Source organism: Mesoplodon mirus (genome assembly GCF_964341445.2).
Source record: "Mesoplodon mirus genome assembly, chromosome: 1".
NCBI classification, from domain to species: Eukaryota; Metazoa; Chordata; class Mammalia; order Artiodactyla; family Ziphiidae; genus Mesoplodon; species Mesoplodon mirus.
In genome coordinates this window covers 88632986-88752934 of record NC_138976.1, presented here as the reverse complement: position 1 = coordinate 88752934, position 119949 = coordinate 88632986, and the positions used below count along the sequence as shown (strand labels likewise).

General features: G+C 41.1%; 2 protein-coding genes across 2 annotated transcripts; both read right to left on the bottom strand.

Annotated features, from left to right (window-relative positions):
- Positions 1-18106: 18106 nt before the first annotated feature.
- Positions 18107-30415, bottom strand: LOC309801807 (spermatogenesis-associated protein 31D3-like; the record flags this gene model as incomplete). The annotated part of the gene is given in 9 exon segments (XM_082616810.1): positions 18107-18574; positions 18578-18829; positions 18833-19289; positions 19569-19629; positions 20149-20194; positions 29396-29416; positions 29718-29837; positions 30117-30221; positions 30359-30415. Coding segments are annotated over 9 exon segments (1587 nt in total).
- A 799-nt stretch (positions 30416-31214) lies between these two features.
- On the bottom strand, positions 31215-119458 carry SPATA31D1 (SPATA31 subfamily D member 1; the record flags this gene model as incomplete). The annotated part of the gene is given in 10 exon segments (XM_082616792.1): positions 31215-31522; positions 31525-32696; positions 32892-33050; positions 33052-34677; positions 34956-35016; positions 35593-35638; positions 36383-36439; positions 36443-36537; positions 36540-36669; positions 119405-119458. Coding segments are annotated over 10 exon segments (3471 nt in total). The 3' UTR covers positions 31215-31451.
- Between the last annotated feature and the right edge of the window lie 491 nt (positions 119459-119949).

Sequence of the window (119949 nt, the reverse complement as noted above, 5' to 3'; positions counted from 1 at the left end):
CACCAAACCAGCTTTACAACAAATATGAAAGGAACTTCTCTAGGTGAGAAGGAAAAGGCCACAAGAAACAAGAAAAGAAACAAGAAAGAGACAAGAAGATTACAGAATGAAAAAGCTAACCAGTAAAAACAAACATACAGTAAAGGTAGGAAATCATCCACGCACAAAGCTAGTAGGGAGGTGAAAAGATGAAAGTATTGATACTAAAATCATCTTGTAATAAGCAGTTAAGAGATACACAAAACAATTAGATGTAAAATAAGATATCAAAAACAGTAATTGTGAGGGAAGGAGAGTACAAATGCAGGGTACTTAAAATGCAGAGAGTACAAATGCAAGGTCTGAAACGAACAGATCAACAAGTTAGAACAATCATGTATATAAACAGACCACTATACAAAAACATCAAGGCAACCACAAACCAAAAGTCTATAATAGATAATACACACAAAAAAGAAAAAGGAATCCAAACAACACTAAAGATAGTCCTCAAGTCACAAGAGAAGAGAACAAAAGAAGAAAAGGGGGGAAAAAAGACCTACAAAAACAAATCCAAAACAATTAACACAATGGCAATAAGAACATACATATCAACAATTACCTTAAATGTAAATGGATTAAATGCTCCAACCAAAATACAAAGACTGGCTGAATGGATACAAAAATAAGACCCATATATCTGCTGTCTACAACAGACCCACTTCAGATCTAGAGGTGCATACAGACTGAAAGTGAGGGGATGGAAAAAGGTATTCCATGCAAATGGAAATCAAAAGAAAGCTGGAGGAGCAATTCTCATATCAGACAAAACAGACTTTAAAATAAAGACTGTCATAAGAGACAAAACAGGACACTACAAAATGATCAAGGGATCAATCCAAGAAGAAGATATAACAATCGTAAATATATTTGCAACCAACATAGAAGCACCTCAATATATAAGGCAAATGTTACAGACATAAAAGGAGAAATTGACAGAAATTGACACAATAACAGTGGGGGAATTTAACACCCCACTTACATCAATGGAGAGATCATCCAGATGGCAAATCAATAAGGAAACACTGGCCTTAAATGACACATTAGACCAAGTGGACTTAATTGATATTTATAGAGCATTCCATCCTGAAAGCAGCAGAATACACTTTCTTTTCAAGTGCACATGGCACGTTCTCTGGGAGAGATCACATGCTGGGTCACAAAACAAGCCTTGGTAAATTTAAGAAAACTGAAATCATATCAAGCATCTTTTCCAACCACAATGCTATGAGATCAGAGATCAACTACAAGAAAAAACTGCAAAAAACACAAACATGTGGAGGCTAAACAATATGCTACTAAACAACCAATGGATCACTGAAGAAATCAAAGAGGAAATCAAAAAATACCTAGAGATAAATGAAAACGAAAACACAATGATCCAAAACCTATGGGAGACAGCAAAAGCAATTCTAAGAGGGAAGTTTATACTGATAAAAGTTTACTTCAGGAAACAAGAAAAATCTCAAATAAACAACCTAAACTTACACCTAAATCAACTAGAGAAAGAAGAAGAAACAAAACCCAAAATTAGTAGAAGGAAAGAAATCATAAAGATCAGCATAGAAATAAATGAAATAGAGAAAAAGAAAACATTAGAAAAGATCAATGAAACTAAAAGCTGGTTCTTTGAAAAGATAAACAAAATTGATAAACCTTTAGCCAGATTCATCAAGGAAAAAAAGGGAGAGAGCCCAGATCAATAAAATCAGAAATGTAAAGGCAGTTACAACCAACACCACGGAAATACAAAGAATCATTAAGAGACTACTAAGAGCTACTATATGCCAATAAAATGGACAACCTAGAAGAAATGGACAAATTCTTAGAAAGGTACAATCTCCCAAGACTGAACCAGGAAGAAACAGAAAATATAAACAGAGTAATTACCAGTAATGAAATTGAATCAGTAATTTAAAAACTCCCAACAAACAAAAGTCCAGGACCAGATGGTTTCACAGGCAAATTCTATCAAACATTTCGAGAAGAGTTAACCCCTATTCTTCTGAAACTATTCCAAAAAACTGCAGAGGAAGGAATACTCCCAAACTCATTCTATGAGGCCACCATCACTCTGATACCAAAACCAGGCAAAGATACCACACACACACACACACACACACACACACACACACACAAATTACAGGCCAATATCACTGATGAACATAGACGCAAAAATCCTCAAAAAAATACTAGCAATCTGAATCCAACCATACATGAAAAGGATCACACACCATGATCAAGTGGGATTTATTCCAGGGATGTAAGGATTTTTAAATATCCACAAATCAGTCAATGTGATTACACCATATTAACAAACTGAAGAACAAAACCACATGATCATCTCAGTAGATACAGAAAAAGCTTTTGATAAAATTCAACATCCATTTATGATAAAACTCTCCAGAAAGTGGAGAGGAGCATAGAGGGACATATCTCAACATAATGAAGGCCATATATGACAAACACACAGCTAACATCATACTCAATGGTAAAAAGCTGAAAGCATTTCCTTTAGGATGAGGAAAAAGACAAGGGTGTCCACTCTCACCACTTTTATTCAACACAATTTTGGAAGTCCTAGTAGCCACAGCAACCAGAGAAGAAAAACAAATGAAAGGAATCCAAATTGGAAAGGAAGAAGTAAATCTGTCACTGCAGATGACATAATACCACACACAGAAAATCCTAAAGATGCCACCAGAAAAGTACTAGAGCTCATCAATGAATTCAGTAAAGTTGTAGGATACAAAATTAATATACAGAAATCTGTTGCATTGCTATACAACAACAATGAAGTATCAGAAAGAGATGTTAAGGAACCAATGTCATTTACCATCACATTGAAAAGAATAAAACACCTAGGAATAAACCTACCTAAGGAGGCAAAAGACCTGTACTCCTAAAACTATAAGACACTGATGAAAGAAATTGAAGATGACAGAAACAGATGGAACAACGTACTGTGTTCTTAGATTGGAAGAATCAATATTGTTAAAATGACCATACTACCCAAGGCAATCTATAAATTCAGTGCAATCCCTATCAAAACAACAATGGCATTTTCCACAGAACTAGAACAAAAAATTTTTAAATCTGTATAAAAACACAAAAGACCCTGAATAGCCAAAACAATCTTGAGAAAGAAGAACACAAGTGGAGGAATCACGCTCTCTGACTTCAGACAATACTACAAAGATACAGTCATCAAAACAGTATGGAACTGTCACAAAAACAGACACATAGAACAATGGAAACAAGATAGAGAACCCAGAAATAAACCCACACATTTACGGCCAGTTAATATACAACAAAGGAGGCAAGAATATACAATGGAGAAAAGACAGTCTCTTCAGTAAGTTGTGATAGGAAAACTGGAGAGTTACATGTAATAGAATAAAATTGCAACATTCTCTAACACCATATTCAAAAATAAACTCAAAATGGATTAAAAACCTAAATGTAAGGCAGGATATGATAAAACTCCTAGAGGAAAACATAGAACACTCTTTGACATAAATCACAGCAAGATTTTTTTGGATCCATCTCCTAAAGTAAAGGAAATAAAAGCAAAAATAAACAAATGGGACCTAATAAAACTCAAAAGCTTTTGCACAGCAAAAGAAACCATAAACAAAATGAAAAGATAACCTACTGCATGGGAGAATATATTTACAAATGATATGACCAATAAGGGGATTAATATCGAACACATATAAACAGCTCATATAACTCAACATCAAAAGAATAAACAACCCAGTTAAAAAAGAGGCAGAACTGAACATTTTTCCAAAGAGGAAATACAAATGGCCAACAGGCACATGAAAAGATGCTCAACGTCACTAATCATCAGAGAAATGTAAATCAAAACGACAATGACACATCATCTCATACCTGTCAGAACAGCTATCTTCAAAAAAGAACACAAATAACAAATGTTGGGGAGGATGTGAAGAAAAGGGAACCCTCCTACACTGTTGGTGGGAATGCAAATTAGTGCAGCCATTATGGAAAACAGTATGGAGGTTTCTCAAAAAACTAAAAATAGAACTACCATATGGCCCAGCAATTCCATTCCTGGATATATATGCAAAAAGACCCCAAAAACACCAATTTGAAAAGATACATGCACCCCAATGTTCATAGCAGCATTATTCACAATTGCCAATACAGATGAACCGGTTTGCAGGGCAGAAGTTGAGACACAGACGTAGAGAACAAATGTATGAACACCAAGGGGGGAAAACTGTGGTGGGGTGGGGGGAAAAAAAAACAATTGCCAAGATATGGAAGCAACCTGAGTGTCCATCAGCAAGATGAATGGATAAAGGAGATGTGGTATATACATATATATATAATGGAATACTACTCAGCCATAAAAAAGCCATGAAATTTTGCCATTTTAAGCAGCATGGATTGTCTTGGAAGGCATTACGCTAAGTGAAATAAGTCAGACAGAGAAAGACAAATACTGTATGATATGACTTATATGTGGAATATAAAAAATACAACAAAGTAGTGAACACAAAAAAGAAACCGACTCACAGATATAGAGAACAAACTAGTGGTTACCAGTGGGGAGCAGGGGGAGGGGCAATATAGGGGTTGGGAAGTGGGAGGTACAAACTATTGGGTATAAGACAGGCTCAAGGATGTATTGTACAACATGGCGAACATAGCCAATATTTTGGAATAACTATATATGGAAAGTAACCTTTAAAAATTGTATGAAAAGTTTTTAATTAAAAAAAAAAATGAGTAGGAGGTATTGGTGAAGTTCTATTCCTTAGGCGGTCGGATGGGTACCTCACTGCTTTTCAGTGATTCGTTGCAACATACCTATACATCAAATGTACTCTTTTTTATTAATTAATTAATTAAAGTTGGGCTGTGTTGGGTAAAAAAAAAGAAAGAAGGAAATCCCCACAGGACATTTTCTCCAGTTGATGATTTTTGACTCTATTCAGCTTTCTTAGTGTATGTTACTATATAGCAAATATTGGCTGCTTCCCTGTTGGATACAATGTGAAAGGAGAAAGTGGAAAATTAAATCAAGGCAAAAGGCAGCCAGCAGGTTGAAGAGGAGTGTATGCCCTTGCATGTAGATTTTAGATGCAACCCGGTGTGCTTCTAGAATCTCTCCTTTCTCACTGTGTTCAGAAGGGAATTGACCCTTTTCACTTTGGCAATCAGATATACCAGTTTGTCTCCTTCCTGATCCTGTGCCCAGCCAGTCTCATCTGCTCCCTCCTCACCACTGTCTTCTTTACCCTCCGTGAGGCAGAGTCCTTAGCCTGCCTCAGATCCAGTACAAAGCTCCACGTTCTCCACTCCACCCCGCACTGTGTCCGCCTTCCCTAGGCTCCGGCCTCATTCATTCACTAATGCAGGATCTGTTGCTGGTCAGATCTCTGGGTGCTGAAAGGGATGTGGAGACTGATAGGGTAACTGGGAAGATAAAACATCCACAAAAAACTCAGTACATAGAGTTTCAGATGAAATGTGGCATGGGAAGGATTTCTTGTGGTTGAATCATTCAGAGCAGGCTTCATGGAAGAGGCAACTTTTGAGAGAGCCTTGACTGATGTGCAGAGTTTGATTTCTAGATAGGAGTTACAGAAAGTTTTGGTTTTGATCAGAGAGTAAGATTAAAATATTCTTTGACTAGGGAGAGATAAAGGTGTTTCCCAACTCTTTTCAGTCTCAAAAATTGAAGAAAAAAACGTTAAGGAATGGGATAATTTTGAAATCAACCAAGATAACATATTTGTCTCCTTTTTTGAAATTTTATGTCTTATGTGTTGGGCACTGTGCAAAATATTTGAGGACAGTGAGCACCTAAGAGTGTTTAGAAGATGGGACGTTTGAAGGAAATGAGATAGGAAAGTAGAGTGGCTGTAATACTGGTTCTCCAAACCAGAATTTTCCTATGAATAAAATGAGAACTAATATACTTTAAAAATATATATTAATAAAAAAAAATTTTTTTTTAAATTTTTAATTCAGGCAGAAAAGAAAGTAAATAACTAAACTGAAATTTTGACATGGAATGAAATATTTGTTTTTGTTTTGGAATGGGATATTTAAATTAATTGCAAAAATGCAGCTCATGACCTGATGGATTTTACAATCCATTTGGAGGGGATGCAGTTCACTGTGAGAACTCTAGGATTTCTCTGTCCAGCATATTTTATCAGTTCATCCACGTAGTAGCTCACTAGTAACGGGGAAAATGAAGAGAGAGGAGTACAGAATGGCTCTTGTGTGTCTTGTTTAAGTGTCCAGATGCTACTAATTGATATGGGGAAGATAAGAGGGAGGGAACAAAGATTGGGACCAATGGAAGACACTGGGTTAAGTTTAGATTTTACATTGAGGATGTTTAGCAAGCAGTTTAGCAAGCAGTTGTTTTCACTAACTTACACTAGCACTGAAATAGCTAACCACTCATTGAAAGAAGCTGGAGAAAGAAAAAAGCATTCAGCCCAGGGCACAGCCCTGGGTTAATCAGACATTTAGGAAAAGCTTTATGCTGTTTGTAATAGGACAGTTTATAAGCAAGTACAATTATGACCAAACATGGAGAGCAAAATATTAAAATTTTAGAAAATTATAAACTACCCAAATGTCAACAAGAAGTAGAATTTAATACTGTAGCACTTAGGATGTCATCACTAAAAATGTCACTTCTGAAAATTTATAATAACATTAAAATGTTTATGATAGTGGGTGTTTTTCTTTTAAAGTACATATTATTTAAGCAATGTACAATTAGGCACAGCAAAATGTGGGAAGAGATGCATCAAAAAGTTAACAGTAATTATTTTGAAGGCGGGAATCTATGAGATTCTTCCTTCTACTATTCCATATCTTTCAAATTCACTAAATAATATTTTCTAATAGGGAAAACAGTCACAAAAAAAAGGATTCTCTTCCCTTTTATTAACATAAACATGGCTACGGTTCCTAATTAATACAGAACCTGGACACACAGTAGGCCCTCAATAATCCATGACTGTATCAATACCTGCAATTGAAGACATTTACCTGAGATTTCCTGCCCTGTAAAAAGCCTAACCCTTTCTGCGGGACAGCCTCATGTCCTGCCGTCCTGGATCTTGCAAAGCGTGAAAAATGGCTCTGCCTCTACCCTCTCTGTCCATTGACACTAACGCCTTGATAGGCTTTCACCTGGGGTTCCCACGAACTACTGCTCACTGATGGGTCCCAGGGGAAATGAAAGCACTTTGGGCTCACCTGAAAACCACCGCCAGAGGATTGTGAGCATCCTCCTTATACTCACTGGTCCTGCAGAGACTCAGAGATGACTTCTTAATTTAGTGTATGGACTGGCACCTTGAAGTCTCGCCGTCCTTCTGACCTGTGCAGGCACTTCCACGGCACTGACCTCTCTGGGGGCTGGCAAGGCTCACAGGGTAACTGCATTAGGGCCCCCAGCCCATTCCTTAACATCGACCCTTAACAGTGTTCAAAGCTCTTCACTTGTCCATTCCAGTTCTCAAGGCCAACCCCATTAGCTCATATTAGTATCTCCACACATCATGGATGAGATCTGAGACTTAGGTCACCTGTGCAAGGCCAGGGCAAGGTGTCGACTTAGCAGAAGTCAATGCTGTTACTGCATTTGTTGCTAAGATCACCCCCGTGGAGTTCCCTTGAGTGTCCACCGTGCGAAGGGGGCGGGTGTCCCGCAGGCGCAGCCCCACCTCCAGGGCTTCTGAGGCAGTGGCTTGGGGTGGGGGTTCAGGAACTGAGAAGCCTCGAAGCCCACCGGCTGGGATGGAAATGGCGGACGATTCTTCAGACAGGGCAAGGGGGAAGCTCACGCAGGCGTCCAGAAACCTTGCTCAGATCCTGTCTTTGAGTTTAAATCTCAACTTTTGTCTTCCAGAAGCGATGGAAACAGGACCCAAAGCCTGAGGTAAGACGTCTTGCCAAACAGCCGGGAGCAGCCGCCATTACGACACCAAACGCCGCAGCCCCTCAAGCCCTGCCTCTGAACGTGGCCCCGCCTCTGAACGTGGCCTCGCCCCTGAGCGTGACCCCACCCCCAGAGCACACTGGGCAGGGCGTCCGTGTAGAAATCGCTCCCTTTTCCATTTTCTGCAGAGGTTTCTGAGCTCTGCTACGTACGACCGCCACTTTGATAAGGTAAACGTGGTCTCTGTCCTCTGAGAAGGTAGATAATTAAGCCAGAAGTGTTCCACAGAGTGTGAAAGTGTTGTGAATTGGAAAACAAGGACAGATCCCAGCGTGGGAGGATCAAGGAAAGCATCTGAGGGAAACCTTTCAGTATAATAGGGAGGAAAGAGGAAAGAAAGGATGAGGGTTCGTGATTTGGTTTTGTTGTTGTTTTGAAGTTTTTAATGGTGAAAAGTTCCCATTTCATGACTTCTCATTCCCCTGTGGTGGTCCAGCACATATGCTCAACGAGTGAGGAGTGTGGCTAAGTTGTAGGAAAGTGAAATAGTTTTGAGTACTTAGGCAAGAGAATTGACTAAGAAAACAATCATATGAGCACCACCAAGACAGGGAACTTTGTTTCCTTCATTGCTGTGTCCTAAGTGCCAAGTACGTAGTAAACATGGGAAGAATGAACGGATTATTTTCAGGCAATGTTGAAGCTGACCATTAGTTGTAGAACATAAATTTGTGGTGGTACCAACATACTTAACCGTGTGATTTTATCAAAGAGGAATCAGTCCTTTATTAGAAGGCAGGTCTAGAAAAGGTAGAGTTAGATTGTGCCAGGCAGGACATGAAAGGAGAAGGGGGAAGGCTCTTTAGAGTAGAGCTATTTAGGTGTGGGGTTAAGTGATGGACCATGAAGTTTTTCCTTGGAGAAGGAGGGAATGAAGACAGAATGTTGTCAGATGAACTACAGGTGGCTTGTACTTCCTGAACAGGGTGAGGAATTGACAAACCCAGGGCATAAACTGAAAGAATGAAGGGAGGAATGTCCCAGGCTTCCCTGGTGGCGCAGTGGTTGAGAGTCCACCTGCTGATGCAGGGGACACGGGTTTGTGCCCCGGTCCGGGAAGATCCCACATGCCACGGAGCGGCTGGGCCCGTGAGCCATGGCCGCTGAGCCTGCGCGTCCGGAGCCTGTGCTCCACAACGGGAGAGGCCACAACAGTGAGAGGCCTGCGTACGACAAAAAAAAAAAAAAAGGGGGGGGGGGAGGAATGTCCGACTGTATTTTTTCAGAACGAAAAAATATTCCTGGTGATGAGTTCTAGAATATGGCCGTAACTGAACTGGAATGGAGGTAAAGGGCTCTAGGATGACAGTGAGAGGCCAGATTATTGGATGGTCTATCCACATGAATATTAGGCCTCTGACTGATTCCTCCCACTTTGAGTTCCTTTCCTGGGACTCTTTCCTGTCCCAAGGTCTCCATGGAATTGGTATTTCCTGCAACTCTAACCTTCAGTCAGTGGCATGACTCTGGACAGGAAGGTAAACATGGGGCAGTGAGAGAGGGCTATGACAGACATCTGTTTTGTTTTTGTTTTTATTTTGACACTCAGCCTTCACTCACCTTCTGGAAACAGTTCTTCTCTTGCCCTCTGGGAAACTAAGCCCATTCTCAGTCTCAGTCCGTGTGCAAGTGGAGTAGTTGTTCCCTGACTCTCCTACTTTAAGGATGGGTATACCACTCGGGCTTGGCCAAAAAGATTGTTCCATGACTTTGGCAACAGTGATTGGTGAGAGATGGGCATAGGACCCAGCTAGAGACAGTAAGGCACAATAGGACTTTTGAAGGGACTAGTGGAAGAGATAACCCATTTTTAGTTGCACTTGAAGCTTGGAAGATATAGCTTTGAAGTTGCCATCAGAGTCTCACAATGAAGCCAGTCCAGAATATAAAGCCAAGAAATGGCTAGAAACAATACTGATAACATCCACTGAGCCCCAGTATGAACCCTCTTGCCTAAGGCTAGCCTCACTCCTAGGGTCTTTCAGGTAGCTTAGCAACGGTCTCTTTTTTAAGTCAGCTGAATTGTATTTGCTGTCATTTACATCCAAATAATTCCTCACACTGTAAGGGAGCTTTCTCTCCCTGGCTCCTTCTTCCATGCTAGCATACTAAATGTATATTACCTTCTCTGTCCTTCAGGTTGCTTTCTATAAAAGAGGATAGAGAAACCTGATTCAAAGAGTTGTAAAGATTAAACAGGATAATATACATAAAAGCATAAATTTGTTTCACAGCATTGAAGTACAATAACAAGCAGTACTTAATTTTTCTAAATTAAACTAAATCTGGCTCAAAGCCCCCATTTTAAAGTGTAGAAAGATATTCAGTATTAGTCATTACTTGGGGCCTTTTGCCTATTTAGTTTAGTATTCACTGTCAAACAAATATATAGGAAAGAGCCTCTGATTTAAGTTCACCATGGTGGGACTGGGATATTCATTGTCCAGGCCCATTTGGTCCATTAAAAGGCCAAATTAATGGCCTTGGCTTCACAGCCTCTATGCTAAGTATGGGCAGTGCAGTATTTTACTGAAGCTGCCAAAATAATGGCACTTGATGATTAGTCATCTCACCAAACATTATTTCATCACATAAAAAATCATGCTATCTCCTAGAGGACTTCCACACAAAAGCCATCCACATAAGGAACTCATCTTTACATCCTTATTATGGAGTCATTGGAGCCACTGCTACCTTTAGTCAACTCTCCTTCTTTCAACCCAGCACTTATATCAACCCCCATCTCCTCTCTCCTGGGAACACCCAGGTAAATTCTCCTCCCACATGAGAATCTGGACTGGACTCTACAATAGGTATCTCACAACTTCTGTTTGGGGTCAGGAAACATAAAAGCCATTAATAACCCCTTAGACCAGAAGCCCAGAACTTCCTGTAAAACAGAAGGGGAAAGTTAGCTTTTATTCCTTTTGGAGTCCCCTCTGGCAGGGAGTGGAAACAGCAATCCATAGCTTGGGAAATTATCCTGCCTCAAATGAAGGATGCCTAAAGCTGGGCAAGCATTGCTACAGAGGAAAATTACCCACCCTTGTCATTGTCAGCCCAACCTCCATCCCACAGTGAAGCACTGCTAAACTTGCATAATAATCAGTTCCTTCCCTGCCTGCCCACCCCCACCCCACCTCATAGAAGGAAAGAATAAACCCTGAGTTTCCTGGGAGAGATAAGGAGGCAGCCTCCACAAGTCTTTGAACTGTCTCTTGGCCTCCCTAATGAAGACCAAACATGTACTTGTGTCCCCAGGAAAATAACAGCCTAATTTAGGCTCTAATCCAGGACCAAATAGAAGTTCTAGAAGAAAGGCCTCAGAGAAGAGTCTGATCTCATAGCCTGGACCTCTTCATTGAGACTGCACATTGGGGCACAGTTCTCAGTGTTAATCCCTGTGAAGCCTGCCTAAAGGAATCTGATCCTCTTAGGTAGCACCTGGCACCAAAGAAATTCATGATGCCTGAACCTGTGATCTGGGGTTCCTGTGCCCAATCCACGTCAAGGTACCAGTTGATTCATCCATTTTGTTTGCCCTGGTATTAGGTTTGGAGTGTGGGCTTGCGGTTGTAAAAATTCAGATAGACCATTCCTGTCACATTCTATGTCAGTGACCATTTCTTCGGGCACCACAAAATACCATGTGTATGAGACCCCTCCTGAAACTGCCCAGCACTGTGATCCTGAGTGTGGGCACAAAGCACATGAAATCTTTTTCTAGAGAAATTGATCCTCATCTCTCCAGTCATTGTTCAGCTCATATACTTTCCTGCCTTTTCTGACAGTCCTTTCCCATAGGAACAGGAGTCTGGGCAAAAGGAAAATAGTCCTAGAAGCAGAACAAGAGTGTGGGACCCCTCGGATGGTGCTGCCACCTCATTTGGACAGGTCACTTCATAGATGTTCTGAAGGTGTGAACTCAGCCTCGTTTCCTCATGTAATGGTTCTCTGAATGGAAGCAAACATCTGGGCACCGGGTATGACTTGTTATGTGACCCCACGCCAGTAACTCATCTTTTAAGCCACCACCTGTCCCTTGGTTAAAAGTCCTCGGGCCATGGTTACATAGAAAATATCCCAGGATGGGAGTTAAATGCTGTGAGTTCCCTAGTACCAGCTTTTCCACCAATTGGGTGACTCATTTTCTCTGATGTTTCAGCTGTGAGAAGCACATTTGAAATGATGGATGTGCTATATTAAATATATTGATAAAAGCAGAAACTAAACCTTGCAATCTGTAGGGTTTGCTTCCTCTGTAAGCGTGGCTGTCTCTACAGGAGCTGAAGGTTGCTTCTTTAGCCCTATGGTCTGAAAGCTAGGGCAGAGGGGAGAGACTGGGGGAGCCAGCATGAGCTATATTGCACCTAATTTTTTCTCTCTCCCAAGTCTGAAAACTGGCAATGGTGAGTCATGTGGTTCTAAGGCCTCCTTTCACTTGGTTATTCATGGTGACCCCACACCACCTTTGCCTGCATGCCACCTTTCCACTTTTCCTTCTTTGGATGCTCCAACCTCTTTGTTTTTCTTACCAGCTACCACTCTACTTAGCCATTAAACAGCTTTGACCTTGATGATATGAATGTGAATGAGGGCAAGGATACCTCTGGCCACTTTTGCTGCAGTGAACTGAGTGGGGTGTCCAAGAAGAAACCCTTGTCTTAGGAAGACTTCTAAGATGGTTCCAATGATCCCCACGTCCTGATAGTCACACCCTTGTGTCATTACTCCTCTCCTTGAGTGTAGGCTGGACTTAGTAATTTGCTTCTAATAGAATAAGGAAAAGGTGATGGGATATCATTTCCATTATTAGTTTACAAAAGATTGTAACTTCTGTCTTGCTAGCAGACTGTCTCCTGACATTGATGAAGCAAGCTGACATGTTGGAGAGGCCCACATGACAAGGAACTGAGGTGGGATTCCAGCCGACTCTAGCCAACAACCAACAAAGAATTGAGGATCTCAGTCCAACAGGCTTTGAGGAACTTCATCCTGCCAACAGTTGTATAAGTGAGCACAGAAGTGAGTCCTTCCACAGTCAAGCCTTCAGATGAGACCCCAGCCCCAACTGACACCTTAATTGCAGCCTTGTGAGAGACCTTGAAGCAGAGAACCCAGGTAGGCCTTGCCTGGATTCCTACCCACAAAAACTGTGAGATAATAAATATGTGCTTTTTTAAGCCACTAAATTTGGGGCTGTCCATTATACAGCAATAGATAACTAATACACCCCTAAATTACTGTAATCTTGGTGAAAAATGTAGCATGACTAGGAGGGCAGGCACCGAATAGCACAACATGACATCCCTGGGAATACTGTCTTCATGCTCAAAGATTATCCAATATACTCTTATGCTAAAATGGTATCATTGTGCTCTACAGAGCCCTGATTAGTATCCAGGAGGTACTGGAGGCATAGGTAGGGTTGTGTTGGGTAGAATGGATGGCCAGTATGGGATCACGAGTAGTGATGATGATGTCATTCTTTCCCCTTCTCATTTTTTTCTTCCTTTCCCATTCATTCTACCATTACATTTTCTTTACACTCTTTCTCCTTTTCCCCAAAATTCTGGGTGACTGCCTGATGACCATTCCTGTAAATGACGCTATCAAGCTACATATCCTGAAGAAATTTCCTTGAGGAGCAGCTCTTCCTGTTCCTCAAGGTGTTCTCACAAGCACAGAGACCTCATTGTCAAGCTCAAAATGTGCTTTCCAGACAGATTAACACCCCATGTGTAGCAGATTGTTAAGCCAGACCCACCCAGTTCCTAGACGCTGCCCTGGCCAATCCAGTGTCCACAATCACAAAGCCCATTTATATACACTCCACTCAATGACCACCTACCTATGAGATACTCTGGAATCAGCAGCTTTTTCTAAATGAAAGTAAGTCACTATCTTCAGGAAAATATTCATATCCCTTGTCCTTTTCAGAGCTGCAAATTCAGTCTTCCCTACTGCTCCAGTAAGGGTAGAGGAAGGGGAAAAGGTGAACTGCTACCCATTTTCATTAGGGTAAGGTTAAGGGGTGGGGAACATGGCCCATCACTACAAACTTCATGAAGGAGAGAAGGGCTCTCAGTTGCAGGTGACATTTAATCCTCACCAAGAGATATAAGAGGAAGATTTCTGTCTTCCACTAACCTCAGGGCCTAAACACTCTCCAAAACTTTCTGCAGGAACAAGGGTTAATTCTGGCTACATTATGCCAGAGTAACTTACCCGACTATAGCTGTATACAGTTCAGGATAGTCTGAGAGCAGATAAGAAGACAGTTTGAGCCAAGTTCTGGACTTTAAGGGGTTTTCTCACTTTGGAAAAGCCTGAAAGTTTCTAGAGTAAACTTTTTGTACTTTTTTATAGAAAAATAAAGTTTTTTAAGTAGGGGACATTTGAGCAGGATCAAATAAAGGACCCCAGGATGAAACTGAGGAGGCTGCTATCAGGCTCCCTGCAAGGAACTGGTCATCTCTTAGATGCCAAGAGAGGAAATCAGTATGAGCTGAACTACTCCTTCCTTTCTCTACAAACAAGTTCCAGGATACCCAAAAACCCATGCCCCCAGTGCAGTACACAGAGAGCACTAATGTTTCTCTATTAGAAGAAACATTTATTGAGGAGGATCAGTATTCTCAGTTGTACTAAAGAAAGATTGTTTTCATCAGAGGATGTGTTATCGTGAAAACCGCGAGGTTTTCTCAACAACGACTGAGTTCTTTGGAGAAATTTTTTCTCCCTAGAAATGCTGGAGAAGCAATTTCTGTTTGAATAGAAGAGTCAAATCTCTGAACACAGTGCCTTCGTCAGAGGTGAGGGTGGCCGGAGGTACCTGGCATTCTTGATGCACGCAGGTGGGGCTTGGATTGGGTACAAGCTCCCTGGAGGACATGGAAGAGAGTTGACTCTGGCATAATACCTAGTCCTCAAAGGCCACAACTTTCTGGTGATGTCTGATCCTGTCTCTGTTCTGTCTAACACTTGTAAGACAACTCTGGTCAACAGAAACAGCTTCTTGATTTGAGGACTTGGTACATGCCTGTTCCTCTTGCTGTGGGTCAGAGAGAGCCCCACAGTTGGAGGGATGTCCCTTGTCAGGCTGTACCTGGGTCTGCAGTTTCTTCTTGTGCTGACTTAACTCCAAGGCCTCAGATTTGAACCTACATGCCAGCTTCTCCTCTAGGATCTTCCCAATGGCTGTCATGAGCTCCTGAGCTTCAGGAGGCCCATAACTCACAAAGATAGCTGCACTTTCAACTGAGTCTTGGTACTGCACAAAGGTTGACATGAATTTGGCTTTTTGCTGGGGACTTTCCTGGTCTTTGATTTTCCTCTTGGAGTCAATCCACTGAAAAAATCACCTCGGGCTTCCCTGGTGGCGCAGTGGTTGAGAGTCCGCCTGCCGATGCGGGGGACACGGGTTCGTGCCCCGATCCCGGAAGATCCCACATGCCGCGGAGTGGCTGGGCCCGCGAGCCATGGCCGCGGAGCCTGTGTGTCCGGAGCCTGTGCTCCGCAACGGGAGAGGCCGCAGCAGTGAGAGGCCCGCGTACAGCAAAAAAAAAAAAAAAATCACCTCATCTTTTTTCTGAAGTAACTTTCTGGAGGAAGCTGTTCATTCTGTGACAGAGGTGGGGAAGTGTCCTTTAATTCTCTTTCCTCAACAGGGTGGCTCTTCTTTCTGCCTGTACACGTCCCTAGTCCTGAATCCTCACTTCTGTATTCTCCTGCTTTGGAGCCCGGAGGTCTCACTCTCTTTGCAACAGGTGGGAAATTCTTATCCTGGCAGTTCCATGAGACATGCCTAGAGGGATCCTCCCTCTGCTCCATGCTGATCCCACTGTCCTCCAAGTGGACATGCAGCACCTGGGAAGCTGCCATGTCCCCAGTGGAGACACTGTGGACATGAGTCAGTGAAGACTTGGAAGGCAACCTACCTGAAATCAGCGGCATGTCAGTGGGACAGTGTACAGCCTGGCTATGCTCCTTACCCTCGAATTTAAACTTTAACTCACTAAGGAGCTGGTTTTGAAGGTCTGATAGTTTAGAATCTTGGGGAACAGTTATTTTTGGTGAGAGACATTGGGTGGTCAGGGTAGTTTCTATTTTATCCATATTGACATATGCCATTTGGGAGCTTTCCAACTCGCTGGTTGTCAAGATGTCACAATATTGTGATTTAAGAGCACACAGCTCCTTGGCCTTAAATATCCCCCTGGACACATTGGACATGAAAGAATGTTCTAAATTCTTCCCCACTATCTTTTGGCCCTGAATCATTTCTACTCTATCACTGGAGTTCATGTTCTCATCCCTTGGCTCATGTCCATCCCCAGCTTGCCTTATGGGCACCTCTGGGCTGCATCTGTGGTCGAGTAGAGTCTCACTCTGACTCACTTTGTCTTTGTTTCTGTGTGTGAGCAGCTGAAAAGTCTGTCTGCCATGCTAAATTGTCTGAACGTCCTCTGCAAGCCTTTGGTCGATATCAGAGTGTGATGGTTGCGAGGCCTGCTGTCCTTCTTTGTCCACAGATGAGATAACAGGAAGAGGATGATCCAGCACCAGGAATGAATTTGTAGCTCTCACCTTGTTTCCCTGAGAAGTTTTAGAACTTCCTTCAAGGGGCTTGGAAACCTTACCTTTGGAATCGACTCCAGAAATATGGGTGGTTGAGGAGGGAAAGTCAAATTGAGGAAGAGGCCATGTTTTGGCTTCTCTCAACATATAGAATTTTATGGATTCAAGAACCTTGAGGGGTAGACCCCATCTCTGAGTCACACGAAACCTTAAAATATGGGCTTCTAGCACCTTTCGGGTGTTAGGATCAAGAAAAGAAAGCTCTAGAGTACTAATCTGGTGGTAGACTTTACCTACCATTGCGCTTTTTGAATCTGCGTCTTCCATATTGGTCTGGGAACCCCCAGAAGGAGGCAAAGTATTGTCGTCAGCCAGCCACGAACGACACACACCTATAGGAAACCTACCTGCACTGATCTACCAAGACTTCATGCTCACGTGTAATCTAAGAATGGTTTTTATTTGATTCCAATCTATGTCCTTCCTTGAGACATTTAATAATTCATTCCCTGAGTGATTCCTTGAGTGACACACACAGTTAGTTTTTGTCTCCAAAGCAGCCCTCAGACCCTGCACTAGGTAACATTCTGAGACCTCTTGTGGACCGTCTTCTGGGCTCTTCTCTAGCATATAGCCAAGATTCTTCCTCATGTCATCCCTTAGCTGAAACTTTGTTGGGTCCCACTCATGGAAATTTGCTGGGAGACCCAATTCAGTCTTCCCTATATCCTTGCTATCCTTGCCCTGAAGCTCAGAGATTTGTAAGTGAACATGTGTGCCTCTCTGCTGAGGTACTTCTGTTAATTTATACTGAGGCTCCATCAGTGCTGGGGACTCTAGATTCCTACAAGCTTGGAGGCACCATCATGGAATTAGCCTGCTTGGAACGTGGAGCTCCAGTTTCTCCTGAGGTTCACTGGTGATATGAAAATGGCCAAGGACGGAGACTGGTACATAGGCATGGGATGACCGGTTGACCAATGGGAGGTTAAGAGCTTGAGCACAAGTGGCTTATTGAGATTTTTGGAGCACAGGAACTAAACCCCACAAACTTTCCTGTTGTTTCTGCGACACGTGCCATTCCAGGTGTTGATTTCCAGTCGCGATATGAAAGTCTGACTCATTCTGGAATCTATGGAAAGACACTCCATGGTCCCTAAACTGGGATGGAGAAGAAGATGGTAGAATTGGGAGTTGGGATTGAAGGTGGGCCTGGGGCTGGACCTGAGTGAAAGGTAGGGGCTGGGATTGGGGTTTAGTTTGAGGCAAGGGTTGTGGATGTACATGAGGGAGCAGAAGGGGATGGGAATAAAGAAGTGGTGGAGATTCTTGATCCCGTATTTTGAATGCAGAAGCATTACAGATTCCATTGAATAAAACAGAGTGAGACTCTAGTGGGGAACTACTACTAGAAGCCAGGAGAGTAGCCACTAGGGGCTCACTGTGCAAAGAGGGAAGACCCCAGAAGAGCTGGCTATACTTCTGCTACAAGTTTTCCCCCAAAGTCATGTCATATAGGAGCTGCTGACAAATGCGCGGCTGCTCTGGTTTGCTTTCACTGTTCCAGCCAGTTTGGGGGGCTCTAGTGTCCTTTACATCAAGTGACTGCAATGAATTCCCTGAAGATGTCCGTTGGTATTCTGACATTTGTTTTGAAAATGGTCCCTCTTCCTGTTGTTTCTTCTCTAAACTCTGGAAAGCCATTTTCTTTTTTATTTGTCTCTCCAAGAGTCCCTGGATGTTAAAGCCAAAGAAAGAATGGCTATTGGCCTCCACGTGCTTGGTAACAGAGTCTCCCCAGAGACAGGTGTCTGGTAGATGGAAGGAAACATTGTCTCTCTGAAAATCAGAGTGTGATAATGTGGGGAGGAACACGTTCTTGGCATTAGCTTGCCATGAGGAGAAGTCTGAAATTGACAGGCTTGAATGCTCAGTGCCTCTGAGTGTTGAAACTCAAGTGGACAACCCACCAGAGCTATCTGGAGATAAGTTCTCCAGAACAGGCTTCAGTAAGATGGAAGTTGATTTAGGTTGAGTCACAGATAGATAGAGTGCAGTCTGGCTGTGGTGAAACAGAGTTGGTGGTGCATGATGGCAAGCAAAAGAATCAGGGTGATTCACTTCCTGGGACAAATCTGATAAGGGATTGATATCTTGGGAAAGGGTGGGGTCAAGAGAGAAAATGGTATCTGGAGACAAAGTGGCCTCTCATGGGAGAACAGGACCTGCTGTCTGAGTGTCATGTGGTAGGAGATGGGGAAAGGCAAGGGGTTGGGGTGGGGAATAGTCCACAGGGAATTCGGAATTCAAGAAAGGAAAAGGCTCTGATGCTAGAGAGTGACCCAGTGGTGAGGGTGAAGAAAAGTTAACTAAGGGAGTCATTGGGTTAGGGGAGAGAACGGAGGGGGGCAGTGGGGAAGGCTCAGGCAGAGAGGCTGGTGTGAGGTCTCTTGAAGGGACTGTTGAGAAGGCAGGGGACAGAGTAAATGATGACTCAGTCACAGGAGCTGTGGAAGCCAAAGGGAACACAGAGGAAGTAGAATCTTCCAGGGCCTCTGGGAGTGGCAGCCAATTGACCTCAGCAGTTGCATTATTACACACCTCACAGAAGGGGTCTGGACATAAGAGTTGACGAAAGCGGGTGGTGTCATCGTGCCGGCCCAGGGGGCTGCAGAAGACAGGAAGTACAAAGATGCAACCAGGACCAGAACAAACATGAGACCCTGGCAGGTCTGGCAAAAGTATGGCTGCCCAATGTATGCTATCCTTTCACATTCTTTTACTTCCTTAATCTCACAATAAATCTTTTATCCCCCTCCCCAAGGCTTTCACATTCTGAATCTGAGGATTTTCCCTCCCATGTCAATACCAGGCTTCACTGAGGCCCTAGAAATCCAAAGACTCCACTAAAAAGTGGGATACAGGAAAGAAGGTAATGTTCAGTCACCTTTGCAGAAGAGAAAGCACCTTCCTTGCCTCCTCTACTTTGCTCTGGCAAGCTCTGCAACCTGGGACACCAGGAGAGTGATGAAGGTAGAAACAAGGAGACCTTATAGGAGGCTTAGTAGAATGTCCTTTAGCGGTACCTCAAGTATATGTTGCTTTATCATTCACAAAGGGCTTTCATATGTATTCTCCCATGTGATATTCAGAACCACCCTCTGAGGAATATAGGTCAATGGTTATTTACCTCAAAGAGGAATCTGATCATCCAGGAAGTCAAAGGACTTTTACAGAGTCAGGACACAGAAGTTCTGACTCTTGACATCTCACCTGGCCACCTGTTGGGAAACACCCATTGCCCAGGTCCATCACTGCTTCATGCCCAGCGATGAGCAGAGCAGGGAATCTGAGAAGTGTCTCAGGCTCTGACTGCCTTCCCACAAGCCTCTCCTCTGAGAACTCTGGTCTCTGAGAGAAACTGTATCTAGCAGTTGACATCCTCAGAGATCAGGGACCTTGGATCTCATGGAAAAGGCAGGAAGGGTCACCCTTGGAGAGTTCAGGTGGGATAGGCAGAACCTTACCTTTTGGTGTTCCACCTTTCCTTCTCCTCTTGGCTCTGCCCTGATGCTGAGAACAAAAGAAAAGAATGAAGGGCTGGGGCTCATTTCTCTCACTCTTCTCTAGGAAACTCAGATATTCATTATCCATGAATAATATGACTCTATTTTAATTAATAGAACTTTATGCTCCTTCCTTTTATCAATTTTAAAGGTTTAAAATGCTTTCGATTTTTTTCTTCTTCGACAAACTCAAAGAAGGACTTTCGACTATGAGGTCCACACTTGATATTCTCAGTCAGAAGTCATCTGCCCAAGGAGGGCCTAGCATCTGAGGCCAACAGTCACGTCCATGTCCCTCAGATAGGACCCTGTATCCTGGAGCTCAGGCTCCAGGCTCTGCTCAGAGGCTCAGCATTGCTGCTCTGATCAGCCCAGCACAAAGGAAGGCTCTGTCGAGAGAGGCCTGATGTGAGAAATGAGGCATGATCAAGCAATGGGGAACTCTATTCTCCTGCAGAGATCCCAAACTCTCTAAATAGCCCAACCCAGGGCCACAAAGTTACTGCAAAGTTATTGCTTGGGATTTTATCCTGGAATCTCCAAACACTCAGATGGGCCATGGGCTTCAATTGGAAGCCTTAGTCCCCCCAGAACTACTGGCCCTGCCTGGCCTATGATGTTCTATCCTCTCCTTGAACTTCCTATCTTAGGTGTCTCTCTGACCCAACCAATCTCACTGAGAAATGTGAGCAGGGGAACAAGAAAATAAAGAATCATTCTTTGAGAGGCAACTTTTGGTTCCAGCTCCAACACTTAAAGAGCTTGAGTGCCATTACTCCAGTCTTCAGAAGAAGCAAAATCTGAACCAATTGAAAGTCAGTGACTTTTCTTGTAGCATTAGAGAATTAAGGTCACAGGGCAAATCACTCCAAAATCTTCATAGAGGGTGAATGCAGAGAATCACAGTTGAGGTCCGCTTACCTCAAGCAGAGGCCACTGGAGCTAGAAATTGATAGGAACACTTAAAAGGACACTTTGACAAATTGCTAGAGGATGCACATGGGCTAACATGAGAGCGAGAAACTCCTAGGGTCATTATCTTAGGGGGGCCTGCACCTATTCATGGGTTTCACCTATGGGAACCCCACCAGGTTCTCACAGTGAAGAGCCATGAAAAATTCTGATGTTTCTGGTGGAGGAGTGTGGGAATGGGAAGAAAAGTAACAATTTTGAAAACATTCTGAAATATCCCCTGAATGTTCTCCATAACAGAAGCTTACTCAGCAGAGGAAAAGACTACCAGAGACTTATCCCACATGGGAGAAGGGAAATTATCCAACTCCATTTCCCTCTAGCTTTCTTATCTCTTCTAAAAAGTGAAAAGAAAGAAAGAGAGAAAAGTGTTAGAAACATCTGTGAATAACCCAGGGGCACAGGACCACTAAAAGACAGATTTAATCATATCCCCTCCCCCCCAGCACCTTACTACCACATCAACAGGGCTCCAGTATGGTAACAGAGGATCATAGCCAAAAGAGCTGCAAGGCATAGGCTCTATATAAGGAGGAGACTTAGGGAAATCTGAAGACACCAAGGGAGATTAAAACAAGGACACTATAGGAAATTGAAGTCTCTGACATATACAGCTACAGTAAATATTAAACACAACCAACACCTACCCGGATTAACATAAAACTTCACACTAAGGTCTATTTACTTCAGTTCCTATTACCCAATACATTATGTCTGGCTTTTCAACAAAAAATTACAAGGTATGATAAAAAGGCAAGAAAAAACAGTCTGAATAGATAAAGCAAGCATCAGATCCACATTCAGATATGACACAGATTTTTGAATTGTCATACATGGAATCCAAAATAACCATCGTTTCATGTTAAGGGCTCTAATGGAAAAAGCAGAAACATGCAAGAACAGATGAGCAATAAGCAGAGAGAGGGAAACTCTAAGAAAGAATCAAAAGGAAATGTTGGAAACCAAAAACACTATAACAGAAATGAAGAATGCTTTTAATTGGCTCATCTGTATATTGCCTATGGCCAGGGAAAGAATAAGTGAGTTTGAAAATATGTCAGTAGAAACTTTTCAAACTGAAATGCAAAGAGAAAAAGAATTTTTTAAAAAAACTTTAACTCAGAATATTCAAGAACTGTGAGACAGTTTCAAAATGTATAATATACATGTAATTGAAATACCAAAAGGAGAAGAAAGAGAGAAGAGAGAATAAGAAATATTTGAAGAAATAACAGCCCAGGATTTTCCAAAATTAATGACGGATTAACCATAGATTGTGGGCGCTCAGAGAACAACAAGCATATAAATATGAAGAAAGTCTATACCTGGACATATTTTATTAAAACTGTAGGAAGCTGAAAGATAAAATCTTGAAAGAATACAGAAGAAAGTAATATCCTACCTCTAAAGGAACAAGGATAAGAATTATGGGCTTATCACAAACCATGCAAGCAAGAAGAGAATTGAGTGAAATATTTAAAGTGTTGCAAGAAAATAAAATCACCCTAGAACTTTGTGTCTAGTGAAATTATCCTTCAAAAGTGAAGGAGAAATGAAAACTTTCTCAAACAAAAACTGAGATACTCATCATCAGCAGATTTGCCCTGGAATAAATGTTTAAAAAGTTCTTCAAGGAGAAGGAAAAGGACAACTCAGCTCTACATAAAGGAAGGGAAAAGAAGGAATAAATGAAGGTAAAACAAAACTTTTATTTTTCTTATTCTCAGTTGGCCTAATAATACTAATGATAGTGTATTGGGTGATTATAGTATATGGATAAGTGAAATAAATGACATCAGTGTTACAAGGGACAGGAGGGAGGAATTGGGAACTCTGTTATAATGGAACCTGCACTACCTATGAAGTGGTATAATGTTATATATAAAAGTGGCCTTAGATTAGTTGTAAATGTATATTACAAATTCATGGGCAACCATGAAAATATATATATATATTTTTTGTTTGTTTGTTTGTTTGTTTGTTTTTGGTATGCGGGCCTCTCACTGTTGTGGCCTCTCCCATTGCGGAGCACAGGCTCCGGACGCGCAGGCTCAGCGGCCATGGCTCACGGGCCTAGTTGCTCCGCGGCATGTGGGATCTTCCCGGACCGGGGCACGAACCCGTGTCCCCTGCATCGGCAGGTGGACTCTCAACCACTGAGCCACCAGGGAAGCCCATGAAAATATTTTTTAAAGAAGAATACTTGACATGCTAAGAGAAGAGAGAAATAGAATCATATAAAGTGCTTGTTTAAAAATCAGAAAAGGCAGAAAAAGAGAAGAAGAAAAAAAGAATACACATAATAAATACTAAACAGTTACAGATATGGCAGATATTAATCCAACTATATAAAAAAATCACTAAATGTAAGTGTTCTAAATTCACCAATTAAAAGACAGACTGTCAGTGGATAAAACAAGATCCAATTATATGTTGTCTACAAAACACCCACTTTAAATATAAAGACACAGATGATTAAAAGTAAAGGGAAAGAGAAAACTGTACCATGTTAACACTGATGAAAGAAAGCAGGAGGAACTATATTAATTTCAGACAAAGCAGGCTTCAGAACAAGGAAAGTTATGAGGGATAAAGAGGGGCAATACATAACAACAAAGGGGTCAACTCTCCAAGAAGACACAACAATCCTTAACATGTGTACAATCTAACAACAGACTGTCAAAATATGTGAGGCAAAAACTGGTCCAACTGCAAGGAGAATTAGGTGAATCCACTGTTATTTTTGGAGACTTCAACACCCCTCTATGAGAAATGGACAGATTCAGCAGGCAGAAAATCAGTAAGGATATAGTTGACCTAAACAGCACCATCAGTCAACTTGATCTAATTGACATTTATAGAATACTTCATCCAACAACAGAATATGCATTCTTCTCAAGCACACATGGAGCACTGACCAAAATAAACCACACTTTGGGCCACAAAACACACCTTAACAAATATAAAATAGAAATCATACAAAGTATATTTTCAGACCATAATGGACTTGAACTAGAAATCAATTACAGAAAAACAGCTGGAAATGCCAAAATGTTTAGAGAGTAAACAACATGCTACTAAAACATGGGTCAAGGAAGAAATATCAAGAGAAAAAAATATTTTAAACTAAATGAAAATTAAAATACAACTTGTCAAAATTTGTGAGCTGCAGAAAAAGCAGTACTTAGAGAGAAACTGATACCATTGAATGCATCTATTTGAAAAGATTTAATATCTTTGAGGGACTCTGGTTTGCTGACCTGATCGATTTCTCCCTGTTTCCAAAGTATTGGGAAACATGAATTCCTCCTTAGGTAGCACAGTGACAGAAGAAGGAGCCCCACCCAACACACAAAGGCAAGGATGGGAAAACCTAGGAAGTTGAGCTGGAGCTCAGCCATGGTGCAGTAAGGCTCCTCAGACAAAGAAGATGGTCCAGATCATCAGAAGTGCATTGCTGCCTCAAGCATCTGGGCATTGAAAGTGCACATTCTAGATTAGAGTTGTAGAGTTCTTCACCCCAGATACCTAATTCTCTCCCTCCTCTATGAGGAGGATACTAGTAATGACAGCTCTTTTCTTTACCTGTCTTCTCCTGCATCCACAGCTCCACTGTTGTCTCTACCCACATTACAGAGGTTAAGCGTAAACACCAAAGGTTCTTGAGGGTGGGGGAGGGGACAACACAAGAGAGATAAACCCACAATCCTTCCCCCACCATCCAACCCAGCAGATCTATCCATCCCTCCAGGGCCATTTAGATACCTCTAACCCACCTTCCAACCCACACATTTACATACCATATATTTACCTTAGTGAAAATTTCTATTTATTCCACATGTTACCCAGATATTACCTGAGACCCTTTTACTGCTTGGTGATCTACCTTTGGACCCCACATAATATTTAAAACTCTGCTATGCCAAGGGATTTTTACCTCCAAGCCTTCAACTACAGCTTCCCCTCATACATAATGTGTTCTCACCTGTATGAAGCCAGAAACATACTCAGAAGAAATATACGCCCCCATATCTCCTCAAAAGAATTCACATTCACCAAAAAGTGTAAGAGTGCAGAGTAGCCTGTACGTGTACAGGAAGCATGACAAAAAGGGAAACAAGGGCATGGCACACCCATGAACCTATGGCAAACAACTTAAAAAGCTTTAGTAGTTCTTTTTTTCCTAAAATCCCTATTAAGCTAATTAGCCCCCTAAGGTTCTCAAATCTAGCCTCCTCCACTCATACAGTGTCTCATCCTGCTGCTTACTCCCTCTTCTGAAAAATCCCTTCTCAAAACATTTAAATTTTTTTTCTTTATTTTACAGAACACAACCCGAAGGACCAAACACACCCTGATTTAAGGAGTGGGCTTCTCTTTAACATAACTTCTAATGAGCACAATATTTAGCAATATGTTTTAGCTTTTTTGAATCACACTCATGGTTACTTCTTCTATGAAAAGTTTTATGATTTTTTTCCCCATCTACTTTCTTACTTGCCACCAAAATTCCTGTTGGCATCTCCATACCTTTTTAAACAATGATGTCATTTTTGTTGATGTGTATATGTATTTATTTCATCTCCCCGTGCTAGTCATTTAATAGTTGTAGCCCTTATACCTTCATTATTTAGATTATAAACTGCTGAAATTAAGCTGTGTCATTTCCTTACTTTGCTTGCCTGTATTCCCTCATTGAGTCTGATGAATCAGTCTTCACCCCAGTTACCTAATTCTCTCCCTCCCCTATGAGGAGGATACTAGTAATGACAGCTCCTTTCTTTACCTGTCTTCTCCTGCATCCACAGCTCCACTGTTGTCTCTACCCAAAAGGAGGGTCCATTTCAAGCCCACTCCATCTCACATACCTTCCTCCCTTGACTGCAGGAGGTGTATCTGTTCAGAAGAACCCCTCCACATATCTTTGTATCTCTGGTATTGGTTTTTTTTTATAGAAAGTTTGGTCCTGACTGTCCCTGAGGTCCCTAGGATTCACAACTGTAAAAACATCCTCTAAAGTCTGAGCAATATAAGCTCCACCAAAAGAATTTCCAGGATAGAAGGGGTCATAAAAATGACACATCAAATATATTCTTCAAAAAGTGGCTTTGTCATAAAAAAAGAAAGACTGAGAAACACTGATCCAGATTAAAGGAGACTAAAAACACATGACAACTAAATGCAGTCTGTGATTCTGAATCCTGTAATGGAGGTTTTGAAAAAAAGCCACAAAGGACATTACTCAATAAATTGACAAAAATGGAATATGAATGGGAAATTAGTTAAAAGTTTTATGTCATTGTTAAATTTACTGAAGGGGATAACTAACTGTACTGTATGTAAGAGAATCTTCTTTTTCTTAAATACACAATGAAATATTCAAGGAGAAGGTGGATGATGCATGAAATGTATTTTCAAATATTCAGAAATGTATGCATATTTTTCATATATGTGTGTGTGTGTGCGTATTCATATATAGAGAGAGTGGAGGCAGGAAGGGAAGGAGACAGAAACAGAGACAGAGAGAGGAGAGAGATCTCAAATGGGTCAAAATGTTAGTAGGTAAGTCTGGATAAAGGGTACATAGTTTTTACCATCCATGCATCTTTTCCACAAGTTTAGTTATTTTCAAATAAATACATTTAAAAAATGGACTATTGCCTGCTGTCCTGGATTTTACCTAAACTTTGAGATTTCTGCCTTTGATTCTTGCAGCTACCATCATCACCATACCCAAACCCCAGAAATGTGTAATGCCAGCTTTAAAAGTTATTTCACATTCTGTCCCAGGCAAGAAACCTGGGACCCTCTGCACATTTCAACAGGATTTTACAAAATGCTGCAGAAGAGCACCACACCCTCCCCACCAACAAATTTTTTTAAATTAAACACAATACAAAAAAAAAAAAAAAGAAGGAAAAAAATCAACATGTTTACAGAATGGAACCCCTAATTTTTCTTATCTGGTGCCACCAGGTCATCCGTCTTCTGGCGTTTTGTGGTGTGAATTGGTTTGCCAGCACTTCATCTGCTCTGCTCACCAGTTACCATTCCTCCACCAGATTTCCAACTTCCAAAAATGTGTTGACATCTTTTGTTGTATCCTCTCTCCTTCTAGTCATCCTTAAGCACTTATTCTTTCTAAATCCTTTGTTTGAATAGTTTTATTGAAATATAGTTCACATACCATACAATTTACTCATTTAAAGTGTGTAATACCATGATTTTTACTATACTCACAGATATGTGCATCACAATTTTAAAAACATTTTCATGACTTCAGAAAGAACCCCGTAACCTTTAGCTATTACCCGCCACCCTTCATCTCCCAGCTCTAAGCAACCATTAATCTACTTTCTGTCCTCTCTTGGTTTCCCTATTCTGAATATTTCACATGAATGGAATCATACTTGGTTATTTGTGACTGGCTTCTTTCACTTAGCATAATGTTTTCAAGGTTCAGCCATGTTGTAGCATGTATCAGTGCTTTTTAATGCCAAAAATATTACACTGCATGGATATACCATATTTTATTTACCCATTCATCAGTTGATGGACATTTGGGTTGTTTCTGCCTTTTAACTCTTATGAATAATACTGCTATGAACATTTGTTTACAAGTTTTTGTGTGGACATATGTTTTCGTTTCTCTTGAGTATATACCTAGAAGTGGAGTTGCTGGGTCACATAGTAATTCTATGTTTAACATTTTGAAGCGCTGCCAGACTGTTTTCCAAAACAGCTGCACCATTTTTCATTCCCACAAGCAGTGTATCAGGGTTCCAGTTTCTCCGCATTCTCACCAACACTTGTTTTAATCTGACTTTGTGTTTCTAGTCATTCTTGTGTGTGTGAAGTGTTATATCATAGTGGCTTTGGTTTTCATTTCCCTGATGGCTAGAGATGTTGAACCTCTTTTCACCTACTCTTACTTTTTTTTTTCATCTACTCTTGCTTTTAATGGCATTTGGGGAAAGAGAGAAGATAAACAAGTGTGTTTTATCTACTGTGTTTAACTCGAAACACAATAGCTCATTTTAACTATGTGACAGGAAAACTATTTTCTTGTAAATATTTGAAAACACATATAGTAATGTCAAGTCTTTATCAACATGCACAGTTTACTACTTCTATTCTTTCTGCATGTTATAGTTACTGTGTGATTAAGGGAAAGCAATATTGTGCACTGAATTTGACCTGTAAGATTACTTCTTATATGGGGTTGAGGGAGGAATTCATTCAAATGACTCCTTAGGGTTGACTAAAAGGCAGAGCAGAACTGATTGCCAGAGCCTCTAAAGCACAATGCTTTTTTGTCACCAATGCTGTGTACATCTGTTGTGAATAACTGTGTACCACAGGTGATAAGTATCAAAGAAATGTGAGAGCTCTGACATGGGCACATAGCATATGTCTTAAGAGATAGATGACAAGATGTTTAAATGGGCTTTTACACTTTAATCATAGTGTAAATGATGGGATGTATCACACATGCCAAATGATAACTGTGAAAGCTGGGTGAGGGGTGTATGGGAGGTTACATTGTTCTGTCTGCTTTCATGCATGTTTAAACATTTTTGTACTAAAAAGCTTTAAAAATAATAAAAGATGTAGAGTGACTCATAAGGAGAGGGAGGGAGCAAAAGGATACCTGGCCAGGGTGATCAGTCCATCAAGACTAGAGTTTAGCTATCTCTCAATAAGGAAATTTCAGGAAGTGTAATTCCTTTGACGTTGGGAAAGAAACTTCTTTCCATATAACAGGAAGGAAGAAGGAAAGGAGGAATGGGAAATTTTTTTTTTTTTAAGGATTTTGATGAAAATTTCCCATCTCATGACTTCTAGTTCTTCTGTGAATGTTGGTTTGGCACATCTGCTGAGCAAGTGGAGATGGCCTAAATTTGAGAAAAGTGAAGGAGATTTGAAATAGATTTGAGTAGCACTGGAGAGAAAATGGACTAAGGAAACAGTGACCTAAGTTCCATTTGTTTTGTTCACATGTTATTAAGCATGGAATAAGAATTTGTGGAATGGCTGCATTATTTCCAGGTAGCATGAGGGCTGAATTTATCATGGCATCAGTAGACTTGATTGTGAGATTTAATCCAATAGTCATCAGCTACTTATGGGAAGGTATTTCTGGAAAAGGCAGAGATAGGGGATTTTGCCAGACGGGAAGGATTAAAGGTGATTGGATGGGGCCTATTTGTAGTGGAGCTTTTTAAATGTTGCTTACCTGATAGACCACCAAGCCTACCTTGGAGAGAGAGAAAAAGAAGACAAGAGCTTGGTGGATAGAGGAAGAGTAAGTGGAAAAACGACCTAAAGTTGAAAAATTAACAAGTAGTATATAAGCTGGAAGGATGGAGGATGAAGCCAAAGGGTGGAATGTCAGGCTGTATTATTCCAGATGGCAGAAGTGTTCCTGGTAATAAGCTCTACAGTGTGGCAGTGACTGCACTGGAATGGAAGTAAAAATGAGATGATGTAGGAACAGGGAAGCTGGGTTACTGACAGGTCTATCCACATGGAGGTTAGAGCCCTCCACCATTCCTCACCTCTTCATGTTCCCCACCCTGGGCCCCCTCCCACTTTTGTCCCTCTCCTGGGGGCTCCACAGAATCTGCCTTCTCTGTGTGACCATAAGCTTCAGATATTGTAGGATCAATGTCATAACTCTGGATAAGAAAATAAAAGTAGTGAGAGAAGGCTGTAGTGGACATCTATTTTTGTTTTTTTGTTTTAACACCCAGTATCCATAAGTCTTTCTGGAAAAACTACCTCAGGTGCTCTCTAGGATACTCACCCTATTTTTGAGTCCCAGTCTGTACAAGTAGAGTTGCCTTCCCTCTAGACCTCATTGTAAGGGTGGGTATGTGTGCAGCCTTGGCCAAAAAAAGGAGGTCCATGGTAAGCCCCCAAATGTCTGATACCCCAGTGCATAGTCTAGGACTCACCTCTGGTTCATGAGCTGCAGCTATCCTGGGGAGGTGTACCACGGCTCCACCAAGGCTATTAATATCAGTGGTGGCACCTTCATCTTGATTGGTGAACTGTACACACTAAGGGCAATATCTTGTATATTCCCTTCAAGCATAGATGGAAGGAAAGCACCATGATCACCTTCCCCAAAGAGGGGGATGCCATCTTGATGACATCCTTGGAGATACTGTTTTAGTACTCAAAGACACCCCCATGCCTTTTTGATATAAGGCATCAGTGTGCCGTGCAGTTCTCTGGTCAGCCTCAAGGACATGGTGCTTGGATCAGATTGAGGAATGGGGGAGCAGGACAGGGCCAGAATATGGGAATGATGAGGCATGAACTTTGTTCCACCAGTAAGGACATTCTTTCCCTTCACTTTTTCTTTCTTTCCCACTCACTTTAAGACATCTTTTGCTTACTCTCAGCTGTATTTTACCCTGGGAGGTAGGTGGCTGCCTGGTCAACATTCCTACCACTGACAGCTGAGTGGTGCTTTTCCTCTGCAAAAAAAAAAAAAAAAAAAAAAAAAACAGGCATCAACTGAGCAGCCTGAAAAAATACCCCGGGAGGGGAACCACTTCCCCAGGGTGCCTTTCTAGTAAGGAAACCTCCATGTCAAGTTTAAAGTATGCTCTCCCGATACATTAACATGACCCACATAACAGATTCTTAAGCAGCTGCTGTGCTGTTCCTGGACCCTACGGCAAGTAGCCCAGGGTCCAGTAGAGCAACACCTCTGCCCAAATAGTGCCATTCAGGGTTCAGCCCCCTGTAGGAGCCTCTGGTCACTGAGTTCTAAATAATGATTAAGCTGTTGTTTCTTCTTCAGCATTATTTTCAGAAAGTATACCTGCACTTAACACTCCTCAGGTATAAAAGACCTATCTCCCCTACTTCTCTAAAGGATATAAAACATTCAGTGAGGGGGGAGATGTGGGCTGCTATACATTTTCATTAAGGCTAAGCTAAGCGGCAGAAGACAAAGCCCATCTCCTCAAATTTCATCAGGGAGGAAATGGGCTTTGGGGCGGGGCGGGGGGGTGGAGGGGGTGGAAGGGGCACAATATCTATTTCTCAGCAAGAACTATAGAGGACTGGTCACCTTTTAGCCAAAGCCAAAGGAAGCAATCAGTAAGAGCTGAACTATCTCCTTCCTTTCCCTTACACATAAGCCCTGAGTTACCCAAAACCCATGCCCCCAACACAGTACACAGTACACAGAAAAGATACACTATTATTAGATAAATATTTATTGGGGAGAATCAATAATCTCTACAAGGAAGGAGTTATTTCTGGATGGGAAGTCTTCATTCCTGGAAATTCTGGGGAAGTGTTTTCTGTCTAGACAGTAGAGACAGATGTCTGAACACATGCTGAGCGCAGTGGTGGGTGCCTGGCCAGCTTGACGCCTGCAGGTGGCGCTTGGGTGGGGCACAGGCTCCCTGTGGGACACTGGTGGGGGATGTTTGTGACACAGTCGCTGGTCCTTGAATGCCACAACTTTCTGGGGGTGTCTCTTCTTATCTCTGATCTGTCTTGTACTACTTGGAGGATAACTCTGGCCAGCAAAGATAGCTTCTTGATGGCAGGACTTGATATTTGTCAGTTTACAGGAGGGAGCCCTGTGGTTGAAAGGATGACCCTGGACAGGCTCTGTCCAGACCTGCACTTGCGCCTTTTGCTGAGTTTTCCTAAACTGCACTGGGGAAGGAAGGGGATCTTGAGAGTAGGTGACATCCATTGCATACTGACACCCCAGTTTCTCATCTAGGAACTTCCTGATGTCTGTCACGATTTTCTGAGCTTCAGTTGTCCCAGTAAAGGCAGGTCTACTTTTAACTAGGCCTCTGTTCTGCACAGTTGATATGGGGCTGCCCTTTTCCTGGGCATCTTCTTGCCTTTTGTATTTTATCCCAGAAAAAAGCCATTGCAAGAAGTGCTTCATTCTTTTTCTGATATGGCCTTCAGGAAGAGGCTGTCCCTTCTGTGATAGGATCTGGAAAGACTTGCTCGCAAGTGTCTTCTCTAGTACCATCTCCTGAGTAGGGAAACTCTTCCTCCTAAGTTGGGATGTCCTGAACCCTTTATCCCCTCGATCAAGCTCTTCTGCCTTGGGCTCCAGAGGGCTCACTCTCTTTGCAGTTGGTGGGAAATTCTTATCCTGGCACCTCCTTAAGGCGTGCTTAGGGACCCAAGGTTCCTGCTGCTGCTCCATCCTGATTCCTCTGTCCTCCAAATGGACATGCAGCACCTGGGAAGCTCCCATGTCCCCACCTGAGACAACCTGGGCATGAGTCAGTGAGGCCTCGTAAGTCAAGTTATCTGAAGAAAGGGATGTGTCAGTGGGTTGGCCTTGAGCCTGGCTATGCTCCCTGTTCTCCAGTTTAAAGTTTAACTCACTGAACAGTTGTTCTTTAAGGTCTAATGATTTAGGATCTTGGGGAACTGGTAATTTGGGTGGGGGGCTTCCAGTGGTCACGGTAGTTTCTACTTTATTCTCATTCACATTTATCATTTGGGAGCTCCCTGGCTTGCTAGTTGCCAACATGTCACTAGTTTTTTTGTTTTTTTTTTGCGGTACGCGGGCCTCTCACCGTTGTGGCCTCTTCCGTTGCGGGGCACAAGCTCAGGACGCGCAGGCTCAGTGGCCATGGCTCACGGGCCCAGCCGCTCCACGGCATGCGGGATCTTCCCGGACCGGGGCACGAACCCGCGTCCCCTGCATCGGCAGGCGGACTCTCAACCACTGCACCACCAGGGAAGCCCTGTCACTAGTTTTTAATTGAAGAGTATCAAGCTCCTCAGCCGTGAATACCTCCCTAGACCATCTGGGCATTGAAACAGGTTCTGACTTCTCCACCTTTTTGCCCTGTTGCATTTCTCCTTTATCACTGGAACTCACACTCATGCTTCGGCTCATATCTGGCCCCAGCTTGCTTTGCAAGCAGCTTTTGGGGATATCTGTTGGCTAGTTGAGTCTGTCTATGACCTGCTTTCCCTGTGATGCAAAGGGAGACAGGCAGACGAGTCTGTCTGGCATCCTTAATTCTCTGAACACCCTCTGCCAGCCCACGGTTGACATCAGAGCGTGGTTGTCTCAGGACCCTCTGTCCTCCTTTGCCCACAGGTGAGGTGGCAGGGAGAGAACGATCCAGGTCAGGGGCTGAATTTGTTGTTCCCACTTTGTCTCCATGGAGAGATTTAGAGCTTCCTCTAAAGGACTTGAAGATCCCAGATTTGGAGTCTGCCTCAGAAATCACATTGGTTGAGGAGGGCAAGTTGGCATGAGACAAGGACTGGTATGAGGCATCTTTCAATTTAAAGATCTGTATGGATTCAAGGACCTTGCGGGGAAGGGCCCACAACATCCTCATATGAAACCTTTTAATATGGGTTTCCAGCATCTGTTGTGGACTGGAATCAAAAGTCAGGTCCTGAAAGGTATTCAGGGGGTAGGCCTCACACACTGGTGATGGCAAACTTCTCTGTTTTGTTTGGGTGTGGGATTTCACAGAAAGAAGCAATGTTTGCTTGATAGCATGCCATGAATTACGCACAGTCTCAGGGAGCCGACCCTCATTTATTTCCTCCAACTTCTTGCTCAAATGTACTTTTAGGACATTTTCAAGTTGTCTCCGACTTAGACTCTTTGCTGACACCCTTGAATTTTTCTCTGAGAGACTCACCATCTGACTGTTTAGGTCTTTCTCAGAGTCATACCCCGGATCCTTACCTGAAGAGCTCTTTGGGTCATTCAACAGGTGATCTTTTGGGCCATTCTCTAGGCTGTGTCCCAGATCTTTACCCACATCTTCCTCTAGCTGGAACATTATACCAGGGCTTTCTGGAAGTGAGTTCTCAGGAACAGGCTTCAGTAAGATGGCAATTGATTTAGATTGAGTGACAGATAAAGTGCAGTCTGGCTGTGGTGAAACAGACAGAGCTGGTGGTGCATGATGACAAGCAAAAGAATCAGGGTGATTCATTGCCTGGGACAAATCTGATAAGGGGTTGATATCTTGGGAAAGGGTGGGGTCAAGAGAGAAAACGGTATCCGGAGACACAGTGGCCTCTCGTGGGAGAACAGGACCTGCTGTCTGAGTGTCATGTGGTAGGAGATGGGGAAAGGCAAGGGGTTGGGGTGGGGAATAGTCCACAGGGAATTTGGAATCCAAGGAAGGAAAAGGCTCTGGTGCCAGAGAATGACCCAATGGGGAGGGTGAAAAAGAGTCAACTAAGGGGGTCATTGGGTTAGGGGAGAGAACGGAGCGGGGCAGTGGGGAAGGCTCAAGCAGAGAGGCTGGTGTTAGGTCCCTTGGAGGGACTGTTGAGAAGGCAGGGGACAGAGTAAACGATGACTCAGTCACAGAAGCTGTGGAAGCCAACGGGGACACAGAGGAAGTAGAATCTTCCAGGGCCTCTGGGAGTAGCAGCCGACTGACCTCAGCAGTTGCATTATTACACACCTCACAGAAGGGGTCTGGACATAAGAGTTGACGCAAGCGGGTGGTGTCATCGTGCCGGCCCAGGGCGCTGCAGAAGACAGGAAGTACAAAGATGCAACCAGGACCAGAACAAGGAAAGGGGGACCTGCTGGCCTGGCAGGGGTGGGGTCACTGGAAGCCTGCTGCCCCTTCACATTGCTCCACATCCATGAGTTCACAACATGCTCAATAGCCCTCACCTCAAGGCCTTCATCACATACTCATTCCTATGCTACCCCCTGCCATGACTACAGCAGGTTGCACTGAATCCCTGGAATTGCATAGAACATGCTAAGGGGGGATCAGGAAAGAAGGGGGAAGAGTCACCTTTTCAGAATAGAAATCAGCTGCGTTTTCTCCTCTGTTTCTGTCTGGTGACATCTCCAACCCAAGAAACCAGGAGAGTGGGTTATATGTAATGAAGGTAGAAGCATAGGTATAATAAAAGAGTCCCCTTATGGGAAACCCTTGGGATATTAGACTCTGAAAGGCCCAAGAATTAGTAGATGAGGTCAAATGGTCAATGATATTAACATGTGTATGTTGCTTCTTGTAAAGTACTTTCACATGCATTTTATCTCATGTGATGCTCAAAACCACGATGTGAAGCCCAGAGATCAGTGTTGCCTTAGAGAGGGATCTGATCATCCAGGAAGTCAAAGGACATTTACAAAGTCAGGACACAGAAGTTCTGACTCTTGACATCTCACCTGGCCACCTGTTGGGAAACACCCATTGCCCAGGTCCATCACTGCTTCATGCCCAGCGATGAGCAGAGCAGGGAATCTGAGAAGTGTCTCAGGCTCTGACTGCCTTCCCACAAGCCTCTCCTCTGAGAACTCTGGTCTCTGAGAGAAACTGTATCTAGCAGTTGACATCCTCAGAGATCAGGGACCTTGGATCTCATGGAAAAGGCAGGAAGGGTCACCCTTGGAGAGTTCAGGTGGGATAGGCAGAACCTTACCTTTTGGTGTTCCACCTTTCCTTCTCCTCTTGGCTCTGCCCTGATGCTGAGAACAAAAGAAAAGAATGAAGGGCTGGGGCTCATTTCTCTCACTCTTCTCTAGGAAACTCAGATATTCATTATCCATGAATAATATGACTCTATTTTAATTAACAGAACTTTATGTTCCTTCTTTTTATCAATTTTAAAGGTTTAAAATGCTTTCGATTTTTTTCTTCTTCGACAAACTCAAAGAAGGACTTTCGACTATGAGGTCCACACTTGATATTCTCAGTCAGAAGTCATCTGCCCAAGGAGGGCCTAGCATCTGAGGCCAACAGTCACGTCCATGTCCCTCAGATAGGACCCTGTATCCTGGAGCTCAGGCTCCAGGCTCTGCTCAGAGGCCCAGCATTGCTGCTCTGATCAGCCCAGCACAAAGAAAGGCTCTGTCGAGTGATGCCTGACGTGAGAATGTGAGGCATGATAAAGCAATGGGGAACTCTGTTCTCCTGCAGAGATCCCAAACTCTCTAAATAACCCAACCCAGGGCCACAGAATTACTGTTTGGGATTTTATCCTGGAGTCCTCCAAACACTCAGATGGGACATGGGCTTCAACTGGAAGCCTTGGTCCCCCCTGAACCCCTAGCCCTGCCTGGCTTCTTTCCCTAGGAGGGTGTTCTCTCCTCTCCTTGAACTTCCCATCTTAGGTGTCTCTCTGAGCCAACCAAACTCATTTTAAAATGTGGGAATAGAAATGGAAACAACAATAAAGAATCTCCGTTGGGGGCTCACCCAGGGCTGCTTACCTTTCGGATGTCTTTGGTTTTACTAAAGATAGATGAAAATGGCAAGCGCACCAGGTACTACAGGAACAGAAGAAGCAACCCCAACCCGCACGGGACGACGAGGTTTTGGTCAATATCCAAGGATGTTGAGTCAAAGCTCAGACATGGGTCAGTAAGCTGTTCAAAAATGAGAGAGCGTTCCATTTTCTGAATTCCGTTTTCTGAATCACAAGGCTGCTTGAAGATACTGAAGTTATTGAGCAGTCCCAGGCCTGCATCACAGAGCACTGAAGAGTCACAAAGGGTTTCTGAGTGTGGGGGAGGGGACAACATGGAGAGGGTGTGTCCACAGCCCCTCCCCCACCCACCAGTCCAGCAACCCCTTCCGCCCCTGCTGGGCCTTCCAGGTCCCTCTGCCCTACCCTGCCATCCTATTTTCCAACTCCATCTTTTCATGGTTTCATATATTTACGGTAATGAAATTTTCTGCTGTCCCATCTGTAACCCAGATACTACCTGGGTCCCCTCTACTGTTTGATAGAAACTTGACTTGGGTCTCACCAATTCCACTGCCTTAAGTGTCTGAAATACTGTCTGGAATTTTTGCTTGTACCCACACATTTATACTCAGCATCATATATGTCCTTAAATCCATCTTTCCTATAGAATCTTTTCACTATGCAAACCCAGTTATAAAGAACTTAAAAGTTCTTTTATCCAGTTTTGTGAATGTTGACTAGGGAATTTTGCTTTTTCTTGCAGTCAGCCGTTACCATCTTCAGTCAGAGGGGCTGACTCAAATAATTAAAATGAAGAATTCATTATTCAACATTCACAAAACTAAAGTTACTATAAAATAAATGTAAATAATTAAACTTTCACGAGATCTTGAGGATAAGTCTGTAGCACATATTTTTCTGAAGTTAGTGAAGCTTAAACTGCATAAAGACTTTTAGGACATGCTACACACACACACACACACACCCTTTGACAAACCAATCTGGTATTTTCAAATCTAACAATAAAGTGTTTTCTCATTTTATTCCAATCTTCCATCTTTTGTTTTGACCCTACTTCTTCCTACTCTACCTAAAATACAGACAGTCCCTGACTAGGGAACATCAATTTTCTAACGTGTGCACAAATCCCTGTCCTAGTCAGTTTGGGCTGCCGTAACAAAACACCATAGACTGGGTGCTTAAACAACAAACACTTATTTCTCATAGTTCTGGAGGCTGGGAAGTCCGAAATGAAGGCAACAGCATATTCTGTGTCTGGTGAGACCTACTTCCTGGTTCATAAACAGCTGTCTTCTCCCAGCAACCCTGCAGAAAAAGTGGGTGAGAGAGCTCTGTGAGGTCTCTTCTATAAGAGCATTAATTCCATTCATGAAGGCTCCACTGTTATGACCTAATCACCTCTCAAAGGCCCCATCTCCTAATACTATGATATTATATTGGCCTTAGGGTTTCAACATATGAGTTTGGTAGGACACAAATATTCTGTCCATAACACTACCCAAAGGCTGTGCTAAGTCCTCTGGTGGCACGGTGGGACCTAGGAATGTCAAAGCCTTAGAGAAGAATCGAGTCTTGAGCAGCCTTACCTGATTATCCTTGTGGGCCCTGTAAATATAATCTTTTCTTAAGTGTGCCTTGCCACAAAGGTTGAGAAGCTCTGCTCTATATAATCATCCCAATAAATGTTTGAAAATCAACTACCTGCCATGTTTTTCAGGCTCCTCTTGTCAGGTTTAAATAATCCCAGTATTTCCCTCCCCTCTTCCTATATCTTCCTTTCTAAACTCTTTATCTTCATGATAGCTGTTCTCTGAACTGTCTCCTAATTTCTCATGTCTTTCTTAAACTGTGATGCCCTTTATTTGACACCCATGGCCTAGCACAGTTACTTGATCTCCTGTGAAAGGGTTAAACAGCCTTCAAACCCACAGAGTCTTCTTTCAATTATGCAGGAATAGGTAACCTACCCTGAGGATAAAATCTGCCAAGAGGCACCACTTCCTCCTGACCTTGATATGCAGCCTCAGCCAAGTTTTCATTTAATAAATATTTACTACTGGAAACTAGGAGACACAAGTACCTGTAAGTCACAGGCTCTGTCCTTAAGGGCCTCGTGGTACAGTTTTAGGGGAAAGCCCTACACAGGTCAAGAGTTACATAACCGCACAGGAGAGGTCCCCCATGGCATTTGTGAATTGGCAAGTGATCTCTGGAATAGATCAGAGAAGGGACAGATGCTGTGGGTGATAACTGCTCAGACATTTTATGCTCCTTAGGAAGGTATCCCTGCATGCCTCTCCAATTTTCTGATACAAATTAACGATTCTTGGAGAAGATGGTTAAAGAAGAGCTTTTCTCTTTTAAAAGGGCACATGTTGGCTAGATATCCTTACATACATGTGTGTGCCTTGCGTGTAAAACTTACAAGAAGTTTCAATAAAAAGGCTTTTCCCAAAATGTTAATAAGATTCCTTTTCAGAACCTGGTAGAGCTCCTTCAAAATTGAAAGAAACAAAGGACTAAATGTACAGCACTTTTTTTTGCTTTTTTTTGCTTTTTGTACCAACCACAAATAAACTCCATTGGTATTTAGTAGGAGAAGTTCACAGCACTTATCCTTCCTAGACTAACATCAATGATAAATTATAAATTTATTTGTCTAATTTATAAAACATTTTGCTTTCAGCGATCTCAGTGGATTTTCACAAACATCCTGTGATGTAAACAGTACAGGTATTATTGTGCCCATTTTATCAGTAAATAAAACTGAAGCTCAGAGACGGGAAGAAACTTCCTTAGATCGTTCAGCAAGTAAGTAGTAGAGCCCTGCCTACTAAATTCCCCACATTCTCAATGCTACTATTTTAAACAATATAAATAAGTGACTTCTTAAAAGGTATGCCCTGGTACTAAAATTAAAGTGGTTATGTGATTGAGAATATTCACTTTATCCATTAAATGAGGCCAAATTTGGGAAGTAAAGAAAAGCTATTTTTGGCATCCTATCACCTCTTAGGTACCTTTTCCTTTTCATTCTCAGCACCAGTATCTTGATAAGTTTTCTCTATTGCCCTCTTAAAACCTACTTTCAAGAACTCTACTACATATGATTCTCAGTAAGGTATAAATGAATAATAAAAGTTTAAAATGTCATCCCTCCCAGGAACACATGTCACACATTTTACATATATCTAACCCCAAAGCCTTGTAATAAAGCTCTCACCAGAGCATTTCAGGCAGCCATCCTGAGGTGGCAGTGGTGGCTTTCAGTAGAGTGAGATCTTCTCCTCTCCGCCCAATGACATCTTCCCAGTTGACCTTCGTCACTACACAGAAGTCTGGTCCCAGATTTCAGGCTGCACATGGTTAGATTATCCCCAAGAAAGAGTATTTTCCAAAAGCTCTACTAGAATAGTACGCTGCCTATTGGAGGAGACTCAGTAGGGGTAAGTCGTTCGTCTAGGATTGTCACATGTCCTCAGTGCTCTCGCTCACATCCTGGCCACGGTCCCAGGGATGAGCCACGTAGAGGGAGCTTTTTTCAGGTTACCAAAAAGCCTGAAGGACAACAGATTCTAGAGTAGAATCCTTTAAAACTGAACTTAGCACTGCCGCTTTAAGATGTTCTTATGTTCATACACACACCACACTTTCATTGAACTCTACCATGTAGTATTTCTAGTAGAAATATCAAGAAAATAAGGCATTGCCTCTGCCCTCAGGCAGGTCATAGTTCAGTACGTAAGGCCTTCAAACAACTATAATAAAGTGATATGAACTATAAAAGAAGTAGGAATAAGAACACAATGAAAATACAGATGAAAGAGCAATTAATTCTTCCGCCAGGAGGGAGATGAGAGAGAGGCAGGGAAAATTTCAGACGTGGTGCCAACTGAGATGGGCCTTGTGAGGTCACCTCCTCCTCCTCTCCATCCTTGCCCTGGCCCTCTTCCTGTTCCTCACCCCCCTTCCTCCTCACCCTCCTTTGCTTCTTTCTTTAGACTTTAATTTTTAGAGCAGTTTAAGGTTCACAGCAAAACTGAGCAGAAAACACAGAGCTCCCATATGCCATCTGACCCCCCAACACCCCTCCACACACACACACAACCTCTCCCACTATCAACATCCAGCACCAGGACTTCCCTGGTGGTGCAGTGGTTACGCCTGTCAATGCAGGGCACATGGGTGCGACCCCTGGTCCGGGAAGACCCTACATGCCACGGAGCAGCTAAGCCTGTGCACCACAACTACTGAGGCAGTGCTCTAAGAGCCTGTGAGCCACAACTACTGAGCCCGCAAGCCATAACTACTGAAGCCCACGCACCTAGAGCCCGTGCTCTGCAACAAGAGAAGCCACTGCAATGAGAAGCCCATGCACCGCAACGAAGGGTAGCCCCCGCTCACTGCAACTAGAGAAAGCCTGCGTGCAGCAAAGAAGACCCAACACAGCAGAAAGGAAGGAAAGGAAAGGAAAGGAAAGAAGGGAGGGAGGGAGGGAGGGAAGGAAGGAGGGAGGGAGGGAGGAAGGAGATAAAAAAAAAAAATCCAGCACCAGAGTGGGACATTTGTTACAATCATACCTACATGGACACATCATTATCACCCAGAGCCCATAGTTTACATGAGTCAGACTAGTGTATAGTGACATGTCTCCACCATTGTAGTATCACACAGAGTAGTTTCACTGCACTGGAAATCCTCTGTGCTCTGCCTCTTCACTGCACCCTCCACCCTAACCCCTGGCAACCACCAATCTTTTTACTCTCTCCAGTGTTTTGCCTCTTCCAGAATGTCATATAGTTGAAATCATACAGTGTGTAGGTAGCCTTTTCAGATTGGCTTCTTTCACTTAGTGATATGCATTTAAGTTTCCTGCGTGTATTTTCATGGCTTAATAGCTCATTTTTTCAGTGCTGAATAAATACTATTCAGTTGTCTGGATGTACCACAGTTGATTTATCCATTCACCTTAGACATCTTGTTGCTTCCCAGTTTTGGCACCTATGAATAAAGCTCCTATAAACTCTTTTTCTTAAAAAAACACGTTGTTGAGGCATAATTCACATACCATATAATTCACCCATCAAAAGTGTACAGTTCAGGGGCTTCCCTGGTGGTGCAGTGGTTGAGAGTCCGCCTGCCGATGCAGGGGACACGGGTTCGTGCCCCAGTCCGGGAAGATCCCACATGCCGCGGAGCGGCTGGGCCCGTGAGCCATGGCTGCTGAGCCTGCGCATCCAGAGCCTGTGCTCCACAACGGGAGAGGTCACAACAGTGAGAGGCCCACGTACCACAAAAAAAAAAAAAAAAAAAAAAAAAAAGTGTACAGTTCAATGACTTTTAGTATATTCACAATGTTGTGCATCCATCATTACAATCAATTTGGGAACATTTTCATCACTCTAGAAAAGAAACTCTGTTCCCCCTAGCCTTCACCCTTCAATCTCATCACTCTCCCCAGCCCTAGGTTACCAGGAATCTACTTTCTCTATAGATTTGTCAATTCCAGACATTCATGTAAATGGAATTATACAATATGTGGCCTTTTATATCTGGCTTCTTTCACTTAGCATAATGTTTTCAAGGTTAGTCCATGTTGTTACATGTATCAGTACTTCACTTCTTTTCATGGCAAGTAATATTTCATTTTATGGATATACCACATTTTGTTTATACACTGATCAGCTGATGAACATTTGGTTTGTTTCCACTTTCAGCTATTATGAATAAAGCTGCTATGAACATTTGTGTACACATTTTGGTGCAGACATATGTTTTCATTTCTTGCTTATTCATTTTTGCAATAACTTAAAGTCACACTTTGTCTAAGTTTGTTGTTTTCTGAGATTTTGGTAATATAACCATATCATACTCCCTATGAAATGCAAGGTTTGGAGTCTAAATGCAGTTTTTGTCAAATGTCTGGGTGCATCAATTTGCCCTCCTGCCAACACTCTCAAAATTAGCCCTTGAGTCAGCAGGAATGATGGTGATGCATAATGCTTAACATTTAAAAGTAATGAACACCTTATGTTCTCAAGTTCCTATTCTTAGAAAATCAGAGGAGGGTGTGGGAAGAGAAAGTGCAATCCAGCCAAAGTGAACATGAGCAAACCTATAACATATATAAAAGTGCATGTGTGGTCACACTAAAGCATTGGGCATGTGTCTGAGGATGAGAGTAGCAAAAAAAATTAGGCTGAGAAAGAAGGGGACTCAACTGTGAATGACTTTGAATGACAGTTTAAGCAGCCTGAACTCTGGACCAAGGGAGTGGGAAGCTAGGGTTTTCATAACCAGAAGAATGGCATTCCCAGATCTCTGTTTTGGAAAGATGACTGGCAAGGTGACTGAGAGTTAGGGGGAAACATGCAAATTATATCACATAGGACTCTTTCTCTTGCAGATGATAGAAAACCTAATGAATTCTAGCTTGAGCAAAATTTTTAATTTATTGGCTTCTATTTCTCTATAACACAGGAGCAGATTCAGTTTCTGACTTGCTACCTCTTGGTTCTGCTTTCTTGGTGTTGACTCATTCTCAAGCCACTTCTCTTATAGTCCCAAGGTGGCATCCAGCCAGGAAAAACAGAATTGTTGTCCCAGTTTCTCAATCAAAGTCCCAACATTCAAGTGACTGGGACCAGCTCAGGTCATAAGAACACCCATGAAATAATTACTGGGAACCAGAGAATACTACTGGCCTAGTCTGGGTCAGTGCTACTCAAAGTGTGGTCCATGGACCAATGCCTATTTCCACATTTTTGTTACTATCTGCAACAAGATAAGTTTAGACAATGGAATATTACTCAGCCATAAAAATAAACGAAATTGAGTTCTTTGTAGTGAGGTGGATGGACCTAGAGTCTGTCATACGGAGTGAAGTAAGTCAGAAAGAGAAAAACAAATACCATATGCTAACACATAGATATGGAATCTAAACAAACAGAAATGGTTCTGAAGAACCTAGGGGCAGGACAGGAATAAAGACACAGAGAATGGACTTAAGGACATGGGGAGGGGGAAGGGTAAGCTGGGACGAAGTGAGAGAGTGGCATGGACATATATACACTACCAAATGTAAAATAGATAGCTAGTGGGAAACAGCCACATAGCACAGGGAGATCAGCTCGGTGCTTTGCGGCCACCTAGAGGGTTGGGATAGGGAGGGTGGGAGGGAGATGCAAGAGGGCGGAGATATGGGGATATATGTATATGTATAGCTGATTCACTTTGTTATACAGCAGAAACTAACACACCATTGTAAAGCAATTATACTCCAATAAAGATGTTAAAAAAAAAGGTAAGTATAGAAACTGAGGATGGTTAGAAACTTGTACTGCAATTTGAGAGAGTAATTAAATTTAATAATAAAAACTGAGGCTTATATTTTGTATGTCATAGTTCATGTGTCATTTCTCCAGTGATTCATTTTTACTATATTTTATACAAGTACCAGTCCACAGTGGATGGGGGTGTGGGAGATGAAGCAAACTGGTCCTTCACCACAGATAGTCTGAGAAACCATGGTCTCATATACATGGTCCACTGTGAATCCTGCGGGTGAATCAACATTTTGGAAGCACACAGGGAGACTTTGGGGAGCTCTTTCCCCCTCGCCATGAAAGAAGGCAAAAATAAATGTCCACTATAATCGGGATCTTAGTTGGAGAGAGGAAGGACATTCCCAGACTTACTTTAGCTCTCTTATTTTCTCATGCTTTTTTCCGCGTTGACCTGCCCTTATTCAGAGTCCCTAGTAAGAATTTACTCTGCATAAGCTTTGGATATGGCCAGTTTAATAGGCTAAACATTACATGGGCATTCATCTACCTTGCCCATTAAAACTTTTATTACTAGAATCAAAGCATTTGAATGGCTCTCTTAAGCCATTAAGAGAAAAACAACTTTGAGCTAGACTAACACAAGGTAATTACTAAGCTGAGCGAAATTCCTCTGCCATGCTCTTGGCACTGAGGTATGGAAACTCTACAGCCCTATAAGAAGTCTGAAGGTAAAAAAATTTTTTATACAAATTTCAGGGGTCTAAGTTTCTCATTAAAAGTACATTTTAGAAAGTTGTTTTAAGTTAACTTGCTAGGGCAGTTGTACGGCAAGGAGATGGATGTAGCAATTTGTCAAACTGCAGCTTTCATCTCTCTTTTAAAATAATATGGAAACAATAAAAACACAATTAAAACTAAAATTAAAAAAGCATAATCTGAAAGAGTATTTTGATTTTTTTCTAATTAAAGCTCTGCAATTAAAGTTTTGCTGGAGAACAACCTGTGTTTTTAATCTCACAAAGGGCTAATAAATGCACAGAATTTGAGATGTCTGCTAAAACTCAGAGCTGGAAGTGACCTTGGAGAACCTTCTAGTCTGGCTTTCTCATTTTACAAATTGGAAACTGAGGCCAGAGCAGGTTTATTTCTTTTTTCCTTAATCCTTTCTTTCATGTGTGTGCATGTGTGTGTTTTCTCTTGGTGTCTGCACATAATTTAGTCACTCAATATAGGACTTTCTTCTTTCCAGTATGAAGACAAGGACTCAACAAACACCAAATTTTATGCAGTACTACCTTGAAATCTGCAATTTTTGCCTAAGTGAACTTCACAAACCATTGAGATAGTAATGCATTTTTGTGAAAACCAAATGGAAATACAGCATGTGCCTTCATGCCTTCTGCAATAAAATAAGCTGAATGTAACTTCAGTATTCTTTGGTGACCCCAGCTTAGTCTAATAAACAGCTGTGATACTGCAGAGGAGCAGGTGTAGGCGGTCTGGGACATGGACACTAATGTGCATTGTCTCCAGCAGTGCCCCACAAACCTGCTATCATTTTAAAAATCCATCACCTGTATTTTAGGAGTTTACCTCTTTTTCATATAAACACAACAATTGTTTGTCAAATATACATACGCAGTGCAAAACCGACCTATGACAGAACTGCCTTTAGCAGGTCACAGGGCTACCCTAAAGAGTTAATGAAGTTTGGATCACTTTTATCCCCTCAGGGGGTGAGGGAACGACAGGAAGGAAATGGAATATAACAAATAATATAAGATTTGGTGGGTACTTAATTTGTGCCCCAAACTTTCACTCATTTCATTTCTTAACTATCTTGTGAGAGAAGAATTATTTCTCTCACTTCACAGATAACAAGACTGAGCCCCAGAAAGATTAAATAACTTGCCCAAGGCCATAAGAGCTAAAAAGTGAAAAAGTAAGGATTTGAACCAAGCTTGCTTTGGTCCCAGACGTGCGTCTTCAGTCCACACAATACTGTCTCAGAGAGTAGAGTCACTGGGTGTTGATCACTGACTTCATTTTAACATGCCAGGAGCTGTATTTTGCTGTATAACAAACCACCCCCAAAATTAGTGGCTTAAAACAATGAACATTTTATTTGCTCATAATTCTGCAATCTGGGTTGGGCTTGGCTGGGTGACCCTTCTGTTGATCTTACTGATGGCTACTCATGTGGATTCATCCAGCTGGCAGGTCAGCAGGGGCCTGGGATTGACTGAGACACTGGGATGGCCAGGCTTGTCTCTCAGGGCCTCTCCCTCTTATGTGGCTTTTCTGACAGCCTCTCCACATAGCTCTAGCAGGCTAACAGAATTCTTATAAAGCAGTTCATGGCTCTGAAGAGAACAAAAGCAGAACTTCTTAAGGCTTGGAACAAGAACTGATAGAGCATCACTCTGCCACTTCCAGTTAATTAAAATAAGTCATACTCCCAACTCAGGTTCTAAGAAAGAGGACTACACAGAGGCAAATACTGGGAGATCACGGGGGGCCAACAATGTAACAGTGGTCGCTATACTCTTCTTGAACTGTGGTACAATCAACTGTAAAAGTTGCTGTTTCTTCTATATCTTCCATTTTTCTTATGTCCAGTTTTTCACTCTTTTCCTGTTTGTTTCTCCACTTTCTCCTACCATTTCTTAGCTTTTCTGCATTGTAACTGGCCTTCCCTAGGCAGCCACAAATAAAGGATGCCTCTCCTTCAGAGCAGTGAACTGACCAATCGCATCTTGTCAACCCTTTTCTTCAGGTCATCAGTCTTTGCTAAAGTGTTCTACTGACAGAGGTTTCTTTGTCTAGGTTTTTGTTTCATTTTGCTTTGCTTTATAAACTGGGTTCAAAGCTGGAAGTCTAATTTAAAGGAAATAGGACATTACTGCCTCAAGAAGCAACTTAAGTGAGTACATTTAAAAGCTTCACCCTTATAAATAAAATTTAGAATCTATCATACTCCTCTTCAGTTTTACCTGCAAGAAGGCAACATGTCCAGTTCAATGGCCAAGGCAACAAATCAATGTTTATCATGTTTTACATGCTTTAAATTCCTCTAGCAGTCATTCACCAGGGCAGAGAAGGAAGAGAGGCCTGTAGGAATCAGATAATTTCCAGCATTACAATTCTAGTTCACAGCAGGTTGCTTCTTACATGTAGCTAAAATGAGATCAGATTAAATTTCCATTGCATCATTCAACCTGTCTGATCACTGCTTTCTGCTGGCAGGAGAGTTTCAAGAGTACTAAGAATTAGGGCCAGGAGAACTTGCTGTACAGATACCACAAGCATGAAGAGGGCAAAGGAAGTAAGAGAAAAAAATTGTAAACACCCAAGGTGAAAATTCTTGCAGAAGGGGATCATGGGTTTCCATTTGAAATACTGAGGAATTAAAATGAAAGTTAAAATAAAAGTTGAAACGTGAATTACCCTTCAAGTGTTTCCAAATCCATTCACTGACAATGTTTATCATTGTGTCTTTTATTCTGCTCCCTGAGGCCAGTCACTGGATCCTTGATTGTTGGATTACATCTCCACCAGACATTTAGGTACAAAAATGAAAGGGGATTAAATTTAATTTGGCTATGAATTGCTCAAGTGAAGGAGGCAACTGAGATAAAATGTCTGTTACTATTTTAGACTAATTCATTGACTCTACTCTGTGTTCTGTCGTCACAAACATAAAAAGTTGATTGAAAATGGGTGTAAATTCATACATAAATAATACACAAACTCATTACAACCCTCATAATGATTTACAAAGTCCAATAAATATTCTATGAAAATTTGGAGAATCTGACTAGATTCTGATGTTCTCAGGAAGAAAAAATTGATAAGTTTATCAAAGAAATTTTTGAATGAAGAATATGAACGGCAGCCACACTAGATATTTAAATACAGCATAAGGCTGAGCTGGAGGGAGTGGTTCCCACCAGCACCAGTGTCCACATGGTGGGGAGAGCTCCAACGGTGGCTGCCGCCAGTTGACTCTGTCCCCAGGGTGAACAGCAGTCGTCACCATCCCTCACCCCATGCCTCTCTGGGAAACTCTCCAAGACCAGTAAGCATTTTTTGTGAGAAGTCTCTTTTAAAACTGCTTTTGCTATATCCCATAAATTTTGGCATCAACATGTCTCATGGTCTGCCTGAAGGACAGGGCCTGGATCTGATCCCATCTCTTCATCACAACCTCCAATTCTCCCCCTGGACCAGCCTTCACCACCCTCAGCCTCAAGTCACCTGTCATGGTCTCCCACACGAGCTCCACTCTTTTTACCCTTTTGCTCACATGTTAGCTTCTGCCCTTTTATATGGAAAAAAAACTTTCTATGGTGAAAAAAAACAAGGCTATGATAATTAAAATAAGACACTACAGAAAGAAGGAAAAATATAAAGATATAGAACACACACTAGACAGTCCAGAATTGATTTTTTTCCATACAAGAATTTGCTAGAAAACAAAAGTGACATCACCAGAAAGGAAGAACTATTCATTAACTTGTGCAGGAATAACTGGGTAGGAATTTAAGGGAAATAAAATTAATTTAGACCCATCTTTCATAGTGTAAAACAAAATAAATCCCAGATATATTAAAAAGTTAAATATTTTTAAAACATCCTTTTCCAAATGCCCACTCAAACAAGGTATTAGATCTGTGAATTTAAAACCAAGGATGACTACCTAAGCTTAAAATCCTTTTAAGAAATCATAAAACAAAAGACCAACTGTTCAGACTACATAAAATTTGAAACTTCTATTTGTAAAAAAAAAAAAAAGAGTAGCAAAACCAATTTTTTAAAAAAGAACAACAGCAGATTGAGAAAATGCATTATTTTATTATTATAGCAAAAGAAAACATTTTCACATTTATTTTTACTTTTTAAAAAAATTTTTGTTTATCTTTGGCTGCGTTGGGTCTCCATTGCTGCGTGCGGGATTTTCTTTAGTTGTGGCGAGTGGGGGCTACTCTTCATTGTGGGACACGGGCTTCTCATTGTGGTGGTTTCTCTTGTTGCAGAGTACAGGCTCTAGGCGTGCGGGCTTCATTAGTTGCAGCACGCAGGCTCAGTAGTTGTGGCTCACGGGCTCTAGAGCGCAGGCTCAGTAGTTGTGCTGCAGGGGCTTAGCTGCTTCGCGGCATGTGGGATCTTCCTGGACCAGGGCTTGAACCCGTGTGCCCTGCATTGGCAGGCAGATTCTTAACCACTGTGCCACCAGGGAAGTCTCCACATTTATTATTTGTTGATGAATTTTTTTTCTGTATGTGGCCTTTGTTCAGGGCAACAGAATTAATATTCCTAAAACCCCATTTCCTTATGACATTTCTTTGCAGGAGTATAGCAATTCTCTGTTGTTTACCATTCTCTAATGTCAGTCATTTTCAGTACAACCTTCACATACTCACCATATCCATAGGCCATCTCTACCCAATATTTATTTAATAATTTTTGTTAAATCAACTGTTTTACTTAAATAAATTTACCTTTGTTCCAACCAATAATTTCTATGAAATCAGAAGTTTTATGTAAATGAGATTTAAATGTATAATACAAATTTAAAACACAAATATGTCTACCATTGAAAATTACCTATGCTGACTGTGATGATTAATTTTAATGTCAACTTGGCTAGGATGTGGTGTCCCACTGTTTGGTCAAACATCAGTCAATGTTACAGTTATAGTGGTTTTTTAAGATGTGATTACCATTTAAATCAGAAGACTCTGAGTAAAGCTGATGGCTTTCCATAATGTGTGTGGGCCGCATCCAATCAGTTGAAAGACTTGAGATAAAAGACTGAGGTCCCCCAAAGAAGAGGGAATTTGGCCTCCAGACTGCCTTCAGATTCAAGACTTCAACATCAACTCCTGCCGGAATTTCTAGTCTGCTGGCCTGCACTGCAGTTTTTGAGCTTGAAAGCTTCCACAATCACATGAGCTAATTCTTTAAAATAAATCCTCACCCTGTCTATCTGTGTGTGTGTGTGTGTGTGTGTGTGTGTGTGTGTGTATACACTCATACACTCTATCCTATTGGTTCTATTTCTCTGGAGAACCTTGGCCATCCTTTGGGAACACTGACTTTACAAATCACATTCAAGAGTCTTGGCCTGGATGCCAATGTCCACCTAAATCTGGCTTCTCCTTGCTGTTCCAAATTCATTTCATGTGACTTTCCACTGCACACTCTGCTTTATCCATCTGGTCACCTCACACCTTTGTTTGTGCTCTGTACTCTGCTGAGAATGCTTTGATTTGCCAGGCCTCCCCAGTTACTACCTTCAAGGCCTGGAACAATTACCACATGGGGAGCTAAGGAAGAAATCAGATTCTCACATTTTGACATATATAAAACCAACTTTGGAAAATAAGTTTCCATCTCATATGCCAATTCTGACTAAGTGGCGGTAGCTTCTTGGAACATGTTAAGGAGGATTCTGAGGCTTGGAAAGAACACAGTGATCTGTTAGTGATATCTAACAGCAGAAGGGTGAGAAGGGGTCAGACTGGTAATAAACTCATTTGCTCTCTGGTGTGATTATTAAGAAAACTAGCCAGAAGTATTTTCCTGAGCCCTTTCCAATGCCTACTCAAACAAGATATCAGATCTATGAATTTTTTTAAAAAACCAATTTACTTTCTAGTCATTTCCCTGATTTACCTATATAGGGACGTCAACCAAGAGCATTCAAACAAAGGTAGAAAGAGAACAGAGAGCAACCTACATTTGCTTCCCCAAAACCTGCTTTTTCACATAATACCAAACATCGAAACAGAATCTACCTACTGGAATGAGTGAGTGGGGAATACAAATATCCCCAGCATGACCACTTAGCTTTTCCGTGGCCAAGCTGCCCAGCACCTGACACTGGGACATCCTTATAAACATTTGGGGAAATCACTAGGTATGAAAATTCTCTTGGAGCTGAAAAGTTGCATTGGTCCTTCCCTCACATCCCTGCCTTCCCGTCCCTGGATTGCTAGAATGAGAAAAGAAGCAACCCTTTGCAGCACACCAAGATCTGAGTTTGCCTGATAGATACAGATTTTCCTAAAAAACAACCTAAAATTGTCCTGATAGGAAATCATCCTATGCCTGGTTTTCAATAGTTCTTGCCTGTGTTCTTTAAGATTGGGAATAGCGGGGTGGCATGAGTATTATACAGATGGATTAGGTTACTTTCATTTATTCTGAACTTGAGCACTTCCTTCCATCACAACAATGTGACAGACACTGAAGAGACAAAGAAAACTCATATTTGGTTTGTGTTTTCAAGGAGCTTGTAGCTTAATGACAGTCAAAGAACATATAGAAACATATCTTAGACCAGGGTCGGCAAACTTTGTTTTATGAAAGACCAGATAGTGAATGTTTTCAGCTCTGTGGGCCATATATTTTCTGCTGCAACTACTCAACTCTGCTGTTGAAGCACAAAAGCAGCATAGACAATACTTAAATAGATGGGTGTGGCTATGTTCTAATAAAAATGTGTTTACAGGAAAAGGCTATTGGTCAGGTGTGGCCTCTAATTTGCTGATCCCTGACTTAGACTCTACTAGATGTATTAGGACCTGAGATGAGCACCTCTCAGAGGAAGAGTTTAAAAAAAAAGGGGGGTGAGGGTGGGGATCAGTCTTTGGTTAATGTGGTCGTTTGAATAATCACAACCTTATCCGTTGATTGTGATTTTTAAATTTATTAAAAATCTCACGGGACCTCCCTGGTGATGCAGTGGTTAAGAATCCACCTGCCAATACAGGAGACAAGGGTTCGAGCCCTGGTCCGGGATGATCCCACATGCTGCAGAGCAACTAAGCCCGTGTGCCACAACTACTGAGCCCACGGGCTGCAACTACTGAAGCCCGCATGCCCTAGAGCCTATGCTCCTCAACAAGAGAAGCCACTGCAATGAGCAGCCCACGCACCATAACGAAGAGTAGCCCCCGCTCGACACAACTTGAGAAAGCCTGCACACAGCAACAAAGACCCAACACAGCCATAAATAAATAAATAAATAAATAAATAAATTTATTTTTAAAAATAAAAATAAAACATATGTAACTCTCAGTAAGATCTATGGCATTTCTTATGAATATGTGAGGAAATAAAGCAGTTATATTGAATAATAGAATGACTTTATTCATTTTAAAATATTTTTAATACAAGATTTTCTATAGTCATAATTCATTCAATGAGGAGCAACTGCTAAATATGAAAATGATGTTGTAGAAACCTACAGGGCAGAGCAGAGAAAGCCCTAGAGGGAAATAAGAAGAGTCTTACAGAACGTGTTCAGTGGAAATATGCCCCTGTCATGCACAGAGTTCCTAATTTTTCAAATCATCATGAAATATTCTGGAAAAACCATCCTCACCCCAAAATCTCAACAAAGGCTCTCTTTTTTTAAAAATTAATTAATTTTTTTGACATGTTTATTCGAGTATAATTGCTTTACAATGGGGTTTTATTTTCTGCTTTATAACAAAGTGAATCAGCTATACATATACATATGTTCCCATATCTCCTCCCTCTTGCAACTCCCTCACACTCTCCTATCCCACCCCTCTAGGTGGTCACAAAGCACCAAGTTGATCTCCCAGTGCTATGTGGCTGCTTCCCACTAGCTATCTATTTTACATTTCATAGTGTATATATGTCCATGCCTCTCTCTCACTTCATCCCAGCTTACACTTCCCACTCCCTTTGTCCTCAAGTCCATTCTATACATCTGCATCTTTATTCCTGTCCTGCCCCTAGGTTCTTCAGAACCCTTTTTTTTTTACATTCCATATATATGTGTTAACATATGGTATTTGTTTTTCTCTTTCTGACTTACTTCACTCTCAGTGACAGACTCTAGGTCTATCCACCTCACTACAAATAACTCAATTTAATTTCTTTTTATGGCTAAGTAATATTCCATTGTACATATGTTCCACATCTTCTTTATCCTTTCATCTGTCGATGGACACTTAGGTTGCTTCCATGTCCTGGCTATTGTAAATACAGATGCAGTGAACATTGTGGTACATGACTCTTTTTGAGTTATGGTTTTCTCAGGGTATATGCCCAGTAGTGGGATTGCTGGGTCGTATGGTAGTTCTATTTTTAGTTTTTTGAGGAACCTCCATACTGTTCTCCGTAGTGGCTGTATCAGTTTACATTCCCACCAACAGTGCAAGAGGGTTCGCTTTTCTCTACACCCTCTCCAGCATTGTTTGTAGATTTTTTGATGATGGTCATTCTGACTGGTGTGAGGTGATACCTCACTGTAGTTTTGATTTGCATTTCTCTAATGATTAGTGATGTTGAGCATCCTTTCATGTGTTTGTTGGCAATCTGTGTAACTTCTTTGGAGAAATGTCTATTTAGGTCTTCTGCCCATTTTTGGATTGGGTTGTTTGTTTATTTGATATTGAGCTGCATGAGTTGCTTGTATGTTTTGGAGATTAATCCTTTGTCAATTGCTTCACTTGCAAATATTTTCTCCCATTCTGAGGGCTGTCTTTTTGCCTCATTTATGGTTTCCTTTGCTGTGCAAAAGCTTTGAAGTTTCATTAGGTCCCATTTGTTTATTTTTGTTTTCATTTCCATTTCTCCAGGAGGTGGGTCAAAAAGGATCTTGCTGTGATTTATGTCACAGACTGTTCTGCCTATGTTTTCCTCTAAGAGTTTTATAATGTCCGGCCTTACATTTAGGTCTTTAATCCATTTTGAGCTTATTTTTGTGTATGGTGTTAGGGAGTGTTCTAATTTCAATCTCTTACATGTAGTTGTCCAGTTTTCGCAGCAACACTTATTGAAGAGGCTGTCTTTTCTCCATTGTATATTCTTGTCTCCTTTAACAAAAATAAGGTGACCATATGTGCATACGTTTATCTCTGGGCTTTCTATCTTGTTCCATTGATCTATATCTCTGTTTTTGTGCCAGTACCATATTGTCTTGATTATTGTAGCTTTGTAGTGTAGTCTGAAGTCTGGGAGCCTGATTCCTACAGCTCCAGTTTTTCTTTCTCAAGATTGCTTTGGCTATTCAGGGTCTTTTGTGTTTCCATATAAATTGTGAAATTTTTTGTTCTAGTTCTGTGAAAAATGCCATTGGTAGTTTGATAAGGATTGCATTGACTCTGTAGATTGCTTTGGGTAGTATAGTCATTTTCACAATGTTGATTCTTCCAATCCAAGAACATGATATATTTCTCTGCCTGCTTCTGTCATCTTTAATTTCTTTAATCAGTGTCTTATAGTTTTCTGCATACAGGTCTTTTGTCTCCTTAGATAGGTTTATTCCTAGGTATTTTATTCTTTTTGTTGCAATGGTAAATTGGACTGTTTCCTTAATTTTTCTTTCAAATTTTTCATTATTAGTGTATAGGAATGCAAGAGATTTCTGTGCATTAATTTTGTATCCTGCTACTTTACCAAATTCATTGATTAGCTCTAGTAGTTTTCTGGTAGCATCTTTAGGATTCTCTATGCATAGTATCATGTCATCTGCAAACAGAGACAGCTTGACTTCTTCTTTCCCTATTTGGATTCCTTTTCTTTCTTTTTCTTCTTTGATTGCTGTGGCTAAAACTTCCAAAACTATGTTGAATAATAGTGGTGAGAGTGGACAACCTTGTCTTGTTCCTGATCTTACAGGAAATGGTTTAAGTTTTTCACCATTGAGAATGATGTTGGCTGTGGGGTTGTCATATATGGCCTTTATTATGTTGAGGTAAGTTCGCTCTATGCCTACTTTCTGGAGGGTTTTTATGATAAATGGGTGTTGAATTTTGTCAAAAGCTTTTTCTGCATCTATTGAGATGATCATATGGTTTTTCTCCTTCAGTTTGTTAATATGGTGTATCACACTGATTGATTTGCATATATTGAAGAATCCTTGCATTCCTGGGATAAACCCCACTTGATCATGGTGTATGATCCTTTTCATGTGCTGTTGGATTCTGTTTGCTAGTATTTTGTTGAGGATTTTTGCATCTATGTTCATCAGTGATATTGGCCTGTAGTTTTCTTTCTTTGTGACATCCTTGTCTGGTTTGGGTATCAAGGTGATGGTGGCCTCATAGAATGAGTTTGGGAGTATTCCTCCCTCTGCTATATTTTGGGAGAGTTTGAGAAGGATAGGTGTTAGCTCTTCTCTAAATGTTTGGTAGAATTCGCCTGTGAAGCCATCTGGTCCTGGGCTTTTGTTTGTTGGAAGATTTTTAATCACAGTTTCAATTTCAGTGTTTGTGATTGGTCTGTTTCTATTTTCTATTTCTATATCTTCCTGGTTCAGTCTCAGAAGGTTGTGCTTTTCTAAGAATTGGTCCATTTCTTCCAGGTCTAATGGTTTATCAATTTTGTTCTCAAAGAATCAGCTTTTAGTTTTATGGATCTTTGCTGTTGCTTCCTTCATTTCTTTTTCATTTATTTCTGATCTGATCTTTATGATTTCTTTCCTTCTGCTAACTTTGGAGGTTTGTTGGTTCTTCTTTCTCTAATTGCTTTAGATGTAAGGTTAGGTTGTTTATTTGAGAACAAAGGCTCTCTTTTTCATTCATGTTCCCTCCAGCAACTAGAAATTCATTGAGCAGTGGGGCAAATAAAAAGTCTGGAAAATCTGATGGAAGATCAGAAAGCACTATCTTACTATTAGAGATACTGATGTTCTAAGGAAATTCTGGCCTTGCAAAAAGAACTTGTTTCTGAAAAGTTGATTTCAGAAGTCCACTGAAACAAAGACTTCGGGTAGGTACCGCCACTGACTCAGCTTGCATGACAGAGCAACTTATCTCCCAAAGTTCATTGCACTGTCCCTCATGATATCATTAAACTTCAGTGTCCTAGAGGTTATGGGGGAAACTACTCCCTGTTTCACTGTGAAACCAAAGTCCAGATAGATGAAGCTACAGTGAGTAGCACAATCACTGCCATCATTCACAAAATGACTAAATTTCTGGAGGCGACAGTGGAAGCAAAACTGAGGGACTGGCCATCTGGCAAACTTCACTTCCACATCACTGACGCCCCTCCTCTATCCCCAATACATATAGTTCCTTTATATTTGAATCCCCATCAAAATATCCCAAAGACAGCAGTTGATAAATATTGATATATCTCTTACTCCCAATTGGGTATTTACATTTTTAAAGAGGACTCTTAAAGACCAAAAAGTAATGGTAAAACTTCCAGCATCATGAGTGATAAAATAACTTTATTGGAAATGGGAAGAACCCTGACTATCGGTTTCCCAAACCACTTAAAAAACAGGCTTTGTTGATTAAGATACTAGTGGATAATCAGCTGTCCATTCACCATATCAAACATGTTTTTCACAATTTTAAGACAAATCATTATGTCGTGATAAGCTATCCAATGGATTTGGTTAACTAAGTTTCTTTCTAAGTATGTTTACATAATGTCTCACTCTCAAGAATCTGAAATAAGAAACAAACATCACTTGGTTACCCACTCTATTGTATAGTGCTAGATTCTGGGAATACTAAGAAATACAAGACATGCTTCCTGTTCTGAAGAATTCTGCATAGTCAAAATAAATAGTAAAGCAGATCTTCATTTGGCCAGTACAAATCCCCACAAAAGTGCAATAACACACTTACCAAAATCACTGTTTTTCTACTGGTTTCCCACTGCATTTAAAATAAAGACAAAACTTCTTAACAGGCCCATGAAAACCCATATGCTCTAGGTGACAGCCTCTTCTCTGGCCATAAGCCCACTTTCCCTCTCTGCTCCAGACATACCATCCATCTTTCAGTCCCTCATTCTTACCACTCTCCCTCCTTCCCCAGGGCCTTTGAACAGGCTTTTTCCTGAGCCTGGAAAAGTCTTCAATCTGCTTTCTCCCTAGACAATTCCTTTCACTATCAGCACTCAGATCCATTGTAACCACCACCCTCCATTATAGGCTTTCATTGCCCCCACGTGCCTATCCCCATATTTTTCACAGTAGCAAATCTTTTATTCATTACATAGTTATTTTATTAATATATTTCTCTCTACTCAAAGCTCCATGAAGGCAAAGATCATGTCTATTTTCTGCTTATCACTGAATCACTAGTGCTTAGCATATAATAGTGGTTCAATAGATACTTGTCTAGATGAATGGATGAATGAATGAATACCTGGACTTCTATAAATAAATTCATTTATATCTCTTTTATTTGATAATAGTAATTTCATATATAGTTATTAAAAGTCTAAAGTTCATTCAGCAAATATTTATAAAATTCCTACTATGTACCTGGCACTCTGCTCAGCACTGTAATACAAAGATAAAGACATTGTCCCTATCCATGCTGCCTACTGAAGCAGATGAGTAAACAAATAATTACAACACAACATTCATTATAGATAAGAGAAATCCAAAGTGCTATGAGAGCACAGAGGCAAGAATTAACTCTGCTTGGGGAAGCTGAAGAAGACTTCGAAGGAATTGACATTTGAGTTCTTCAAGAAGAAATAAAAGTGCAAAGGGCAAAATAGTGAGAGAAGGCATCCTATGGAGAAAACAGAATGGGAAAAAAGTCAAAAGGTTTGAAGAGCTTAGGATAGGCATGGAAAAGCAAATAGTTCTGTACCACTGTGACTGAGAGTTCATGGAAAGGGAATGACTTGACATGGGATGGAAATTGTAGGCTGACATGAAGCGATGAGGACATGTTAAATCTAAGGTAGGAACAACCCACCCACATGGGACTGAATGGCAGTTAGTGGGAGGTACAGAACAAAGGTTTGGGAAAGTACTAAGAAAGAGAGAAATACCCTCATGGAAATGATATGGGATATTTGGGAATCAGGGACTCCCTGTCTCTGATCACTTTTTCAAAATCATACTTGATAGGACAGTGTTTCCCACACTTCCCTAATGGCAAGAATCGCACGGCTGTTAAAGTACATATTCTAGGGACATATCCCAACCCTTCTGAATCAGCGTTCCCAAAGGAGAAACGAGGAATTCTGAATGTTTAACCAACAGTCTAGGTAACTTTTATTATCAGGGGAACATGAGAAACATTTTCAAAAGGAACTCCTATTCTACCTTCAGTTAGGCTCACCATCCTTTTCTTCAGCACTGTCCATTGGCCTGTCAAGAATGTGGCTGTCCAAGAAAATATCAACTTCAATTAGCAATTAACATTGCTAATCGCCTGACTCTTATTTCCAATAAAGTGATAAAATATGACTGTGCTAGCACAGGGAAAATACAAGCGTAATCAGCATATCACTGGGAGAACTGCATACACTACTGGAGGAAAATTTCAACTAATTATGCTCAAATATAAACTAGACTCTGTGTAGAAGGAAGAAAGCTCATGAACTTCTTCCATTAGTGAGGTGGCTGATTTCTTAGGTCTGCAAATCCATTTGCTTCTCCTCAAGTGACTAACTATCAATTAAATCATCTGTTGAGTTCCCATGAGCTGTGTGGTTGACTACAAAACAACTGAAATGATTTCAATGCTTAGTCATTGAGGTTTTCACTGACAGAGAATGGAGAAAGGATATACACTATGTAACACAGCCCAGTCTGTGTTTATCACACACCCCCAATCCCCCGTACTGGAAAAAACTCTTACTGTGTTATTGAGGTATTAGTGTTCAGAATTTGAGTTGGCCATACTGTAATCATTTGAATAGCAGCTATTCATTTAGCCTACACATTTCCTGTGACCAGCTGGACCATCACCTGACTATCCACAATTGTAGATGCACATATAAACTTGGGTGTTGTAAGCCTGAACCACTTCTTTTTTTTTTTAATAAATTTATTTATTTTTATTTTATTTATCTATTTTTGGCTGCGTTGGGTCTTCGTTGCTGCATGCGGGCTTTTCTCTGGTTGTGGCGAGCAGGGGCTACCCGTCATTGCAGTGCACGGGCTTCTCATTGCGGTGGTTTCATTTGTTGTGGAGCACAGGCTCTAGGTGCATGGGCTTCAGCAGCTGTGGCACGTGGGCTCAGTAGTTGTGGCTCATGGGCTCTAGAGCACAGGCTCAGTAATTGTGGCACATGGGCTTAGCTGCTCCATGGCATGTGGGATCTTCCCAGACCAGGGCTCGAACCCGTGTCCTCTGCATTGGCAGGCGGATTCTTAACCACTGCGCCACCAGGGAAGCCCCCTGAACCACTTCTAATGGGAAGCTTTTGCCCTTCTTGGGGATCCAGCTGGGTAACTGCCTTGAACCTTGGAACTCACTGAAAAGCAATACAGTGGAATCTGGGTTGTTTATACAATTTCCTTCATGGTTTTAGCTAAATAATTTCATATCTCTATGCCTCAGCTTCCTCACCTGCTATTCATCATAAACGCTGTCTTTTTAGCCTGTATCATATAGTACTATAAAAAGAAAAGATGGTTTTAAGAGTTTGCTTGACAGGATATCAAAATTACATGTTGGCATCAAATCAAATTTAAAGGGAAGCCTTATGTTTCAGTGGGCAAATATGTATAATCTGTTGTTTTTCTCATTTATAAATCAAATTAAATGAAGCTAAATTTACAATAGGCACCCTATCTGAGGCAACAGAAAATTGCCGTGAGGGGGAAAATTTTGTTCAAAAGCAGAACACCTGAGAGGTAAATACTACTATGTCTATATTTTATCTTTCTTTCCTAATGACATTTGAATGTAAAATAAGATGCTCTTAATAAAAGATAACTTTTGAAGACACAAAGTTGAAGGTGATCAATTGGCGTAGTGAGGGCAAAGGGCAAATAACAGTGGTTAAAGATTAAATGGGAAATGAAGAGCATGTAACATTGTTATAGATGGGAAGAGAAAGGAGAGTAGCTGGGGGCAAAACAGGACTGCTACTTTGTTTTCAGATAATATAATCATGGTTGCCTTATAGTTTTCAGCTTTTCAAAATGAGGATTATGGGCTGATCATTCAAGAAATGTAATGTATGTTTTCAAGAAATATAATGCATGTTTTCAGATACATTAAAACGTATGTATATTAAATTTAATATTAATTTTAAAAATTTTATTGGAGTATAGTTGATTTACAATGTTGTGTTAGTTTCAGGTGTACAGCAAAGTGATTCAGTTATCATATACATACATTCATTCTTTTTCAGATTCTTTTCCCATATAGGTTATTACAGAATACTGAGTAGAGTTCCCTGTGCTATACAGTAGGGCCTTGATGGTTATCTAGTTTATATATAGTAGTGCGTGTATGTTAATCTCAAGTTCCTAATTTGTCCCTCCTCTCCATGTTTCCCCTTTGGTAACCATGTTTGTTTTCGAAATTTGTGAGTCTTTTTCTGTTTTGTCAATAAGTTTATTTATATCATTTTTAATTAGATTCCACATATGAGGGATATCATATTTGTCTTTCTCTATCTGATTTACTTAGTATGATAATCTCTAGGTCCATACATGTTGCTGCAAATGGCATTATTTTGTCCTTTTTTATGACTGAGTAGTATTCCATTGTATATATGTACTACATCTTTTGTCCATTCCACTGTTGATGGACATTTAGGTTGCTTCCATGTCTTAGCTATTGTAAATAGTGCTGCAGTAAACATTGGAGTGCGTGTATCTTTTCAAATTATGGTTTTCTCCAGATAAATGCCCAGGAGTGGGATTGCTGGATGATGTGGTAGTTCTATTTTTTGTTTTTTAAGGAACCTCCACACTGATCTCCACAGTGGCTGTACCAATTTACATTCTCACCAACAGTGCAACAGGGTTCCCTTTTCTCTACACCCTCTCCAGCATTTATTGTTTGTAGGCTTTTCTTAAAAAATATTTATTTATTTATTTGGCTGTGCTGGGCCTTAGTTGCCACATGCAGGATCTTCCTTACGGTATACGGGATCTTTTAGTTGCGGTGTGCAGGCTCTTTTAGTTGCGGCATGCAGGCTCTTAGTTGCAGCATGCAGGATCTAGTTCCCTGATCAGGGATTGAACCAAGGTCCCCTGCATTGGGAGCATGAGTCTTAACCACTGGGCCACGAGGGAAGTCCCTGTTTGCAGACTTTTGGTGATGGCCATTCTGACCAGTGTGAGGTGATACCTCACTGTAGTTTTGATTTGCATTTCTCTGATAATTAGTGATGTTGAGCATCTTTTCATGTACTTTTTGGCCATCTGTATGTCTTCTTTGGAGAAATGTCTATTTAGATCTTCTGCCCGTTTTTTAATTAGGTTGTTTGTCGGGTTTTTTTTTTTTTTTTTTTTTTACATAGAGCTGCATGAGCTGTTCGTAAATTTTGGAGATTAATCCCTTGTCAGTTGGATCATTTGTAAATATTTTCTCCCATTCTGTGGGTTGTCTTTTCATTTTGTTTATGGTTTCCTTTGCCATGCAGAAGCTTTTAAGTTGAATTAGGTCCCATTTGTTTATTTTTATTTTTATTTTCATTGCTCTAGGAGGTGGATCAAAAAAGATATTGTTGTGATTTATGTAAAAGAGTGTTCTATGTTTTCCTCTAAGAGTTTTATAGTGTCTGGCCTTACATTTAGGCCTTTGATTCATTTTGAGTTTATTTTTGTGTGTGGTGTTAGAGAATGTTCTAATTTCTTTCTTTCTTTCTTTCTTTCTTTCTTTCTTTGTTCACGTGGCATGGCTTTCAGGATCTTAGTTCCATGACCAGGGATTGAACCCGGGCCCTGTGACTGAAAGTGTTGACTCCTAACCACTGGACTGCCAGGGAATTCCCCTAATTTCTTTATTTTACATGTAGCTGTCCAGTTTTCCCAGCACCATTTATTAAAGAGACTGTCTTTTCTCCATTGTATAGTCTTGTCTCCTTTGTTGTAGATTAATTGACCATAGGTGCATGAGTTTCTTTCTGGGCTTTCTATCGTGTTCCATTTATCTATATATCTGTTTTTGTGCCAGTACCATACTGTTTTGATGACTGTACCTTTGTAGTATAGTCTGAAGTCAGGGAGCCTGACTTCAGCTCCATTTTTCTTTCTCAGGATTGCTTTGGCTATTTGGGGTCTTTTGTGTTTCCATACAAATTTTAATTTTTAAAAAAAGATGACTTCTTTCCCAAATGTTGTAATGCTTATTTGGTAAAAGAGGTCTTGGGGAGTGAGAGCTACAAATATGGAGAGGGAAAAAGAGTAATTCCTGAGTGTTACTGAACTGTAGACAGATTTCTAAAAATACTAGAAATTGTACTTGGTAGACCAAATAGATACATTTAAATGAGGATTCCAGGAAATGCTGGGCATTGCTTTGCAAATGGCCATCTCTAAATTTTACAGATATTGTGTCCAGTCACAAAAAGATCCATGAGGTTTTCCAATGTTTCTTACCCTTTGGTCTACAGTGTAATTTCTCCAAGAGTGTTTACAATGGATGATAAGAATTATACAGAAAAAAATAAAACAGGAGGGTCATGTTCAGAACCCATATATATGGACACTTGATTTATGACAAAAATGAAACTACAAGAAGTGAGGAAAGAATGGCCATTACAATAAATAATGCTGGAAAAACTAGACAGCCACAAGGGGGAAAATTATGTTAAATCAAAGACATTACATAAAAAAGAATAATTCACACTGTGTATTTGACATCTCATAGTACAAAGCAGTGTTTCTCAAAGTGTGGCCCATGGGCCACTTGCATCCAAGTCACCTGGGTGATACTTAAAGATATAGATACTTGAGCCTACCTTAGACTTGTTGGTTCTCTAGTAGTAAGACCTAAGAATCTGTATTTTTGTCAAACTCCCCTAGATGTTTTTTAGTACAATAAAGCTTGAGATTCAACAGCAAATCATTTTGCAGTTAGAAAAACAACTATCTGAACCCCAGCTCTGCAAATTTATGGGCTAATTAATTAATTTGTCTAATGTAAGTTTTCTTCCCAGTAAAGTGGTGATAATAATCACCTCATAGGTAAGTTGTGATGACTGAAGGAGATATTGCATATACAGTGCTTACCGTAGTCCTGGTTCATAACAGACACTCCATAAATGTTAAAATTACTCTCCATATCCAGTAAACCTGCTAAAAGTGATGTGTTTTCAATCATAAACAAAAAATTTCCATTGTAAAATTATAATTTTGTACTAGTATTACTGTATATAAAGGACAGTACCTTTGTCGAGCATACTGACATGTAAGTGGAGAGTATTTGATCTTGTGAGCTTGTTTGGAGGTAATATCTAGACAATATAGCTATTCATTCATACACTTGCACCAAAAAAATTGTTGTCCCATCTACAAGATGCAACCTTACGGGACTTCCCTGGTGGCACAGTGGTTAAGAATCCACCTGCCAATGCAGGGGACACGGGTTCGAGCCCTGGTCCAGGAAGATCCCACATGCTGCGGAGCAACTAAGCCCGTGCACCATAACTATTGAGCCTGTGCTCTAGAGCCCACGAGCCACAACTACTGAGCCTGTGTGCCACAACTGCTGAAGCCTGTGCGCCTACAGTCTGTGCTCCACAACAAGAGAAGCCACCGCAATGAGAAGCCCACACACCACAATGAAGAGTAGCCCCCACTCGCCTCAACTAGAGAAAGCCTGTGCGCAGCAATGAAGACCCAACACAGCCAAAAATAAATAATAAATAAATAAATAAATTTATCACACACACAAAAAACGATGCAACCTTAGGTCTTGTGCATGTGATGCAATGACGGACATCTGCCCCATGACCCCAATGAGCTAAATCACCTTGGGAATGAATGTATGGCAGATTAATTCATTCAGCAAACATTTACTGGAGGATTATGATGTTCCAGGTACTGTGCCAGACTCTGAGCATTAAGAAGAGAAAGATGTGGCCCCTCCCCTCCAGTAGCACATAGTTTATGAGATGTTGCAGCATGTTATCCTCACATTTACATGTATTACACATGTAACAATTTTTTTACACATTAAGTTTTTTGTTAAATGGCTAGGAAACTGGGAAAGCCTGTTTTTTTTTTTTTTTTTTGGACAGGCTTTTTGGAATTAGGGATAAAAGAAAAATATTAAACAGTACATTTACTGTACCTAGCTTCCTTTCCTCCTCCTGCCCCCCAAAGCGAACATTTTTCTTTGAAACTTTGAAAACAATGCTCCCTTTTCTTCCAGCACCCAGCACTGCTGAAAGTAAGTGTGATACAATGAGTAAATGAAGGAAACTGCCCGGTGAAACAAAAGCTAGCTTAGCAACTTCTCTGGTCTGTCCACTCATCTCCTTGCTCTTCAGTACTCAGGGACTAACTATCAGTGCTGGAAAGTGGACAGCTACTTCAGAAAGTAATGGGGAAAAGAGGTGACGAATCAGGGCCCGACTGTGCCCACTCATAACCAGGAACACCTGAGATTCAGGTGAGACATTCTACAGAGACCGTCTACACCAGATTCCTAGGATTACCGTAACTAAGTTCCACCATGACACAGTTGGGTGGCTAAAACAACATAAATTTATTCTTTTGCAGTCTGGAGACCAGAAATTCAACAGCAAGGTGTCAGCAGGGCCAGGCTCCCTCTAAGGGCTCTAGGGAAGAATCTGTTCCATGCCTCTCGCCTAGCTTCTGACAATTGCAGGCAATTCTTGGTATTCCTTGTCTTGTAGCTGCATTGTTCTAATCTCTGCCTCAAACATCCATGGTCTTCCTCTCTCTGTGTCATCTCTTCTTATAAGAACACCAGTCCTTGGATTATAGGCTCAATCTATTCTAAGATGTTCACGTGAGTTTGACTAATTACATCTGAAAAGATCCTATCTCTAAATAATGACATTCTAAGGTTCTGAGTGGATATGAATTTGGGGGAGACACTATCCAACCCAGTCCAGTCTCAGGAGAGTATGGTCTTAGGGGAAGGCGGTGATAAGGGTTAGTTGAAATGCAGGCAGGCAGCAGATGGGAGCAAAGGCCAGGAGACAGAAACAGCTGCACACTTAGCATCCAGCAGCACTGATCTATTCAGGATTGCCTTCCCACATGTTCCTACCTTCACTGACAGGGCCCACACGTCCATTTAGGCATAAGAAGCACAGGGTCAAGGTACCTTTAGGGGACTATGAAAATGTTTCAATCTCTTTTAGAATCTAAAGAAAAAATAAATATAATCCAACCTGGATTATATTGATATTTATATCAGTATAGTCATAGCATACAATTTTTAATATTTTTTATGGAGGAGGGGGCTCAGGAGAGGGTAAAGTGCTTAAGGCACACAAAAGTCGTAATGCAGCCCTATTTACCAATGTTCATGCTCATGCTCTCTGGTGGAAATTTCCTCCCTCTTCCATCAACCATCTTATTACCCTTCAGGCCTCAATTTATGAATCATTTGTCTTGGGGAAATTTTCCTTGAGCAAATTTTCTCCTCCATCTCACCCCTATTCCATCCCCCCACGTACTCACACCTAGCTTGGTTTATGTGCTCCTTATGTGCATAGCTCTATCACTCCATCTCCACGTTGTTTTACAATGACCCATTTCTATGGAGTCACTCATAGACTCAATATCAGGTATCATTGTGATGCAGATACCATTGATGCTCCACCTAGATCCACTTTGTCATTATCGTGTCTCAGATGTCATGAGTGCATGGCTCACACTCCAAGCCTCCCAGAGAAACTGTCCTTGCCTGACAGAACTGTCTGGCGGTGCTTGCGAGCTCACATTAGCCTCTACTCATACCCAAGGGTGGTCCATAGCCAACCAGTGACCGATAGCAAGGTTGTAACAGCCCAGCCCCCTTGCCAATGGGGAGAATAACTTGTATGGTACCATTCACTCTCCAGAGTGTCCCATGAAATCACATCATAGCTTAGCTTCTTCCCCTGCCCTATTCTGTTTCCCCACCACATTTACAACATTCCCTCAGGATTAAATGGCTTGCTAAGAATACCCACATCAATCTCTGCTTCTAGGGAGCATGACCTGAGACATTTCGAATTGCCATGACCAGCATTAACAAACTGGCAAAAACTGTCTAATAAATGAACATATTGAATGAATGAGTGAGTGGACAAATGAAGGAATAAATGTTAGAGAGACATGGAAGCAAGCATCAAAGACATACACAGGCCTTTACAAGGGCTGAACTGATAATAAAGAACTTCAGCCCTTGCTAAACTAACAGCTTGAGCACACGGAGAAAAGATAGGCATGTAGGCTCTAGAACAATGGCGTAAGACAGGTTTACTCACAAAAACTGGGGAAGAGTCTGACAATTAGACCTGAAGGACAATGCCTGCTGTGTGCCCGGTTAGTCACTTCCACAAATACCAACAGACTAAGATGATATTAAGCCATCAAAACTGATGGAGATTTCCTTAAATTCGCTCAGACCTGTTTGGCCCAGAGCTGGGGACAAGATGAGTTTGCAAGTTTGGATTATGAGGTTAGTTCCAATGAATATTTGGAAACGATCATCTGTTGATGAAAGGCTGCCTTTGAAGACCTGATACCTTGCGACAGTACCCTGGTGATCCTAAAAGTGTGGTCCTCTGGAGCCAGTGTCAGACAAGCTGGGAAAATAAGAGAAGATTTCATGGCATGGAATTTCTATCATAGATATGATTCTTTGTAATTTAAGCAGATCCTCTCAACCTCTGCAGCAGTTTTGGAGCTGAGCAGATGGTAGGGGAAGGCTTGACTAAGTGGTGAAGTTTCAGCTGCAAAAGGCAATTCCTAGAATGACAATTCAGAAACTCATTTCCCCCAACACTTATCATATTGGCAGAGGGTTCATGAATCTTTTTAGGAAAACGAGAAGGAAGCAGTACATCAGAATAAGGCATCTTATGTTTGGTTAGGTTATATGGAAGCAAACACTACTGAATCCAATTCTTCCTTTGTGTTTGCTATTCCCAAGGCAGAGGGCTAGACTTGTTTGTAAATTAAATAATACCAAAAAAGCTAAAGCTCAGGGTCTGCAATCTAAAAGACCTCTGGCACACAAAGCAACTACTAAATGCATTCTAAGTTGCTCCAACCCTGGCTAGCATTACAGACCCCTGTAGTTTCCAGCTATATCTTATAAAGCCCCAACCCCCGGGCCATGGACCAGTACCGCTCCGTGGCCTGTTAGGAACCAGGCCACACAGCAGGAGGAGAGAGGCGGGCGGGTGAGCAAAGCTTCATCTGTATTTACAGCCGCTCCCCATGGCTCGCATTACTGCCTGAGCTCCGCCTCCTGTCAGATCAGTGGCAGCATTAGATTCTCATAGGAGCTCAAACCCTGCTGTGAACTACACATGTGAGGGATCTAGTTTGCCCGCTCCGTATGAGAATCTAACGCCTGATGATGTGAGGTGGAGCTGAGGCAGTGATGCTAGCGTTGGGGAGTGGCTGCAAATACAGATTTTCATTAGCAGAGAGGTTTGACTGCACAGAGACCATGATAAATCAATTGCTTGCAGACTCATATCAAAACCCTATCAGTGGAGATGGGCGCGAGCCGCGGCTGAAAGCGTGGACCCCAGAGACGGGCGTGGGATGCTGGGGCTGCTGCCGCCGCCACGAGGCCTGTGTGCGAGCACAAGTCACTGTCCACGCCCCCCTTCCGGGGAGCCTGTGCAGCCCGTCACTGCCGGGGTCCCGGGATCCACGGATGGCTTCCCTGGGAGAACGCACGGTGCACCTCGGGCTAGTGCAACGTCACGCTGGCCTCTGCCGCCGCAGGCTCGCCCCGCACTCCGTACCCCTCCCTCCCCAACAGCCTGAGTGAGCCAGAGTCCCTGAAGCGGCTGCTCCTTTAACCCTGTCCTGTCTGAGCGAAGAACAGATGCCCTCCGGTGACCTACACGGAGAGACGGGGCCAAATCCAAAGCTGAGACCCGGGAGCTGTGAGAACAAAGAGGAAGAAGGGAAATCTCTCCCAGCAGCCTCAGAAGCAGCGGATTAAAGCTCCACAATCAACTTGATGTACCCTGCATCTGTGGAATACATGAATAGACAACAAATCATCCCAAATTGAGGAGCCGTGTGGATGAAAGGTTCTTGGCACTGCAGCCAGGAGTCAGTGCTGTGCCTCTGAGGTGGGAGAGCCAACTTCAGGACACTGGTCCACAAGAGACCTCCCAGCTCCACATAATATCAAATGGCGAAAATCTTCCAGAGATCTCCATCTCAACACCAGCACCCAGCTTCACTCAACGACCAGCAAGCTACAGTGCTAGACACCCTATGCCAAACAACTATCAAGACAGGAACACAACGCCACGCACTAGCAGAGAGGCTGCCTAAAATCATAAAAAGTCCACAGACACCTCAAAACACACCACCAGCCGTGGACTTGCCCACCAGAAAGACAAGATCCAGGCTCATCCACCAGAACACAGGCACTAGTCCCCTCCACCAGGAAGCCTACACAACCCACTAAACCAGCCTTAGCCACTGGGGACAGACACCAAAAACAATGGGAACTACAAACCTGCAGCCTGCAAAAAGGGGACCCCAAACACAGTAAGATAAGCAAAATGAGAAGACAAAAACACACAGCAGGAGGAGCAAGATAAAAACCCACCAGACCTAACAAATGAAGAGGTAATAGGCCGTCTACCTGAAAAATAATTCAGAATAATGATAGTAAAGATGATCCAAAATCTTGGAAATAGAATAGACAAAATGCAAGAAACAGTTAACAAGGACCTAGAAGAACTAAAGATGAATCAAGCAACGATTAAAAACACAATACATGAAATAAAAAATACTCTAGATGGGATCAATAGCAGAATAACTGAGGCAGACAGAAGAACGGATAAGTGAGGTGGAAGATAAAATAGTGGAAATAACTGCTGCAGAGCAAAATAAAGAAAAAAGAATGAAAAGAACAGAGGACAGTCTCAGAGACCTCTGGGACAACATTAAATGCACCAACATTCGAATTATAGGGGTTCCAGAAGAAGAAGAGAAAAAGAAAGGGACTGAGAAAATATTTGAAGAGATTATAGTTGAAAACTTCCCTAATATGGGAAAGGAAATAGTCAGTCAAGTCCAGGAGGCACAGAGAGTCCCATACAGAATAAATCCAAGGAGAAATACGCCAAGACACATATTAATCAAACTGTCAAAAATTAAATACAAAGAAAACATATTAAAAGCAGCAAGGGAAAAACAACAAATAACACACAAGGGAAACCCCATAAGGTTAACAGCTGACCTTTCAGCAGAAACTCTGCAAGCCAGAAGGGACTGGCAGGACATATTTAAAGTGATGAAGGAGAGAAACCTGCAACCAAGATTACTCTACCCAGCAAGGATCTCATTCAGATTTGATGGAGAAATTAAAACGTTTACAGACAAGCAAAAGCTGAGAGAGTTCAGCACCACCAAACCAGCTTTACAACAAATGCTAAAGGAACTTCTCTAGGCAAGAAACACAACAGAAGGAAAAGACCTACAATAAGGAACCCAAAACAATTAAGAAAATAGGAATAGGAACATACATATCGTTAATTACCCTAAATGTAAATGGACTAAATGCTCCCACCAAAAGACACAGATTGGCTGAATGGATACAAAAACAAGACCTATATATATGCTGTCTACAAGAGACCCACTTCAGAACTAGAGACACATACAGACTGAAAGTAAGGGGATGGAAAAAGATATTCCATGCAAATGGAAACCAAAAGAAAGCTGGAGTAGCAATTCTCATATCAGACAAAATAGACTTTAAAATAAAGACTACTAGAAGAGACAAAGAAGGACACTACATAATGATCAAGGGATCGATCCAAGAAGAAGATATAACAATTGTAAATATTTATGCACCCAACACAGGAGCACCTCAATACATAAGGCAAATACTAACAGCCATAAAAGGGGAAATCGACAGTAACACATTCATAATAGGGGACTTTAACACCCCACTTTCACCAATGGACAGATCATCCAAAATGAAAATAAATAAGGAAACACAAGCTTTAAATGATACATTAAACAAGATGGACTTAATTGATATTTATAGGACATTCCATCCAAAAACAACAGAATACACATTTTTCTCAAGTGCTCATGGAACATTCTCCAGGATAGATCATAACTTGGGTCACAAATCAAGCCTTGGTAAATTTAAGAAAATTGAAATTGTATCAAGTATCTTTTCCAACTACAATGCTATGAGACTAGATATCAATTACAGGAAAAGATCTGTAAAAAATACAAACACATGGAGGCTAAACAATACACTACTTAATAACGAAGTGATCACTGAAGAAATCGAAGAGGAAATTTAAAAATACCTAGAAACAAATGACAATGGAGACATGATGAACCAAAACCTATGGGATGCAGCAAAAGCAGTTCTAAGAGGGAAGTTTATAGCAATACAATCCCACCTTAAGAAACAGGAAACATCTTGAATAAACAACCTAACCTTGCACCTAAAGCAATTAGAGAAAGAACAAAAACACCTCAAAAGTAGCAGAAGGAAAGAAATCATAAAAATCAGATCAGAAATAAATGAAAAAGAAATGAAGGAAACGATAGCAAAGATCAATAAAACTAAAAGCTGGTTCTTTGAGAAGATAAACAAAATTGATAAACCATTAGCCAGACTCATCAAGAAAGAAAGGGAGAAGACTCAAATCAATAGAATTAGAAATGAAAAAGGAGAAGTAACAACTGAAACTGCAGAAATACAAAAGATCATGAGAGATTACTACAAGCAACTCTATGCCAATAAAATGGACAACCTGGAAGAAATGGACAAATTCTTAGAAATGCACAACCTGCCAAGACTGAATCAGGAAGAAATAGAAAATATGAACAGACCAATCACAAGCACTGAAATTGAAACTGTGATAAAAAATCTTCCAACAAACAAAAGCCCAGGACCAGATGGCTTCACAGGCGAATTCTATCAAGCATTTAGAGAAGAGCTAACACCTATCCTTCTCAAACTCTTCCAAAATATAGCAGAGGGAGGAACACTCCCAAACTCATTCTACGAGGCCACCATCACCTTGATACCAAAACCAGGCAAGGATGTCACAAAGAAAGAAAACTACAGGCCAATATCACTGATGAACATAGATGCAAAAATCCTCAACAAAATACTAACAGAATCCAACAGCACATTAAAAGGATCATACACCATGATCAATTGGGGTTTATTCCAGGAATGCAAGGATTCTTCAATATACGCAAATCAATCAACGTGATAGACCATATTAACAAATAGAAGGAGAAAAACCATATGATCATCTCAATAGATGCAGAGAAAGCTTTCGACAAAATTCAACACCCATTTATGATAAAAACCCTGCAGAAAGTAGGCATAGAGGGAACTTTCCTCAACATAATAAAGGCCATATATGACAAACCCACAGCCAACATCGTCCTCAATGGTGAAAAACTGAAACCATTTCCACTAAGATCAGGAAAAAGACAGGGCTGCCCACTTTCACCACTCTTATTCAACATAGTTTTGGAAGTTTTAGCCACAGCAATCAGAGAAGAAAAGGAAATAAAAGGAATCCAGGGCTTCCCTGGTGGCGCAGTGGTTGAGCGTCTGCCTGCCAGTGCAGGGGACGCGGGTTCGTGCCCCGGTCCGGGAGGATCCCACGTGCCGCATAGTGGCTGGGCCCATGGGCCACGGCCGCTGGGCCTGCACGTCCGGAGCCTGTGCTCCGCAAAGGGAGGAGCCGCAGCAGTGAGAGGCCCGCGTACCACAAAAAAAAAAAAAAAAAAGGAATCCAAATCGGAAAAGAAGAAGTAAAGCTGTCCCTGTTTGCAGATGACATGATACTATACGTAGAGAATCCTAAAGATGCTACCAGAAAACTACTAGAGCTAATCAATGAATTTGGTAAAGTTGCAGGATACAAAATTAATGCACAGAAATCTCTGGCACTCCTATATACTAATGATGAAAAATCTGAAAGTGAAATCAAGGAAACACTCCCATTAACCATTGCAACAAAAAGAATAAAATATCTAGGAATAAACCTACCTAAGGAGACAAAAGACCTGTATGCAGAAAATTATAAGACACTGATGAAAGAAATTAAAGATGATACAAATAGATGGAGAGATATACCATGTTCTTGGATTGGAAGAATCAACATTGTGAAAATGATTCTACTACCCAAAGCAATCTACAGATTCAATGCAATCCCTATCAAACTACCACTGGCATTTTCCACAGAACTAGAACAAAAAATTTCACAATTTGTATGGAAACACAAAAGACCCCGAATAGCCAAAGTAATCTTGAGAAAGAAAAATGGAGCTGGAGGAATCAGGCTCCCTGACTTCAGACTATACTACAAAGCTACAGTAATCAAGACAGTATGGTACTGGCACAAAAACAGAAAGATAGATCAGTGGAACAGGATAGAAAGCCCAGAGATAAACCCACGCACATATGGTCACCTTATCTTTTTTTTTTTTTTTTTTTTTTTTTTTTTTTTTTTTTCTTTTTGCGGTATGCGGGCCTCTCACTGTTGTGGCCTCTCCCGTTGCGGAGCACAGGCTCCGGACGCGCAGGCCCAGCGGCCATGGCTCACGGGCCCAGCCGCTCCGCGGCATATGGGATCCTCCCAGACCGGGGCACGAACCCGCATCCCCTGCATCGGCAGGCGGACTCTCAACCACTGCGCCACCAGGGAGGCCCTGGTCACCTTATCTTTGATAAAGGAGGGAGGAATATACAGTGGAGAAAGGACAGTCTCTTCAATAAGTGGTGCTGGGAAAACTGGACAGAGACATGTAAACGTATGAGATTAGATCACTCCCTAACACCATACACAAAAATAAGCTCAAAGTGGATTAAAGACCTAAATGTAAGGCCAGACACTATCAAACCCTTAGAGGAAAACATAGGCAGAACACTCTATGACATAAATCACAGCAAGATCCTTTTTGACCCACCTCCTAGAGAAATGGAAATAAAGACAAAAATAAACACATGGGACCTAATGAAACTTAAAAGCTTTTGCACAGCAAAGGAAACCACAAACAAGAGCAAAAGACAACCCTTAGAATTGGAGAAAATATTTGCAAATGAAGCAACTGACAAAGGATTAAGCTCCAAAATTTATAAGCAGCTCATGCAGCTCAATAGCAAAAAAACAAACAACCCAATCCAAAAATGGGCAGAAGACCTAAATAGACATTTCTCCAAAGAAGATATACAGACTGCCAACAAACACATGAAAGAATGCTCAACATCTTTACTCATTAGAGAAATGCAAATCCAAACTACAATGAGATATCATCTCACACCAGTCAGAATGGCCATCATCAAAAAATGTAGAAACAATAAATGCTGGAGAGGGTGTGGAAAAAAGGGAACACTCTTGCACTGCTGGTGGGAATGTGAATTGGTACAGCCACTATGGAGAACAGTATGGAGGTTCCTTAAAAAACTACAAATAGAACTACCATATGACCCAGCAATCCCACTACTGGGCATATACCCTTAGAAAACCATAATTCAAAAAGAGTCATGTACCAAAATGTTCATAGCAGCCATATTTACAATAGCCCGGAGATGGAAACAACCTAAGTGTCCATCATCAGATGAATGGATAAAGAAGATGTGGCACATATATACAGTGGAATATTACTCAGCCATAAAAATAAACGAAATTGAGCTATTTGTAATGAGGTGGATGGACCTAGAGTCTGTCATACAGAGTGAAGTAAGTCAGAAAGAGAAAGACAAATACTGTATGCTGACACATATATATGGAATTTAAGAAAAAAAAAGTCATGAAGAACATAGGGGTAAGACAGGAATAAAGACACAGACCTACTAGAGAATGGACTTGAGGATATGGGGAGGGGGAAGGGTAAGCTGTGTCAAAGGGAAAGAGAGGCATGGACATATATACACTACCAAACGTAAGGTAGATAGCTAGTGGGAAGCAGCCACATAGCACAGGGAGAACAGCTCGGTGCTTTGTGACCGCCTGGAGGGGTGGGATAGGGAGGGTGGGAGGGAGACGCATGAGGGAGGGGTTATGGGGAAAAACAAACAAACAAACAAACAAACAAAAACCCTATCAGTGAGTGGCAAGTGGAAACAAGCTCAGGGCTCCCACTGATTCTGCATTATGGTGAGTTGTATAATTACTTCATTATATATTACAATGTAATAATAATAGAAATAAAGTGCACATAAATGTAATGCGCTTGAATCATCCTGAAACCATCCCCCACCCCGGGGTCCATGGAAAAATTGCCTTCCATGAAACCAGTCCCTGGTGCCAAAAAGGTTAGGGACCGCTGTTATAAAGAAACAGCGAGTTTGCAGAAAGAACATAATCTGGACTCAAATCCTGCCTCTGATACTAAAGAACTATATTATCTTGAACAAATTGCTTTTCCTTTCCGAGCCTGTTTCCAGAAATGTAACATGGGGATGGAGGTGGGGGAGGGGATAATAGCAATCTCAAAGGATTATTGTGAAAATTCAGTGTGATAATGTTTATGAAAGTAACTGGCAAACAGTAGACTTTAAACTCATATCAGTTTTTCTTCATTTCTATTCTGCCTAGCTTGGCAGAAGTTTATGTCAAAATAGCTGCGTTCTTTCAAACCATTTCAGCTCTGGCTCATCTATAATTTTTCCTTTATCTTCAAGTAACTTTAATATTAAAGTTTGTGTTCCTTGAAATTCCATAGCCCTTATTCTGTGTGAATGAAGCAATGAGGTCCAGCTTTTGGGATTTTTGTTTCGATCCTTTGCATTGCGTATGTAACAAACTATAAATGCATTCGATATTCAGAAACTATAAATGTATACTGTCTTTTAGTGAGGACTGAGGACTGGTTGTTTTCATTCAGTTTAAATTAATCAAATGCAACAAAAGTGTTATCAGCTGAGATTATTTCTGTGGCAAATAACAGAAAAGCTATTCAACTGGCTTTAAAAATTCAGGGAATTTACTAGCTCCTGTAACTGAGAAGTCCATAGGACTTTCCATGGGTTGGTCCCAGGCATGGTTTGGTCTAGGCTCCGGCTCAATTTTTCTGCAGTTACCTCAATTCTGTCTGCCTTCAAATGTTGGCTTTGTTCTTGGGCTGGCCTCATAAAATGACTGCCAGCAGCACTTATGGTGGTTCCGAAGTCACACCCAAGGGTAGAACAAAGGCCAAAGCCAGTTTTTGGAAACATCATCATACAAAAGTCCCAGGCTTCACTCTTACTGGACTACTCCAACACAGTGTCTGTAGGATGGGAACTGCTATGCTCTGACTGGCTTAAACCTGTATCAATCACTATGACAAGGAACTGGGATTATTCTGAGAGGCTTAGATCAAGCAGGACCCTCCTCTGGATCTGAAGATAAGGTTCATTCCTCCTAAAGTCCATGGCTGTCACTCAAGGAAGCTGAAATGGATGGTAAAGGAACAAATTCAATGTCTGCTAGAATTAAAAACTAAATTTTAGCAATTTAGCACAGTGTTCCTAAATGTCTGGTTTTTTCTTTTTGAAATTATCACTTATTTCACTACACTGAACTCTTTCCAAATAAAATATCACACTTTAGCATCCAAGGGCAATGTTACACTGAGAGTCAACTAATACAAGGCAAGACTTCAGGACATCAAGATGAGAGCTCTTCTTTCTTGTTTTTTCTCTCTCCACTTTCCCTTATTGTTGTCTCCCTCTATTTTCTCATGAATTTTTTTTCTCACTTTCTTCCATCTACATTCTTCTTTTTCTTTTCTATTTTATCATTTTATTTTATTTATTTATTTTTAACATCTTTATTGGAGTATAATTGCTTTACAATGGTGTGTTAGTTTCTGCTTTATAACAAAGTGAATCAGCTATACATATACATATATCCCCATATCTCCTCCCTTGTGCGTCTCCCTCCCACCCTCCCTGTCCCACCCCTCTAGGTGGTCACAAAGCACCAAGTTGATCTCCCAGTGCTATGTGGCTGCTTCCCACTAGCTATCTATTTTACATTTGGTAGTGTATATATGTCCATGCCACTCTCTCACCTTGTCCCAGCTTACCCTTCCCACTCCCCATATCCTCAAGTCCATTCTCTACTAGGTCTGCATCTTTATTCCCCTCTTGCCCCTAGGTTCTTCATGACCATTTTTTTTCTTAGATTCCATATATATGTGCTAGCATATGGTATTTGCTTTTCTCTTTCTGACATACTTCACTCTGTAAGACAGACTCTAGGTCCAACCACCTCACTACAAATAACTCAATTTCGTTTCTTTTTATGGCTAATATTCCATTGCATATATGTGTCACATCTTCTTTATCCATTCATCTCTTGATGGACACTTAGGTTGCTTCCATGTCCTGGCTATTGTAAACAGAGATGCAATGAGCATTGTGGTACATGACTCTTTTTGAATTATGGTTTTCTCAGAGTATATGCCCAGTAGTGGGATTGCTGGGTCATATGGTAGTTCTATTTTTAGCTTTCTAAGGAACCTCCATACTGTTCTCCATAGTGGCTGTATCAGTCTACATTCCCACCAACAGTGCAAGAGGGTTCCCTTTTCTCCACACCCTCTTCAGCATTTATTGTCTGTAGATTTTTTGATGATGGCCTAAATAGACATTTCTCTAAAGAAGATATACGGATAGCCAACAAACACATGAAAGAATGCTCAACATCACTAATCATTAGAGAAATGCAAATCAAAACTACACACCAGTCAGAATGGCCATCATCTTTTTCTTTTCTTAATATGCCTTTTAAAATATTCAAACATAACAGGATGTGAGATTAGACATTTCTTGATGTCTAACCAGGAAATTTTAGCTAAAGCCTCAAAGCTATCGAAACAGATCATCATCTGTCATCTAGGGACACGTCCTCTCAGAAATTATTAAAAGAGGCCAGAGTCATCCACTGCTCACCTCCCCAGCAGCATATGAAAGAGAAAACTAGAGATTCATCAGAAAGAAAGTCCTTCAAAGGTGAATTTATATGTAGAGATGAGAAAGGGATGTTTTCACCCAGCCTGGAGCCAACTGAAGAAGCTTTCAAGTGAATCACTCAGAAAAGCCAGAGCTTGTCAGATAAGGGAGGCTGGTATCTTACTTACTTTAAGCTGGATATTTTAAAAATTCCAGGGGAATTCCCTGGCAGTCCAGTGGTGAGGACTCGGTGCTTTCAGTGCCAGGGCCCAGGTTGGATCCCTGGTTGGGGAACTAAGATTCCGCAAGCCATGTAGCACGGCCCAAAAAAAAAAAAAAAAAAAAATCCATAATACTGGAGTTTGGTGGGACAGGGTAGAAAAGAAAAGAATGAAAGTACAGATAATGCCCATCTTTCCCACTGCCAAACCCCAAGCTTTGAGTCAGAATTAAGCTGAGGAGAGAGCAAAGAACTTGGGCGAAACTTTTAAACTGTATGCAGGATGGAGAGTCATTGTGTGTGTTTTTTTTTTTTTAAGATTCAACTAGGTTCTCTAATACTTGAAAATATAACTCAATAATAATAACCAAACATGATTCTGCCTGAGCTGTTTTCAAGAGGTGAGGAAGCAAAAGTCCTAAAGCATGTTGTTAGTTGTAGGAATATTTTTAAAATGTTTTGCCTTACATTTTAATGTAAAGAAAAGAGTTGTTTCCTAATTGTACCCCCACTAAATTTAGTTTATGTAATAAATGTACTATATGAATGCAAATTATCATATATGCATCTTCAATATACTTTCTCTGAGCATACCTAAATAATGCATCAGTGGGGTCCTCCAGGAAATGCGAAATTTTCATACAGAGCAATTGAGGAGTTTACAAAGATTTGGGGCAGTGGGAGGCTAAGGTCAGCAAAGGGAGGAAGGATGGAGAAACACCAGAGGGAGCCTTAGCATCCCCAGGCCTGCAGAGGGAAGGGGAGGGAGTGGTCACCCAAGCCCAAAGAGGGATGGAGCTGAGCTTCTCTCTGATGTGCTAATGCCTTGGATAGCAGCAGGCAAGGAAGCCCAGCTGGTGCTGGGCACAGAGCAGGATGGAGACCAGTGAAAAGCTCAGTGGGATTGGCAAATAGCGAATATTCAGCACATATATTTCATTTTCTAAATTCTAACAAATATCATTGTAATTGATACAGAATACTCAAAGTACTTAAAACTGGTGATAAAGTAGAATTTCCCCATTGAGTCTCTTAGCAAAAACAGAATTACATTTCTCAAGGAGAAAACATTAACCACAGGCCAATGAAATTGGCCTAAAGAGTATACAAAATGTATTTAAATACAAATGTTATTCACCTAAAATTCACCTAAACATGGGACAAAAGTTAATCACCAAAACAAATCTGGAAATAAAAAAGCTGAAAATGAAAACCAAAGAAACAGTGACCGGGCTTCCCTGGTGGCGCAGTGGTTGAGAGTCCGCCTGCCGATGCAAGGGACGCGGGTTCGTGCCCCGGTCCGGGAAGATCCCACATGCCGTGGAGTGGCTGGGCCCGTGAGCCATGGCTGCTGAGCCTGCACGCCTGGAGCCTGTGCTCCGCAACGGGAGAGGCCACAACAGTGGGAGGCCCGCGTACTGCAAAAAAAAAAAGAAACAGTGACCCTATGTAAGATCACAAATGACAAGCCGAAGGCACACTTCGCCCACGCTGACCTGGCAGCACAGACTATTAAAGCACCATCTCTTTCAACATCTTTGCTCAGACGGGCCCTCAATGGCATATTTTCTGACACATAGGCAGTCTAAAATCATGATAAAATCACCTGTATTCCTAGGAATACAGAAAGCTTTGTCATTCTTAGCATCTCAAAAGATCACTTTTTCCCTTTGCATCATTTTTCCATTACTCTCTGCATTCTTATCTTTGTGAACTTAGAGCAGGGCACCTAATTTTTCCACATCTTTGTTTTTTCTCACTGATGAAATAAGGACGCAAGATTTGTTCAACTCATTCTTTCCCCAACGTATCCCTTCAGTTGGTTCCCACATTCCAACCATACAACACACAGTCTTTCTCTTTCTGAACTCAACTACGTGCAGACAAACACACACACACACACACACACACACCCTTCCACCACTCCACCGTCCAAGGAAATCCCTCAAGGTCCAGTTTAAATGTTATCTCTTCTCTCAACCCCCCACTAATCTTGCCCCATTCCACACCCCCAAGCCCAATATGATCAATAGAGTTGAATATCCCCTCTCCTCTGCTCACCTGGTACTTAGTCCCCTTAGAATGGTCTTTATTACCTACATCACAATTAGCTCTTTTGGTGACCATCTTCCCATTAGACTGATAGATCTTGGAGGCAGAAACCATTCCATTTATCTCTGTATCTCCAGTGGCAGAGGGAGAAGGTTTATGCCTAAAGAAAAAAAGAAAAAATATCTGAAAAGGTTTTCAAGATCTTTTTAAGGTTTTGTAAGCAATAGAAATAACCCCTGTGCACTCCTCTCTTCTCTACTGGTACATTAGGGCCAGGGCTACAAGGAGATAGATGGTGGACATGGACACTGGCTTCCCCTTTGACCAGAAATCAGGTCAAGGCCACCTCAAAATCCATCTAACACAAAGACAAGAACAACATGTAATAAATTAAAACCACCTTTTGCTACTTAATTCTTAGCTATGTTCTACATGTCAAGTTGCCTTAAAATGAGAGGTGACTGTTCATTAATATCTTACTGTTTATTAATGAGCACTGTGTTTACAAAATGGGTTGTGCTGCAACACACTTACACAGTTATAAATAAAGCAAACTGCCAAGAGATTAGCTGTGGAAGATCTGAGATTTTGTTTTCACAAGGACTCTCCCAGTCACTTCACGCTTATGGCAAATTCATGACTGTACCCTAAGGTCTATTTAGCCTAGACTAAGCGGCTGTCACCAGCCCCATTAATGCCGCAGCAAACTCAGTGGAGCTGCTTACAGACCAGGGAGGAGAATGATGTCACTTTGCTTTTAATAGACACCATTCTGAAGTCTTTGCGTTTCCTTTGCAGTCGGCAAAGACAGACCCCAAGTTCAGGGAGAGAAGCTTCTGACTATAAACTTTCAAGACTTCCCTTCCTGCCCACCCGTCTCTTTGAGTCATGGTGACTATGCTCATTAGATGGGTTACTCATGTACAGTAAGTTCCTATTATTTGCAACCCATTGTTCTCTAAAACTGCTTTGTAAACTATAAAGGGCTTTAAAAATTCACTTGTTTTCCTGCCTGAGGTGAGGCCAACTCCTCCTCCAGCTGAAATTATCAGCACACAAATCACAACTATCCACCAGTGAGGACAGACTTTCCCTGATTTCTAAAGCAACATATTAAAGCGGAAAGAACCCTTTATTTAGAGAACTAAAGGCTTAGGTCCAAATTCTGGCTACATTACGAGGGCTTGGACTAAGTTGAGGTGAGCAAGGGGCCCAGGGAGCAAAATTAAAGGCAGCCCTCACTCTCAGATCTCCCTGGTACTGCCCCGTCCACTATAACCTGTGAGATTTTTTTTTTTTGAGGGAAAATTCATATAACACAAAATCATCATTTGGAAGTGTACAATTCAGTGACATTTAGTAGAGTCACAATGTTGTGCAACCACCACCTCTATTTAGTTGCAAATATTTTCATCACCCCAAAAGGAAACCTCATACCCATTAAGTAATCACACCTCATCCGTCCCTCCCTCCAACCCCTGGCAACCACCAACCGCCTTCCTATCTCTATGGATACAACATGTGTGCTTTTGAGTAGCAGTACTAATAACCAAGTTACCTTGTGCCAAGACACTATTTGAAGAGTTTTATGTGCATTAATTCAATTAATCCTCACAAAAAAAAAAAAACCCAATGAGGTAGACACTAATATCCCCAGGTGAATGGCTTATTATTTCTCTAATTATCATTTCTTCATCTGTAAAATGAAGAAAATAGCAACACTCTAACAACAGTTTGCTAAGCACATTTATGTGAGAGGCATTGTTCTAAGTCAAGAATAGCAATAGGATTCAACTCTAACTAACTGGGAGTGACTTCCTGTAGAAAAGAGGGAGAGGAATTCTTGAGATAGCTCGCTGGGACAGAGTGTAATCATCAACTCGTGATGTCTGCCATGGACAGAGGATTGGGTGAAGTGCCGTAAGAAATGGAGATCTGCCCTCCCTCCTAGACAAGTAAGGGGAAAAAAAAAAGACAAGTAGAATCAGACTCTGCCTCAGTCCAGAACAAGAAGGAAGCAATTCCATGTGAGTGTAATGAGGCAGTGAAGGCAGTTTGTACAGTGTTAAGAGCAGAGGCTTTGGAATTTGAAACAAAATAAAATGGAACGTGTTAAATTCTCAACTCTGCAGCTCATAGGTAATATCTTGAAAATGTTATCTAACCTTTCTTATTCTCACTTCCTCTTTTGTAAAATAGCTAATAAATCTAATTCATAAAGTTCTGGTGGGAATGACATGAGATCATGTGAGTGAATGGCTAAGCACCGTATCTGACATATAGTAAGAGCTTAATAAAAGGCTAGGAAATAAAATATATATATTGTATTATATATTACATATTATATCATATAATACTAGGTATATTATACATACTTTATATATTTAATATTGTATATATAAAGAGAATATGTGTATGTACATGTGTGTAAAATATAAATATTCAAATATAAAAATAAGTATAAATACATATATATATACATACACTCATCCTCTCCTCTTTATAGGACATAGAATGGACACAAAGGAGGACTCAAGTCTACTTGCAAGAGGGAATGGAGATTAGAAAAGCTTTCTTACAAAAGGAGGCCCTTGAGATGATTCTTGAAAGCATAGACCCATATGCCTGCCTCATCCTGTTGTTTTGAGGATTTGGTGACATCATTTATTTAAAGCATTTTGCACAATGCCTGCAGGCCACAACTGTTAGCTAAGTATAATGTTTTTGTTGGCTGCTTTATTGTGACCCTCTGAAGCAGTCAAATTGCTGGACGGCAAAGAACAGAAACTGCCTCCAGGTAACTCAAGCAGAAGAGAAGTTTCTTGGAAGGGTCTCAGAGAGCTCAATGACTCAATAGGAAGCAGGTTCAGAGCAGAGACAGGAACCCAGAGGGGCCAGGCAGCTGAGGACACAGCATGGACCAACTCCCTGGAGCAGTCTGGTCAGGTAAGTGCCAAGGACACCATTGCCGCTGGGCACTCAGCACTGCTGCCGTCGTCAAGAGTGAGTCTCCTACTGGGCATATACCCTGAGAAAACCATAATTCAAAAAGATATATGTACCACAATGTTCATTGCAGCACTATTTACAATAGCCAGGTCATGGAAGCAACCTAAGTGTCCATCAACAGATGAATGGGTAAAGAAGATGTGGCACATATATACAATGGAATATTACTCAGCCATAAAAAGAAATGAAATTGAGTTATTTGTAATGAGGTGGATGGACCTAGAGTCTGTCACACAGAGTGAAGTAAGTCAGAAAGAGGAAAACAAATACCATATGCTAATGTATATGGAATCTAAAAAAATGATACTGATGAACCTAGAGGCAGAGCAGAAATAAAGACACAGATGTAGAGAATGGACTTGAGGACACGGCGGCGGCGGGGGGGATGAGGGGAAGCTGGGACGAACTGAGAGAGTAGCACTGACATATATGCACTACCAAATGTAAAATGGACGGCTAGTGGGAAGCTGCTACATAGCACAGGGAGACCAGCTCAGTGTTTTGTGACCACCTAGAGGGATTGGATAGGGAAGGTGGGAGGGAGGCTGAGGAGGGAGGGGATATGGGGATATATGTATACAGATAGCTGATTCACTTTGTTGTACAGCAGAAACTAACACAGTATTGTAAAGCAATTATACTCCAATAAAGATGTAAAAAAAAAAATATGAGTCCAGTTTATAAGGGTCCTGGGAGTGGTTCACCCAGAAAGGGCATAAATCCTCTTCCCAGGGAGCATTTCAGGATCATTTCCGAGATGCCTGCCAGCCAAGAGTCAGAAGTGAAAGCATCACTTTCTCATGGAGGCCGGCGGTGCTCTCTGGGGCAGGTGCCCGCTGTGTGGCCTAGGGGTGCCCTGAGCTTTGGAGTTTTATGTCAACAGGAGTATTTTTATTTAACGTCACATGGTAAACACAAAGAAAATCCTCTGTTTTCGGACTTAATTCCACAGGGCACAGAATTGAGAGTTTTTAGCTTATCACTTCATTTTCTGCCGAACTTGGTCAAGCTCAAATATTACAATTTTTTTGTTCCTGGAGCAAGGCTTTCTGCCCTCGTTAGAAATACTGAAAACTGCCTTGTACCCACATCTTGCACTATTTGTTTAGTTCTTTAATAAATGAAACGCTAATCCATGTACATACACACACAAAAAAGAGTGAGTCTCGATGTCCCTGAGATTTTCTACCATTCCCCCAGGATGTGACCCCCTTGGTGAGAGAACCTGTTGGCTGATTCTAAGTCAACTGTCCACATCTCAGCTGCCAGTGGTTATCAAGAGAAGGTAACTGGCCTCTTCAATTTCCACAGCAGGAAGTAGGGTCATTTTTCCTACTAAGAATCACACAGAAGGACTTATTTTAGAAATAGAAGGAAATTTGAATGTAGGGTATCAATAAAAAGTTTCAGCTGAACCATAAAGAACACTGTTTGGACACAGCAGAAACCATTGTACCAAAAATGTAGAAAATCATCATAAATCCCAAAAATTTATCTTCAAACTGTAAAATACTTAAAAAACAAGACTTTCAGGTCATTGTTGGGTGTTCCATGACAAACATATGCTATATATTAGTAAGTCTATAAATAATAGTGAAGTAACTATAAAACAAGTCAATGACTAAATGTGTAATTAATGTTAATCATAAACAATAATTTCTTCAAATCTTTAAAAATTGGTCTAAAATGTTAATGTCTCAGTTTGAAATCATCTACAGGCCAATTTGAAATGTGAGAAGGTTAGTTTTGTTTTCTTTACCCCCATTAACAAATTTGAGAAATGCTTTTATCTAATGTGAATGTGAGCATCTGGAAAATAGTCAGCAGGGAATGTGGGCTTATGAGTTAATAACAAAAGTTGGTTGGTAAGAGTTGATAAAGAATTAGCAAGAGATAATTCTGATGCTCCTAAAAGATCTGCTCTGAGATTTCCAGGAACTACGCAGACCTTTAGACAGAAGGCAGGAGCCAGAGGAGAGAAAACTGACTTCAGTAGAAAAACTGGCCTCTTACCATCAGTACTTAAACATGCCCAACTCTCTCCCATATCAAATAAAACCCTCCCTCTACATCTTCCCCTGCAGGGACTGCCCTACTTCCACCCTCCCCTTGGCTGTCCCAGACTTCTTGGTGGTTGTTTATATTCACTTTTTCTACTTCCTCACCTCCCACTCATTTCCAGCCCACTGCAGTCTGGCTCTGGCCCCACTGCTCCACTGAAACTTGTCAAGGTCACCAATGAGTTCCTTCTAGTTAAACCTAATGAAAACCTTTCCATCTTTGTCTTCCTTGGCCTCACTGCAGCTATGGATAATAACTTCCTCTTGGGAATACTCTCTGTACTACACTTACATAACCCAATAGTCTCATAGTTTTCCTCCTGTGTATATTCAATTGTAACACACTGTCTTGGATTTTACCAAAGACACTCAAAACTCAATATTTCCAGTCTGAATTCACAATCTTTCTCTGCAGGTACACTTTTCCTCCTATATCCTCCTTCAGAATGAATGTCTCCTGAATGCGTGGTTATTAAGGCTAAAGACTCAAGCACCATCTTTGAATCTTCCCTCTCAGTGTCCAACCCCGCAGCCTGCCACCAACCAGTCAATGCTGATTATTACGGTCCCTCAATAGCTCTCAAATACTGATACATCCACTTTGCTACTCCTTTCTGAAACCACCCTAGTCCAAGTAACCAAATAAATAACTGAATGATCTTAATGACCTCGTGCTTCTGTGTCTCAATTTCCTACTTTGTAAAATGAGACAGAATGAACACGGTTTCTTCCTTCTTTATATTCTGTGATTATAAGAGTTTAAAATCAAGGAGTAGCTCAGGATAAAATCAAGTCCAGTTCTTTGGGAGACCATCTCACTTTCTCCACTTAAATACCGTGGTGACCAAGATTGTGCCTCATATCCTCCCATAGCACTGCTCTTAAGGACAATCTCAGGGTCTTCAAGATAATTTATAATAAGGCTCTTCCTCTTAAATAGGGATCTGCCTTATGCCACATTTTGAGCTATAGAGAATATTTTATAATGAGATTCTAATGATGGTAACAAATTTATCTACCTTGTTTCATTAATTCATCTGAAAGCTCCTTGAGAAGAATAGGAGAAAGCTCCTAGTCCTGAAAATGTCCCATGTGGTAAAAGGAAAAAAATATCCCAGGACTTCCTTGGTGGTGCAGTGGTTAAGATTCTGCCTGCCAATGCAGGGGACACGGGTTTGATTCCTGGTCCGGGAAGATCCCACATGCCGCGGAGCAACTAAACCCATGCACCATAATTAACGAGTCTGCAGTCTAGAGCCTGCGAGCCACAACTACTGAGCCCTCATGCCACAACTCCTGAAGCCCTCGTGCCTAGAGCCCATGCTCCGCAACAAGAGAAGCCATCGCAATGAGAAACCCGTGCACCACAACAAAGAGTAGCACCCGCTCACCGCAACTAGAGAAAGCCCGCATGCAGCAATGAAGACCCAATGCAGCCAAAAATAAATAAATAAATTTATTTTTTTTAAAAACCTGAATAACAGGGAAATGTTGACGGAGGTTGTGGGGAGAGGCAGTGATGAAGGAGTTGGGTTGATTTTTAGCAAGTAGTAAGGTCAAAATAAAAGCATTATAAAAGGAGAGTAAAGGATTTAGGTCAGGGCTTTCTTTGAAAAAAATTTTTTAAACATAAGCAGATGGAAAAAGTTAAGTGACACAATATGGTAGATTCCACCAATGAGCTTAATAGGTAGCCATTTTAACGGGAGAGAAAGCAGACTGCGAAGTGAGAAGTTGGGAAACTTAAAGGGGCAAGAGCCAGAAAAGCAAGGGACTCCTTCCTGCCGTGAGGATTCTTTTGGTTCTGAAGTGTGTTAACCTACTAGTGAGGATATCATATCTCCTCTAAAAGGGGCACCCATCAACTGGAGAAAGATGTGCCATCTCTCTCCACAGCTCATTAGCAGACTGAAAATGTGACACTGTGTTACTCTGATTAAGGATTAATTTTCTAATTCCAGGGATGGAACGCTCCTCTAAATGAGTAGGCCTTCACACAAAAACACAGACTCACATAATATGGATGAAACAAAACCTTTAATGCTGCCTTTCATCTTCCAAAGACCCAGTGGGGAAGAAAAAGGAGGTTCTCTAGCAAAAAGGGGAGTTAAGGGTTAAAGTTTTCCAGCTCTCTATCCGGGAACAGGTCCCACTAATGGGGAAGAAGTGTGATGCCGTCTTTCTGGCAGACTGAGGGCTTGGGAAAACTAGGTCCTTCTAGTCTGGCTAGGGAAGACATAATATTTCCAACAGACAACTGTAGCAAGGCAATAAACAGCAATGTCACAGACTAGATGAGTAACTTGTTACCTCAGACCCTCCCAGGGACACATAATTTGGGTTCCTACCATTTATTGGGATAATGCCCACTTATGCTGGGGCCTGCAAATCCCTTTAAATTATGTAACTAGATGCTATCTACACTTTTACATTTCACATACATTGTTGGGGCTTCATTACAAACTGCTATATTTTAAAATTGTTTCAGATAGCTTTAAATCCAAGGCAGTGGGGACTTCCCTGGTGGTCCAGTGGTTAAGACTTCGCCTTCCATTGCAGGGGGTGCAGGTTCAATCCCTGGTCTGGAAACTAAGATCCCACATGCCTCTCAGCCAAAAAACCAAAAACATAAAACAGAAGCTATACTGTAACAAATTCAATAAAGACTTTAAAAATGGTCTACAACAAAAAAAATTTAAAAAGTAAAAATTTTTAAAACTTAAGAAGTAAATCCAAGGCAGTGGCTTTCAAACTCTTTTGACAACAACTCACAAAAATATATAGAATAATTTTTATCATAAACAAGTATATGTATATATACAAACACAAAACTGATAAAAAAGTTTTATGATACCTTACCCTTATTACATATAGTCCATTCTAATATTATCTATTCCACATTGTTTCATTGTTTTTAAGTGATTGTCACAACCCCAAGAATTATTTTATAGTCCACTAATGGGTCAAGACCTGCATTTTGAAAAACTCTATTCTAAAACTATGGGTTCCAGCTACTTTAGTCAGAAGTCTGGTATCAAAATTTTTGAAAGCCTCGTTAAAATGCATCAACAAAAAAAGTATTTACTGAAGGTAACTCAGTCTCCATAAAGAGCATTGTCTTGGGGATTTCTACCATAACTCACCAAATGAATAATAAGCCTATACTTTGCAGAACTGAGATGTGAGCTGAACACTGAGTGAAAATGACATAAAATCAGAGCAGAGTTAGAAAAGGAGGACCATCACCAAATGCAGTGTGGTTCCTCTGGAAAACACAAAGCAGCTTAGAGTGAGGTGAGGGGAACAAAATAGAAAAAATATATATGCTAATGAAGAAAAGATCAAATTTGCAACTTCCATCTCCAAGCTTCACAAGTTGCACTTGTACTTTCCAACCCTATGAGACTGAGTAATAGGCAGGATAACTCCACTAATCATGTGGTCTTGAATATCTCAGCTGATATCATTTAAGTCATTAAAAAGGATAACTGCAAATTAAATTAGTTCACCCTAATTATACAAAAATGAGAAATTCAAATAAGCAAGGTAATGCTCTTCTAAATTAAAATTTTTTTCAATCACTTGGCATCTCAAATCAAAGCAAATGGGTAATGTTACCAATTATATCAATTTGATTCTTAAATTTAAATACATAAACATATGATGAACTGAATTAAAATTTTTATTTGATATGCACTTAACATATTAACATTTGTACTAGGGTAGGGAACCACATTCAAGATGTGAGACAAGGTCATGTCCTTGAAACCCAAAGAAGGTTGCCACAAAATTGCCTTTGTGAGAATCTAGCAACAGAAATGAGTCCCAAAATCTATTAAACAAGTTATCCCACAAGAAAGGTAAGGTAGACCACACTACTAAAGGTAGTACTATAGAAGCCTATGAAATACTTATCAAGAGAAATATTTGATAAATAATAACAATATTAAGTTTTAGCAAGCAGTATGATAATGTGCTAAGCTTCAGCATGGTTGCACTTATAGAGGACTTTCATAAGAAGGAAAGACATGGAAATTTATTGACTATCTGTGTTTTGCCCGGCAACACTAAATACTTTCAAATATACTATAGCATTGGAAACTAGGAATCAGAGATGTTAAATAACTTGCCCTAGGTCACACAGTGATGAATGACAGGATTAGAATTTAAACTCCATCTTCTGATTACAAATCAATATTCTTGTCACATTTATGTCACTTTATCCTGAACCAGTACTAAAACTACGATAGTGCTTAAAATATTTGCTTAAATATTTCCTAAGACTTCTGATCAAGATCAATTCAGATTTCAATTTCATGGCTAATGAGTAATAAAGTGATCCTTAAAAGAAAAAAAACATAAAAAAATATACATGCATTCTGGATGGCATTATGAATCTTTCAAACAATTGATGAAAGAATTATCTATTGCTATATAACAAACCACACTAAAGTATAGTAGCTTAAAATGGTAGTTTATTCTTGTCTCTTATTGTTCCATGGATTGACTGGGATTGGCCGGGGGTCTCCTAGAAAGTGCAGTCAGATGTCAGCTGGGGTTGCAATCACCTGTGGGCTCAATAGGGCTGGACGTCAAGATGCTTCACTCCTATGACTGACAGGGGATGCTGGCTATTGTTTGCGGCTACCAACTGGAGGACAGCCCAAATCACGGACAAGCCGTGATTTGGGCTTCTCTCAAAGTGGTGGCTGGGCTCCTAAACGGAGCATTCCAAGAGTAAATGTTCCAAAAGACCCAGGCTTCTTACAACCTAGCCTAAGAAGTCCCAGAAAGTCACTTCCACCGCATTCCATTAGTTGAGCCAGTCACTGGGGCCTAGGAGTACAGATTTAGACCCCACCTTTTGATAAGAGAAACAACATGTCAAAAAGTGAGGGCAAGGAAACTACCCATCACACCTTAGTCTTTTGCCTCCCATCCTGGCAAGTCTACTTTATCCAGCCAAGTTAAAAGGGAAAATACATAATAAAATTACAATAACATAAATTATTTTGTTGTCTTTTTTCTATTTCTTTCTCTGGAAACACAGCACTTCTTGAATGAATGAATGAATAAATGAAAGCCTCTGTCTCTCATTTTTCCATTTACTCTTTTTTTTCCTTTCTTTCCTTCTTTCTAACTGAAAATAAAAGGTAAATATATATATTTAAATATATATATATTTACAAGCACCAACATATTCTGGTTAGTGAATCATATGGTTAATTTCTACCCATATTGCCCATTTGATATCTGCCTGACTCAGTCATCATCCTATATAGGAAGGTATTAAGAGAATTATTTTCATGCAGGCAAAGGAAAGAGAGAAAAAATGGTAAAGAAAAAGTAGGATCAAGAGCAGAAGGAAAATATAAATGGGAAGGGAAATAAATAAAGGAGAGTGAGCAGGATTAAGCCCAAGTGGCTGAAAAGACAGAGAAAGAAGCCAAATTCTACCCCTTATAATGTTGCACCTACCCCTTCCTTTTTAATCCACTGCCACCATCACCAGCCTAGTCCAACCTTATTTCTTAATGCCTGAATTATTGCTATATTATTTTACCTAATCTCCCTGCCTAGAGTCTTTATTCCCTTAGAAACACTGTTTTCCTCATGGTGCTCTCAATTAAAAACAAACATTAAATGACTTCTGAAGGATAAAGCCCAATATAAGCATTTTAAGGATTGTCATAATCTGACCTTACTTTTCTTGCCAATATTGTTTCTCAAATCTCCCCTGCATGACACTATTGATTCAGCCAAAGCAGTCTACTCACTGTATCCAAACACACGGAAGAATGAGACTAGATCTCACTATTTATTACATCATGAAAAATATAAAATCTGAATCAAGGAAAATAATTAATTCACATAGCAGTGTGGCAAAATTGTAAGTTTATATTATAGCACTTATAGCCTAGTTCATCTACAAATATAGCCTTCTCATTGTTCTCTTCTGTCCTGTGCCCTAGCTAATCCTCGCACCAGGAGCTTTCTCTGTTGCCCTCAACCTTCCCAAATCTTATCTAACCAGGACCCACTAGAAAATCTCTTCTTCATGGAAACTGACATTAGCTGATTAATTTGGAAGTGTGATTAGCAAGATTATTCTGAACCCAAAGTATGTGTTAATACTACAGCATCTGATTTGATTGTCCATGGAATCCAAATTCCATCTCAGTTTCTACTCTGTAGATTTGTTCAGCATACAGTGGTTTACAGGACAATTTCACCCGTCTGATAGGTAATTCAACCAGCATCTAATAATTTGTACAAATTTGATTTGCAATAATTACAAACAGCAATTACAGAAACAGTTAAAAACACCATTGCTAATATTATAACTCTGGGAGCCCTACATAAATGGGATTTCTTAAAAACAGGATATTTGAAGGTAATGATGGGTATATGCATGATAAAACAGATTTTGTGGTGAAAGAAGTTTATTGTCAAGTATAATTAAAGTTGTAGATACCATTGTAAAAGTAAAGATTTAGGGGGCAAGGGAAGAGACCTTCTGAAGCAAAGTAGAAATTAGGAATAATTACTGTGATGATCATGGAATGTCAACATCCATTTCATCAAGATGAGCTCAGTATCCTTCAAAGTTCCATTGAGTCCAGGAAAGTATTTTTGTAAGACCAAAGGTAGCTTTGGGAAGAATACCTTTGAAGTATAAAGGAGGAGAGTGACTGGCAACAGCCAACATAAAAATGGACTACACAGGGCTTCCCTGGTGGCGCAGTGGTTGAGAGTCCGCCTGCCGATGCAGGGGACACGGGTTCGTGCCCCCGTCTGGGAAGATCCCACATGCCGCGGAGCGGCTGGGCCTGTGAGCCATGGCCGCTGAGCCTGTGCGTCTGGAGCCTGTGCTCCGCAACGGGAGAGGCCACAACAGTGAGAGGCCCACGTACTGCAAAAAAAAAAAAAAAAAAAAAAACTTGGCTGAGTAGGGTGAAAAGTTTTGAGCAGCCAAAAGCAGAAACAGCCAGAAGATAAACATAACCCATTTTCGAAGGCGTGCCAAAGGTGAAAAGCAGGAAAGACAAAGTTACTCATCAAGTCCAAAGGGGTGAGCACAGAGCCAGAAGCTGGGGGAAGAAGGGAGTTAAGAAAGTCAAGTGTCAGGTAAAAGCAGAAACAGAGACTTAAAAATAAATAAATAAAGTGAAATAAAGGATCCAAGACAATAACTGGGAACCATTTCTTGGAGTTTGACACTAGATTTGGTTGAGTGCGAGTTAGCTTAATTTAAAAGCATAGGATCTGAGCAGGTACCTTTCCTCCTGACTTTATCTCCCACCTTATTGCCAATCCATTATCAACAAGGCGTTTAAAATATTTACCAAACAAAATCTGGAAGCCATTTAGGCAGTCCTGCTAATGAACCCACTTAATTCAGACTGATTTGGCCATGAAGATGACCACATCTACTGAGGACAGCTCTCCCCAGATTCCTCCATTGACTAGCTTGAGAAATAGAGCACTTGAAGAAATGGTATATGTAAATAAGTGAGTTTAGGTTCAAGCCGCCTGAGATGCTGGTGGTTGGAAATGCCTTACTCATGTGCAGAAAATTTCCTGAGCACTTACTATGCCCCATGCAGCATGCCCACCCAAAGTTCTTTAGATATAATATTCCAGTATGTTTAACGTTTAAAATTTTCTCCATTTGGTTAAAATCAATGAGATTTTTGTAAGGCGCTTGATCCTTTCCCACCCCAATTTAAACCATAATTTTGTGAAGACTAGGATTATCTTGCCATATTCTTTTTAACCTCCCTAATTTCTAGTCAAGCCTCAAAAAATGAAGTATACACTGGGGGCTCTTAGCACCTCAGAGATCACCTCCATTCTACTTGTCCCAAGGTGGGGTGACTTGCTCAGTCAATATGAAGTTAAGTGTTTAGTATCAGCCTTAAAATAAGTGGTTTCTTTTTTTACTGTCTTCTCTTTTTGTTGTTATTTTCCTGCTTTTCAGAGAAGCAGCAACAGTAATTTAAACTTTTCCACTATGTGACCTACACTCGACAGACACTGTATAACAGCCGAGTCAGTGCTTAACAAAGGACTTGGGGGAGCATGGGTATACGTGTGTGTGTGTGTGTGTGTGTGTGTGCACTTCACACAATGTTGTATGCCAGTATGAGGCGGGAGACGAAAGAAAGTTGGGCACATGCACATTTATATTAAAGAGATGATAGGACCCACAAAAAAAGAATTTTTCTGTGATATTAATGTTATATTTTGCAGAGAGGTTTGCAGGGAAGGAAGAGGTGCAGCTAGGGGCGTGGATTCCTATCTCTAACTACGTAGGGAGGCTCTGGTAAAAAGACAGCTGAAGTCTTTCCCGGAACTGGGATCTTTCATTGAGAAAGGAAAAAATGCAACACTCATTCCCCGCCTCCTTCCCTCCCTCCCTCCCCTCTTCCTTGGTGCCCTTCCAAGGTAGGGCCCCTTGGTGCTGGCTTCTCAGTCCTCCCCCTGGGGAGGCTTGCCGAGGCCAAGAGGGCCAGATGGGGCTGCTGGCAGAGATGCTGCTGATCCGGCTCTTTCTCATCCCACTTTCCGTCTGCCAGTGCTTTTGGTGGTGGTGGCAGTGCCTCATCCTGATGAGGTTAGAATTACCACTCTGCAGCGGGTGGTGTGTGTACCAGCAAGCATCCTGTTACATTCACCAGCTACCCTCTACCTGCTCTGGGCTGGAACGTGCCATTATCTCGCTACTCCCACTTTACACTTCACACACCAGCTTTCTCTCAAGACAGTTACTTGATCACTAACCACTCTGAATATCATGATCATCGGCTCATTTATTTTTTCTATTTTAAAGGATGGTGCCGGGGTACGCAGGGAGCAGCCACATCGATTTCCACATTCGCCAAGGCATCCGGGTGTGAGCTGCCTGTCACAGTGCTGACTTTAATAAAAGGTTATTACTGTGATCATTACTTAGCACTTATATAGCTCCTCACAATTGTTTACCCATTATTCCTCAGAGCACCCGTCAAGGTGATCAGTATTAGCAACCCCCCTTGTAGAGGCAATAAATCAGGGCTCCTGGAGAGGATTTTAGGAATATCCACAAAAGGACACAAAATGAATAACCACACAACTGGTGGGGTCTGGCCCGCCCTCTAGCATTGAGCTTGATGAGTTCACTTATTCCATCATTCTGTTTAGCAGACCTACACAGGGTGGGCTCCTCTTGTAGGATACAGCTCAAATATCCTGAGAGGCCTTCCCTGGCTACCCTATCTAAAATAGCATGGCCTCCCCAAGGCACTCATTATCACATTCTGGTGTTTATGGACTTCATAGAAGTCCATAAGCAGAAGTTATCTGATTTCTCTTATGTTCTTGTTTATTGTGTGTCTTCACCATTCAAAAAGGCCATCTCCATGACAGTAGCAGTCTTGCCTGGGTTGTTCATTGCTGTATCCATCCCCTTTGTTGAAGGTACCTGGCATACAGTAGGTGCTCAATAATGCCTGTAGAGTGAATGACAATGACAAGAGTCCTGTAAATACTGCTACTCATGCATCATTTCCCATGCTTTTTCATCTCTTCCTGGACTTCTGGATATAATCACATATACAGTCCGTTATTCTTAATTACCCTGGCACTCATGATCTAGTCTGTGGATGGCGCAGGTCCTTCCCTGCCTCTCCGTCTTGGGTTCCTTTCCTCTGGAGATTCCTCCAAGTCTTTCAGTCATTTCTCGCCTTGAGTTGAGAGGGTCAAGAAGAGAGTAGAGCAATGGAAGTTCCACTAGACAAGTTCACTGGCTCTGATAGCTGTGGAAAGGTGCAAAGGTGACATTATTGAATCAAAAGTTCCTTTTTCACCTGATTTGTGGATTTAAAAAAAATCCATCTGTGTTATATATGCAATACAGTGAAAAGTGCTTTGAAGAAGTTAAAAGCACTATATAAATGTAAGATATAATTATGTATGTGTGTAGTCCCAGTAACCTTGGTAATTGAGAGTTGGTTATACACTTAAGGCTTGATTAGTTTTTTACTTAATTTATTTTATTATTGGCTGCATTTGGTCTTCATTGTTGCATGCAGGCTTTTCTCTAGTTGCGGCAAGTGGGGCTACTCTTCGTTGCGGTGTGTGGGCTTCTCATTGCGCCAGCTTCTCGTTGTGGAGCATGGGCTCTAGGTGTGCGGGCTTCGTAGTTGTAGCACTCGGGTTCAGTAGATGTGGCTCACGGGCTGTAGAGCACAGGCTCAGCAGTTGTGGCACACGGGCTTAGTTGCTCTGCCGCATGTGGGATCTTCCAGGACCAGGGGTCGAACCCCCCTGCGTTGGCCACCAGGGAAGCCCAAGGTTTAATTAGTTTTGATAGAAGAGTAGCTCACACTTTTCTGATGAGTAGGACCAGGGAAGCTCTTAGAAAATGTGCCTTTGGTTGATTTTTTTTTCAACCATTAAATCAAGATAAAGCTTGAAATCCCTTCAAAGCCTAAAAGGTTGGAAGTAATGCTGATTTCTCATCAACAGATAAGAATAGACAAGTGGTACGAAGCATTTATACTCTCTTGTTTCAAATTTCAGACGATGAGAATACAATTCCCACTAAAAAGTCTTAGGCTGACCTTGAAAGAAAGACCCTCTGGATAATCTAAAAATGGAGTTTTCTATTTAAAGGTTGTTCTTAATGTTCTTTATAGTGCTATGTGCGACCAGAAAATGGTTTGCCTTTTTGTTTTAAGTCCACCAAATCAATGGAATACCTTGTATTTGACAACATGTGCTGTTGCATTTGGGCCTCACTACAACTCTGTCCATAGATATTACTGTTGACACTTTATAGATGAAAAAAATGGAACCCAAGCCATTAAATGCTTTTCGAAGTCTTAGAGGAAGTCACCGAGAAGACTCATCTGACTCAGGTCTCCTGACTCCAGTTTAATATTCTCCACAGTAACATTAGAAAACCACGTTGGAAAGGAAAGACTCATTCCTAGTACTGCTGTCATAGCACCGCGCTTCAAAGGTCAGGTAAATGTTTTACCTTATGGTTAAACTGGCCACATTTACTCAGTGGGTACTATATCACAGGCCCTGTGCTGTGCCCTGGGAGGTTGTGGAGAAAGTAAAATACAGGTTAGATTTCCCTGGTCGTTACAACCTAGTTGGGATGGGAAATACACACGTACAAACATTGTTGTGATACAAGGGAAGGGTGCGCGTGCACCAGGAGAGATGCAGAGTTCTACAGGAGCAGGGAAAGGGCAGTAACTGAAAACATTCCACACAAAAAATCATCTTTCATTCCAAGATGAACCTGGCACGAAATCAAGATTTAATTGATGATATACTGAGAAAAATGAAGAGGGGAAGGGGGTGTCTACCAAATTTTACCTACTGAATTTTGTCTGTAAAATTTCATCTATTCAAATTGTATCTACCATGGTAAGATAATATTTTTAAATTACTTTTAAATAAAATATTTAATATTAAATATTTTCAAATTACCTTTAATAGATAATATTTCTAAATTACTTTTAAATAGCAGTAGTTGCATATTAGTTATGTAAATAGAAGTAAACACAAGAAGAACTAAAACAGAAGTGGCTAAAGTAGGCCTCCCTGGGGAATGGAACTGGGGGGATAGAAGGACTGGGGTTGCGAGGTGGGGTAGGGCTTGTCATGTTTCTTTATAAATCCTTCAAAACGATTTGATTTTAAAGTCACAGGTATGAATTACTTCGATAAATATTAATTTTTAACTGGCCTTCAAAGAATGAGTATGGTTTCTATAAGGAGAGGGAAGGGGGGGGGCATTCCTAGCAGAGGAACCAGCATTAACAGAGAGAGCAGCCCGGAGAGCAGAGGCAAGGGGGAGTAATCCATTTGGATAGTGTGGGTACACCTATACCTACATGGATCGGGAAACAGAAGCTGTTGCTCTATTGTAGAAGGACATACAAACACATGGTTACATGGTCGCTGACAAGGAAGGCAATAAAGGGTGTTGAACAAAGAGGTGACATGCTCAGAACTGAGCTTTATATCAGCAGTGGTTCCTATGTGCTTGTTAAAATTGCTGGGTCCCACGGCCAGTTTCTTCTTGAGTAGGTCCAGGGTGAGGCCCAAGGATTTTCATTTCTAATAGTAAGTTCCCAGACAATGCTGATGCTGCTGGCCTGGGAACCACCATTTGAGAACCAGTAACAGAGTAATCTAGCAACAAGAAGTCAAGACTAGAGTAGTATGAAAATGAAGGTAAAGAGACTATTCCAACAGGATAGACCAGAAGGAATGGAGCCCTGACTAGGAAGCTGATGGTGGGAAAGTACAGATCAGCAATCAAGAGAACAGATCAACTGCTTCAAAGGACAGGGGAACCATTGGGCCTATTCTGGGTCATTTCAAATCACAAATCATTGGTAAATCTCCAGTGCCTAGGCCAGGTATACAAGAAGTGCTTGGAATTGGTTTTTAAAATAGAAATCCTGTCTAGAAATTAAGGTGTGAGTTTTATCTTACTTTCCCCTCCTCCCACATCAATAACCTCATTCTAGTGCAATTTAGGTTGCAAAAGCTTCTTCCAGGGAGAGCATCCACAGCTGCACCTAGTCAGCAAGTGTATCTATCAGAACATGTAAAATTGTACTAAAACTGACTTCCTTATTATTTAATTTTAGAACATCCTTGTGGCTAAATAGTATTCAAAATAAATATGGAATACAGGAAGCACCCATCTCTACAGACTGGGGCAAAAATAATTAACTCGCTATACCATATAAATACCCATGAAAACATACATGAATCCTTTATCCAACCAACGTTCATTGAGTATCTACTATGTGACAAGCACCGTGGATGTGCTTAGAGACAAAGGTAAATAAAACATGGGCTCCAATGACAGCAGTTCAAAATCTGAAGCCTTCTTCCTGTGCTCTTAAATCTGCCTGGGGCTTCCCTGGTGGCGCAGATGGTTGGGAGTCCACCTGCTAGTGCAGGGGACACGGGTTCGAGCCCTGGTCTGGGAGGATCCCACATGCCGCGGAGCGACTGGGCCCGTGAGCCACAACTACTGAGCCTGCGCATCTGGAGCCTGTGCTCCGCAATAAGAGAGGCCGCGATAGTGAGAGGCCCGCGCGCTGCAATGAAGAGTAGCCCCCGCTCGCCGCAACTAGAGAAAGCCCTCGCACAGAAACGAAGACCCAACACAGCCAAAAATCAATAAATAAACAAATGTGGGGTTTATAAAAAAAAAAAAAATCTGCCTAAGGACTGTGTTTTGTTTGTAATAAAAATTCTAAAGCAGGAACAGAAGAAGTTAGCTTTTCTGCCTAACCTGATTGACTGCCTCTTGTTGTCTGATTATTCTACTGAAGAGAACACTTCGGTCCTGGGTTATTTTACCAAGCTCAGATATATTTTGCTGACACATAGAAGGAGTCTGGGGAGCATCCAGCACCCGTTTACCTCTGGCCTTTAAGTATAGTGAGCATTTTATCACTTACACCTTTCAATGCCCAAAGAGAGTACCACTTGGGGGTTTTAAAATATCGTTTCCTTTACTACCTCCCAAAATAACAGGGTCACTTCAGGACCAGTAAGTGGTTGGCACTGTGACAGGTTTCCCAGAAGGACTAATAGTTCTGGAGAGGAGCAAGTATTTTCACAGCTGCAGGCCTGGGTGCTGAACTTTCTCCTGTCAGTGAGAATCATGTCCCAGTGAAAATATAGAAGTGGAACTGACCGTCAAAGGGATAAGGTGACAGGGAGTGTTGTTTACTCGAGTCAGAGAGCAACCAAAAATGATTTCTGCTGCTGGAACAAAACAAAGACAAGGGTTGAAGGTCAACTTCCTCTTTTATTTTGGCTAAATATAAAGCACACCTAAGCGGCCTTTCTCAAATGTTTCGGGTCTGCTAACAATTTCTACTCTATAAAGACCCCATGTATTATACCAGTCTATACTTCTTGGGCACTGGAGGGAAACAAAAGGGAAAATGTTCACTCTCATTAGGATTCATGAAGTCATCCACGGCACCCAGCTCTTCTTCCCCGATCCCTAACCTCATCCATCTCCAAATGTTAGGAATTTTATTCGTTAAAGGCCACTCACGTCCTTCCACATCATTCCACCTTGGCCACCACCATCATAGTCTAAACTGATGTCAACTCTCTCGTAAATTACTGCAAGAGGCTTCTAATTGGTCTCTCACTTCCTGTTTAGCCCACTCCAAATCTGTCTTTACATTAATTCACAGTAACTCACTAATTCACAGTATTAGTTCACAGTAATTCATTCATGGCGCTCTTTTGGAAACTCAAATAAAACCACTAAAGTCTAAATACTCCACACATACACATAAAACCCAGCCTAAATTTTTTCTCTGGATCCCCATTGCTCCAAACACTTAGCTGGTAGATTTGGTCGAGAAGCTCTGCATAATCTGTGCCTCCCACCCTTTTCCCTTTTCTTGTTGTATCATGTTCCTCCCTCCTCACTCCCTCTGCTCTCCTCACCCAAATTCCACCACCTGGAAACATTTCTCCCTCCCTGTTTTGCCAAGTTTTCTCTCCTACTCACCTTTTAGCTCTTAACTCATATCAGCTCCTGAAGGATGCTTAAGGAATGCCCTCTCCTCCCTGGTTAGGCCAAATCCCCATGTTTCAAACTCCTTTGACATCATCAACCAGCTCATGAACCCTTCAAAGAATGTATCACAGGACATGTACATACTCTTGTATGATTGTTTAATTTCTGCCTGGCCTCCCCACGAGACTGTAAGATCTGTAAAGGCAGGGACACTATCTCTTTTTGCTTACCATTGTATTCCAGAGCCTAGCACAGTGTCTGGCACATACCAGTTACTAAATAAACACATTCAGAAGGAAGGAAGGGAAGGAGGGAGGGAGGGAGGAAGGAAGGAAGGGGGGGAGGTAGGGAGGGAAGGAGGAAAGGAGGGAGGAAGAATGTATGGGTGGCAAATTGATACTACTAAAATAAGAAAGAGAAGGTCTAGCATTTTAAATGAATGATAACAATAGGTAACACAGATTGAACTTCCAATATTAAGTCTTAAGATAATTTATTCCTCATAACAACCCTATGAGGTGGTTATTTTTATCATCTTCATTTCATAGATGAGGAAACTGAACTACATAGAAATTAATTACTTAAAGTCACATAGCTAGGGACTTCCCTAGTGGCGCAGTGGTTAAGAATCCACCTGCCAATACAAGGGACATGGGTTTGAGCCCTGGTCCGGGAAGATCCCACAGGCCGTGGAGCAACTAAGCCCATGCGCCACAACTACTGAGCCCGCGTGCCACAACTACTAAAGGTTGCGCGCTCTAGGGCCCATATGCTGCAACTACTGAGCCCGCATGCTGCACCTACTGAAGCCTGCACGCCCAGAGCCCACGCTCCACAACGAGAGGACACCGCAATGAGAAGCCCGTGCACCACAACAAAGAGTAGCCCCCACTCGCCGCAACTAGAGAAAGCCCGTGCACAGCAACGAAGACCCAACACAGCCAAAAATAAACAAATAAATAAATAAATTTATTAAAGGAAAAAGAAAGTCACACATCTAGCAAATGTAATATACCTCATAACTGAAGAGACATTATGTTCATACATAACCACAAGAAGCCAATCTTCTCTGGGAACCGTTTTGCCCAACCACTTTTAAGGGTTTTAGCAACCACTGCTTTTAAGGGGCAGGGATTTATCTTATTTGGAATAGGGCTTTGAAAGTAAAAAACTCTGTATCTTCTTTACATATCAAGCTCCTCAACAGATGAATATCAGAGAAACTCTTATCTGGATTTCAGCAGCCTCTGTGTCACTTTTCAGGATGAAATTTTTCTACACGAATGTCAGGATGGGCTGATTAAAATGAGAACATTGTAAAGCAATCACCCACCCTCACCTCAGTTTTGACTCTATTGCTTTAATGTGAGCAGAACAGAAATTGACATGCTAAATGGATGAAAGAAAGAAACAGAGAGTGTTCAGCACATGGGAAGAAAGACTGAAACAGAGATATATTTGTTTAGAAAAGAGAAGATGAAAAGAAATGTGCTGCCCTCCCAATATCCACAGGAAGCCGCGCTCCCTGCACGCCACCATAGATCAGCTTATTTGGGACTAAACCTGGAATAAAAGCATAATGTTTAGACAAGGCAAAAGTTTCTGGGGAAGGGAGGAAGGGAGGAAGAGCAATAAATGAAAATAACTGAACTTATTTGCAAGATGGAACTCTAGATGGAGCAGTTCCCTCTATTTGAATTTTTTTTGGCAATGGAATCCTGATTCCACTGGATTAGTGTCTATTGGAAAGATGACTGGTAGGAATACCTTAGCTCTGTGATGGGAAATAGAATTGGATGATCCACCACTTACAAAATAGAACCTGACTCTGTGGATGGAATCCACGTAAACAGGGGAAGGCAGAAGATTAAGAGGGAGAGGAGTTATAGTAGGAAGAACTTTGAAAAGGTGTCCAACAAATGGAGTGTACAATCAAGTAAGATTCAGGGCACAAGTACTGGAGTCCAACTGCCGGGATTTAAATCCAGGATCCACCCTCTACTAATTGTAACCTCCCTAAACTTCCCATCTTTAAAGTTGGGATTCTAATCATAGCTGGCTCATAAGGTTTTTTAAGGATTAAAGAAACTCATCTTTGTTAGCTTCATAGCAATAGTAAATGCTCAGTAAATATTAGTGCTACCAATGCTGGTGAAGATGATCTCACCTCATAACATAAACTTGAAGTACTAGCTATGTTGAATAACGTTGGAATCCACTAGAAATAGTCAGGAATAATGATATATTGGACTCTCTTCTGGAGCAGGTCATCACCTAACAGTGAGCTTTACACCTTCAAGGCAGAAACTCAGGGTAAGATGCTATCTTCCAGAAACTGTCCATTATAGGCTTGTTTTATGAAATCATTTTCTTCTCTCCCTCTTTTAGTGTTCATGCTCCATCTTTTTTCCCTTGGCTTACGTTTCTACTTCGTACTCTCTTTTCCAGTCCTTTGAAACCTTTGCTCCTCTCCTCATGCAAGGATCCTGTTGAGACAGACTAAGCAGATCTGTTTCCTCTATGCCTTAAACAGCGGGGGCCAAGAGGGAAAAATGTTTCTTTTGGGGGGATGCCAACTAACTTCGGGCGTGGGGGTAGAGTTTTTAATGACACAGTAAGAAAGAAAATATTTATGTTTCATTTTAATTGAACTTTTCTTAAGCTTACTACATTTTAGTAGGTGAAAAAAAAATCAACATATGAGAACGCTGAGAATGAAAATACACATAGCTCTGGCTTCCAGCACAGAGGTAGAAAAAGCAAAGGGAAGTCTAGCAGAGACATCTTATGGGAAGAGCTGCCCCACCAAAAATCTCAGCTTAGCAGCACTGTCTGCATCACTTCATATCCAGGACCATATAGATCCTGTTTGATTGACCCATAAAATTAGCAAGATAATGAACAAGCTCATTACTTTAAACATATTTCTGTCTGCTGGGTCCACTGAAGTACCTTGAGAAACAAGTTCATAGGGTGTCACACCCAGTTAAACCTGGAAAAATAAGCATTGTGAAATGAGGTGGCTTACTTTGTTAGGTGACTCTAGAAATAGCTACTGTGGTCACTGTTTCCTAAGCATCTGCTATGTGCTATGTACTGTGCTAACTATTCATATGATCTCATTTAAACCTCCCAACAGCTCTGTGAAGTAAGTACTGTTAACCCTTTTTTACATATGGGTGACATCAGGCAATTTACTTGGGTCACACAGCTGATGAATAGTGAAGTTGGGATTTTAACCAAGGACGAAAGGACACCAAACCCGGCACTGATACTGCAGTATCAGTGTGCGGCCCCACCTGTACAGTTATCTACCTCTAACAATACCCGGAAAGGCTCATTACCTTAGGATTTATGAAGACAACAGAGTAGCTGAGTATGAGAACTACATGTGTGTGTGTGTGTGTGTGTGTGTGTGTGTGTATGTGTGTGTGATATAATTAAATGACATACAGTATCATTGTTCTATTAAATGAATCATAGTAGGACTAGATAGAAACATCCAGCTACTCCCACTATTCCCAACTAAAAGAATACTTCTGTTCCTTGTTAAGTTTCTCTCCTCCCTGGGTTGTCCAGCTTTTCCTAATCCATTTGTGTGTGGACTGCCAACATTTACATTCCAGCTGTGCCTCAGTTGTATCATCTGTATAAGCAGTACTGAACTCAGAGAGCTATCAAGATTAAGAGAGTTAATACATTTAAAACACTTCGTGAAAAATCTGAAAGTGAAATTAAGAAAACACTCCCATTTACCATTGCAACAAAAAGAATAAAATATCTAGGAATAAACCTACCTAAGGAGACAAAAGACCTGTATGCAGAAAACTATAAGACATTGATGAAAGAAATTAAAGATGATACAAACAGATGGAGAGATATACCATGTTCTTGGATTGGAAGAATTAACATTGTGAAAATGACTCTACTATCCAAAGCAATCTACAGATTCAATGCAATCCCTATCAAACTACCACTGGCATTTTTCACAGAACTAGAACAAAAAATTTCACAATTTGTATGGAAACACAAAAGACCCCGAATAGCCAAAGCAATCTTGAGAAAGAAAAGCGGACCTGGAGGAATCAGGCTCCCTGACTTCAGACTGTACTACAAAGCTACAGTAATCAAGACAGTATGGTACTGGCACAAAAACAGAAATATAGATCAATGGAACAGGATAGAAAGCCCAGAGATAAACCCACGCACATATGGTCACCTTATCTTTGATAAAGGAGGCAAGAATATACAGTGGAGAAAAGACAGCCTCTTCAATAAGTGGTGCTGGGAAAACTGGACAGCTACATGTAAAAGAATGAAATTAGAACACTCCCTAACACCATACACAAAAATAAACTCAAAATGGATTCAACACCTAAATGTAAGGCCAGACACTATCAAACCCTTAGAGGAAAACATAGGCAGAATACTCTATGACATAAATCACAGCAAGATCCTTTTTGACCCACCTCCTAGAGTAATGGAAATAAAAACAAAAATAAACAAATGGGACCTAATGTAACTTAAAAGCTTTTGCACAGCAAAGGGAACCATAAACAAGACCAAAAGACAACCCTCAGAATGGGAGAAAATATTTGCAAATGAAGCAACTGAGAAAGGATTAATCTCCAAAACATACAAGCAACTCATGCAGCTCAATATCAAAAAAACAAACAACCCAATCCAAAACTGGTCAGAAGACCTAAACAGACACTTCTCCAAAGAAGATATACAGATTGCCAACAAACACATGAAAGAATGCTCAACATCATTAATCATTAGAGAAATGCAAATCAAAATTACAATGAGATATCATCTTACACCGGTCAGAATGGCCATCATCAAAAATTCTACAAACAATAAATGCTGAAGAGAGTGTGGAGAAAAGGGAACACTTTTGCACTGTTAGTGGGAATGTAAATTGATACAGCCACTATGGAGAACAGTATGGAGGTTCCTTAAAAAACTAAAAATAGAACTACCATATGACCCAGCAATCCCACTACTGGGCATGTACCCAGAGGAAACCATAATTCAAAAAGACATATGTACCCCAATGTTCATTGCAGCACTCTTTACAATAGCCAGGTCATGGAAGCAACCTAAATGCCCATCGACAGACGAATGGATAAAGAAGATGTGACACATATATACAATGGAATATTACTCAGCCATAAAAAAGAACGAAACTGAGTCATTTGTTGAGACATGGATGGATCTAGAGACTGTCATACACAGTGAAGTAAGTCAGAAAGAGAAAAACAAATATCGTATGTTAACGCATGTATGTGGAACCTAGAAAAACGGTACAGATGAAGTGGTTTGCAGGGCAGAAGTTGAGACACAGATGTAGAGAACAAACGTATGGACACCAAGGTGGGAAAACTGCGGTGGGGTGGGGATGGTGGTGTGCTGAATTGGGAGATTGGGGTTGACATGTATACACTGATGTGTATAAAATTGATGACTAATAAGAACCTGTAGTATAAAAAAACAAACAAAAAAACAACTAATACTAAACTTTCTTTGGGTTAGTTGTATGGAAATATGTTAATATAAATGTTTCAGACATTACATGAAATTTCTAAAAATTTTATATGTTCTGGTATAATGTTATAAGTCATACTTCTAGTTATTACTTTAAAATGTAAATCTCAGAAATAACTTTAAAAAAAGACAAAAAAAAAAAAACTGACAGAGTCCTTCCTTTCTCCTCCCTCTAGCTCCCTCCACCCCATGGAACCCACACTCCATGCCCTCAGAGGGGAACCCAGGTCTTTTAGGAGTTTCTAACCCTCAGCGTTTGCTGACACTGGGCTCAACTATTCTGGCTGGGGGCGGGGAGGGGGGGTTCCAGAGTCTTTCCAAGCTTTGCTCTGGCACTGAGCCTAACCTTTATTTTGTAACTGATTTACTCTACCCAGAAGTCAGGTTTGGCTACCTTCTGTGAGAACTGGCTAGACTCACGAAATACTCGGCTGGCCAACCAGAAAATTAAATAAGAAAGTCATCAGGCCCTGAAGCCTAATTCTCAAAAGCCAAACAATTTAGAACAATGAGTCACAAAAATCTTTCAAAATAGAAATAGTTGTCATGCAGTGTTTAAGTTCTTGCAGCATAACATAGTATACCGGCTAAAAACACAGTCTGAAAGCTGGGGTTCTAGTCCCAGCTCTAGCTGTGTAACCCTGAGCAAGTGTCTTAACCACTCTGAGCTATAGTTGCCTCTTTTAACACATGGCAACAATAACAGGCCCTACCCCAGAATTGGTCTGAGGATTAATGGATCAACATATGTAAATACTTTAGAATATGGCTGCCACATCATAAGAGCTAAATATTAGCTTTTATTATTATTAATTTATCTTATCATGTTTCGGTAAAGGTATACAGGCTTTGCAGCAATGTCTTTACAGAATAACTTTGCTGAAGCTTTATTCCCTTTGAAAACGGTTTCCCCATTTTTACCATCTCACTACCAGCCACCACCCAACCCCTAAAAACCCCCTCCCCCCATCTCAACTTTTCCTTAAAAGCAAAGGAAATTACATTTAAAAGCCTCACGGAATTACAACACTCAACACGCTCATAAAAGTCACGAAATGCAAAAGTTAGAATTCTCTGAAGACATTAACTCAGAATCGCGGCTCTGACACAGTTCAGAGGGCTCCAGTGCAGCCTCGTGGAGTTCCCGCCAGAGAGCTCTGAGGCCTTCACCACCTGCCCCTCCTCACCAGCTGCTTGCTTCTAGAACCCTCCTACGGACACTGCTGGCCTCTGGACCTGCTACTTCAGAGATACTACTCTTGCTCCAGCCTCAGAACCACCTCATAGAGCAGCAGTCCTCAGCTGGGGGGAGCATCAGAATGCCTGGCAGGCGTATGGAAACATGGACGGCTGGACCACTCCCAGAGTTTCTGAGTCAGGAAGTCTGGGGTGGGGCCTGAGAATTTATATTTCTAATAATTGCCCCTGTGATGCTGATGCTGGTGCTCAGGACCACACTCTGAAAATCACTGCCATGGGTGTTTCTCTCACTTCAACACAGTCCTCTCTCAAATCCCATAGACCCCTACCCGCTGCACCAAAAATGGAATGAAAAATTCCGTTCATGTATGCATATTACTTCTCAACTTTTTGAGAGATGGAAAACACATTCCGTTCAAACCCCAACGCAGCCTTGACAAAACAAGACTCACCTCATTTCAGCTGCTTCACTCCCTCCACCCACCCACATTTATCCTTCCAGTCAGTTTCCACCTTTGCACAGATGGTCAGGATTGTGTGTATGTTTATACATCTCCAGCCATGCTTGTTTACGTGTACACATTTGTGTTTCCCCTTCCCCCCCATTAAACTATAAAGTCCTTGAATGTCTTTCTCTCTAAGGCTCCATAGCACCTGATACTAAACGCACAGTGGGTGTTTAACACATGCAGTTGACAGATAAATGTTGACTATTTTATTGTATCTGGTAAGCAAAGTGAAGAAACAGATATTGCCATGAGAACTTTAAACTTTGCATCAGAGACCAAAGTGTGTTTATTTTTGCAGCATTAATGTAGCCAAAAGATGACTCTCCACTCACACATAAATATGCAATATGTTGCCAATGAGCATTTTAAATTGCTTTGATGCCATTCTCAGAAATACCATCTGGGCCTCTTCTTCTCACATAGTTATCAAAATGAGTAATTTAACATGGGGGAGTTTGCTGCATCCTTATAGGGAATTGCAAGAGAGATACAAGTTCTAGAAATATTAGTGTAATTGTCATCTTTTATTCTATGGGACATTCATGTATGTGCACCAACTACATCTCAATCTTTTCAGAATTAAATAAAGGAATGATATTAATCCTGAATATTTTCAGAGAGTTAATAGTTAACCCAGAGGTTATTACTATGTACTGATTTACAAATCACATGAACTTAAATCATCAAAGGATGAGATCATTACTGTTTTATCTCTTGAACAGCTAGGAGTTGAACTGCACTAAGTTAAGGACACAGTATATTATCAGTCTTTCCCAAGCAAGCAAAGGCTATTAGGAAGCCAATCAGAAAGCAAAGCTTCCGTCTCAGTGTCCTCTGAGGTCTAGAATATACATTAACCATAATGATATTGGAGGTCAAATATTTACTCAATTCTGTTGAAAGAAATCAGTGTTATACCTAGTCCTAGTTGATGTGACAATGTGTGGCCTTTTAAGATTTCTTTTTTTAAGGATTTGATGCTACATCTAACCTTCTTCTGATCCTATTCTTCTCCAATCATTAAATTAAGGAGAATTTCACTGGTGCATGCTGAACACTTGGTTTCTTTCAGCTTAAATCCTTCTAAAGTTCAACCAGGGACCAATAAGGAGTCTTAACTGAGAATAAGTGTAGGTTGTTTCTAAAGTTTTTAAAAAGCGATTCCATGCTATTGTTACTTTCAAAATAAAACGTAGTGACATCTGGGTTGATTTCTTTCCCTGATCTAATTCCCACCATTGCTTTTTATCCACTCAGGTCAGGTCTTGTTTTATAAAAGAAGCTGTATGTGGGCACTTGACCTAGCCTTTTCTTACACATACCACATAATTACAGGCAGCACACTTATCCCCTTGCAATTAATCTTTTCCCCCAGAGAATTAGGATGGTAGAGGATAAAGTGTATTCTCTTGTCTTTAAAGGTTAAAATCACACTTTGCCATATCACATAACAGATTTCAAGCCAGTCAGACTCTTTTAATTTTTTACTTAATTTTTTGAGATATAATTGATAAATAGCATTGTATATATTTAAGGTGTACAACATGTTGATCTGATACATTTATATATTGCAATATAATTACTACCTTAGTGTTAGCTAACGTCTCTATCATATCACATAATTATCATTTCTTTTTTGTAATGCGAACAATTAAGATCTAGTCTCTTAGCAACTTTCAAGTTTATAATCCAGCACTGTTGACTATAATCGCTCACAAAAGATCTCCAGAACCTATTTATCTACTAGTTGCAAATCTGTACCTTGAACACCTCTCGAATTCCCCAGTTCCCAGCCCCTGGTAACCACCCTTCTACTCTCTGTTCTTATGAGTTCAACTTTTTTAGATTCCACATACAAGTGATATCATATAGTATTTGTCTTTCTCTGTTCAAGCAAGTCAAACTCTTGGCTCATTGGAATAGCTTTAAAAATCAAAAAGGCAGGTGTTGCACATTAAAATAAGCCATGATCAGCTATGGTTAACAAAATTGGGAAAATAGTCCTGATCCTCCTCTGCTATTCCAAAAGCACAGTTAAAACTGACTTCAAAGGAAACCAATATTTGGATCAGTTCTGAACAGATGAGAATTCAATCCGGTTCAACCACTGCTGGGAACTGTGGATAACATGAAAGTAACGGTCAACACAAACATAGTCTTCAAGAAAGTTGGCGAACATTAAAGGGATGATAAGAGGTCAAAAGCATTTGTAGCAAAGTACTTTTATTCTTCCAGAATATTTCACTGTGGTTTATTTTCTAAATTGTGTTGAGTTTCAAGTTAATAGGTGCCTCCTAGACTTTGGAATTACTAGAAGACTGTAATTAGTGGTACACTTAAGCAATGTGTTTTCATTAATACAGATTTTAAAAAGCTTGTTAATAGTCCTTCACTGAAGAAATTCCTAAGGAGAAAAAAACTGTTTACTAAGTTTAACTTTGTGGGAAAAGAAAAAAAAACTAGATCTTTCATGAAAAGACCTGAACTGAGTCCATTTTCTGCATTTCACTTATGAAAGAATGTGACAACTTCACATTTCTGCAATTGGGCATTGGTTCCTTTGCCACAAGGTAAGATTCATAGAGGGTTTGAGCTCTTCAGATACTAATTAATTAGGGTTGTTTAGGTTGAATTTTCCACAATTTTTTTTGCATGCCCCATATTTGTATGTTTTATTTTTCACTCAGTTGTTGCCTACTGCAATATAAATTATTCTCAAAATTAATTTCATCCCCATCTAAAAGTCTTCTCAAGTACCCAAATATATAATTTCACCCATCAGCAAACTTTCAGAATATCTTTAGTTGTTCCATGTATTTCTAAAGACATGTTCCTTTGAAGTGTAATGCTTTTGTGAAAGCATGCCTTGGAGACTGTTCAAATTCTATGGTGTGTTCTCCACTGCTTTTGAGGGTACTATTCAGGGTGATGGATATAACTTGGCAATAATGGTGGAATGGGCACATGAGCTTGGGTTCAAGGCCCAGCTCCACTACTCAGCACCTGTGTGATCTGTGAGATTTTACTCAACCCTTCTAAACCTCAGTTTCCTCTTCTGTAAAATGGGGATGATAATAACAACCTCATGGTTGGGACTTCCCTGGTGGTGCAGTGGGTAAGAATCCACCTGCCAATGCAGGGGACACGGGTCCGAGCCCTGGTCCGGGAAGATCCCACATGCCGCAGAGCAATGAAGCCCACGAGCCACAACTACTGAGCCCACGTGCCACAACTACTGAAGCCCGCGCATCATACTCCGCAATAAGAGAAGCCACTGCAATGAGAAGCCCATGCACTGCAACAAAGAGTAGCCCCCTCGCTGCAACTAGAGGAAGCCTGCACACAGCAACTAAGACCCAATGCAGCCAAAAATAAATAAATAAATTTATTTAAAAAAATACAACCTCATGGGATTACTAAAAAAGTTTAAGAAGATGATGCATATAAGCCACTTTAATAAATGTCAGCATACAGTAAGCACTCAATAAATGTGACTTGCTATTGTTGTAATTGTTTGGTTGGTGTTAAGTGACTTCTTCCCTTTAAGAAAGTCTTCTTGTCACATCAGTTTAAAACTACATCAACATTTTCCCCCAGAAATGGCTCATCCACATTACTCTGATACAACACACTGGCTAACACTTGTTCACCTACAAATTGACCTTCACTCATTCAATGTGTTTATTCAATATTCAGTCCACAAGTATTTATTTATTTATTTATTTATTTTATTTTTGGCTGCGTTGGGTCTTTGTTGCTGTGCGCAGACTTTCTCTAGTTGCTGTAAGCGGGGGCTACTCTTCGTTGCAGTGCATGGGCTTCTCACTGCGGTGGTCTTTCTTGTTGTGGAGCATGGGCTATAGGTGCGCGGGCCTCAGTATTTGTGGCTCGCGGGCTCTAGAGCGCAGGCTTAGCAGTTGTGGTGCACGGGCCTAGCTGCTCTGCGGCATGTGGGATCCTCCTGGACGAGGGCTTGAACCCGTGTCCCCTGCACTGGCAGGTGGACTCTCAACCACTGCGCCACCAGGGAAGCCCCACAAGTATTTATTAAGTGCATATTTTGTACTGGATTTGGCACCTGGGAAAGAGGGTAACTCTTCCCAGCAATATAAGAATGCCACCCCTGCCTGTCAGGAGCTCACAATTTTATGGGCAAAAAAAAAGAGATAATTTTTTTAAATTAAAATTTGGTGTAAAAGAACTAGGGAAATGACAGAGAGAGAAATCTTTTTCAAAGAGGATATCTTGAAGGATGAAGAAGAGTTTGTCGGGGCTTCCCTGGTGGCGCAGTGGTTGAGAGTCCGCCTGCCAATGCAGGGGACACGGGTACGTGCCCTGGTCCGGGAGGATCCTACATGGCGCGGAGCAGCTGGGCCCGTGAGCCGTGGCCGCTGAGCCCGCGTGTCCGGAGCCTGTGCTCCGCAGCGGGAGTGGCCACAACAGTGAGAAGCCCATGTACCGCAAAAAAAAACCCAAAAAACAAAAAAAAAAAAAAAAAAAAGAAGAGTTTGTCAGGAGAAGGATGGAGGCTGGGGGAGAATGAGGATCTAGGCAAAAGAATGGGGAAAGCCAAGTTATTAATCAGAAGTTGACAAATGATGACAAAATCAGAACAAGAGAAAGAAAATAAATGATGGGGGGAACATTCCTGCATCTAAGGGTTGAAGGGGACACTGAGCTATCTCTAACTGACCACAGAGAACAACAGCTCTCAGAGACCAGATTGTGTTTGTTACCAAGATCTTCTGTCTCTCTGCTTAAGAAGCAATAGGCTTTGGAGCTTCCCCAACATGGCAGGGTAAGAAGACCCTGGACTCAGCTCCTCCCATGGGCACACCAAAATTACAGTTATTTACAGAGCAACGGTCTTTGAGAACAACCTGAAGACTAGCAGAAAAGATTTCCACAGCTAAAGATAGAAAGGAAGAGCTACGTGAGATGAGTATAAGGGGTGGAGATGCAGTATAGTCTGGACCACAACCCTGGGGTCAGCAGCCCACAAATGGGAGGAATATCACAACTGCAGAGGTTCATCCCAAGGAGTGAGGGGTCTGATCGCCACATCGGAGTCCTACATTGGGAAGATGAGCCCCCAGAACATCTTGCTTTGAAAATCAGTGGGGCTTATGTTTAGGAGACCAGAAGGCCATAGGAAACAGAGACTCCACTCTTAAAGGACGTGCATAGTATCTCACCTGCTCAGCGACCCAGAAGAGAGGCAGTAGTTGGGAAGGAGACTGGGTCAGACCCACTTGTTGATCTTGAAGAGCCTCCCAGAGAAGCAGGAGGCAACTGGGACTCCCCCTGGGGACAGTGACACTGGCAACAGACATTTTTGGGAGCTTGCTCTACCATGATGCTACTGGTGCTGGCAAGTACCATTTTGGAATCCTCCCTCTAGCCTATTGGCACCAGGGGTTTACCCTGCCCACCAGTTGGTCTGCAGCAGTCATGTGCCTCCAGGCCATGCAGCCAGCTATGTGGGACCCAGCAGGCCAGCAGAAGCACATCCAGGCTGCACAGCCAACCATGCAGGAAGCCTACTCCATCCCACAGCAGGCCTGTAGCAACTTCATGAGGCAGGGCCTTATAGCCAACCAGGTCAGGAGCCAGCTCCACCTACCAGAGCACCCACAGTAGTCAGCCTGCAACAGAAGAGCACACACAGCCCACATAGGGGGCACCCCTAGTGCATATAGCTCTTCTGACCAGAGAGGAGTGCGCTGCTGGGCCCCGTAGGACATCTCCTATGTTAAGACCACTTCTCCAAGATCAGGAAACATAACTGACCTACCTAACACATAAATATAAACAAGAGAATTGGGCAAAATGAGGAGACAGAGGAATATGTCCCAAACAAAGGAACAAGACATGACCTCAGAAAAAGAACTGAACAAGGTGGAGACAAGCAATCTATCCAATATGAGTTCAAGGTAATGATCATAAAGATGTCCAATGAACTTGGCAGAAGAATGGATGAACACAGTGAGAATTCCAACAAAGTTAGAAAATATAAAGAAGAAACAAACAGAACCAAAGAATACAATAACTAAAATAAGCAATACTGTAGAAAGAAAAAAATCAACAGTAGATTAGATGATACAGAGGAACAGATCAGCAATCTGGAAGACAGAGTAGTGGCAATCACCCAAGCTAAACAGGAAAAAGAAAAAAAAATGTTTTTTTTTTTTTTTAATGAGGATAGTTTAAGAGAACTTGGGGACACCATCAAGTAAACATCTACATTACTGGGGTCCCAGAAGGAGAAGAGAGAAAGAAAAAAAGGGCAGAGACCTTATTTGAAGAAATAATAGAAATTAAGGAAACAATCTCATTTACAAAGAACTAGAACAAAAATTTTTAAATTTGTAATGGAAACACAAAAGACTCCAAATAGCCAAAGCAATCTTGAGAAAGAAAAACAAAGCTGGAGGAATCAGGCTCCCTGACTTCAGACTATACTACAAAGCTACAGTAATAAAAACAGTGTGATACTGGCACAAAAACAGAAATATAGATCAATGGAGCAGGATAGAAAGCCCAGAAATAAACCCACACATCTATGGTCAATTAATCTACAAAAAAGGAGGCAAGAATATACAATGGAGAAAAGATAGTCTCTTCAATAAGTGGTGCTGGGAAAACAAAGAAGACATACAGATGGCCAACAGACACATGAAAAGATGCTCACTATCACTAATCATCAGGGAAATGCAAATCGAAACCACAATGAGATACCACCTATCAGAATGGCTATCATCAAGAAGACAATAGATAATCAGCGTTGGCAAGGATGTGGAGAAAAAGGAACCTTCGCACTTTGGTGGGATTGTAAATTGGTGCATCCACTATGTAAAACAGTATAGAGGCTCCTAAAAAAAACTAAAAATAAAACTACCATACAAGCCAGAGATTTCACTTCTGGATATTTACCCAAAGGTAACAAAATCAGTACTTTGAAAAAATACATGCACCCAAAATATGTACACCTCTATGTTGATTACAATATTATTTATAACATGTAAGATATGGAAGCAACCTAAGTGTTCATCGGTAGATGAATGGATAAAGAAGCTGTGGTATATGAAAATACGATGGAATATTAGTCATTAAAAATAGAATGAAATCTTGCCATTTGCAACAACGTGGATGGATCAAGAGGGTACCATGCTAAGTGAAATAAGTCAGACAGAGAAAGACAAATACCATATGATCTCACTTATATGTGGAATCTGAAAAACAAAGCAAACAAACAAAACAAAACAATACAAAAACATACTCACAGATACAGAGAACGAACCGGTGGTTGCCAGAGGTGGTTGGGTGAAGCAGGTGAAGGGGATTAAGAAGTATAAACCTCCAGTTATATAATAAATAAGTTACAGGGATGTAAAATATAGCATAAGGAATATGGTCAACAATATTGTAATAACTTTGTATTGGGACAGATGGTTACTAGACTTATCCTGGTGATCATTTTGCAATGTATGCAAATGTCAAATCACCATGTACTACACCTGAAACTAACATAATATGGTATCTCAACTATATTTCAATTAAGAAAAAAAGCAATAAGCTTTGCCTCTATGAACTCCATTTTCTATACTGGCCACCTCTACCTTCATAAGATATTGTTTCTTTTCTTTCAAATTTCTACTCTTTATTTACTAAATGGTATGCTTATAGGCATAAAAGCTAAAATTCAGGTGACTTTAGCAAATAAGCAAAAACACAAAAAATCATGCTCCTCTAATGTCAGTTCTTTTAAAATCTCTGCTTTAACTCTGTATTCTGTCCTCACAATGGTCCACAGGGCTATGTCAGTCCTTTGATAAAAGCTGCCTAGTGCTGCACACTCATTATGCACCAGTCACTTTCCCTGACCTCATGTAATCCTCCCAACAGCCTTATGAAGAGTAGGTATCACTCTTATCCATATTGTACACCTGCAAAAATGGAAAGTTGGGGAAATAACTTGCCCAAGGTCACACACCCACTGGTGACAAGGGATAGACTTGACCACAGGTCATCTGACTTCACAGCTGATGCACTCCAATGCCCAGAGCAGCGTTCACAGCACCAGATCTTGAACTGGAGCCAAGCAGTAAGGGTAAGTTCACTGTCTGTTGTAAAAGGAAGAAACAAAACCCCCAACGCCCAGTATAGTGACATTTTACATAGAAATTGCTTTATTAAAGAATGGTTCTTTATGGGATTATGTCTTACTTTTTCTTTATATCACATTGTCCTTATTTTATGCAATGAGGAAATTGAAGTTGGTAGTTACTTTCTTCACAACGCCCTACTTACAAAACAAAAGTTGGCATCTGATGTCAGTTTTTAATTTAAAAATTTTGTTTTCATTCCCAGAAATTAAAAATCTAAAATTTCCTACTGGATGAGAAAATATCTTCCTTCATGTAAGGCACATGTTTATCTTCTGCTGTCCGCATGACTAGCCATTGTCATCTTGAACTTTCAATTTTTCATACCCTAATTTTTAAGTGCTGTCACCTCTCTTCCCCACACTTGGACCCCAAATTAAACACACTTACATTTACAGGAGGAGAGTAAGAGAATAGATAATCTAATAGCTTTCTTCTGCTGTGGTTTTCACAAGAGTGAAAATTCCAGCCTTTTCTTATCATAACTGGCTGGAAACACTCCACATCGGAGATGTCAAGTCATAACAATGTGGGGGGAAAAAAGCCCACTTTGCTCTCAGAACGACACAGTTCTTCTATAGAAAAGACATTCTTAAAAGCTGTTTGCAATATCCTACATTAATTTCCTCTGGTACGGCATCTCACACAAAGGGGTCTTATAAATGGATTACATGTGGTTGGGTGCAAGAGCACAGTAAGCCCTCTGTCAGATGCTCTGGAGGGTGGAAGCCACAAACAGGGGCCTCCTTCATCAGAGTTCCCTGCAAATAGCTGACTTGAAATTTTGTGACCAGTAATAACCTCCTTAAAAATAAACCACTTATGCCATCTGCTTAACAGTGCCCTATAAATTAGACCAAGAATGCATGGCTTTTCTTCCCTGGCAAATGCCTTCCAAGTGGACAAAAGGATAAACAGAGGGAGGAAGCAGGGTTGGGCCGTGCTCGCTCTTTCAGTGCCATCAACGTGGACCACCATCGTGTGGCCTCAGCACAAATAAGTTTGGGACGGGAGAGAACAGACCCCACCTCAGTGTTTCCAAGACCAAACAAACGAAGGTTGGAAGGGGTTAGGTTAGAATGAGCAGGTGGACGATATAGAATGAGCCCTCAGAGCTGGAAAGGCCAAAGAGGGTGTTGGTTGTAGTCCAGGCTTTGATTGCTGAGCCAATTGACACATGGACGCAAGAGTGGAAGAGGGATCAAACTTATTTTTAATATCTAACAGATATGTATTAGAAATAACTACTTGGACCAGAGTCCAGTATGGTTTCTACATCTTCCCTTAAAATGTAGACTTAGACCAACAAGGGATTAATCTCCAAAATATACAAACAGCTCATGCAGCTTAATATAAAAAAAAAACCCGATCAAAAAATGGGTGGAAGAGCTAAATAGACATTTCTCCAAAGAAGACATACAGATGACTAAAAAGCACATGAAAAGGTGCTCAACATCACTAATTATCAGAGAAATGCAAATCAAAACTACAATGAGAGGGCTTCCCTGGTGGCACAGTGGTTGAGAGTCCGCCTGCCGATGCAGGGGACGCGGGTTCGTGCCCCGGTCCGGGAAGATCCCACATCCCACATGCCGCGGAGCAGCTAGGCCCGTGAGCCATGGCCGCTGAGCCTGTGCGTCCAGAGCCTGTGCTCTGCAATGGGAGAGGCCACAACAGTGAGAGGCCCACATACCAGGAAAAAAAAAAAAAAAAAAAACTACAATGAGGTACCACCTCACACCAGTCAGAACGGCCATCATCAAAAAATTTACAAATAATAAATGCTAGAGAGGGTGTGGAGAAAAGGGAACCCTCCTACACTGTTGGTGGGAATGTAATGGAGGTTCCTTAAAAAACTGAAAATAGAGCTACCATATGATCCAGCAATCCCACTCCTGGGCATATACCTGGAGAAGACCATAATTCGAAAGGATACATGCACTCCAATGTTCATTGCAGCACGATTTACAATAGCTAGGACATGGAAGCAACCTAAATGTCCACTGACAGAAGAATAGATAAAGAAGATGTGATACATTTATACAATGGAATATTACTCGACCATAAAAAGGAATGAAATAATGCCATTTGCAGCAACATGGACGGAACCTGGAGATTATCATACTAAGTGAAGTAAGTCAGACTGAGAAAGACAAATATCATATGATATCACTTATATGTGGAATCTAAAAAAAGGGTACAAATGAACTTACCTACAAGACAGAAATAGAGTTATAGATATAGAAAACAAACTTATGATTACCAGGAGGTAAGGTGGGGGGCAGGGATAAACTGGGAGATTGGGATTGACATATACACACCATTATATATAAAATAAATAACTAATAAGGACCTACTGTATAGCACGGGGAACTCTACTCAATACTTCGTAATGGCCTCTCTGGGAAAAGAATCTAAAAAAAGAGTGGATATATGTATATGTATAACTGATTCACTTTGCTGTACACCTGAAACTAACACAACATCGTAAATCAACTATATCCCAATAAAAAAATTTTTTTAATGTAGACTTAGGTAAATCTGCTAGGGGAGAGTGAGATTTGCAGAGCAATAGTTATCTAACCTAACTCGCATCCACAGAGATGCGGTAGAACTTGGATCCACTGAGATCACACGAGAAACTGGCCACATGTGAGCAGCAAATTCATCAACTAATTCTCGCAGCCAAGTGACGTGGACTGGCAGATGGGGGACTCTCATCATCTCACATTTCCTCTCTCAGTGGGGAGAGCCTTCGAGAGGATGAGAGGAGACAGCCATTTCTATCCAATGCCCCTCAAAGAGGAAAGTTCTTGGGAAGGGTGAGGCAGGCATGGGGAGAAAGGAACAAGGAAGAAATTGCAGCATGTTGAGCCCAGAGGATCTTTCCAGCAAGATCATAGTTTCTGTAAAGCAACAACCTCAAAATTCCTCCAAACTCAAAAAAGCTTGTTTGGGCCCCCCCTCAGCTCAGATCATAAGAGAAACAATTTTGTCTGACACTTATTCTATAAGTGCTGTGCCTTGAATCACAGAGTTATATAGTTTTAGTTGGCATTTCCTTAGTTGAGTAACACAAGCAATAGCCAAGCTAACATATAAAACTTAATTAAGCCTTTCTCTTAAATATTTTTTTACTTTTCAAAATGAGGCCAAACATGACAACAACAGTGGAAAGAAAAAATTCTCAAGAAGAAAGCTCTAAGTTCAGGAAATGAGAAAATGAAAAGAAAAATTCTTGTACTTACACCAAATAAACCACATTACACTGGGTGTCATCCAAGCCAAGATTTTTCTCCAGGAAAGTGCAAACAAGCTCATTTGAATTAAAGTCTTCATTCTTCTCCCAGTCGGCAGTCAGTATCCCAGAAGGTCAGTCTCCATTATGTCCTGAAGTACCAAGAGAAGGATGTTCCATTGCTGGTTCCAGCTGGCTGCATTCTCTCCGAGAGCAGACTTCTCAAAGGAGTGCATTACACTCTTGTGTGTGTGTGTGTGTCTATGTGTGTGTGGGGGTGGGTGGAAGGAGCCAGAAGCAGCATTCAGGAGCACCCAGGGAGCATTTTGGGTCCTAGTCCCGAAGGGCAGAGTGAACAGCAGACCGTCACTCCGTGGACAAGCTTCTGGTTGTGTGAGAGGTGGGCTGCCAGCCTGTTTTCAACCTCCTCTCCTTCCTCTCAGGCACACTCAGCTCTCCTTCAGACAAGGAAGGGGAAAGAAATCAGAATGACACTGAGCCAGGCAAGAGGTGTACTTTGCATAAAAGAAGGAAGACAGAATTCCAGCTACTCCCAAATCCCAGCATCATTTGTTGTTCTTCCTTTCAGAAGATCATTCAAGGCAAAGTTGGGAGTTGCTGATTAGAAAATAAATATGTCAATGTGCATATATATAATGGAATACTATTCGGCCATAAAAAAGAATGAAATAATGCCATTTACAGCAACATGTATGGACCTAGAGATTGTTATACTGAGTGAAGTCAGACAGAGAAAGACAAATATCATATGATATCACTTATATGGGGAATCTAAAATATGATACAAATCAACTTATTTACAAAACAGAAACAGACTCACAGACATAGAAAACAAACTTATGGTTACCAAAGGGGGAAGGGGGGGATAAATTAGGAGTTTGGGATTAGCAGATACAAACTACCATATATATAAATAGATAAACAATAAGGTCCCACTGTATTGCACAGGGAACTCTATTCAATATCTTATAATAAACTATAATGGAAAAGAAAAAAAAAGAAAATATAAATGTCAGGATACAGAGAACACACTAGTGGTTACCAGTGGGGAGAGGGCAGGGGTGAGGGGCATGGTTGGGGGGGGCGGGGCAATAAGAGGTACAAACTACTATGCACAAAATAAATAAGCTACAAGGATATATGATACTGCACAGGGAATATAGTCAATATTTTATAATAACTATAAATAGAGTATAACCTTTAAAAGTTGTGAATCACTATGTTGATACACCTGAAACTTATATAATATTGTAAATCCACTATACCTCAATAAAAAAAAGAAAACATATTATATAAATGTCAGGATGTTGAGAAAAAGGTATGTAGTTGGGGACAGAATAGATGTGAAGCAGAGTTCTTTGGATACTTGTCTCAGCTAAATGCAAACTCAAACTCTTCAGTGTTGCACTTGGTCCTCATATAGTGGCCTCTGGCTGACATTTTGGCGCTTCTGGGCTTTATCGTACTGCAGGTATTTATTTGAGTAGTTGGGCCTCAATCCTCTTCAAATGGTTATTTAAAAAAAAAAAAAGTCTCACTTCATCCAGTTACAGAACCACAACTGCAGGAAAACGCAGATTGTCTGGAAGCCTAATTGTGTTTTCCTCAAACTCATCACATGTTAACTGCCACCCTAACGCCCACCCCTTTTGTTTTTTTCCAATAACTTATGCAGACATATTTTCCCTGGGACCCACAGTGAATACATCCCTTACAAACCTAGAAATCAACTACTCCTGAAAATTTCTCAAGGCAACGTTCTTCCGGTTCCAACAGTCATATAACAAACTCTTATTATAAGCAAAGCATCCCATTATGCACTTTGGAGAATACAAAAACATGCCAGTCCTGTGTTTTAGTTATCTATTGCTGCACAACACATTACTCCAAAACTTAGCCACTTATTACCTCATAGTTTCTCTGGCTCAGGAATGGAGAAGAGGCTTACCTGGGTGGTTCTAGCTCAAGGTCACTCACAAGACGGCAAACCAAGGTGTCTGCAGGAGCTGCAGTCACTTCTAAGTTCAGCTCAGGGGAGGATCCACTTACAAGCTCACGCACAGGTGCCTTTCCACAGGGCTGGCTCTGCGCTTCTCCACGTGGCCTCTCATCCTCCAGGGCCTCCCTGGCTGGACAGCCCAGGATAGCCTGAGCTTGCTTACTTTACTGGAGGGGACCCCTTCCAGGGCCCGAGAGCGGGCTCTTGTCTAACACTCGTAAATGAACTGTCCGAGGAGACACATGTACTGACAAAACAAAAGACTTTACTGAAAAGGGGCGCTGGAGTGGGCAGCAGCAGAGTAACGGAACCCAGGAGAACTGCTCTGCCTCGTAGCTCACCGTCTCAGGTTTTACGGAGATGGGCTGGTTTCCAGGTTGTCTCTGGCCAGTCATCTTGCTCGTGCCCATATTTGGTCCAACCCAGGGCCCTTCCGGGTGGCCCACGCATGCCCCAGTCAAGATGGATTCCAGCGTAAAAGGTTCCTGGGAGGTTGGCAGGACATACGAGCTGGCGGCTCCTCCCTCCTTTTGGTCCCTCCCGAATTCTTCCGGCTGTTTTTTGCGGCAGCTTGTCAGTTCCGTGTTCCTTATTGGGACCTAATGTTGTGAGACAGTTTATGCACGTGGTTATTTTCGTGCCTGGCCAGAGCGGGCGGTTTCGGTGCACAGTTCCCTAACATTTACATGGAGGTCAGGCTGGGCGGGAGGAGTGATGAGGGAGGAAGAGAGAGGAGGAGGGAGAGGAGGAGGGAGAGGAAGAAGAAGAGGGAGAGAAGGAGTGACAGGAGTGAGAGGAGAAGGAGGGAGGCAAGATAAGCAAGAGAATATGACCAAGATGGATGCCAGCCATTTTATAACTATCTTGGAATTGACATCCCATCGCT